Source organism: Cavia porcellus, unplaced genomic scaffold (assembly GCF_034190915.1).
Source record: "Cavia porcellus strain 051 isolate PalLab524CR breed Dunkin Hartley unplaced genomic scaffold, mCavPor4.1 scaffold_30, whole genome shotgun sequence".
NCBI classification, from domain to species: domain Eukaryota; kingdom Metazoa; phylum Chordata; class Mammalia; order Rodentia; family Caviidae; genus Cavia; species Cavia porcellus.
Window position 1 is genome coordinate 7,553,161 of NW_026947513.1, and position 142,425 is coordinate 7,695,585.

At 48.8% G+C, this 142,425-nt stretch overlaps 1 protein-coding gene and 2 long non-coding RNA genes across 5 annotated transcripts; 1 reads left to right on the forward strand and 2 right to left on the reverse strand.

Annotated features, from left to right (window-relative positions):
- Positions 1-49,698: 49,698 nt before the first annotated feature.
- On the reverse strand, positions 49,699-64,795 carry LOC134474057 (uncharacterized). 3 transcript variants are annotated; one of them, XR_010044642.1, is made up of 4 exons: positions 64,002-64,795; positions 63,454-63,622; positions 60,467-62,376; positions 49,699-53,413 (listed from the first exon to the last, which is right to left on the reverse strand). It is a non-coding gene; the product is annotated as an uncharacterized LOC134474057 (long non-coding RNA). The 3 variants fall into 3 exon arrangements; XR_010044643.1 differs by lacking the exon at positions 49,699-53,413 and having other exon boundaries at positions 59,854-60,548; XR_010044641.1 differs by lacking the exon at positions 49,699-53,413 and having other exon boundaries at positions 59,854-62,376.
- A 23,131-nt stretch (positions 64,796-87,926) lies between these two features.
- Positions 87,927-90,712, reverse strand: LOC106027139 (uncharacterized). Its single transcript, XR_002790541.2, has 2 exons — positions 90,142-90,712; positions 87,927-88,016 (listed from the first exon to the last, which is right to left on the reverse strand). It is a non-coding gene; the product is annotated as an uncharacterized LOC106027139 (long non-coding RNA).
- Positions 90,713-95,143: 4,431 nt separating this feature from the next.
- On the forward strand, positions 95,144-119,350 carry Slc34a2 (solute carrier family 34 member 2). Its single transcript, XM_003467394.4, has 13 exons — positions 95,144-95,282; positions 102,380-102,494; positions 102,588-102,722; positions 103,621-103,749; positions 104,336-104,479; positions 105,888-105,999; positions 111,468-111,663; positions 112,309-112,404; positions 113,107-113,227; positions 114,469-114,636; positions 115,563-115,679; positions 115,774-115,898; positions 117,343-119,350. The coding sequence occupies exons 2-13, from the start codon at positions 102,383-102,385 to the stop codon at positions 117,964-117,966; spliced, it is 2,079 nt and encodes a 692-aa protein (XP_003467442.1). The 5' UTR covers positions 95,144-95,282; positions 102,380-102,382; the 3' UTR covers positions 117,967-119,350.
- Positions 119,351-142,425: the final 23,075 nt, after the last annotated feature.

Genomic DNA, 142,425 nt, shown 5'->3' on the forward strand with positions numbered 1-142,425 from the left:
CTAATTGACATCCTTTAAAATTTTGTTGTAGTTTTCTTATTTTTATTTCTTTTTATCTAAGAATAAAATAGCTTTTTTTAAAAGTGATTTTTTTGGACAGGGTCTTATTATATAGTGCAGACCAGGCTTGAACTCAGTATGTAGCTCAAGCTGTCCTCAATGTCATGGTGATCCTCCTGCCTCAACCTCCCAAGTGCTGGGATTACAAGCATGTGCCATCACTTCTGGCTGCAAATTTTTTTTTTTTTTAGCTCCTTTCCTTCTGAGTTTGACTGCTTCTGTAGAAAACCACCGCTCAGTCTTAGTATTATTCCACTGTGGTTTCTGTCTGCTTTTAAGCTTTTCTGTCATCTTTGGCTTTCATCAACCTATGAACTGTCTGAGTTCCTTTTCTTTCATCATGCTTGGTTTGGTGAATTTATTGAATATGGTTTATAATGTAGTTCATCAGTTTTGGAAATTTTTGTCCAATATGTTTTAATATATTCTGTTGTGTCTGTGTCTCCATTTACTGTATCTCCAGTTACATGTATGTTATTTCTTTTCACTGTGTCACAATTGTCTTTTGCTCTTTTCTGTAGTTGAATCCTTTATTTCTTTCTGTCTCACTAGTCTACATATCTTCTTTTGCCATCCAGTTCACTAATCCATTCTTTCTGGGTAAACCTTCTCTTAAATTTGTCTATCCAATTTTAAATTTTCATTTACTGCATTTTTAGTCCAAGCATTTTGATTTGATTCTTTTTTAATATTCTAATCACATGGTAAAGTTATCCTTTTTCAGCTGTTTTACACAGAAAGGAGAACATTAATCTATTTAAGTTTAAAAATAAAACAACGCAACCTGTTTAAAATGACTCAATACCTGAGTCCTCTGCAGGTCTATTTCTACTTTCTGTTTTTCCCTCTTGGTTTTGGTTACTCAGATTTGTGTTTTAAAACATTTGACAATTTTAAAATTAATTGCACATATGGAAAACTGTTGAGGCTTTAAATGATGCTGTCTTCCTTAGAGATCATTCTCCTTTCCCTGGTCAGTCAGGCAGAGTGGGGATCAAGTACCTGAAGACAGAGATGGAGCCAGCTGCTCTAACTGGAGTAGCAGTTAGATCACAACTTTCTACTCTGGGGACTTCCAGGAAGCTGTTGGAGTGGTAAGCAGCAGAGAAAGAGTCTCTATGAGAGTTGCTGTCCAGACACTGGCATATAACAATACAAGGAAGAAAACAAGGAGTGAAGTGGGGGCCCTGAAGCCCACAGGGAGAGCGAAAAGAGAAACTTCAATGAAGAAGAAGGAGGTAGCTGGTAGAGCCTTCTCTCTGAGTCAGGACTCACTGTGTCGGAGGAGCAGTTAAAAGCTGTGGACGCATGGTGACTGCTGGCAATCATATATATATATATATATATATATATATATATATATATGTTTAATTTTTCTCAGCTACAGCTATGTATGACAGACAGGATATTGCATAGTTAGGAATGTAAGCTCTGCAGCCAGATTGTGGGGTTCTAATCCCACCTCTGCCACTTGTCTGCTGTGTGATATGGGAGAGATCACTTGGCTCTTCTGAGCCTGTAAAGTAGAAATACACCTACCTCAGGGTGGTGGTAGGGGTGAAATAAAATGTTATATGCAGGCTTTGACAATATTGCCTGGCATAGAGTAAGTGCTCATTAACTTTACCTATTATGGTGACTACTCAGCAAAGAAGTAGGTACCTTAGAAAATATAAAGAAAACAGAAATTTTAAAATACGGAAGGGTAAGGAAATAGAAATGGGGATTTTGAGAGGTCCCCTCCCGTAGGTGGGTTGCCTTGCGAATTTCAGGTGCATTCACTCTACTTTGAGACTGCAGTTAAATATTTATTTTTTATTTTTTTACTTAAAGAAAAAGAAACAAAAAAAAGCATGGAGAAAAAAAGGGTAGAAATAATACAGAATTGCAGAAAAATAAACAGTAAGAAGTCACCCGTTGATAAGTTACATAAAAAAACCTCCAGCTGCCAAACCTGGGAAAATAAGCCCAGGAGAAGTAAATACAGAAGAGAATCAGCACAGTAACCATCCAATACTAGATACAGCATCAGCCAATATAAAGAAATACCTTCATGACCTCATAGACGAATTTAAACTGTACTTCTGATCCAAATGAGGCAAGATATAAAGAGATTAATTAAAGAAATGATAGGCCCCTCCCAAGAGAACACAGATGGAAGAACAGAGGAATTCAGAAAAGAAAGAGAAACCTCTGATGAAGAATTTAAATATAACTTAGAATACATGAAACAGACCCAAAGATATTACCAAGAAATTAAAAACTCCATTGAACATTGGCAAAATGCCTTGACAGAAACTAAAGTTAGCCTTTTGAAACTTGAAGATTTATGATATATGATTGTGAAAGAAAAGACCTCTTAAAAATAATGAGGAACCAGAAAGAAACAATTCAAAGGCTAGAAGATGACAAAAGGACACATAACTTAAGAATAAAGCACGTGAGCAAGGAAGCAGGAGTAACCAAAAATGAACTACACAGAATATTCGCAGTTATATTAAAGGAAAATTTCCCAAGCATAGGAAAAAGAAATGATATCCAGATAAATGAGACATACAGAGCTCCAGCCACCTACAACCAAAACAGATCTACACCCAGACATATAATAATCAAGATCCCAGAAATCCACCAAAAGAACAGAATACTAAAAGCAGTCAGGGAAAAGAAGCAGATTACCTACAAGGGGAAAATTATCAAAATAACAACAGACTTATCAACACAAACTCTCAAATTGAGAAGGTCCTGGTGGGAAATAGTCCAAGCCCTGAAAGAAAATAATTTGCAACCAAGACTGATATACCCAGAAAAACTCTCTCTCAAAATTAATGGAGAAATAAGATGTTTCCAAGACAAGGAGGAACTGTGGGAGTTCATGGCCACCAACCCAACCCTACAGAGAGTGCTGAAGGACATTCCAGAGAGAGAGAGAGGAAGGGACACCAGGATTCCAGCAACAGTGGCAGAGAGGCCTCAGTGAATGGGGCAGACAGTGGAATGAGGGAATAAGGTGGACAAATTATAGCAGAAAGTGGAGTAGCAGACATGAGGCAGAAATGGTAAGCTATAATCTTTAATAAAGATAGCCTAGATACACTAAAATAAAAAAAGGCAGAGATCATTGTTAATAGTGTATCAGGATTTAAAAGTCACAATAGTCTTATCACTCTGTTTAGTTTGAATTTATTTTGTTCTGGTCTGTCCACTCATATCAGATTTGAGGGCACAGACATCTAACCCAAAAATAGCAGGTTATACCATGGTAACTATCCTTAATTTCCTATTAACTTAAACTGAAACCCTGTATTACTTACATTGTCTTACTATGACTGATCTTATTTGAATCTGATTTGTTAGACCACAGTTTTGCCTTGGCTGATTTTATTCGAATTTGGTACGCTTGATAGTATCAACCCTAAAAGTAGAGGCAACTACTCTGAAGATGACAGTATGTAAAAGATATCCATACCGGTTTTGATTATTAACCGCTTTCAAGTCCTACAATGTTTGCAAAGTTGTGTTTTTGGTGTTTTTTTCTTTTTCATTTTTATTGGTAAAGAGGATCGAACTCACGACTGCCTGCTTGCAAGGCAGGTGCTTATGCCGCTGAGCTAAGTCCTCAGCCCCCCCAAAGTTGTGTTTTTATAAAAATAGCTATGTAATACTATGCTTAACTATATCAAGCCTGATGATGTGGACAAGCCTATTGAAAATAACAAGAGAAAGCATAGTAACTATGGTAGATCACCTAATATTGTGGTCTTATGTGTCTTTTTCATTGCATGTTTTTCTAGGAATTTGTTTTGTTGTCTTGTTATGATCTGATTTTCCCTATAATACAGAGAGGATAGATATACATGTAGAAATTCACACATGGGAAGAATTTTTTAAACTATTTATGGGAACAGATTATATAATGCAAGATGTAATGAACAGATACTCTGAAGAAGAAGAGACACTAAGAACCCCAGTGCTAATTCTGTAGCATTATGATATAAAATCTAGCAATACTATTATTCACTGTTCAGAGTGATATTAGTCTAGTCTCTTAAGTTCAATTTCAGCATATGTAAAGATAAGGACAGCTACTACAAAGAGAATGAGAGACACTATGGTAGTCATTATTGTCTTCCCCAATGTCAGACCTTGAAGACCTAAAAAGCCTTCACCATCCTGTAATGATTTGATTAGTTCTATAATATGCAGTATGTATTCAATGTGTGTGAAGATGGGGACAACTGTTTGGAAGAAAACTACAGACAATAAGATACACAGTGAAGATCTCCAGTGGACTTGCTTTGAAATCTGTATTTTTAAAAACTGTTTCTTTTTGAACTGTTTTGTTCTGTTTTGATATGTTTAATCTTACCCTCTTTAAGATATAAAACAAGTGTGTAGGACTGATAACCATATTACTAAGTTTTTGTTGGGTCATTGAGCATAACTGTTAGCAGTGTCATTATTTGAATGTCACTTTATATGCTTTAATTTTGTAACCTGAACAACTATTTCTAAGAAGACTGCGGTTTAAGCAGTGACAGGAGCCCTGCCCATCCTGCGCCCCCTGTGGCCTCCTATACTGGGCTCTATAAACAGTAATCAGATCAGGGGACCAACTTTGGATTCCCAGCTGGGCCTGCCCGGTCACATGGTCTCACAGTCATTACTCAGAGGGGGCACCGGCTGTGCCCTGGCCTTCACAGCTCCTCTCTGGGCCTCAGTGGCCCCACTGAGCCTAGAGCCAGGAAGCCAGTGACCACAGGGCAGCTGCATGTCAGTCATGTCCCAGCTTCCCAAGGGTGGGATGGGTCCACCACACTGGCCAGGCCCTGGCAGCCAGAAGCTGTGTCTCTGATGTGGGCCCAACCTGGAAACCCTAGGTCCATCAGGAAGCCTGTGGCCCTGGGGACACAGGAGCAGTCAGCTTGCTCTGCACTGGCCCAGTGATGGGCTCGAGGGAACAGCAGTGACACCCTGGTCTCCACTGGGCCGAGGCATGGGTGCTGCACTCATAGCTGTGTCCCCCTGAAGCTGGTGGGAAGCAGGGCTCAGCCCTGAGAAGATGGTCACCGAAGTCACCCCAAGTCCGCCTACTTGGCTCAGGTCATTTTAGGCTGGAGAAAGTGGTAAAGACCTGGAGCTGCCTTGTGGATCCCACAGCGCAGCAGTGGGGACCTCAGCCTTTCAGTACAAGTGTGGGCCCCCACCCCAGTAGACAGCAGGGGAATGGCTGATGTGATCACACCCTCTGCCTCCCCTACTTCCCACTGCAGCTGGAGACTCAGGGTCGCTCCTCAACCAAATCAACTCTTTCCTCAACTGACAATTACCATCCAATTAGGTGACCCCTTCCTGCCCGCCTGATACTATTGATTGTACCCAAGTTCTCTGCTCTGAGCTACATCTCCAGCCCCTTTTATTTTTTTGTACCATCATGCTTGGCTCTAGTTATGGGGATTTAAAAAACTTTACACATTTGTCCCATCTCTGAAGGTTTTGGCCCAGAGGGTCTGGGGCAGAACCCAGGAATCATTCTAAAGAGTTTCTGTTGCTTTCATGATGGGAGGATGGTGCTCCCAGGATGGGCTAGGATGGTGGCTCCTGTAGACGCTGAGGCTTGGCAGAGTGATCTGAGCACTGGGATCTGAGGTTAAAGACCAGAGGTCCAACCCTGCTGATGCCACTTCTGACCTGTGGGACACGGTGCAAGAGAAATACTCCCCCCGGCCTCACTCTCTTCATAGATAAGGAGAAGATAAAGGCAATAAACACTCTCAGTAGCTCACATGTAGATATGAAGCTGTGAAACAATGTGCAGATGCAGGACTTCAGGCTTATCTAGTCTACAGTTGGTCACCTCTAATTAGTGAGGTCAGCTCCAAGTAGTGAGGAGCTCACTATTTGCAAAGACAGCCTCCATCCCATCCTTAGAAAGTTCTGAGAGACAACAAGCAACCCTTTCTCACTCAGCAAAATCTGTTCCCTGAAATTTCCTTTTATTGGATTTAATTCTTCCTCTTATAAGAAATTTGAATCCTTAATCTCTAGTCTAGCCCTTTGACTAATTTAAGGTAATTAAGACAATCACAGCAAACTTTTTTGCTTCCCTATCTCAATTGCAGGCTTCTCAGCATATTTTTTGTACCAAGAAGTCCCCCTTGAATCAGCAGTATTCCTGGAAGCTATGATAGGCATAGCTAAGACCAGAGATTGCTCTTCCTGGGTTAGGAACTTAGGGAGGGCTATTTTGCCTCTAGTTAATTAAACCACCGGCCAAATCAAATGATCTAGTTAAACTAATTACCTGCACCATGGGATTTAGTTAACAATGCATGCTCTTAGTAAACATACAACATTTGCCTAAATGTCTTAGATTCTTGTCTCTCATTGCTGGGATAAAATTCCTAACACAAAGTTAAAGAGGGAAAGGTTTATTTAGCTCACAGTGTGTGGAGGTTTCAGTCCGTAATCATCTTGGCTCCATAGCAGGGTGGCACACGGCAGAGGGAGAACCATTCGCAGAGGGAGGGGATAGAAGATACCATAAACAACAAGAGCAGCAGGGGAAACCAAGCCTCTTTCTGCCCCATTTATTTTATCCAGACTTATGGGATTACAGCGGTGCCAATCCAGGTAGTGAACTGATCCAGCAATCCCAGCATGGCCCTACAAATCAGTCACACATTCTAGATTCAACTGCCTCCAAAAAAGCCCCATCTAAAAGTGCATAAGGCTTTGGGGGACATCTAGACCCCGACCGCAACACTAAGTGATCTGTATGGTTTTAGTTCTTATAATAAACTTGAAAGGTAGGCGCCGCTACTCCTGTTTCACAGATGAGGAAACTGCAGCTCAGAGAGGTTAAGAGAGTGCCTGCAATCTTGGAGTCACTAAGTGGCAGTGGGACTCAGGCTCAGAACCCTGCCCATGGCCTCCTGGAGTGGTTTTGGTATAGAACGGGCGGGCGGTGGTGAGAGCCCAGGCCTCTCCACTTTATTTACTGCTCTTTGCCTTTGGAGTTTTTTACTGTTTTGGTTACTTTTCTCTCATTGCTAGGACAAAATACCCAACATCCAAATTGAAGAAAGGAAAGGTTTAGCTAGCTATTTGTGGAGGTTTCAGTCCATAATCAGCTGGCTCCAAGGCAGGGTGGCATGGCACTGGGTAACACTTCAAGGCAGCAGCCAGGAAAAGCAGCCAGAACAAAAGGTAGGAAAAAACAAGCCCCTTCTTCTCCCTTATATTGTACACAGCCCACCCTCCTACCCCCAGGCTGGATGTAGCACTCACAAAAATCCATGTGCCCTGATCTTACAAGGCTCTCTGTTGAGTCTCTTAGTGAAGCTTCTAAACTTCTCAAACACAGTGTATCAGCCATAACACTTATTCAAGCAGAAACCAAGTGTTCTAAACAGGCAAGTACTCAAAAACCATCTATATGTCCTGATGTAGAGGCCCTGTGAGCCTCTTCTTCCCATCCCTGTCTGGTCCCTTTCTCCCTCGGAAGGAGGAACAGAGCCTGAGGCTGACTCCTTCACACCAATCGCTTGACTCCCTTGAGCTTCTCTGACAGTCTAGAAGTCAGGCTACTGCAAAAATGGCATTTACGTCCCTCCAGGGGGCAGAGTTGAGGGGAAGCAGCAGGGTATTCTGCTGTCTTGGACACAGGTGACCTGGGTAGAGTGTTGGAGTGTAATCACTGTTAGGTGACACAGATTCATTTCTCTGGCTCCACCAAAGAGGCACTTAGAAGATGGTCATTTCCTGGAGTCTCACGCTGGGGAATGCTGGTTAGAAGTCCAATGTGGTCAGCATAACTTTGGCAATGCTAATTACTTGGTTGAAACTTAGTCTGTTGAAAAAACTCTCCAGGAGTAAGAATGTAAGGCCAAGTTTACTTTGCAACAAAGAAATGAACCAACTCAAAGCAACTAAACCAGAAGAACTTTGCGCTCATCAGATTCACACTAAGTATTACTCTTATAGAATGATAAACAGGGCCAAACAATTGAAGAAGTCTAAAAGTAAGTATTCTAAAATGACAGAATATCTGGAATTCCAAATGCTCTCTGAACTGGAGCCAGTTCAAACAGATTTCATTCTGAATTGATTTGATACTAAGAAGTTGGCTGTTCAGCTTACAGAAATGGTGCTTTTCTATTCTAATCACACAGGTGTGCAGAATACAATACGGTAAGTTTTGGCAAATACACAAATCTGTGTATCTTAAATTTCAATCAAGACGGAATGGCCTTATCACTGCTGGGCTAGACCAAGGTGCAACTGAGACCACTGAGGCAGGCAAAGTGCAAACAACGTGCAAGGACTTTTGCCAACTGGCTGCGGTCTGGCCAAGGGCTGGGGCATGCTTTTATAGGGTAGTTAGGTAGGGGAGGGAGGTATTGCTGAGGGGGTGCAAAATTTTGGGTCACTGAGTAGGGGGTCTAAGGCTAGGTGATAGAAAGGGTTGGAGACAGGGCTTCTAGCAGGCACAGCATGTCTCTGGTGGGTTTTGGGGGAACCAGCTCTTTGCAGGTTGAGCTGTGTGGGGACAGCTGCTGACTTCCTGTTGAAGGCCTTGTCCCAGTAGGCATGAATAGCAGATCTGTTGGGGGAAGTTTTTTCTCTCCTAGTTGGGTGGGGGACTAGTTCACAGACCTGACAATCACTGTACAAAGATCTCTCACAGCCCGTCTGGTCTGTCCCCAACAGCACAGATGACTAAGTGCCATCTTGATGTCTAATACCATAGAGTGACAGTGCACTTGGCATTTTGCAAGAACAGAGTTGTCACATGTCCTCTTTTATTTCTGGCTTCTTTTGCCCAACTTCTGCTTTCGCTGTAGCAGTGCTGGGGATCGAACTCAGGGCCTCGCTCGCACAGGCTAGGCGAGTGCTGTACCACTGAGCTACACACCCAGTGTTGCTCTGCATGTCAGCCTTTCCGAGGAGGTGACTCAACTGACTTCTGAGTGACTCAGATACCAACCAGGTGAAGACTCAGGAGAGGAAAGACCTGAAAGGGGACAAGTGATGCAAAATGACTTTAATGGGAAACAGATTGGCTCACAGGGACTGGAAAGTCACATGATGAGCGTCTGCAGGCTGCAGAGCTGGAGTATAGAGAACGCTTTCCCATCCTCATCGAGAACCAGGGAGGTTTATATTTGTGGTCCCGCGGGGAAGTTATTGGAATTCCAGTGAGTTAACTCTGATCTACCACTTCCAGTGTGACCCAAAGCCAGAATAAAGACACTGAGACATACATACAGCTATGGGGAGCCAAAGGGTCCTAAGTCCAGCCAACATGATAGTTCACTGGAACAAAGGTCTCGCCCTGTGCCCAACCTGGGTTGTATTAATTCTCCCTGAGGGGAGTGGCTGGGGGATGAGCGACAGTGAGAGTGGTGGGCAATACGTGACCGCCATGACCACTGTGAGCTGGGCTAGGTAGGAGGTCTGAGATCACCTCTGAGATAAGCAGAGGCAAGAAATGCAGAGAGGGCACCCTGCATAACACAGCCGAAGGAGGATCTAATAACCTGGAGTTGGTGCTTTGGTTCTGATGTATAGTCTTTTTCACCCTGGGAAGTCATATCCTCTTTCTTAAGGCTGGGTCCCAGCAGACAGTGTGGAGCAGCTCAACCATGTATTGGGGAGTCATTGGGTGGGGTAACACAGACCTGTCCCTTTGATTCAGATGTTACACATCAGCTCCTCAGCCAGCCCAATTTACATTGCTTAAAGCCAATTAAAGGGACAAAGAAATAGCCCAGCCGGCTCTGTACATATCAGTACACAGAAATAGGGCCAAGTTTATCCAAAATGGAGAGAGTTGCTCTCTTTTCAAGGAGAGTCATCTGCGTGGTTCCCCACCGGAAGCTGCTTAGCCCAGGAAGCAGGAACCCTCAGCGTGAAAGCGAGGCCAGGGCTGCAGCCCCGGTGTGAGGCTGAAGGCCCTGGAGAGTCCTGGTGCTGTCCACATCCAAAGACTAGAAAACTTCCGATCTGAGGTCCGTCGGTGTGGGTGGCAGAGAGCGCGCCCCCTAGGGAGGACAGCACAGAGCCAGCTTCCCCTTCTTCCCATGATTTTGGCTTCCGCTTTTAATGAAGTGACTCGCCTGGCTTGATGGTGCACGCCCGTAAACCCAGAACTCTGGAAGCTGAGGCAGGAGGATCACAAGTTCAAGCCCAGTTTGGGCAATTTACAGATGTAGTGAGACCTTGTCCCAAAATAAACTAGAAAGGATGGGAGATGTAGGTTGGTGTGAATGCCCTAGATTCCATTCACCAAGGCAAAGAAGAAGTCATTCGGTTGTGTTGGGGGAAGAGGGGGCACCAGGTAGGAGGTTCCTGAGGGAGTGCATGAGAGATGAGGGAGACCAGGGCACTGCTTCTGGGGTGTAGACAAGAAAGTGACGGATTAGTGGAACGGGTAGGCAGTGGTGGGAGAGAGGAAGCAAGCGTGACTCCCGGGCTTTGGCCTCAGTAGCGCCATCTTGAAAGCTGGGAAAGGCTCAGGTGATGCTGGGGGTGGGGGAGTTGGGAGAGAGGGCTCAGGTGGTGTGTTTTGGCCATGGCTGTTGACATCCTTCAGTGGGAGTGCTGAGGGGGCAGGAAGATACACCTCATCTGGCACTCAGGGGACATGCCATGGTTAGAGACAAAACCATGCCAAATCCACAACATACAATGGATATTTAGGGCTAGGGGACTGCATGAGATTGTCTAGAGGGAGAAAATACTTCATAATGCCAAGCAGACAGAATCTTGTTACTGTTAGGATCTCTAAAGTTATTTAAAACCTGTAAGGACCTATTTCCTTCTCTTTGTCTCTGTCTTTCTCTATTTTTCTGTCTCTCTCTCAACAAGATATCACTATGTAGTTCAAGCTGGCCTTGAACTCACGGAGATCCTCCTGCCTCAGTCTCTTGAGTGCTGGGATTGCAGGCAGGCAGCACCATGCCTGTTATGCGTCTTCTTCTTTGGGCTCCACTACAATTCTGTGAGATACTTGTAGAGAGCCTTTTCTGCAGGCTGGCCTAAGCTAGTATGGTCATGTGCAGATGTCAGCTTTAGGCTCTTTTTGATAATGGAGCCCCTGGGGTTAGAGCCTAATTACTCTTCCAGAACTTCTCCCCAGCAAATAAGTGAAATATCAGACCCTTGGCAGTGCAAAGGCTCAGGGTTGGAACTGAGCATGGTTGTAGAAGCTCTGTGAAGTCCTAGTCCTCTGTCCCTTTTGGAGATCTCTGATCCTTTTGGACATTAAAAACTCACTTAAAGAGATGATAATGATCTGGGATCACCTGGGCTTTAGGGGATCAAGCCTTTTGTACCATCCTTGCAGGTCAACAGTAAAGGGTCAAATAAGGGCAACAAATGCCCCTAAACTATTTTATCTTTTTCACCTATACATTGAATGTCACTAATTTTATCTTTTATCAGTGGGGAACCTGTTCCTTACATCCACTGTGCTGACTGACAAACCTTCCAGTACCCACAGTGGAAACCAGTCTCTGTATTCCCTGAGCATTCGCAGAGCCTCTGAGTGTCATTGGAAGGATGACAGAGAAAGTGCTTACAGTCCTGTCTCCCTTGTGGTCTGCGGTTTAGTGGCAGCTCACCAGCTCAGGTCCTGCACATCTAATCAGGGTGCCTGAGTACCCCACTAATGCTCTTGTCAGTCCTCTGTCCTCTGGATCTCTTCGGCTTGTCTGTGGTATGTTCGAGTGCTTTACACACTGTATACTCTACCATTTGAACCCCTAGAGGCAACTGAGATGGCTCAGAAGGGACATAACCTGGAATGGAAACCACTTACAGCCTCCTAAATACTCTAACAAGGCTATGAATCAGGTTCTTTATGCGCACATTTTTTTTCATTTAATTTTGGAAGGCTGTGAGTTAGCTGGTGGCAGCTTATTTTATGCTTGAGAGTTTGGGGTCCCAGAGGGCGACAAGCTCAGAGACACCCTAGCTCCTGTGTGATGAAGATGCTTTGAACTCAGCTCTGTGCGGCCCTACAGCCTATGCTGTGACCTGAGTACCACATCACTTGAGACCTTTTCCTGGACTCCACATTTACCCTGGACAAAGTTGCTCATTTTTCTATGCCTCGGTTTCCACATCTGTGAAATGAAGGAGGGAGTGCTGGTAGATGAGTTTGTGTATTTGAAGAAGTTTTATAAGCTGTGAAAATCCCCCCGTGTCCAGTGTCATTGTGTGACGATCCTCTGCAGGGTCCCCCGCTTACATGCCTGAGTCTTCTTTGAGGACCAGAGCCTGGCTTGGTGTGTCCGGTCAGCCTTTGATGCTACCTTCCTAGCGCTGGTCTGCTGCCTGAGTGTAGCATCCTGGAGCACTTGCTTGGAAGTCCCTCCCTGTTCCTGTGAAGTGAGCCCAGGCCATTGTCCTGAGAGGGTGACCCGGTTTTGGGGTGCCAGCCCTGGCCCATAGGCAGAGGCCAGATCTCAGCTGGCAGCAGCTGAGTGGGTGCCAAGAGGGCTCATGGCCCAGAGAAAGATGGGTTCAAGGCTCTGTGTATGTCCATTCATCCTCTCAAATTTGAATTTAGCTTCTGCCAGTGAGTGGGGAGGACTCCATGCTGAATAAGCAGACCTGGCCCCATCTTGGCACTATTGGCTTGTCGGGGGGAAAACACACTTGAGACTAAATTAATGAATGGAGCCAAGAATGCAGATAAAATCCACAGAAAGCTGATTTGATGTAGCCTGGGGGAAGTCAAGCAAGGCTTCCAGGAGGAAAGGACGCTTTGTCTGAGTGAATTTAGCTAGTGAGCAGATGGGGCCCGGGAACAGGTGTTCTGAGTGTGCTTTGGGGTTTACAGATTCCACACACCCTTGCACGGGGACGGGGAAGGCACCTGTCACTGCAGGCTTTTCTGCGAGGTGGTGTTGTGCAGTGCCAGCTTCCTACAGTCAGGGGCAGGAGGAGGGGTCTGTCCTTCCCTGGGTTGCCGCTCTCAGGTGTGGTCTGGCTGCAGCTGCCGGGCTGCCATGGCTTCCTGGGTCCTGCCTTCCGTGCATGGCAGCTCCCAGCAGCTGTTCCAGCGCTAGGCGCCAGGTACCAGGTCACCTGGTCTAGAGCCCGCTGCCCCTGTCACTTCTGTAAATTCTTCTTTCCTGGGGTTAAATCTCATTCTGCTTAAAATAGTTGGAGCAGCTTCTATTTCCTGCTAGTGCACACTCAAGGATATAGGCAGGGGTCGCTTCAGGACAGGACACAGTCTGAGAAAAGTGATGTGTCACTGTGTGAACACTTCAGTACACACCTCCCCAGGGGGCACAGGAGCTCTAACCTCACCTCCCTGCTTCCCTCCCCCCCATTCTTTCTCCATCTCTGTGTCTGCATCTCTCTCTGTCTCTGTTGCTGTCTCTCTTTGTCTCTCTGTCTCTGTCTGTCTTTCTCTCTTCCTTTCTTTGTGTAGTGTGTTAAACTCAGGCTGTCATACATTTTAAACCCACGCTTTACCACTGAGCTACAGCCCCAGCCCTGGGCAACAGGTTCTTCAGGAACCAGATTCAGTCCGTAAAGGACCAAAGTGCTGCTATTCAGTGCATTCCGATGCTAGTGAGGCACAGCTAGACCGACCCATTTAGCCATTCTATTCCGAGTACCCCGTATGTGCCTGGCACTGGTTTTAGGCTCTGGGAACACAACAAGTAAGACAAAGGTCACGTCACCTTCGTTATATTATCATTTTTCTATTATCGTGTATATGTACATTCTTCATCTGAGCGATCTAAGGTGTAATTAAAATTTTTTAGTATGGCTGCAACCCCAGCCCTCCGGGAGGCTGAGGCAGAAGAATTACAAATCCAAGTCTGGTCTGGGCAACTTAATGACTTAGAGAGAAATTGTTGCAAAATTTAAATTTTTTTTAAATGATTGGGGGTATAGATCTGTGCAAAGGCCCTGGTTACAATCTTCAGTACTAAAAATAAAAAAAAAAATATATATATATATATATATATATATATACACATAATTTAATATATCCTAAATATCACTACAACATGTGATTAATATACATAATTATAAATCCGATATTTCATATACATTTTTCATAGGCAGGCTGGGAACCTTACAGCACATCTTGATTCAAGTGCAAGATTTTCATGGAGAGACTTCATCTTCTTCATCTTAGATTTCACGAAACTTACAGTTGAAAAAGTAGATTCACATACTGAAAAGCTGTTCCAAATACACATAAATGTTTTCTGCTAACCAAAAAGGACACAAATTCTTCCCTCTTAATAGTTACAGCAATATCAGCAAGACCTGTTTATCTTTCCTAGAATTGATTTCAAAACTGCTGTCCGAGGTGAGGACACTCGCTGTGAACTGCACACAGAGAAGCAGCTCAGAATGACAGTGGCAGCCAAGGTGGCCTCACTTTTTTCTGTCTCTGCGTCTTCCTTTTGTATCACCTGTAAGTTACAGCTACGATAATTTGCATGTCAATTCCCATTAGGAAGACAGAGTGAGTTCATTATTCTTCGCGTTTTAAAAGTTTCACGGTGCTCCGTGTCTGTCACTCTGGCACTTTTGTAGGCTGAGGAAGGTCAAAAGTTCGAGCCCAGCCTGAGCAATTTAGCAACTCAGCCAATCCCTGTCTCAAAATAAAAGATAAAACAAGGACTAGGGATGTACCCCTCTATAGCAGCAGTAAAATTAAAGTTTCAGTTGCAATAATTCAATAAACTCTAACATCTGTCTAGCTCTGTCATAAATAATTTTTCCTCACCTTGGAGTCTCAAATTGAGCTCACTTGCAAAATAAAAGATACATAACATGAAATAGGGAGAGAGATTTTTGGTAAAAGGGAAGGAGACCAAGAGACGGAAGAGGGAAGATGGAAGAGATGGGAGAGGGAAGGGACGAAACAAGAATTAAGGTGTGCTGTGGACGCGGACCCACTGCCCAGAAGAACGTAGTCACTGTGTCCTGCAAACAGGCGCTAAGGAAAATAAAAATAAAGATTTAGCTCACTCGTCTGCAGTGGGGCTTGATCAGACAACAAAAGCCATCTTCTCTCTTTGATTTTGAGTATTTGGCAACCATTCCCTGTATGTTGAGAAAACGCTGGCGTTTCAAAGACAGTAAGTCTTTGTGCCACCTTCCGTGACTCCGACAACACTGGCAAAGAAGAGAGGTCATTAAGGCCGTCTCCTGTTTCTTTCCTCTGTCCTGTAAAGCAGAGGTGACTCGCAGTATTTGAATGTGTGTCAGGCATGTTTGTAACAACTACAGCAGAGACGCTGTCCCTGAAGTCTGCCGTGGAGAGCTAGACATAAACATTTTCACAATATACAATACAATAGGAAAAAAGCAACAAGGGAAATATCACTGTATTTGCAAATTGAAAGAAATCCAAATTTTTGACCTAGCATAATAGATCTAACATTTGTGGAAAGGACTTTTTTTCTTATCTGGCTAGACCTTCTGTGGGCAGATGCAGAAGATTAAAAAGTAGCTGTGCCATGTGTTAGATTCTTTTTAGGCCATGAATTGACAACATTTCTTCTTAAATTGGAAGCCCTTGGAGACAAAATGTACCCGAAGTATTAGTTAGGCAGCATCTATTATATGGTTCAGCTCATCCAAAGTGAAGGGAAAGTACTTGTAATTTTTCACGTTTATTGATTGGCCTTCTGCTATTGTTAGAAAAGTCTTTATTTTATGGACAATTACGCGGTGGCTGAATAGGAGAGCTTTCAGTTTTTGTGAGATGGCTTTTTTAGTCTTGTCCTTAGAATTTTCTAACAATATTCCACTCCCCCCAAAACAACATTTTCTTTTAGCCACTTCCTCTAAAAGTGTTCTTCTTTTGTGCAAAAATCCTAGTTCTTTGTAGCTAGTGAATTTTCATTTTGATTTCTTTGTTTATCTCACAATATTGGGAGTTGGAAGCTTTGCACTGAGCACTGAGTCCTTTTTATTTTTCCTTCTGAGACAAGGTCTCTTGCTCAGTCACTAAGTGGCCCAGGCTGGGTTATCAGTCGCCTCAGCCTCCCAGAGTGCTGGGATTACAAGTGTGTGCCATCATGTCTGGCTTAGATAGCCAAATTTATACGTGCAGGTATACATATTTAAAATTTACTTAATAAAAAATTTAATAGAAAAATATAAAAACCATTGAACATTTAGTTCAGGTTTTAGGCAGTTAAGTTTGTTGATTCTTTTTTTACTTTTTTGTTCTTTTGTTTTTGGCTTTTTGAGACAGGATCTGGCTATGTAGTCCAGGCTGGCCTTGAACTCATGGTGATCCTCCTGCCTCAGCTTCCTGAGGGCTGAGATTACAGGTATGTGCCACCATATTTGGCAATTAAAAACAAACTTATTTTCTGTACATGTTTGCAGCCTACAATTATCACGGTGGGTTGGTCCAGGTGCATGACACGTCTTAATTCTCTGTACTTCCCCTTCCTCCTCCTTCCATCTCTTTTCTTTTCTTTCTTTTTTTTAACATCACAAAGTCACTTGATTGTGATAAAACACATATGAAATGTGCCACCATCAGGACATTTCACCTTCTCCACACCCAAACTCCATACTTATTAAGCCTAAGCCCCTGAGCCCCCCAGCCCAGCCTGGACAACCACCTCCACACTCTGTATCTCTGACTCTGTTCCAGAGGCTTCCTATAAATACAGTCATACAATACTGTATTTGTCTTTCGAATCTGGCTTGTCTTTCATCTCTTTATCAAACTTAGGTCGGACTGATCAGGCGGGCAACCTCCCAATGAGTGGATGTCGAAGGCTTAAATAAAAAAGACAAGTGGTATGATTTTAGGGCTCCAGGAGGATCAAAACTCTCTAGCAGAATTCAAGATTCTCTGGGGGCTGAGACAAAGAGCTTCTCCGGGAGGCCTGCATTTATTTGGTTTTCAATCAAGTGAAGGTGTTAGAGCAGAAAACAGGAAACTGAGCAGGATCTTAGGGGAGTGGCTCAAGGACTTCCCCAAGTAATAAAGTAAGTTAATTTAGGAGAACTATCTTAGGAGAAAGTCTCCAGGTTGACTTGTACTACAGGGGTGAGCTGCCTGCAGATGCAGGCTTTACCTAGTTACCTGGGATGGGAGTCAGGTGTCCTCAGCTGTGACCTTATCCTGTCCTCTGAGGTGTCAGAGCATCACAGGTTCCTACAGGTCTCAGCTGGGCCAGTGACCCATAGAGTTTCACTTACTAAGAGTCGACTGCTGTCTCCAGATAGAGTCTAGGCCTTGGACAGGCTTACAAGTAAATATACAAAGTCAATTGATTAATTCTAAACCTGTTCAGAGCCACTTCACAGTGGTCTCCCTCACACACCCACTGTGCATATTCTGACAATGTCTCAGAATAAAATATTGCCTGCTTTATTGTCTTAGAACCTTTTTAAATGCAAACGTTTTGCTCCAGCAAAGGCAACTGTTGCCGTCTCCTTTTGCTTCTCTTTTGACTATAATGGAAGCTTGTGTATCTCAGCTCTGCACTGCCAGTGTGCCTTTGTTTAAAAATTTAAAATTTGCACATACTTTTTTTTAACTAGGAAGATTTAAAAAATAAACTAGGCAAATTTAATCATATTATATGTAAAATATGTATTTCAATTTATCAGTGACAATTTACCTAGGAATGTATGTGCCTCTTACAGTCTGCTGAAAATATTCAAATAAATATATTATTGTGTTACATAGGTGCATATAAAAATTTGAAATGAATAAATTGATTGTTGGGTTTGTGCAAATTCTCAAAGTAATGTTTGTGCTCCACATGTACAGTACATAATCGTGGAATTGTTATGGCTTGTATCTAGATGTTGTATCTAGATCCCCCAGAACCTCATGTGGTCATAAGTGGGGAATTTTGGAGGTAGGATGTGGGACCTGGAATCCAGGGTGCAATGCTGGGGTTAAGGGTGTGAAAGCTACCTGCCCCAAGGGTGGTGGCCTGGATAAGATATAAGGGACAGAAAGAAGGTCACCTCTTGCTGCTTGATACTTCAAGGCTTGCTGCCTTCCATGACTGGTTCCCGCTTTGCCCCACGTCCCGGCCTTGGAGCCAGTCAGCTGTGGACTGAAACCTCTACAAACTATAAACCAAATAAACCTTTCCTCCTCCAACTTTGGATGTCGGATACTTTGTCTCAGGAATGAGAAAAGCAACTAAGACAGGAATGATTATAATGAGTTGTAGTTTTAGCAAAACAATATGATTGTACTAGTGGAAAAATATTTATGTGCTTCAGTTTTAATTTGTGTGTGTGTGTGTGTTGTTGTTGTTGTTGTTGTGAGACAGGATCTCCCTATGTAGATCAGGTGGCCTTGACCTCACTGTGTAGTACTGGCTCACCTTAAATTAAGGATGTTCTTCCTGCCTCAGCCTCCCAAGCACTGGGATGACAGATGTGTACCACCACACCTTGATCAGTTTTAAAATTTAAAATTTGGTTTCTTATTCCCCCTGGCTTCAGTTCCAAGGTTCAGTAGCCAGCTTTGCCCGTGGCTCCTACAACAGCTCTTTGCCAGGCCAGACTACAAGGCTGTGAATGTCAGGCTCAGTCAGGGTCTTGACCTAACCCTGCGTGAAGGACCTGCTCATGAATCTCAGCAGAGGGGCGGGAAGTCTCCTCAGTTTGGGCACTGCGTGTGGAGTGGGGAGTTCGTGGGGACCAGAGCCAGGCAGGAACAAGGACAGAAAGCAGGGCTTGGCTTAGCAAGTGGCTTCAGAGATAAAGAGCTCACAGAGGAGAAATGAGCTAAGAGCTGGGGGCAGGCTGGGTGGAACAGGAGAGTCAAGGGTCAGTCAACACACACACACAGCACACCGGCAAACACACACCGCTCAGCTCCCTGTTCTCTTCAGGGGACACTGTCTCGCTCGCCTTCATTCTCTCCTGCCCCAGGCGGTGAGTCAAGTCTTTCCTGAGCACTGCGGTCCTGCAGGGCAGGGCAGGGCCTCTGCGAGTCCACGCTGCTCTGAACACATGCGCGATGAACTCGAGGCCTGATTCTTCCTGCAAGTCTACCTCAGTGTGAGCGTGTGGCTTTTAAAATCTCTGCGCTGGGCAAGTCAGCAGCTGTGTGGACTGCTGTGATCAACTGCCCCAGGTGTAACCAGAGGTTCCTTTTCTTCATTATTATTCCTCACAGTTCAGCAGAGCTGGGAAAACCTGTCAAGCTCACGCTAATGACTGGGAGCCGCTCGGGGAGAAGGCCATGAAACACGTGGTCTCCTCTCTTCTCCTCATGTCTAAGTTCTGCGGTGCGAGTCTTCTCCCACCCCCTGGTGGCCAGGCCTCCGTCGCCCCCTAAACTTGACCTGTGTTTGGCTTCCTCTCCTTGCCCTCCCTTGCACTGTGGCTTTTACAGCTGACCACTGAAGCTGTGAGAGGCGCTCCGCTCCTCCGAGCTGAGCCCGGCCTCCGGGTGCTCGCCCTCCCTGGGAATCGGTGTCTTCCTCTTGCCGGATCACACTCCCTTCCGGGCTGCTGGATTCCCCGGCCACCTCCGACTCCTTCCCACCCGCACCCCCACCCGCTCGCTTCTGCCCCACTTTCTGACTCCAGATCTAGCAGTGGTGCCTCTCTTGTCTCTGCAGTTTTGCATGGATCAAGATCATAGTTTAAAAAAGAAAAGTGGATTTTATGTGGAACAGTTTTGGATTTACAGAATAACTGAGCTGATGTACAGAGTTCCGAATCCCATGCCCTGCCACATCCCTGTTCCTGGGGTAACAGTTTGCATCAGTGTGCTGGATCATTGCAGTGAACGACCCAGCACCGGTAATGACTAAGCGGAGGCTGCAGTGTACAGCAGGGTTTACGCTGTGTTGTGCAGCCCTTGGGACCCAGCCCTACAGCATCCTATGGAATAGTCTCACCTCCTAAAAAATCCCCTCCGGTCACAGCCGTGGGAGCCGTGGCTTGTGTTTGTCCCTCTTCCCTATATCCTAGCCCTCACTAGATTGTAAGCTCCATGAAGGTGGAGATTTCTTTAAAATCAGTTTTGTTTGCTGTTGTGTGGAACGATCCTGGGACACTGCTCGCTCCAGCCTCTGTCTGTTGCTCAGGTGAAAAACACCCAGGAACTGGTATTCATGGCTCTGGGCCTGGGAAGCCATGGAGCCGGAAAGCACAGTGCTGGCTGGCGCTGGGTAAGGCCCAGCTGCGCTGGCACAGGGCTGAGGGCAAGGTGGGGTGTCCAGGAACGCACTGGCTTGGGTCCCCTTCCTCTTCTCATGGAGCCACACCACCATCTTGGGGATCCACCCTGGTGACCTTGTCCAATCCTAGTTCTCTCTGCACCTCCAAGTCCATGAGCATAGGCATTTGGGGATTAAGTTTGAACCCAGGAACTTTTGGGGGACATTCAAACCAGTTCAGCTGTGCCTAGGTTGTAAGCGCCACTACCTCGTGGTTGAATGAATGGGTGGATGGATGGATGGGCCTATCCAGAAGTGATTTAATGAAGCACGCTGGAGAATTGTGACTGTCAGTTCTTGGTTAGCTGTTGAATATATTGTTGCGTGGAGTCTTAGTATCTCTGAAAACACTTCTGGGTCCAGGTTATCTGAGAATGACCAGGAGGATGGGTCCTGCTGTAGTGAAGGCCATTCCCATGGATGCGGTTGGTAGCTCGGGGGCTTGTTTCAGAGGACTGGCGATTTTTTCCTAAGATCTGCATCCTCTAGGGCAGTGTTGCTCAGTCTTTTCCTTTTCCATTACCGTCTCCTCTGAGTCCCCAGCAGCACAGAGGATGCACCGGATGCGTTTATGCCCTGCGCAGCGAAGGTTTCTGCCCTTGGAGGGCAGATGCTGCCTTTGAGAACCTTCTGTGCTCTTGGTGGTGAGGTGCAGGGGCAGGGGAGTTTCGCTGATGAGCCTTTTGGATGAAGGACTTTTGAGAGGAATGGGGTGAGGGATGGAAACTGGGACAGGAAAGGGCTGAGGCAGCACTTAGTTTTGTCACAGCCCTGCATGGTAGAGTCAGGAACAGCTGGGTTCCACGGAATGACAAGCCTGTCATCAAATCTCCGCTTGGTTTCACCCTTGGGGAAGGGCTGGAGTGGTCAGCTGGTTTCACCTGTTACAGTTCATGTCTGGATGTCCCCCATAGCTGTATGCGGTCATGCAGGGCAGGATTTTTTGAGGTGGCTGAGTCTAGGGCTTGTGACTGCTTTATTGTGCAGTGCTGGGATTGGGTGTGAGGCTGCACCCACCCGAGGGTGGGCAGCCTGCATACAGAGAAGGGACAGAGATGAGAAGGGACAGATCGTTCCCTTTATGCCTGCTGCTTTGTTGTCTTCTGCCACCATGAACTGCTGCCCTGCGTCATGCCCCCTGCCCTGGAGCCGGCTGCTTATGGACTGAGACCTCTGTCAACTGTGAGCTACCCAAACCTTTCCTCCTATTGCTTTGGGTGTTGGGTATTTTGTCCTGGCAATGAGAGAAAAGTAACTAAGATACATCCCGTCAGTGTGGCTGTCCTCTAAGGGATGGTTGTTGGGAGCCGCGGCCGAGCCCGGTCGCCTTACTTGGTGGACGTGAGGCCTGTAGGAAAGAGCAAAGCCTGAGCTAGATTACCCCTCCCATCGAGTGTGCTAAGATGGCGCTTATCTCCTGCTTCCTGCTTGGTAAACAACCCGCTCTGTAAGATAGTCTGCCTAGCAACAACTGATGTTAGCCAATCAGCCCGCATCGCGCGCTTTGAACTGATTGGCCACTGTAACCCTATAAAAGTGGGTGCCTCTCCCGCCACGAGAGAAGAAGCACGGAAGGAGCCGCGGAGAGCGGACCGGTAGAGGCTTCGGGACAGACTGTAGAGAAGAAGCACGGAAGGAGCCGCGGAGAGCGGACCGGTAGAGGCTTCGGGGCAGACTGTATAAGGAGAGAATAAAGAAAAGCCTGACCACCGCCAGATATTGTTGCGTGTTCTTCCTGCCGGCCGGGAGCGACACCGACAGATGGTGACAAGGGGAATGGGTGGGGCAAGGCAGGCTTTGGCCAGAGGACTCTGGAGGAGCATAGGCGGGCGGCGGCAGGAAGCAGTGTGCTTTGGAGGTGAGGACGGGCAGTGAACTGAGCCCTGATGAGAACATGGAAAGGTCACCTGCTGTACTATTTTGGGTAGCTGGCCTTAGCTTTCTGAGCCTGATTGTCCTCATCTGTGAAATGGGTGAGTTGGATCACATAACCTTTTGAGTTGGTTTGCCACTGGAACTCTTCTCAAACAAGGTCTTGTACCCAATATGCAAATGGAAAACAGATGTTAGCAGCAGGGCTGCTTCTCACTGTTCAGGGAGGAGCCTGCAATCACATCTACCTTTCTCTTTTCTCTCTGCAGCTTCCCCTCCTATGCTTTCCAGGAATCAGGAGTCCTCAGAGAACAACTGAAATCTGATGGCCTCTGAGGTACTGGGGTGGAAAACCTGTGTCTCTTATCTCACGAGCTTCGGTGGGCCCTTTCCTCATGCTTACGTCTTCCACAGGCCCTGAGATTTCACTTCCACCATTGATCTTCCTGTCTCTCTCTTCCTCTACGCATGTCACTAACACTTCAGTGTAAATCAGTGGATTCTCCAGCCATGTTTTGACTTAAACAATGCCCACCATAAACACCATCCTGTGCCTGTGAGACCTGTGGGTACAGTGATGAGTGGCCATCCCCACCTTTGCAGGGCACAGTCAGAAAGCCACAGTGAAGCAAAATCCCCTACCTCTGTGTCTGTGTCCTGGAACCTCAGAATGTAGTTAGAGGTGCGATTAAAAGGAGCTCAGCTCAATCTAGGAAGGGAGAAGCCACTGCCACAAAGAATGACTTTGGGGAGGAAGGGACTTGGGTTGAGTCTTATGGCATCAACAGTGACATAGCCAGGTGAGAAAGGGAAGGGGAAATAGTTCTAGGCCAAGGTCCATCTTATGGAAAGAACTTCTGGCCCTGAAAGCCTAAAAGATTCTTTTTTTTCTTTTTGTCTTTTTGAGACAGGACCACACTATGCAGTTCAGGATGGTCCTGAAATCACTTTGTAGCCCAGGCTGGTCTTGATCTTGCAATGATCCTCCTGCCTCAGCCTTCTGAATGTTGGGATTACAGGCATGTGCCACCATGCCAACCTCCAAAAGATTTTTAAATTGGATTCAGGACAAAACTCCAGAATAGGAAGCCTGCTCCCTCTTGCCAGGGGTGCACACTGATGCTTCCATGGCCCCAAGAAGCCCTGCATTTTATAGAGCAGGACCCTTACACCCTGAAGAGGTTAGTGTGGGTAATTCCAGGTCTTGCATCTCTGACACTATGTGTCTTGGTCAGTCTCAGGAAAAGTCTCTGGACACAAGCAAAATGCAGACAAACTTTCTGCCAAGCCATAGCACACATTGTCTGTAGTCCAGCAACCAGTGCAGTCATTTTTCCCAGCAGAAACCTCCCAAGTTTGGTCTTTACTGGTTTTCTAGTCTTCTGAACTCTGACCAGAATCTCTCACGTAAAACACCCCAAGGCATTCAGCTCTACTCCTTCAGGTGACATCTCTGAACTTTCCCAAACCGTCCCTTACAAGCCATTCCCAAAGGCTCTTGAACTACATAGTCAGGTACAGTCACAGCAAGGACCCCACTCCCGATACCAAATTTTGTTTTGGTTACTTTCTCTTGCTGCAGAGACAAAATACCTGACACTCAAAATGAAGGAAGAAAAGGTTTCTATAGCTTATAATCTGTGGAGGTTTCAGTCCATAATCTGGTGCCTCCAAGGCAAGGTGGCATGGCTGAGGGCCACCATGGTGGCTGCTGCAGATTCCAAAAGTGGCAAGAGCAAAAGGGAAAAAGGGAAAAAAGGGAAAAGCACACCTCCCTCTTTTCCTTATATTGTGTGCTGGCTACACAGCCCTGGGCCGGTGCACACTTACACCACCAGCTCCAACACTAGACGATGAACCAGTCACAAACACTATATTCAGCCACCTCCGTGACTGCATTAGGCTTTGGGGGCACATCCAGACATAAACCATAGCACTGTGCTGTCTGCTGTCTTCCACAAGAGAGGAGGAAAGGAAGGAGAGGAGCAGTAGGGCACAGGGAGAGGGAGGTCGAGAGCGGGCAGGACTCCTCCTGCCACATGGTCCTGCCCTGAGAGTTGTCCCAGCTGCAGCTTTCACCAGGTGACTGTGAACCCCTGCACCACTAGCTGTCTCTGATCACCTTTCATTGATCCAGTTGGCACTGAACAAATGTCATCCCTGAGTCTAGCAGTCGCAGGGAGCAGCCACATTGTCAAGCCTAGGAACCAAACTCTCCAGTCCATTTCCTGGGGTTCCTTGGGACTCTTGTCTGCATGCAAACTACTCACTCATATCAGCAAGGACTTGGGAGTGGTTAGGATCTTCCCAGTGGGCTGCCTGGCTCCTTAATCCACTGTGCCCAGACCAACCCACAGGGCCAGCATTTAGTGTGTCCACTCCTGCTGCAGGTATATCTGTGCATGAGAAAAGTCTCCCTTGTGCAAGAAAAGTCTCCTGCTCAGCCAGGAAGGGGTCCAAGGAATCAATTTCCACGGGCAGTGGCCCCCGCTGGGACTTTGGCATTTCCCTCATCACGGCTGCCCTAAAGTCAATGAGCTCAGTGTCAGTGAGTTATCTTGATTTCTGCTTCCCTCCTGGGACAGGGTCCTTTGGCACAGCCAGCCTCCTTGCACTCTGTGACCCACCAGGGAAGTTTCCCCTTGCAGATAATCTGCAATCTTTATGGCTCTTGGGTTTACCTTCACTCCAGCCAAGTCCCACAGTACGCCTGCTGTGTCACGTTGGGAAGGCCAGGGACGCGAGAAGTCACTGAGGCCATGGGTTTGGACCTTCGCCCACCTGTCTCTTTTCACAGGTAGGGTGACTGAGGTCAGAAAGTGGGCCAGGCTGCCTTATCAGGTGCCAATTATCTAACAGCTTAATGGTTCTTTTGATAATTTATGGTCAGGAGGTGTCAGGGTTAATGTGCAACCCCAGGCGGGTTCACCGGGTTGAAACCCTGATTCTGTGGATTCTCCTGATTTCTTGGGGTTCCTAACGACTTCTCTCCATCATTTGCCTTATCTGAAAAATGGGAATCATAAAAACCTCCTCAGATTTTGAGGGGATCAAATGGGTGAACCCAGAGAAAGCACTCAGATCGATGCCCAGTGAACGTTAGCGGAGTTACTGTCTGCACCGCAGGAGGACACTGGCGGGTTATAAAATTTAAACCAGCGCAGCCCTGTTCCTGGAGTTCATGGTCAGCTGCTGGAAATCATCACTGGGCCTTCCTTCGCCTCCCATGTCTCACGGCAGGGGTTGTCTGTCAACACGAAGTGGATTTTGTGGGACGCAAAACCTCCTCCCCTTCCCACAGAGGGGACTCTCTTCCAACTAGCTGTTTCAGAAAATTTTTAACACTTTATTTTTAAGTACCATAAGGACCTACTGCCCACGATCAATATAATCAGTGTACACATGCACCAGTGAAAAAAGGAAATGGAGCATCGCCGCCAGGTGTGTGTGTCTCAGTTCCCACGTGTAATGTATTTAGTAAGTGTCACGAACGTACTAATGAAATGGTCTTATAAAGAGCCTCATTGTCACCCTGGAGGGTCACATATGCTTTGTCCCAGGCAGGAGCCCCAGCACCACCTGGGCAACGTTCTTTCTGAGCCCGACCCTTATCTCGGAGCTTTGTCTGCTCCGTGCAGACGAAATCTCAGGAGTAGTGTACTGGTGACTGCCTCTCCCATTTTCTTGGAAAGCCCTGACATATTTGTGAGTTTCCCTGGCTACCACCAACACTGATTTAAAGCTATCCAAGCATGGCCATCGAATATGGCTTTGGAAGTACATGGTCATTAAAATCAGTGTTTCCACCAGATAGTTGCAGTGGATTCAAGTAGCCTCGATTTCATAGATAAACATCAAAATGTAGTAAAATAATTAGAAAGTAAAAGAGTTCTGAGTGTTTACCGCACTGCCTTTGTTTGGCATGTCATTTATTTGGTTGCAATTTTAAATAATTTAGTTGCTAAGAAAGTTTATTATGATTTATATCTAATGTTCCCTCAAAGCCTCGTGTGCTCCTAGGTGGGGCTTTCTGGAGGTGACTGGATCACAAAGGTGATGCTAGCTGATGAATTGGTCCGTGGAGGAGCTCACAGCTAAATGTGACCTTGACAGGTGATGCCTGATTGGAGGAGGCGGCTCCCTGGGGGTGTGGCTGGGAAGGCCCCTCCCATTCCCTCCTCCTCCCGGGCCCTCTGCTTCCTGCTGCCCACCACGGACTGTTTCTTCTCTGCCTTGCAACCAGTCAGCTATGGACTGGAACATCAACAAACAGTGAACCAAAATAAAATCTTTCCTCCTCTAACTTTGTGTGTCAAGAATTGTGTCTCATCCAGGAGAAAGTAGGCATTTAGCGATGGGTTTGTAAAATTCCAAAAACAAGAGTATACCCCATTCTTAGGTGCCAGTGGCTGTCTCTAGCACACTGGTGAATCGTACACATCAGGTTCTGTTCTCTGTACGCTTCATTCTCTTAGGGCACTATCGCAACATGGGCATCATCTCTGCCATTCTGCATGTGTCATTTTCTTTTTTATTGTTGTGTGGTATTTCATTGTATAACATTCTCCATTCTTCTCTTGATGGCCAGTGGGTTGTTCCCTGGTTTGAGCTGCTGATTAGTTTTAATAATAAAGCAGATGTGGGGGCTGGGGATTTAGCTCAGCAGCATAAGCACCTGACTTGCAAGCAGGCGGTCATGAGTTCAATCCCAGGTACCAATAAAAAACGAAAAAGACAAAAAAAAAAAAAAAAAAGCAGCTGTGATCATCATATACATATATTTTAGAGACATGAGAGGAACCTATTTCTCTTGGATTCATACTTAGGAGTGTAACCATTAATCCTGATATGTCTGCTTCATTAGTTAAGAAATCTCCAGCAGCTACTTGTGATGGTGTCACCCAGCAGATGGCTCAAATGCTCTAAACTGGGAAATTGCTTCCAGCAGACACTGAATGATGCCTTGACAGCTGTAGGTTGGAGTAAAGTCAGCTGTGTAGTGAGCGCTGTCATTTATAAAAAATGGAGAGACAGGTTTGGGATCTTGGGTTCAAACACAGTTCCTAATAGAAAACTATTTATATTGGTGGAAGGTAACTATTGCATTAAACATGCAATAAAGTAAAATTTAAAAGAAGAAAGAAAGAAATGCCCTGCAGATTAGTGTGTACATTTCTGGGTATTTGGGGTGGTTGTGGAGGCGTGGCACTGGCTACTATGTATAGTCCTCCACCTTCATCTCACACTGTTCTCTGTTCAGCTCCTTTTCCACCTGGAACTAAGCAGCATTCACCACCACACCTTCCTCCATGATGGCCTTGCCTTGGAGCCAGCTGACCATGAGATTGTGGGAGGCCCCATGGGATTGTGGGAGGCCCTGTGGGATTGTGGGAGGAGGTGGTGATGTCCCTGTAGATGCTGGGGCAGACCCTTTGGGCTTCTTAGGGAACCAGAAAAATCCAGATCCTGCCATAGATTCTGCATACTGACTTCTCTGCCCTTGTTCTAAGCTTTGCCAGTGGAAAATGCCAACACAGAAAGAAAGCTGCCATAGTTAGAATGCTTCCCCCTGTCAAATTTATGTTGAAATTTAACTTCTATTTTAGCAGTAGTAAGCAATGGGCCCTTAAGAGCTGAATAAGTCAGTGGGGTATCAGCCAAAGGAAGAATGAAATTTTGTTGTTTGCAGGCAGGAGTAGTAGCATGCACCTGTAATCTCAGCACTTGGGAGGCTGAAGGAAGAGAATCACCATGGCAGAAGGCCGGCCTGGGGTCTACAGTGAGTTCAAGGCCAGTCTGGACTTCATAGACCCTGTCTCCAAAGAAAATGTTTTTAGTTGAAAGAAAGCAGATAGATCTGGAGAGCATCGTGTTGCGCAAAATAAGCCAGACTTGGAGCAACAAATGTAGCATGTTCTTCCTGATATGTGGAATTTAAAAGGATGACAAGCAAGCAGAAGGGAGACTGTTGTTAGACCAGAGGAAGGGAATAAGGGGATAAAGGGAGAGGGGCGCAAGCGAAACACCTTATACACGCTGAACCCCTCCACCTACCAACGTGAAGCTTGGGGGAGGGCAGGCAAGGGGCTGATTGGGAGTGGAAGTGACCCTAGTGTGTTGTGTGCATGAATAATTCTGCCAAAACTAAGCCCATTAAACTCCGTAACCAATAGAAAAGGAAATAAAAGGAAATGATCAGGCCGTGAGGATTCTGCCCTTGTGAATGGATAAATGTTACTGTAGAAGTGAGTTCCCTTGTTTTGTTTTGTTTTGTTTTGTTTTGTTGAGGTCTTTCTGCTCAGTTCAGACTGGCCTTGAACTCACTCTGTAGCCCATGCCGACCTTGAACTTGAGGTGATCCTTCTGACTCAGCCTCCCACATACTGGACTTACAGGTGGGCATCACCATATCTAGCATGAGGGATTTCCTTGTGATAGGACAAGTTAGGTCCCTGTCTCTCTCTTTTCCTTCAGTTTTTTTGAGACAGGGTCTCACTGTGGGGTCCAGGATGACGTTGAACTCACTGTGTGGCCGAGGGTGGCCTGAACTCCTGGTGATCCTCTTGCTTCAGCCTTCCAAATGCTAGGATTACAGGCGTGAACCGCCACACCCTGCTTCCCTCACTGTCCCTTTGCCCTTCTGCAGTCAATGATACATAAGAGGACTGTCACCAGATGCTGACCCCTCAACCTTGGGCTCCCCAGTAAATTTCTGCTTATTATAAATTATGCATGCTGTGATATTCTGTTCCAGTGCACAAAATGGACTAAGATAAAAGGGACCTCACTGTCACTGTCTGGATGCTTCAGACCTCTAGCCAAGTCTACGCAAGGGCTGAGCACAGTGGTGTAACACTGTAGGATGCGAATCCCCGCACCAAGGATGCTCGTGTCATAGAGAAAGGGAGGAGACGGACTGGGCTTTCTGAATTCACGTGCCTGCAGCAACATGAGCCGCTGTGGAGAGATTTTTTTTATCAACCTTTGATAACAATGGGAAGTTTGACCTATTTTCAAATTCTAAAGCCATGAATGCTCACCAAAGAAAATTTTGCAAACACAAGTGCAAAAAAAGAAGCAAACAAATCCAAACTCCCATTTCCCAAAATCAATTACTGTTAACAATGTCCACAGCCACATTTTCCCACTTAGCATTATAATGTGCCATTCATAACTGTCTCATACAAGCCCAGGTGTGCAGGGACAGTGGAGTAGTTGCCAAGCAACCAAAAAAAAAACCAAAAACCTGGAGATGGCCATTGAGAGATAGGGTTGTTACCGTGTCAGTGGGAAAGTATAATGTCCTGTAGGCAGCATACCAAGATGCTTATGGCAGTCAAATCCCGTAACAACCCTGCAAAGAGCAATGGATCATAAAGAGCCCTCTTATTAAAGCAAGCAGACTAAATGTTTTTTCAGGTAGCAGGAAAAGACTGAACCAAATGGGAGCATCAAATTTACCTATAACAAAAGTAGGAGTTTATAGCATATGCAGAGCTAAAGATGCATATGAGAAGCATCAGGGATGGAAGTAGAGAGAGCAATAGAGATGATCAAGCTAGAGGTGATAGAGCCGATAGAGATGATAGAGAAGGTAGAGATGATAGTGGTACAGATGCAGATGGTAGAGACAGAGGCAGTAGCAATAGCCATGGTAGGGACAGAGACTGGCAGAGACGGAGCTAAACATAGGTTGCATCTTGTTCGGTGAGGGCACAGATGGCTCCCTGTATGGGCTTCAGCCATCCCAGATGATAAAACGCAGTGTATCCCAACGAAGACTTTGCTGTGTTCACTCAGTCCCAGTTTAACCATCTTAAGATCAGGATTCTCCAATGGTTGTTCTGTTAGATTAGGCTCAAGTTGACTCAAAATAAATCGTAAGTTTGGCTGGGGATGTGGCTCAGCAGTACAGAGCCTCCCTGGCAAGTGTGAGGTCCTGAGTTCAATTTCCGGTGCCAAAAAAAAAATTATAATTTTATAGAGTCTGCTGTGATAGCTATCATTCAACGCAGGCCTAAAGCTGGTAGTCTGATCATCTATTTAGAGGATAGCAGTACACAGTGTAGCAACTATGGCGGATCTCCTGAAGGTTGTAGCCATTGTTAATTCCCTATTATCTTGTTTCAAAATCCTCATTGTATTCTTTGGTTGGGTTTTATTCTATTTTGATTTTGTTGTATCTGATGGTGTGGGTAGCTATTTTGAAGATAACAAGATATATTATGGTAGCCCCTTTTGGATTTACTATTGTCTTGTTTTGAGGTCCTTTATTGTGTTCATTGTTTGGTTTTTACTGGTTCTAGTCTGTTCTGTTTTGTTTGATTTTACCATATCTGAAGGTATGGACAGGTATTTTGAAGACAAGAAGCATTATGGCAACTGTTGTTGACTTCCTATTGTCTTGCTTTGAAATCTTGTATCACATACACTGTCTTGTTTTGATTGGCTTTATCCTGTTTTATTTTGCTCGGTTGCGTTCTTTCTCAAAACAAATTTTAAAAAGTCAGCTTAAACTTTGGAATCCAAAAGTAAATTTGCTAATCATCTAACCTGTCCCATGACGAGGTCCTTTAAGGCCTCACAGTGAGCCAGGAAGGCTTGTTCACCTCCCGGCAGGGATCAGCTCTCCGCTCTCCACCACCAGGCCACGGTACAGGCTGCACCTTGCCCACGAGCTCCCATCTGACCTCCAGCTTTGTAGCCTGATCCTGGCACACGGGCTCCAGGTATAGCTTAGGGGTCTGGGCTCCAGAACGAGCTGAGTGTGGTGGCCCAGAGTGGCATTGTTTCCACTTCCCTAGTGATGTCTACCCCAGCGCTGTCACCTTATAAGGTGTACCCTTGCTGTCCACCTCCTGCAATTGCCCAGCACTGCCTCGAGCTTGGAGCCTTTGCTGCTGCTGCTGTGAGAAGAGGCTGCCTCTCTGCAGCTGGGATACACACAGTGCTTCATTTTTCTTTTAATCCTACTGTTAACTAACAGGTGACAATCTTTTTCCTAATTTAGGGGAACATTTTCAGTGGATCCCTGTAGCAGATGGTTGTTCTCAGGCATCTTTAACAGCTGACACCCATCCCACCCAGAGGCAGATGACCATCCCAGGATGCCCTCTGAATTTTTAATTCTGTGAATCTGAAATTTCAGTGTAATTTCCCCAGCCTCCTGACTGGCTCGCCAACTGTCTCATCCGCAGTTCATGTGTGCTGGGGCTGGGGGAATAGCTCTACTAGCCTGACAGAACAGAGTACAATGGGAGTGCGCTGGACAGGAAATCAGCAGAGGTCTGGGGGCAGCAGGCTGGACAGGGAGCTCACCAGAGAGTACTTGAAGCATCCAGGGGCAGAGGGCTGGACTTCAGCTCCCCACAGTGCTCTGCTCTTGGAGGAAAGGGACCTATAGAGAAGCTCCACGTGGTGGCATTGTTAACTGCTTTGCTCTATTGTATACCAGCGTTTCAAGAAACAGCTGACTTAGCACATGGGCAGAAAGGCAGTTCCTTCTGACTAGTTTTCTCATTCCTAGTGTCCTTTTAATTACACTTCTCTGGCCACTTTGGTCTGGGGACACTTACAGCGTCTCCTTGGGAAGGCAAAGGGGACGTTTTAGTTATGTGGTGTTAAATGCCTCACTTTTTCTCAGTGTTGATACAATAACTCTTTAATATTATTTCTTGAATGGTTGCTAGCATTTCATTTTGTGGGATATATGAAAAGTTATTTAACCACAAAATGGTGTTGTTGATTTTTCCCCTCCACATTTTATGGGTATTTCTAAGATTTATAAATCTTGTATAGTTTATTGTGCTACAGGAAGAAGGTGCCAGAACCTGCCTAGTTATCGTGTTTTGAGCACTAAATCTCCAGCCACAACAGAACTGTCTGACTAACAGTTATTTATAGACGAAGAAGTGACTGTTAGAATATATAGGGAAATCAGCTCGTTGAGGAGTGGGATCTCGAAAGCAGCGATGTTTGTAAGATTAGAGACAGTCAGAAGCACGTGTGCCTTCGGTCCCCGCTGTGAGTCTCTGACCTGGCACAGCTCAGAAGGTCTCATGAGGATTCCTCGCACTCCTCGCCATGTGCTTGTGTGGGGACAGCCAGGATCATGTGAATTTCAGAACTGTGCTTGGCAAAATGATAACCATGAGGCTTAATTTCCCCCGCAACTTTTCCATGTTTCATAAGGAGTTTCCATGCTGTCTAGTGGCTTTTCAGTTCCTCTCAGAGTCTTTCTCTGAGTCTACGAATGAAAGAGGAAGCCCTCTGAGCCTCTGGCACTAACAATGTCACCTCAGTGACTTGCTCGGGTCATCAGGCAGCCAGTCAGCAGCATCTATGGCCTTATTACCAGCAGGATGCAGAGCAGGAGGAGGAGGAGCCGTTCCTCTCCTGCTGATGCGACAACCATTCCTGTGTGGGAAACAGGAGGCAGTGTTGGTGGCAGCTCCTGTGGGATCTGTGGCCTTCCCAGGTATATAAATGCTCACGTCCACCTGAAAACACCATGCACCCGGATACCAGCCCTTCCAGGGACCGCGCCAAGGGCTTGCCGTTGTACTCCGCCTCCTCTTTCTGCCTCTCCGTTTGCACAGAACCTCTCAGTTTTTACCATGAACAATGCTCAGGTATCCAGTGCGCTGTGCTGATCGGATGTCCTTTGTGCACTGTTCTTTTGACAACCACAGGCTGTGGGGAAAGCGATACCCTCCATTCCACAGCACTTGCACAGTGAAGTCAGGCAGCTTCTATGCTCTTTCCTCCTCTACCCCTCACTGCTCTGCCCCGGGCGCTGACCCTGGCACGGGCACGGCTCTGAGCAGGTTCCCGCCAAGCCTGGTGTCGATAGACACTGCGGTCACTCCTGTCTCCTCTCGCCTGGCCTCCCGCTGCCGCCTCACATTCAGCCCTCGAGCTTCCGGCTCCCCAAATCCTTCCCTCCTTGTACATTCCTGCCCAGTCTTCACCACTCTCCTCTGTGAGACGCTATCTGTTTATCTTTCCTTCTTTTCTTTCTTTCTTTCTTTCTTTCTTTCTTTCTTCTCTCTCTCTCTCTCTCTCTCTCTCTCTCTCTCTCTCTCTCTCTCTCTCTTTCTTTCTTTCTTTCTTTCTTTCTTAACAAAATGTGTGCACCTGAGCCCAAGCTGAACAGCAAAGCAACCACGGCTCACCTGGCTGGAACACCTGGTGGTGGCACTGACTCTCACGGGGCCAGCACTTCCCTTCCCCTTGTGTCCTTTCCCAGAATCCTCCAGAGCTCCTCTCCACAGTCCCACAATTTGCAAACCATAGTGTTGAGTGTGGAGGTTCTCCAGGGCCCTGTAGGTCCCACTCCACGGCCTCACCCTGGAGGGTCACACACGCCCTGCTGATGCTCCCTTTTCTCCAACTGTATGCGAGACAGAGCAACAAATAATGCCTTCTCCTAACTCTCCTTTCAACCAATTCAAAAGTGAGACCTAGTGCACAGATGGAGACCAAAAGAAAAATGAAGTCATCTTTATTATTACAAGACTGATTAGTGAGCAAAACTTTAAATCTTCAGCCAAAGAGGTCTGAGGTCCTTCTTAAAGTCACTCAGCCACAGATCTGGGTGTTTATTGTGCTTATATTTATTTATTTATTTTGGGGGCTGGGAATAGAACTCAGGTGACCCAGGTGTTTGAAAGCATGGCTTCCAAACTGGAAAGCACGAGTGCTTCAGCTCTTCCTCCAGGGCAAGGGGCGGGGTCTCCCAGACTCGGGTGAAGCACTTCTCTCACGCACAGGCCCTGTGCTCTGTCCTCTGCACCGGAGAAGCAGTTCCTTCCACGGACAAGACGAGAGAGCAGCGACACTAACCTGTGCCAGAAGGCTTACTGGGCATGGTGCCTGCAGACTCCCTCAAGCCCATAAAGGAATTCTCCTTGCTCCTGCACAGTCTCTGGCTGTCCCACAGGGCAAGCTGGCTGGGTGAGCAATGGCTACAGTGATCTGTACCTAGAACCTAACCTGTTTTTACATAATGAAAATAGTTCTTGTGCCGAGCGTGGTGGTGTATACCTGTAATCCCAGCACTTGGGAGGCTGAGGCAGGTGGATTGTTGTGAGTTCGAGGCTAACCTGGGTTGCAAAGTGAGCTCAAGGCCAGCTTGAACTGCATTTTTTGAGAACCTGACTCAAAAAAAACCAAAATAGTTCTTTCATAATTTTAATTAACACAATACTGAATTTTCTGGAAAAGCCACATGAATTGAGTGTTGAGTACACTTTGGAGAATTTCCCTGGAGGCTGTTCAGTCTTTCAGAACAGTGTGACATTTTCTGATAACAGGGGTTCCCAGGGTATTTTTGCCCCCAGCCCCACAGAGCAGACCTGTGTTGGGGAGTCTGTGGCTGTGGTCCTCCTGATGTTTACATGTGGAGGTGCCAATATTTGACTGCTTACTTTTGGCTTCTGGCAGACTTGTGCCCGGATGTTGCTCGGATCCCCTGAAGGTACCAGGCCCTTTCCTTCTGGACTTTGTACTTTCCTGCTCTCTTTACTTCTCTCAGAAGCGTGCTTGACACCCCAGTGTGACACTTCCCTTCACAGGGCTTCCAGAACATTCCTCACACCCCAACTGTTGCCTCTCCTGGAGACCCTAAGCTCTACCGGGGTACGGATCTCAGACTGTCGACCTCTGCATCCTTGGTGCGAGGCCCAGCTTTCTTTGCTTAACACAGAGACAGAGATTTGGGTACGTACTTTCACTTCAGAATAAATAGCGTTTATCAGAAAGCTATAAAGCTCGAGTCCATTAGGGGCTAATGGGAACAAATGGTTGGATCACCCCATCAAGCCAGTCAGAGCCAAGCTAAGGTGAAATAAGAATCTCAGGTAGAAGGACATGTTTCCTCCAAGTTACCTTGGGAGGTCATGTCTTTCATTCTTTAATGTCTCTGTCAGAAAATCAATTATTAAATTATTCATGCAGCCAAATCGGGTCGTTTTGAAAGCAATCTTCAGAGTGACGGAAGCTTTATCAAGGCTGACAGTATTCCTGATCTCGGAATGGATTAGTTTTATAATTTAATGCTTAATCTACCCTCAAAATGCAAAGATGAAAAAGATGCTGCTGCTACCTGGGTACTGAAGGAATCTAAGGCCATCTTGCTTGTTTTTATTCTCTCATTACCTTACCAACGGAATAAAGCTTGACAGTAATGAAAGGCGACGCATGAAATGAAGCTCATTCGGGGTTACAGTTCTAATCCTTAATTATCAGCAGCTCAGTGCCTCTCTCGACCCCCTTTGACTTCGTGCTGACGCCTGGAGGATCCGTGGAGGTCCGAGTACCACGCACCAGACTCTTGGCATAAAACTCCTGAAGACCCTGACCTCTGCTCCTTGGCTGGTGGCTTTGGAGAGGCAACTTCTCCAGACTTCTTTTCTTCCACAATAAAATAGGGGAGAGGCTGCCCGCCCTGCAGAGAGGCTGGAGAATGATGGGTGACGGACGATTCTCAGTGGAGAAGGCTCCCTCTCCATCCTTTGCCCTGATCCCACAGAGGGAGATCTCCTGAGTCCTGCTCCCAGGACCCCGCTGGAGGGGGCTCTTCCTCGGGACGTCTCTAAGGTGAAACTGTGTTTAGCCCAGTGGGACTGAGGAGAATCAGGTGATACATAAAATTCTGAGTTAAACAAGATGCACAGGATAGTAGCTAAGAGTAAGGTTTTCTTCTCGGAGTTTCCAGTGACTTTGGAATTTTGGAATAAATTCAGCTTCACCTTTTACAAAGACCCCATTTCATGTGTAAGGACAACATGGTCACGATTCAGTAAGGCACCAAACACTTTTGGGTCTGCTTGAGTTTGCTCGGTGCCTGTACTATAGATGGGGATGATGGCTCTTCTGTCCGGATTATCAGCAACAGGACAGGGAAAGGACTGTGTTGTGGTATCTGCTAGGGCAGCGCTACCTGGTAGGTGCTGGAAACCTAGTACTTGAGCAGTAAGTGAAGGGAGGTGTACACTTCGTGCATTCATGGAGTTGGTATAGCATCGAAACTGACTTACTACTTGGGCATATCTGACCTGAGCCGGGAGTGATGTTGCACGCTTGGAATGCCAGCAGGTGGGAGGCTGAGGCAGGAGCATCGCCATGGGTCCTAGGCCAGCCTGAATTACACAGTAAGAACCACAGAAAAGAAAAGAAAAGAGCGCCTGATCCATGCTTTTATAACCCCCAAGGCATTCTGTGGCCCAAAGAATTTCCCAAATGCCAACCAGATGCCAGCTGGGACAGCTGCTGTACTTGGGTAGCCATCTGTGTCTGGAGCCTGGTTCACTTCTGTTGGGGTGCATTTCAGAGCTCATCCTTGCTTAGACAATTAGAGGAGACTCAAGAAAATTTGTGCCACGGAGAAAGCAGGTTAAAGCCAGAGTGGGAAGCATGTAACGGCCTGCAGTAATTCTGTACGGGAGGGCAGAGCCCAAGTCTTGCCTTCCTGAGGCCAATGCTTGTTTATCTAACCTTCTCCATGCTTCAGAAGTGAGTGTTTTTTGTTGCTCTTAGCAGTGAAATTCCGGGTAAATACTGGCCCCTCCTATCGCCACAGAAGATCTGAGCAATTTCTTTCTTTGAGTTAATTTTACCAGATTTACACCTTGGGAAGGCACTGGATGGAATGGGAATTGTTGAAGAACCAAATATATACTGGCTAGGACAACCCAGTCATTACCACCAGCTCTAAGTTACCGAGGCTGTTGTCAAGGGAAATAGCACAGGAAAATCTCAATTAACTGGACATCAATCTTCCAAGGACTTGAGGTAATTTTCCAAAACACAAGACAACTCCAGGACAAAAAAAGAAAAAACTGAGATGCCATGTGAACTGAGAGATGGTCTCACTGTGTAGATCAGGCTGACCTCAAACTCGCTTGTGTAGATCCTCCTGCCTCTGCCTCCCTCATGCTAGGATCACAGGCCTGGGCCACCCCACCTGGCAAGAACCCATGCACATTTCTGAGGTTTCTCCCTCTAGTGTTGAGCCCAGACTCACTGTGAAGCCCACACTGCCAGTCACATGTAGTAGATTCCATTCATTTTTCTTTTAATAAATGAAAGGTTATACTTCATTGTTTTAATTTCTTAATTAAAGCTTGAATCCTTTTTACATCTTTCTGTTCAATTTTTGGTATTTATGAGAAACTTGTAAGACAGCTCCAGGATCTCTGCCTCCTCTAGCAAATCAAGGGTAACACAGGGTGGACAGCTGTCACCCCCCCCTCACTCTCGTGCTGCACCATGAAGTCCCCGCTCCATGCCACCATCTGCAGCACCCCACCTTTTCTGTGTTAGTGCCCTTGGCTAACACCGTGCCATTTCAGTCTATTAAAATCAGGATAATCGCCCAATAAAAACAATATCACGGTATGCTAAAGCCATAATGATTAATACTGTGTTCCTTGAGAGATCAAAGAGCTGTGATAACATGATTGCAATGAATCATCCCTACTAACCTGCGTGCTGTGCCCTTGAATGTTACATATACATCACCTCGTGTGTGTCTGAGCTCTGAAAACCAAGCCTCCTGGAGCCTGACCTGGCTCCTGGGAGCTGGGCTAAGCCTTGTGCTCAGGCTTCCAGGAGGAGGAGGAGGCGTGGCTGAGGGTCCCTCCAGAGTCCCTGGGCTGAGCTGGCTTGTCGCTGTCTCCCGACCCTCCATTCCCCCTGCAGAAGTTCCACTGGGCATGTGGGGGAGAGTGTGGGCCCACTCTTAGGCTCAGCACTGACTCGTCTGTGAGTAGCCTTCTGATGTGCGGCTGCTTTGTTGTTTGTAACATGGGAAAGCCACTCACGGGGCTTGTGTGTGGCGAGGTTTGAAAAGTGCTGTGAAGAGGAGTCTTTGGGGCAGTCCCTCCCCTGCCAAGAGCTGGACCTTGAGGTGGCAGGGTTGGTGTCACTGGCTTGTCCCTTGTCCCTCCGAGGACTCATCTCAGGGTTGCCAGGAGAAGCACCATGGGGACCTCAACCCTAGACACCAGGGATTCTGCTTTGGCCGCACAGGTTTGGAGCTCTCAGGGGAAAGGGGTCTCTGCCTTCCTGGGCATGTTTCCCCTGGGGATGAAAGTCAGTCTGCATAGGTAACGCGGAGGGGATTGAATTGTCCCAGCCCAGGCAAGGGCCAGGTGAAGTGGGGCTCTGGGAGGCTCAGCCCCAGGGCAGTCCCTGCAGAGGGACAGACAAAACCGTGACCACTGTGGCTTTGCTAGAAGCACTGGAGCCCTGGAACCCTGAACCCCAGATTGAGGCCTTATTGAAATGCCATCGTTTAGCCCATCACAGGAGTTTTCAGGCAGGAGCAGCTCACCTGCCCTTGGCTCTTTATCAGAGCCCCTGGGTCTCTGCCAATTTCCCAGAGAAGGAGATATCTTTAAAGGCCAGAGCAGCGATGTGAAACCCTACACAGCCAGGTGTCATTTAAGCATGAGGGTGCGTTCTGAGAAGAGACCAACTGAAGACCTGGAACCCACGATGATGACTCATGCAGGTCTGTTTCACCATGCGTGCCAATGGTCAGTGGTGGAAGCTAGAAAATCTGTGCCAGCAGGTGAAGGATCTGTGCCAGTAGGCTGAGGGTTCTGCACTGGAGCCAGGAAGCAATGCTAAAAGTAAAGACCCAGGCTCCCTGGAAAGTACCACAGCCATCCTCACAACAGTGAGGTCCCGAGCTCCTCTGATGATGACAACAGCCGAGTTCATATCAGGAAAGCCGCTGGACAAGCTCTTCCAGGAGAACCCACAGCAACAGCAGAACCACCACCACCACTTCTTCCCCTCCGGTCTCCTTTTATGTCACTACAATCCTCAGGGGGCCCTCCACGCCCGGCACCATGCTGATCCCGTTCAGCTGGCTGTCATGAGCTGCACACCAGCGGCCCACCCACCACACTGCCAGCACCGCGAGGGGACGACGCCCACTCTCCTGCTATGCTCTGCGTTCTGAAAAGGATCCAAGGCGGCGGCCAGGTCACACGGAGAGGAAAACCACAACACGAAATTCCAGGCAGCAGGAGGCTAGCTCACAAACCCTCCCTCCTTGAGTTAAAAACCGAAGTTCAAGCCCTCACATACAGTACAGGAAAAGGCCCGAGACCTCGATACCCTTCTCCTCGGTTTAGCCGTTGGTGCATCACTGAGCAGGTGCCCCTCTGCTTGTCCACACCACAGGGTTCATGGCTTCACTCGCTGTGTTTTGACTGGACCATCACAGAGGCTGGCCACACAGAGTGGACGGAGGTGTGCAGTGGTGCCCTGCAGAGCGGTGCAGGAGCCTGTGCTGCGGTGGCCTGACGAGGACTTGTGTGGCTCTGAGCATCGTGTTTGCTGTCCTGATGTGTAGCCTCTGCAAGGTCCCCGGGGCCACTAAGTATCCTCATGTCCAGGCCTCGGTTTCCCACAGTGGCTCCCTGCCCTTGTTGGGCAGTTTCCCCTGGGGAACAGACTTGGGGGACATCTCTGTTGGGGAAAGAAAAGAGAGGTTGTGAGCATCTCAAGCAATACCTTCTGGAAGGTTCTGTGGGCCAAAGGAAAACAAGTTCTTCCTTCAAAAAGAGCATTTAGGGGCCAGAATATAGCTCAGTGGTACAGCATCTGCCTGGCAATCAGGAGGCTGTGAGTTTGACACCTGGTACCAAAAATAAAATAAAATTAAATTTAAAAAGCATTTAACTTTGCTCTTGAGGGACTCTCAGAGCGAGGAGGCCTCAGGGGATGGGGTGAGATGCATCAGTGAGGTATTTAATTAAATACTGCTGCTTATTTATTGTTGTTATTAATTTATTGTTGCTTATTTATTGTTGTTGTTATTTGCAGTGCTGAGGATGGACTCCAGGGAATGTAATTTGAAGTTACCATGTAACCTAGTGGGAAAGTAGGATGGGATTTCTAAATTTATAAATTTGAATCTCAGGCCCATTTTCGTAAGTGTGCTTGAGCTCCTCGCCTGGTGCCTGCAGTGAACTCTCTTGCATCTCCCTGGCCACTCTCTCAATGTGGCCAATCTCAGCTCCTTCCCGGGAACCTCAGCCGTATTTTCAGCCCTCTCACCCCACAATTACTCTCCTTAAAGTCCCAAGTTCGTGTCCTCTCCAACATCCTGATTAGATTACATCTGCTGACCCTAGGCCCGGGCCCTCCCAGCACATGTGAGCCCTGCGGGACAGAGATGTCCCTCTGTCACATCCCAGCACCCCACGCACACACGGGTCACTGTTGGGAGCCACCACATTGCCGAGCCGCCGCATATAGCGATCATGCGGCCTGTGGTAAAGAGCAAAGCCTGAGTTAGATTACCCCTCCCATCGAGCACGTTAGTTTCCTGCTTACCGCGTAAACAACCCGCTCAATAATATGTTAGCCAATCAGCTTGCCTTGCTTACTTTAATATGATTGGACACTGTATCCGTATATATACTGGTGCCACCCCTGGGGGGAAGTAGAAGCCCGGAAGGAGCCGCGGAGAGCGGACCGGTAGAGGCTTCGGAGCGAAGCACGGAAGGAGCCGCGGGGAGCGGACCAGAGGAGGCTTCGGCTGGGAGCGATCCCAGGGCAGGATGTACGGAGAGAAAATAAAAGAAAAGGTTGTCCACTGCCAGACTTTGTCGTGTGTCCTTCCTGCCGGCCGGGAGCGACATCGACATTTGGAGGCCCGCACGGGGAACAACTGATCACCCCCGAGACGTGGTAGTGGACAACGTTCCTTGATACAGCACTGCGAGACAGGTGAGCAGGGGATAAACCTGGGCCCTGGGTGGCGCGCACCTACAGGGTTTTTAGACTCCCCTCAGGCTCACGCGTAAGTGGCGGATTTTTGGGCCTCACGCGGTGAGTAACATATTAAATATGGGTAACGTACCGAGTAACGACACCCAGCCCTTGGTACAGGTCCTCCGGAAGCTCTTAAAGTCCAGAGACCTCAAGGTGGGACGCAAAACGCTGGAGAGCTTTTTTGAGGAGATTGATAGTTTCGCTCCCTGGTTCTTGCCCACAGGGCACTTAAACCTGCCCTCGTGGGAGAAGTTGGGCAGGGATCTTTCTCTAGCGGAAAGGGAGGGCGGGGCTTCGGTCTTCGCTCGGCCACTGTGGGAAATGATATATGCATGCTTGAAGAGCGAGGGTGGTTGCAGGGAAGGTTCTCAAGAGCTCATTAAAGTGCGTAGGGCATTCGAACAGGCCCAGTCAGGGAGCTCCCGGGAGGGGTCCGTCAAAGGAGACAAAGATATAAAGGAGGAAGACGGGGCTCAGGCCTCGGAGTCGTCTGACTCCGAGAACGAGGAAGGCTTAGACAACGATGAGACCAAGGAGCCTAGATGCCAAGAGGATAGGCCGCTCGATAAGGAGTCGCAGGGTTCTTTCCCAGCGTTGCGCCGCGAATTGCGCTCCGCTCAACTTGGTCTGCGGAGGAGTAGAGAGCTCCTGAGCGCCCCCTGGCGCGAGAGGGAGGCGAAGCCTTCCGCCCCACCTTGGGAGCTGTTCCCGGAAGCGATCCCTCGCCATGAGGCGGCCGCGTGGGAGCTCCCTCCCCTTTCGCCAGAACAGGAAGTGATGCACGGGCCCCCATTTTCCGCCCAATCACGGCCGCCGTCTTATGCTCCGCCGCCGGCGGGTCGGTATTTTTACAGGCGGCTTTGGCAGGGGGGACGTTTGTCTCATGAGGTACATCCACCACCTGGGATAGATAGTGGCCCCTACGGGATATTTCCTGTACAAGTAGCTATGGGCCAGGGACGTAATGCATGGGAGCCTTTTGAGATAAAGCAGATTAGAGAACTTAAAAATGCAGTTACAACCTTTGGGCCGACTGCGCCTTACACCATTGCCATGCTGGAGAACCTGTCTTCTGGGCCCCTCACCCCCACGGACTGGATTCAGCTGGCAAAGGCGTGTCTGCCCTCGGGTAGTTACCTGGATTGGCGAGCCTGGTACGCAGAGTTCTCTGCAGAGCAGGCTGAGAGAAACGCCAGTCGGGGAAACCGGGGGTGGAACAAGGAAATGCTTATGGGAGAAGGTCGGCACGCTGATGATCAGACTCAGTTCCCCGGCGCTGTCTATGAACAAATCAATGCCATAGGGCTCCGCGCCTGGAAGCAGGTAAGTGGTGCCGGAACAGCCTCCTTGTGTCTTTCAAAAATAATTCAGGGTACCACAGAGCCATTTGTTGACTTTGTGGCCCGAATGCAAGATGCTGCCGATAAAATATTTTCTGATCCGGGAGTGGCTCGACCACTGGTAAGGCAGCTGATTTTCGAGCAATGTACAAAGGAGTGCAAGGCAGCGATAGCCCCTCATAAGAACAAGGACCTCAACACCTGGATTAGGATATGCAGAGAGATAGGGGGGCCGCTCTCCAACTCGGGAGTGGCTGCTCTCCTGGCCGCGGCTGTACAGCAGAGGGGACCTCGCGGGTCAGGAGGGGAATGTAAGGCCAGAGGGTGTTTTGCCTGCGGGGAGCCAGGACACATTAAACGTCACTGCCCAAACAATGCAGATGCTAGGCCCCGTCCTAGGAATGAAGAACCATATGTTTGTGGGCGATGCAAGAAGGGATCACACAAAGCTGAGGAGTGTAGGTCGGTCTTTGATGCTCAGGGCAACCGTATTTGTGGACGAGATGCTAGAGAGCCAAAAAACGGCCAGAGGGGGCCCCCCTCACAGGCAGGCCCCCGCCCCAGAGACAGGACAGCTCAGGATGGCAGCCTTCAACAAGGGCCACCCCTGGGTCAGCAGGTGTGGACCTCAGTGTCGCCTCCAGACTTATATTAGTGCCTGACATGGGTGTTCAAGTGGTTGAAACCACCTTTAAGGGACCGTTACCCGAAAATTCCGTGGGTCTGGTGATCGGGAGATCCTCCACGGCCCTTCGGGGTCTCACAGTAGTCCCGGGGGTCATAGACTCAGACTACACAGGACATATTAAAATTATGGTTCAATCTCTTGTGGGTACTATGGTAATCAATAAAGGAGACAAGATAGCGCAGCTCTTGCTGCTCCCCAGTCTCCACAAGAGATTTCCCTCAAAGCAGAAAATTAGAGAAAGTCAAGGTTTCGGTTCCTCAGGGGAAGTCTTCGAGGGACTCCATATGACACTTGATAAAAGGCCCATGCTCTCACTTAAGGTCAACGGCAAGAGTATAACAGGGCTCCTAGATACAGGAGCTGACCGTTCCATTATCTCCAAAAAGGATTGGCCTTCCAACTGGCCCACCAACACTGCAGATAACACGCTGCAGGGCCTGGGGATGGTGTCAGCTCCTCAGGTTAGTGCTTCAACCCTGCTCTGGTGCGATGAGGAGGGTCATCAGGGCCATTTCCAACCATTTGTGTTGCAGTTGCCAGTGTCTCTATGGGGAAGGGACATCCTCACTCAGATGGATGTCACGCTTACGTCAAACTGCTCCCCCCAGGCTAAGGATATACTCAGGAACCAGGGATATACCCCCGGCAAAGGCTTGGGCAATGCCCTACAGGGTCGGACATCCCCAATACCAGTAGAGAACAAAAAAGGTAGGCAAGGGCTGGGTTTTTCTTAGGGGCCGCTGAAGAAGCTCTCCTACCCACTTCGATTAAAATCACCTGGAAATCAAATGATCCGGTCTGGGTACCTCAGTGGCCCCTGCCTAAGGAGAAGCTATTAGCCTTGTCAGAAATAGTCAGTGCACAACTTAGATTAGGACACATTAAGCCGTCGACCTCCCCATGGAACACCCCCATTTTTATAATTAAGAAAAAGTCTGGCAAGTGGAGGCTGCTCCATGATCTAAGGGCGGTCAACGCGCAGATGCAGTCCCTGGGGGCGGTCCAGAGGGGGCTGCCAGCTCTCTCAGCCATCCCTCAGTCTTGGCCGATTTATGTTATAGATCTTAGAGACTGTTTCTTCTCAATCCCCCTGCATCCAGAGGACACCCATAGGTTCGCCTTTACTTTACCCACCATTAACCAAGAAAGCCCTGATCTCAGATACGAGTGGATAACGCTGCCCCAAGGTATGGCCAACAGTCCCACTATGTGTCAGATTTACCTTGATTCCCTACTGGCCCCCCTACGGAAATCCTTTCCCAAGATAAGATGTGTGCATTACATGGACGACCTTTTGCTCAGCGGCAGGGACCCAGACATGCTAAATAATATGCTCGGCCAGTTGGTCGAGGCCCTGAGACAAGCCAATCTGCATGTTGCCCCCGACAAGATTCAGGGAGGAGAAATGGTGACCTACTTAGGCGCGAGAATCTCCCCTATGCTAGTCTCTCCGCAGAAGGTCACCATTAGGACGGATGGCGTTAGGACCCTAAATGACATGCAAAAGCTATTGGGAGACATTAATTGGATTAGGCCATATTTACATATACCAAATTCAGATCTCAAACCCCTGTTCGACCTTCTGAAGGGAGACCCAGATATAGCCTCCCACAGGAGGCTCACTCCTGAGGCAAGAGCTGCCTTACAGAGAGTGGAGGAAGCCTTAGGTGGGGCTACCTTACACAGAATTGAACCAGGGCGACCCTTTGATGTCTGTTTGCTACAGACTAGTCTACAGCCCACAGCGGTGATTTGGCAGAAAGGACCACTACTGTGGATACACCCTAAGGTCTCACCTGCAAAAGTCATAGAGCATTACCCGGAGGCAGTCGCTTCATTGGCCCTTGAAGCGCATGATAGAGCTGTCCAACATTTTGGCTCAGGACCACAAGCCATCCGAGTACCCTATACCGCCAGCCAGATCAAGACCCTGGCTGCCTGCATAGATACTTGGGCCATTTTGAGATGTGTTTTCCATGGGGATATAAACAATCAATACCCTAAAGACCCTATCTTGTCATTTGTTACTCAGCACCCTGTAATTTTTCCAAAGGTTACTGCCTCTGAGCCATTAGTCCCAGCAACTACAATATATACAGATGGCTCCAAGACGGGGATAGGCGCCTATGTGATCCTAGGCAAGCCCCCGGTTACCATACAATTTGAACCTGATCAGCCTCAGGTGGTGGAACTGCAGATCGTTAAAATGATTCTTGAACGGTTCTCAGGAGCCATTAACATTGTCTCCAATTCTAGGTATGTGGTCAATGCTATGCAAGTGCTTGAGACTGCCGGTTTAATTAGATCCACTTCCACAGTGGCTGGGCTGTTCCTGTCTATCCAGACATTGCTCCAGAACAGACACCATAAGGTCTTCACCACCCACATAAGAGCACATACATCCCTGCCAGGGCCTATGGCACAGGGGAATGCGGCTGCTGACACTGCCACTCGCCCGTTATGGACTTTTACCTTATTAACACCAATCGAGCGAGCCCGTGCCTTCCATAATAAGTTTCATGTCAATGCCAGGACACTAGCAAACCATTTCCATGTTTCCAGAGCAGATGCATGAGATATCGTGCGACTATGTGGCTCCTGTGCCACATACAAACCTGCCATACCGATGGGAGTAAACCCTCGAGGTTTGATCCCTGGTGATGTTTGGCAGATGGACATCACACATATACAGGAGTTTGGGACTCTTAAATATGTTCATGTTTCCACAGACACCTGTTCTCACGTCATATTTGCAACAGCAGAAACAGGTGAAAAAGTGTCTAATGTGATCAATCATTGCCTGGCGGCTTGGGCCGCATGGGGCAAACCAAAAATATTAAAGACTGATAATGGACCAGCCTATATAGGCAAAGCCTTCAATGAGTTCTGCAAAATGATGGAGGTTCAATTAAAACATGGTATCCCATACAATCCCCAAGGTCAAGGAATCATCGAAAGAGCCCATAGAAGTCTCAAAGCAATTCTAGCTAAACAAAAAGGGGGAGTAGGCCAAGGCCTGGCCCCAAAGGCACGATTATCCATGGCACTATTCACACACAATTTTTTAAATTTAAATAATGATAATTGCTCCCCAGCTGTGGAGCACTGCAACCCTTCCCCCAACCATAAAGGGTGGGTGAAGTGGAAAGATGTCCTGACAGGACAATGGATGGGCCCGGATCCAGTGGTCAGCTGGAACCGAGGTGCGGTTTGTGTCTTCCCACAGGAATCGGGACGAGAACCACTGTGGGTACCGGAGAGACTGACACGGGCAACAAAGCCCTCGACTGAAGATCAGACCTGCCCTACCGGAGATCCATCACAGACCAACCAACAAGATGAATAGAAATAGCGGTAGTCCGAAATGGACAAGAAGATCCTCAGGCATATGCATGGCTCGCTCGCCTAGCCTACGACCGAGTCTAGGGACGGTGAGCTTCCCACACTCCTCCTCTCAAAAATTATGATATAGCAGGGTAGATGAGTCAATGACGGGTAAGAGCATGCCTCCCCAGCATGACTCAACCTAAGACAGGCCCTACCCCATACCGCACGAAAGCCGCTGAATTACTAGGTTCCGCCCGAACCAAATGTCGCCCCGGGGGGATCATGCGGAGCGACATGAGTGTATGCCTGTGTGCATCCAGGTTCCGTCCGGTTCCTTCCTGGCCCTGGAAAAAGGACGAGGGCCTCGGGGCCTCGGCAGACTCGGGGACGGCCGACCCGGGCCGACGCCGAGAGCCCTTGGTGGGCCTCCTATCAGGGCACAGGCCTCTACACTCAATTCAGGACGGGCTGCGATGCGTAGACTTATTTAAAATAAAAAAGGGGGAGATGTTGGGAGCCACCACATTGCCGAGCCGCCGCATATAGCGATCATGCGGCCTGTGGTAAAGAGCAAAGCCTGAGTTAGATTACCCCTCCCATCGAGCACGTTAGTTTCCTGCTTACCGCGTAAACAACCCGCTCAATAATATGTTAGCCAATCAGCTTGCCTTGCTTACTTTAATATGATTGGACACTGTATCCGTATATATACTGGTGCCACCCCTGGGGGGAAGTAGAAGCCCGGAAGGAGCCGCGGAGAGCGGACCGGTAGAGGCTTCGGAGCGAAGCACGGAAGGAGCCGCGGGGAGCGGACCAGAGGAGGCTTCGGCTGGGAGCGATCCCAGGGCAGGATGTACGGAGAGAAAATAAAAGAAAAGGTTGTCCACTGCCAGACTTTGTCGTGTGTCCTTCCTGCCGGCCGGGAGCGACATCGACAGGTCACTGCTCATCTGGAGCTCAAGATCAAGGCGAAGAAACGGGGGTTCCCTGGGGCCACAGTGTACCCTCAGCCTCACCCCTCAGGGACACCAAGGACAGGGCTTCTTGCTCTGACAAACAAATCCAGGCAGAGTGGTTTATAAAGCAGGAGAGGCCTGGTATGGAACGTGCCCGTCCTCATGTTGCTGACTTGTTCGGCCTCTGCTTGGGCCACATGAAGGCCCCTGCCCCACCCCAGCTCTCCTCGCCAGGAAGAGAGCAAAGCAGGACCAGAGTGGCAGGCTGTGGCCACGTGCCCTCCCTGAACCGCACAGTGAGGTTTTTCAGGAAACAACCCACTCTCCTCCGGCAAGTTTCTCAGCCTCCCGAGGGAGAAATCACCCTTTCCATCTGCAGTCTGGGCGAACGTTTGTCCCATAGGATTCTTGCTCTGAGTAGATAACCTCACGAGGTTCTCAGTCAGGGGGGGACTGGATATGGGTGGTACCATCACAGCTGCCACCTTTTCTTTATTTCCAGTTCTAGGCCTTGAACCCAGGGCCTTTTCACTGAACTGTAGCCCAGGGCCTTCTTATGTTTATATTCTGAGACAGGGTCTCCCTAAGACTCAACATTATCCAGGGCTGGGACCAGCCCTAGACAGTGCAGCCTTAGGTTTGAGCCCCAGAACTGGAGGGAAAAGCCGTAGACGGCTTTTCTGAATCCCGTTCTCCGTGGATCTGAAGTCCTGCTTATGGCAGGAATCGGGGAGATGTAAGAGGAGGCCATTTCCCTTCCTGATCAATCCCATCCTGGTATAGAACTGATTGGGGAAAGAAGGAAGTTCCTGAGTTAGAACTGGGTAAGAAGTCGGTACCCCCACCCCAGCTAATCAGAAAGTCCATAAAGAAAGCGGGGTTTGAGTTTTGATTTTATTGTTAAAGTTTTGTTACTGGTTTGTTTTTGACACGTAATCTTGCTATGTAGCCCAGGCTGGCCTCAGACTCAGAGAGATTCTCCTGCCTCAGCCTCCCAAGTGCTGGGATTACAGGTGTGTGCCACCAAACAGCTTTTGAGTTCTGATTTAAAAAAACATCAAAGAGGGGGCACATACCTATAATCCCAGGACTTGGGAGGCCAAGGCAGGAGAAGCCATGAGTTTGAGGCCAACCTAAATTACATAGCGAGAGATTGCCTTAAAAGGGGGGGGGGGTTAAAAAAAAGGTGTGCAGAGATAAAGATTTTGCCAAGCATGGGACCATCTCATCTAGGCAACTTCGCAGAAGCCTAGAGCCTCACCTGAGGGACACTTCGGAGCTCTGACACCATAGGCAGAAGCTGCCTGGTACCACCTGGAGCCCCCTGTGACCCACAATAGCCTGGAATGCCCAGTTTGCTGGCACAGTAGGGGCACTTTTGCCTTTGATCACTTCCACCCTTTCTAAGGTTCTCTGCGAATTCCTCCTGCATCCAGTTTCTCCTGGCAGCAGCCGAGCCCGGTTCCCTCTCTGCTCTGTGACTTGGCAGAGACTGGATTGTAATGATTATCTACTAGGCGGAGTCCTTTGCAGGCTTTGATAATAGGTCCATATCTGGCCAGATCGATCCTCATGGTGGGGTATGTTTAAGGGATTGTGGGGGCTTAATAACCTGGTCTTTGCAGTTCCCACCGAGAGCTGCACGGAGGCCCGGGGGGAGGCCGGGGGGCTGGGAGCCAGTGTATTTCTTGGGGAAAGGAAACAAGGAAACTCTGCATTGAGTCCACATCCCTGAGCGTTTGATCAGCCTGCAGAGACAGGAAAGCCAACAAAAGCCTGTAAATCAGTGTACTCTGCGAGCTCCTTGTATGGATGTCAGGACCACACGTGTGGGGTGTGAGTGGAATCGCGTGATGGGTGAGGCCAAGGGGGAGCAGCAGGGAGGACGCGCCGTGCAGGCTAAGGAGAGGACGTCCCCTCTTAGGACTCCGTCCCTCCTTCCCTGCCCTGTCTCCACGGCCTCTCCTAGCTCTGCTGCCCTGTCATTCGGTGTGCGAAGGTGAGGTGAGTGTTCAGCCCAGGGAAGTGGGGCACACCTGTAATCTCAGCTGTTCAGGAGGCTGAGGCAGGAGGACTGCAGTTTCGTGAGATCTTGTCTCAGAAAAGAAACACCCAAAAGGGCTGGTAATGTAGTTCAGCGTTACAGTGCACATGGATTCGAGTCCCCAGGACCACACCCTTGCACACACACATATGCAGGCACTTACCGAACACACTCACATGCAGATAAGGCCTTTGGGCTGTCTTTAAGGTATCTCCTGGGAAAGCCTCCCTTTCACACAGGAAAGTGCTTCTAGCTGTTTACACTTAGCAACTGTTCTTTTTCTTTGTTTTTTTTTTTTTTTTTTTTTTGTCTTTTTCCTTTTCATCGGTACCCGGGATCGAACTCACGACTGCCTGCTTGCAAGGCAGGCGCTTATGCCGCTGAGCTAAATCCTCAGCCCCCCCAGCAACAATTCTTGAGAAGCCTCTTTTCGGCCTGTATAGCAGTGTGGTTTTTGTTTTGTTACACCTTTGCTGATGGCAAATCTGAATCTTTTAAAGGTAGGTTTATGTTTAGAAACAGACACACCATTTGTGGTCAAATCTGGGGGCTCCCAGAGAACACCCACGCCTCGAGTCAGGTCGATTTTCATGAGTGGCTTGCAAACTGCCCTTAAGTGACCTTGGAGGGGGCACGAGCCTTCCGCACGCGGAAGCACCTGTCCAGAACTGAACTCTTCCCTCTGTGAGGGCTTCCGAGTGTTCATTCCCAAAGCCACTTGGATTACTCGCTAGTTAAACTTTATATTATTGAGTTACAGTAAATAGAAACTGATGAACTTATCTCCAACACCTTTTCTTAAAGACTGAAGTCTGAAGAAAGTCTGTGGCTCATATATTGCAAAACACAGATGTATTTGCTTTGTCACTCAGAGTGGACCTTATGACAGATTGGAGCCAGAACACCTCAAGTCCCCTCCAACGTCTCAGCTTCTCTTCAGGTTCCACTCAAGTGTTTGGTCTTGGGCAATCCAAAGGAAAGAGTCCTTCTCGGTTCGAGGTATGAACCAAAGCACTGGCCAGATGCCCACACACAGCTCCCTTGGGTCCCGAGAGTCCCAATGCTGCCCTGGGAAACTGCGGCAGGTGGGGAAACTGAGGCAGAACTGCAGCCTCAGGCGGCTGCGTAGCTTCAGCCCAAGGTCCAGACAACCCTGGTGGTGCTGTGGCTTCTAAACCTGCTGCCTTCACCCCTACTCTGCCCCTGCAGAGAGGCCCGAAGTGTGGACCCCAGCTGCCCTGATGCAGCCTCTGGGTCTGAGGTCCAGTTCCTGGGCTGCTTCCTGAGAACCCGGCTCCAACCGTGCCTCTCCTGTGTGTGGGTTACCAGGACACCGTTCCGTGCAAGCTTTCAGACAGCTCCGGGCATCCTCCCCTCCTTCTGGCCATAACTGCTGCCTCCTGTCCAGCACGTTTTTTACTCCCTGGAATCAGTTCATTCCAAGGTTGTTGCTAATTGTTTTATGGTTTGCTACTCCATGGGGTGGCTTCAAATTTGTTCTCAGCCAAGATCAAACACTTCTGGGCCTTCAGGATTTTGCAACTTAGAATTGTGAGTTTTCTGCTTGAGAGGGGAGTGGGAGGGGGACAAACAACTTTGGCACCTACCTGGTCCCATGGTCACCTGTTAAGTGACTATATTTCCTGCTGAAACCACTGCTCTGAGAAGGCAGGGCTCTCAGCTCCTTTTTAGCAAATCAATAGGTAAAAACCCTCATGGGTTTAAACTGTCTGGGCTGGGTGTGGTGGCTCACACCTGCAGTCCCAGCACTTGGGAGGCTGAGGCAGGAGGATCACTGTGAGTTTGAGGCCAGGCTGAGGCCAGATGCTGAGATTACAGGTGTGCACCACACGCCTGGCTGCACAGGTCATTTTAAAACCTATTTTCCAAGCATGCAGGTCAGCGGCCCCTGAAGGTGCTGAGCTTCAGGCTGCACGAGGCCTAGCTGTGCTCTGTGTAGCCGACAGCAGGACCCAGTCTCGGCATCCTCACCCCTAGCTGGTGACTTGGAGAGTGATGTGAGCCCTCGGACTTGGTTTCTTCTTTGCCAAGGGTACAGTAGTAATACCCTACACCTGGCTGTTTCTGGGCATGGGTTGAATTCCCTGGCCAGCAGGTCAGCATGCTCTGGGGCTACCCCCATTCCCTACTGATGGGCATGACTCTAAAATAGTTCCCCTGCGAGTCCAGTCCACACTAGCCAAAGGACCAGAAAGGTGTGTGTATAGAATCCTAGTGGCCACCACTTGCACTCGTTGGCACATCAGGTCAGTCTCGAGTGTCCCGGGGCCCCTGATCATGTCCTACCTCTGCCTTAGCCCGGAAGGCTTGCCCAAAGCAGGAAGTGGATTTCTTGTTACTGCCTTGACCACCTGGTAGACCTTGATCTCTCCGTGGTCCAGGCTGGCCTTGAACTCACTATGTAGCCCAGGGTGCCCTCAAACTCACAGTGATCCTCCTGCTTCAGCCTCCTGAGTCTGTAATTACAGGTGTGGGTCGCCTTGCCTGGCTCAAGAAAAGGCTTTGCCTGCTCAGGAGCTCCCCTCCCCTCAGCTTCCTCTCTTAGGCGACTGCACGGCAAGGTGTAGTCACTTTTCTTCTCTTTCCCTCCAGACTGTAACCCTGCGTCCCCTTCAACCCTTGCCCGGGTTCCAAGAGAGGTGCACAGAATAACTGAGCGGAGGTGGCACGGAAGAGCGCAGAACTGATGGGGAGACAGCAAAGGCAAGGAGGGGCTGACACCCACGACACCCCTGCTGTGACTGCCCCTGCCCTCCAGCGAGCTTTCAAACCCACCGCACTGCACAGGCCCTGGGCGTGGTGTGCAGGCCTGCAATCCAGTCCTCTAGGAGGCTGAGGCAGGAGCATCACACATTTGAGTCCAGATTGTGGCAATTTAGAGTCTTTGAGAGACAGACCGTGTCTCAAAAGATAATAAAGGGCCAGCGATGTGGCTTAGGGAGAAGGCCCTGGTTTCAATCCCCAGTGCTGCAACATACACAAATAAGTAAATAAATATTTTGTAAACAAATAAATTTGGGAATGGTTTGTACCGCACTTGGGCTCCTCAGCCACAGCCACTGAGGGTCAGCCCCAGGAGTATCTGACTAGGTCTGTTGCATGACAAAGAGCAAGAACTCCTGTCCCTCCAGCAAGGATAGCTGGTCTCCGGCTGTGTGCAGCGCAAGACAGTGCAGAAGCACCCAGAAAGCTGGGGGGGGGGGGGCTGAGGCCCCATCTGGAGCCTGGAAACCTGAATCTTCATGTTGGGTTTGTGTCATGGGGCCACGGGGGTTCTTCCCATGTGCGTGGTCCTCCCCAGCTGCTTGTGCCCCTTGAGAAAGATGAGGTGCTCTTTCCCAGGGGAGTCCTGGCATCCAGCTGGGGAGCCCAAGGTAGTGTGCTTGCCTAGCAGGCTCAAGGCTCCTGGATGGAGCCTTGAGCCTCGTGAAAGGAGCACGGGGTACATGTGGGGTCCGGTCCATGGTGTTACCCCAGATACAGACTCAGTACGAGGAACAGACCACCCCAGGCCCCTGATGGGGGTGTCAAGGGGCATGCAGAAGGATGGTCCCTTGGACCAACCCCTCCAGCTCCTCTCCCTGCTGCAGGGCTCCTCACAGGGGTGAAGCCCAGACCTGCCTGTCCCCACTGCGCTGCTGGCCCTGGGCATCATTAACATCAGCACATCTGTCACCTGCCCACAGACCCATTGTCAAGAAAGAAAAACAATAATTCCAAATCTCAGACAGGAGTTTTGCAGATAGATGAGGTAATTGATATGAAGTAGGTTGGGCTCCCTGGGAAACAGAAGGTGCCATAAACTGAGGCTTTCCCAGTGGATGGACCCTCACACCAGTAACTCACCATGTTCACGAAAACCCCAGGCCCGCAGGCCTGGGCAGGCTGCTGTCTGAGTTCAAGAATGCAATATGTGCCAGAGTGCAGTCCTGGCCGAGCTGATGGAGCCCAGCCTCGGGGCGCACCAGCACACAAATGCATCTGCATCCGAATGGTCTCCAGGCCTGTGCCGGCATTCTCCAGCCCCGGGTGGATAACTTTTAACTCAACTCTGGAGTCCAGGATTCGGTTCTTTCCGTCAATCCAAACAGCCCGAGTTGCTAGGAACCATGAAAGAAGGTCAGCTGCAGTTACCAAGCCAGCTGCCCGAAAAGAGCAGAGCAGAGCGGCCGGAAGGGCTTGCTGTGTTGGAAACTGTCCTCTTGCCGGTGCAGGCGCAGCGCGGGGAGATGGCGCTGCGTGGCCACTGTGGTCCCCTGCGTGGGGCCGCTCTCCGCTGCAGGGTGCACTTGGCCCAAACTCGCTTTGCGGAGCCTGTCTCTTTTCCTACCTTTAATAAAACTTTGCTGCTGTTAAAAAAATATTATATTCCCCGAGGGAGACTGGCACACGTGCGTAACACGTTTTCCTCTCTGCCTTCACGGCTTAGTCCCTTTCGCTGCTACAAAAGATCTCTCCCCTGGTTTCATGTTACTTGCCTTTTGTTTTGCTCTTATAATTTGGGTCCTCATATTGGAGAAACGCGGGATAGTTAAGCTGCATATCTGATGCATTCCATGTAACGTTATGATCTCGGGGTGCATCCGCTTTCCTACCAATGACCCGTACGGGTGGCCGGTACAGCTCCCCCCTTGCACGGCCTGCACTGGCTTCACCCACTCACTGCTGCTGAGATTTAGGGTTACGAATGACACAGCTGTAAGCACGGTATCCATAGAGTCACTGTAATAGGATGACTTTAACTCTTTCAGGAAGATACCTGGAAGCTGAAGAGCTGGGCAGAATGAAATTTCTACTTTTGAGGAATCTCCGCACTGATTCCCTTAGTGGTTGTACCAGTTTATGCTTCCATCAACAGTGTAGAAGGGTCCTTTCCCCCCAAAGCCTTGCCAGCACCCCTCCCTTCCTCCCTCCTTTTGTCTCCCTCTCTCTCTCTCTCTCCTTCTCTCTCTGTCTCTGTCTGTCTGTCTCTCTGACACAGGGTCTCACTACATAATTCAGACCTGCCCTTGAACCATGCCATCCAAGCTGCCTACATGGTGTGGCAGGTGTGTGGCACCACGGCTGGCCAGCGTTTCTTAATTTGCTGTCTGGATGATGCCACTGTTTCCGGAGTAAGATGCAATTATCACTTATTGATCACCTTTCGGCCAGGAATGACAAATCTTCAGGAGCAGTATATTTTTATGCAAATGTCCATACTTTTTCCAACCCATTCTGACCCGGCTTTCCCCAGATTGCTCCTGTACCCCACCTGTGGCCATGGAGCCCCGCTTTTCTGTAGTCAGGACCCCCGCTCCCCTGCATGGTCCACAGTGCTGTGTGTGTGCAGCTCTCTCTGTCTCTGTTTCTCCTCAATGTCTGTCTGTCTCTTTCTGTGTCTCTGTTTCTTTCTCCGTCTCTGTTTCTCTCTGTTTTGGTCTCTCGATGTCTCTCTCTCCCTCTCTTTGTACCGTTTCTCTCTTTCTGTCCTTCTCTGTCTGTCTGTCTCTGTCTCTGTCTCTCTGTCTCTGTCTCGGTGGTCTCTCTCTTGCTCTTTCTCTTCTCCACCTCGCCTCTGGCCGGCAGAACCCATGCTGCACTCTGGGTCTGCACTGCTTAGATTTGGGCTCCTCCAGTCCAGGTCTGGACCCACACCCCAAGGCCAAGGCCACCCCATCTGACTCCCAGCCTCGGCCTTAGCAGAGCTGGCCCCAGCATGGCCCACATTCTTCTGTGGCTGCCATGTGCCCAATGGCAGCGGTGAACACATGGAGCTGTTGATATTTATTTTGTTGCCCTGAGTGGGGAAACTCAGACAGATTCCACGAGTAGGTGACTTTCTGTCTACCCCAAGACCCCTCTTCCTAGTCTCCTCCTCTTCTCCTTGATCTCAAAACCCACAGTCTTGTTTGGTTTTTTGAGATAAAGTCTTGCTATGTAGTTCAGGCTATCCTTGAACTGTGTAGCCCAGCCTGGCCTTGAATTAGCAGAAGTCCTCCTGCCTCAGCCTCCTAGAGTTCTCCACGCCTGGTTTATACTTACATTTTTGCTTCAGTCCCCCTAAGGCTTGAGTGTGTGTGTGTGTGTGTGTGTGTGTGTGTGTTCTAAATTTGTCTGCCAGCATACTAAATTGAACTTTCTTTGATTTGTCCTGTGGCAAAATTCCCATTAGTTCACACTGTCACTGTGGTCCCCTCTCCAGTCACCCACTGTTGCTTTGTGCAGGCTAAGGACTCAGCAGCTTTTGTGCATGGTCAACCGCCTTGGGTGCTAGGTCGCTGGCCTCTGGTCCCTTTTGGAATTCATGAACTCCGAACCAAGGCTACGGCTTCAGGAGTGGAGTCGTTTCTGGGGAGTTTGAGCCACGCATGGTAATGGTGGCTCCCTGACGTTATTTAGAATCCAAAGCCTCCTGTCCAGAGTCTGCTCTGGCTGTGGCTCCCAGCTGGAGGCCGTTCCTGCAGGAAGTCCCCTTCCCCCCAGGAGGGGGAAGCCACAGTCTGTCCTTGGCACCTGTCCCTCTGCGGTGGCCACAGGCCTCTGTGTAAGCTCCGCAGGCCCTTCTAGTCCGGAAAGTCCCGCTTCTTTCCCGGCCCTGGAATCTGCACTTTGCCTTGTTAAGGCCCTCGTGACTGAGTGGCTGTCAGCACCTCCCAACTGCTCACCTGTCCTCCCCTTGCAGCGGGTCCCTTGTGGGGACACGGGGAGCCGGCGCCTGCACTCTGTCCAAATGGACAGTCACTGTGCTCAGCCCAGCCTCCCTTGGCCGCTCCACCTCCCACCGCTCTGAGGTCAGTTTTTAATCCGCTTGCAAAGTCTGACCTCCTCCGTGATCCACCGTAGTTCCAAGATCATGTGAAAGCCAGGATGTCAGCGGGAGGTTGGGCCACCAGGGGCACCTGACCCAAGGCCAGCTCCCTGCTTCCGGTCTCCTGCCAGAGACGCTGTGTTCAGAGGAGTTGTTCATTACACAGTCCTTAGAGGACTTAAAGTTAAAAAAACATTTTTTTTTTTTTGCCAGTTCCAGGAACGGAAACCAGGGCCTTTGCACTGAGCTCCACTCCCAGCCAGTTTCAATGTTTTTGAGACAGGGTCTCACTAAGCTGGTAAGTCGTGGACAGAATTTGTGATTCTCCTGCCTCAGCCTCTCAGATTGCAGGGATTACAGTTCTACCCCAGCATGCCTGGCTCTGTGTGATACATTTTTAGGACATGTTTAATGTACCAATATTGTTCACAACCACACCTCATTCCTTCTTCATACCCGGAGAGCAGAGCCTGTAATTGTTTCTAGCACCGAGGCTCAAACCCAGAACCCTGAGTGTGCCAGGAAAGTGCTGTACCAGTGAGCTACATCTCACCTTGCAGTGGCTCTTTGCTTGTTGATTGAGATGGGCTCTTGGGTCCTCGCTGTGTTACCCAGGCTGCTCTCTGACTCCTGGGCTTGCTTGTCTGATCCTCGAGCCTCAGCCTCACAAGGGCTGGCTGGGTTTACAGTGTGTGTCACAACGTCCACCTCCTTCAACTCTCATATTCTTCACAGTTTGTCTGAAATAACCTTGTCATGTGGCCTATTTTTTTTTCTGTTATTTTTCTTTGTTTCTTCTTTTTAAGGCTCCCATCATGTAGTCCAGGCTGGCCTTAAACTCCTGGTGAACCTCCTGCCTCAGCCTCCCAAGACTTGGGAGCGCACATATGCAGCACCACGCCCATCCTGCCTGATGCTCCTCTCTGTGGAGGCAGAGCCAGGACCAGTTCCAGAAACCCTCATAGACCTTGACCACACACTGCACCTGCCCCCGCACCTACCCGGGCCGCTGTAGAAAAGGGCGGCGGTTACCGGCCACAGTCCCTTCCTTATTTTGCAGGAAAGGATCTTAAGGACACAGAGCAATCCCTGCCCACCACAGCCGTGTCCTGGGATGTGGAATAGGCAGGCCTGGCCCAGAGGGAAGCGGGGAAGGACTGCAGAAGGCCTGGGGCTGGACCCATGCCTAGGACAGTGAGGTGGTGCCTGGCTTGGCCCCAGGGAGCGCGGGCCCAATGTCTATGTTGGTCTGGTCGACAGCAGGACAAAGCTGCTTCCCAGGGCCAGGAGCAGGCAGGAGCCGCCAGCAGCTCCAGAGAGCTGGGTCTCCCCAGTCCGCTAGGCTCCTTGAGTCATGGGAGCTGGGGCTCCGGGTTGCTGAAGGGGTGCTCACGGGGCCTGACCCTTGCTGCTGGGCAGCTTCCCGCATCACCTGGGCACTGCCTGCTCCCACTGTTTTGGGGACAGACAAGTTCATCTCTTGAGCTGGCCACCTGGCCAGAAGGATGCGACATGGTGGAGAGGGCTGACCAGGGAACAGTCTCTACTGAAGGAACCGCCAGCCCCTCCTGATGTGGCAAGGAGCCTGGTCCTGTCTATAATCTCCACTCTCTGGGAGGCCGAGGCAGGAGGATAACAAATTTAAGCCCACCCTGGGAAGTTTAGTGATTTAGGGAAATCCTGTCTCAAAACAAGAAGATTCCCAGGTATGTGGCACATGCCTGTAATCCCACCCTTGGGAGGCTGAGGCAGGAGGATCACCACAAGCACGAGGCCAGCCTGGGCTACACAGTGAGTTAAAGGCCAGTGTAAACCACATAGCAAGACCTTGTCTCAAAAAACCAAACCAAACTGCAGTGTGACACAAGCCAGAGAGGGTATTCAAGGTGAGGGAGTCTGGCCTGATTTGGGGTGTTGGTAGTGTGACTTGTGGCCGCCAGGTCAAATTTCAGGCTCCTCTGCTAGCATTGCCCGAGATGGACAGACACAGTGTCCTAAACTGCTTTCCTGTGAACGCCTCTACTCTAGTGGGCGAACCGGTTTCTCTTCCTCCTGGCACAGCTAGAAACAGGGTGCCCGGAATTTGAACACGGAAAGGTGTCTGTCCGGAAACAGGCTACTCAAGCCAGTTATGTATAAAATTCCTGAGAAGTGTGGCCAACAACAGGTGCAAAGGGGGCAGGGGCCTAAACTGGACTTTGAAATGCAGCTGGAGGCAGTGACTTGCTGGGGATAATACCACCGCCTCGGAGGCTGAGGCAGGAGGGTCTATTTGAGTTCCTTCACCTCGGAGGTGGCCCTGGCTAGACGGTGGGTTCAAGACCAGCCCGGGTTACACGGTGAGACCCTGTCTCAGAACAAAAAGGCCCTGACTGAGAGGAGGCAGGTGTCGATGATCTCAGAGGCAGGGTGTGAGCCAGTGGAAGCTTTCCACTCACTTGAAGGCCATGGTAATGCACTGTTTGAGGGGTCCAGGCGGAAGGGGAGGCCCCAAGGGAGCTCAAGGGGAGGACCCAGGGGTGGGGGGGGGCCTGCGAGGCTGGGAGCAGGGAGGGCCTGGAGCTGCCGGTGCAGAGGGAGACACTGAGGAGCCTGGCACTGACAGTGAAGGGCACTGGTGAGGGGAAGGCTGGAGACCACACAGAAGGCCGGTGGGCGTTGCAGTGCTGGTGGTAGCAGGGGGCAGGGCAGGGCGTCTGCAGATACAAGAGGTTCCAGGATGCGGGGCAGGGGAGGCTGAGGTCCACACAGAGGACACATTCGGTGGTGTGGATGTCCTGCTACAAGACGGAGCCAGAAGGAAGCACATGTCCAGCACCTCACCATTGCCCCCAAGCCTCTGCATCCAGGAAAAATATTTAACAAACTGGGTGCGGGGCACATGCCTGTCATCCCAGAAGTTAGGAGGCTGAGGCAGGAGAATCCCATGAGTTTGCAGCCAGCCTGAGCTACATAGTGAGACCAACCAATCGACCAAACAAACAAAAATCTTTTACACCCATGCAGCTCAGAGTTATTTCCTTTCCCCAGAGCTCAGAGTCAGGGTTGCCCAATCCATGTCCTGTGGTCCATGGCTTCTGTGGCAGTGCCCTGCTCACAGAGGTGCAAGTCTCCAGGGCTCCAGGGCCAATTGCATGGGTGTTTGTGTGCCTGTGTGTGTTCAAGACAGGCTCTCACTCTGTAGCCCAGGCTAACCTTGAACTTGTAGTAACTCCTGCTTCAACCTCCTGAAGGCTGGGATTAAGGCACCCGCCATCACGCCCGGCTGTTGGAGAACGGTTGACTCAGGTACTGAGGTTGGAAGAGGATAATAGAGAGAGGCTGGGGGATTGAGGAAGAACCCAGCAATTAAAACCTGCAGTTCAGCAGAAAAAAATCAGAAGTTGGAGAAGCAGGTCACCGAAGAGAGCCCATATTTACCTTGGAGGCCACCCGAGAGCCACCTGGAACATGGATCCTGCATGGCCCAAGGAGTGGGTGGGGGAGGATAACATGTCCAGCATCTGAGAACGCGATGACCAGGCCTGGGGCTGTGTGACAGCACTTGGCAGCCTGCGTACAGCCAGCAAACGTCCTCAGCTGCCACAGCCCCTGGGCCCTGTGGGTGGGCACCTGTTACCTTCCTGAGGGCTGCTGGTCTACCTCACCCTACCTACACCTCCCAAGCTGCGTGAGCCCCGAGCGAGCCCTGCTGACTCCCACTTGGGCCTCAGAGTTTCATAACTCCTCTTCTGTGTTTCTGCAGCTGCAGAAATGACTCGGGCTGACTGTGGAAAATGGAGAAATATGAAAAAGCAGGAAATCCAAAACCGTACCATGCACTGTGACTGCAGCTCAGGCCTAGGGACTTAAGCCACCAGCACACACCTTTCTCTCTGTCGCTGAATCTAGGTTTCTATCATATTTTGGATCAGACTATTTACAGCTTTGTATCCTGGCTTATTCAGGGGACATGCTATCTGCTACTACGGCTTACAGTATTCCACCACATTGCAATAGTTGGGTTTCTTTTTCTTTCTTTCTTTCTTTTTTTTCTTTTTGAGATGGGGTCTCACTATATAGTTCACGCTGGCCTTGAACTCATGATGATACTCCTGCCTCAGCCTCCTGAGTACTGGATGACAGGCATGCGCCACCATGCCTACCTGCAACAGCCGAGAAAAGTCATTTTATGCAAAATTACTTATAGGACTAGAAAATTTTAGGCTCTCAGTAAAAAAGGCTGTTTTCTTTTTCTCCTGGAAGGTCGACCTTTGAGTTGCTTCTTTACAGTCATGAGGGCACAGCTCTGAAAGTCAAATGTTACTGAACAAATTCAACACTGTATGGTTCAAAAGTCACTAACAAGCAAAAGGGAACTCACGTTGCGTGTAGGTGCAGGGCTTGCATACTGTTCATTCCAGGCATGAGAAGGGACGAAGAAACTCGAAATTCACACTCGTACCCTGTGTGACATGGGAAGATGTCTGTGACGGGGTGAGGTGGGAGACTCGGTTAGACACTGCTTGCTTCCTCTACACCTGCAGGCGTTTATACATCCAGACTGCTCCCGGCTCTCATTCTTCAGAAGAAAAGGAAAGAGCCCCTCACCAGGGCACAAATAGCAACTGTAATCGTCACCTCCCAGAGAGGCTTCTTGTAGGAATTTAAGTAACTTCCTCCTGCCAGAAATAGAGGTGCGTACCTGTAATCTTGGGTTGCTGGAGGCTGAGGCAGGAGGATTACCATGAATTCAAAGCTAGTCTAGGCTGCATAGGGAGACTCTATAGAGAGAGAGAAAGAGAAACAGAGAGAGGAAGAAAGAAACTGAGAGACAGAGAGAAAGAAAGAAAGAGAAAAAAGAGGAGGTCTCTTCTGTTATTATTTTGCCATCGGGGGATTGAACCTGGGCGCTCGCACTGAGTCACATCCCCAGCCTTTTAAAGTTTTTTATTATTTTGAGACAGGGTCTCACTAAGTTGCTAAGTGGCCCAGGCTGGACACAAACCTTCGTCCTCTCGAGTCAGCCCACTGGAATTACAGGCACACACTACCAAACTCAGCTGATCACGGTATGCATTTTACTATGCCACTTATCTGAGAGGAAGGCCCTGTCACCCCAGAGATACAGTTCAGAGCTGGGTTTCTTGTTTGTGATGACACCGGGTCTCACTCTGTTGTTCAGGCTACCTCAAGCCTGCAGAATCCCCTGCCTCAGCCTCCCGAGTTCTGGGATTACGGGCGTGTGCCCTATGCCTGGTCACAAAGCTGGGTTTTCCTTACACTGCCCTTGCCCACTGCCCACTTCTGCTCTGATTCTAATTCTTGCCAGGCAGCAGCACTTTAAATCAAGACGGCTAGTACACTGCCACCTTTCCTGCCATCACCATCATTTTCATCTTTTCTGATATCACATATCTTTCAGATGCTTTAGGATTATATAAAACAGAAGCATTAGATAAAGAAAACACTGAATCAGAACAAGAGCAGAGAAGGAGCCAGGCGTGGTGACACGGGCCTGCAATCCCAGCACCCTGGAGGCTGAGGCAGGAGGACCACTGTAAGCTCAAGGCCAGCCTGGGCCACATTTCGAGACGCTGTCTCAGAGAACCAAATCCAAAGCCACTGTGGATGGTGCACACCGGAGACGGCGGAGGGGAAACCGCTGGGGTGTGAGCGCAGCCTGAACTGCACAGTGAGATCCTGTCTCAAAAAACAGACAAACACTTTTTAAAAAACGAGAAGGAAAAGAAATAGTCTTCACAGCTGCCCACAAGAGTGCTGTTCAAGACTTCCTGTCTTGCAAATGCAGAAAGCCTAACTCAAAGTAGCTTAGGCAAAAGAAATGAGCAAACGTATTAATAAGGAACCGAAATCTCGAGATCTCGGTTTCTTTGCATCACTCAGCAATCCAGTCTTCTCTATCACCCTCAAACTCAGGTGAGGACTCCTGAGGTGGGTGGGTGGGTGTCATCCCCAGCTCTCAAGGGGCTGAGACACAAGGATCTGAAATCCTTGAACCCAGATTGGGACTGAATTGGGAACCCAGAGTGACTGAAACTCTGATTTTAAAATAAAAAATAAAATAAAATACTACTAATAAAGGGCTGGTGACAAGTCAGCGTGAAGGTCCAACTTTAATCAATCCCCAGGGTAATTCCTAAGAGTCAGCTCACATCCTGCCAGGATCCAGTTCACCAAGCAAGCAAGCAGCTGAAATTCCAGCCAACGTCTGATTCACCTCTTGCCAGAGCGACTGCCTCTGAACACAGTTGGGCCTGGCCCACGTCACCTCTGAAGTCAAGGATGATACTTTGCTCAAATGTGTGGGCCCAGTAGGGCGTGGTGGCCCACATCTATGATCATAGCCCTCCTAGGAGGCTGAGGCAAGAGGATCCCCAGCCTGTGCTACATAGTCCAAGACAGCTCTAACTTCACAGCGTGACTCTGTCTCAAAACGACACAATCTGAAAGTGTGTGTGGGCTACAAGCAGGGGGGTGGGTGGAGGGGTGGCTTCCTCTAGGCAATATGGGCTCTGCTGCCACCTGGGAAAGGCGCACAAGGCTGTCCTGCCCCACCTTTTCTTTGTACTTGGTTTCAGGACACGGGGTACAGGGCAGCATTGTGTGGGGCAGGGGCTGCAGGTGACCCCAGAGCCACTCTCCCTGCTGCAGCCCCGCAGTGGTTTCAGGGGAACCCAGCAGCTGGAATTGAACCCGCCAAGGGGTCTGCACCCACACAGTTGCACACTCCGTGACCTGAGCGGCCCAGTGGCCCAAATGAAGGCCAGGCAGTGGACTATGTGGGGAGCTGCAGCCGGCTCCACGTGGCCTGCGGCCCGGGTGACCGAGTGGCCCTTGTGTCCTTGCAGGAAGTGTACAGGACCTCCCAGGACCCGGGACTCAGGCGCCCCTGTCTGCACGGTCACTTCCTGAGTGGTCTCATCTGAAGTGGCCTCTGCTTGTGTCCAAATGGGGCCACTGGAGCACAACTCTGTGACGCTGCTCCAGCCATGGGACAAACTTGGCCTGGATGCTGGTTTGCTTTGGTTTTCATCTTTTAAGACAGAATTTTTCTGTGTAGTTCAGACTGAGCTAGAACTCATCCAGTAGCCTAGACCAGCCTCAAACACAAAAAGATCTTGCTGTCTCAGCCTCCTAGTGCTGGAATGAGAGGCAAGCGTGGGCCGCCACATCCAGCCCCAGCCCTGTTTCAAGCTGGAGATGTAGGTCCCTTGGTCACTCGGGTTCCCCATTCCCACTCTGCCTGTGTCCTGAAACACCGCCCCCAGCAGAGCCCAGAAAGTGGAAGTCTGTGCATCTGTAGAGGCAGGACCAGCTCCATCCCCACAGGGATGTTCGAGCACTCACCAGCTGTTCGGGACAAGAGTGCAGGCAAGCACCTGTGAGCATGGGTAGATCTGCGAGCGCTCCTGGGACACCAAAGCAGGGTGCCTGCGAACTCCTGATGGGTGGGTGGCCGTTGGGTATCCAAGATACAGAGGCCAGCGCACACACACAGAGGCTGCAAGGGGAGGTCCTTGGGGGAGGAAGAAGGGGTTAAACTGGTAAAGGAAGCCAGATACGGTGGCACAAGTCTGTAATCCCTGCTCTCAAGAGGCTGAGACAGGAAGATTGCTGTGAGTTCCAGGCCAGCCTGTGTTACATAGTGAGTTTAAGACCATCCTGAACTACAGGTGAGACCCTGTCTCAGAGACCAAACAAACAGCTGGGCGTGGTGGTGGCAGGCCTGTGATCTCAGCACTTGGGAGGCTGAGGCAGGAGGATCTCTGGGGGTGGGGTTTGAGAACGGACTGGGTTACAAAGTGAGTTCAAGGCCAGCTTGAACTGTATAGCCAGACCATCTCCAAAAGAAAAAAAGAAAAACAAACGCCCAGCAATCAGAAGGCAACCCATACCTGGGCCTGGGGTGAGAGTACAGCTTGGCTGGCCTCAACGACAGAATGTCAGATGCCACCTCTGCCCCGACCTGCCACGTGGAAAAGCAGGAAGTGACCGGAGTAAGCAGCCTCGGCCTGTGTCTCTTTGGGTGAGAGTCCGGCTCCCAGCAGCAGCTGTGAGAGGGCCAGTGACAGGAGGAAACGCTTGTTAGTCAGCGGCGCGGGGTTGGGTGACACCGGGATGTGGGAGAGGCCGCTTTCACAGGCCTGCGAGGGCAGCCGGTGGGTGGCCTGGCGGAAGGGCCGGGCCTGCTGGTCTGGGGCCGGGCCCATCGGCTCAGGGAGTCTGGATGGGCTGCGCGGGGTCAGCGTTCCCAGGGTGGACACCGATGGGCGTGTCCTGACGCCGGGGGACTGTGGGTCCGTCCCGCATCTCTTCTGGCCATCACTCAGTGTCGCGCGTGGCAGCCCTGCGTCCCGCCGCGTGCAGTGGGCAGCAGGCAGGGGTCGGTCAGCCCGATGGTGGCAGACATGGCCCTGCGATCTAACGAACGACAAGGTTAAGACGGGAACGGAGAATGGGAGCAGCTCCTGAGGGACAGGAGGGGTCCCCAAGGGGCGCCCCACGCGCCCACGCGCCCACTTCTCTGAGGAAGTGTTACAGAGCAAAGTCGGAAGGGGCAGGTACAACCCGGGCCACAGCTATCATCAACCAATAAGATGGCAAGGAGCGTCGCTTACGTCACATTGAGCCAATAGTGACGCGGGCCTGTGGCTGACGTCATCACCCTCGGTGGGCAACCTGGAGTCCTGCTTTTGGTCTCGCTGTGAGAAGATGGCCACGCTCTATGACAGTGGTTATTTCTAGGGAAAATCTCACAAGGGCAGTCCTCGTCTCCAGCTTCCAGTCCCCCCTTGGGCAGTGTGTAATCTGGCCATTGTGACTGCAGTCTTCAGATGCGTCTCCGGCCACAGCTGTGACGCACCCACATGCTCTGCACGGACTCCTGGGTCCCTGCTTTGTGCGACGGCCTGCGCTGTTTCTGCCTGACTTAGCTGTCTGCAGTAGGACTGCTCTGCACCTCAGGGCTCCTTCTTCTGGGCACCCAGAGGTGTAGGAGCCTGAGAGATGAAGCCCTGGGGACTCGTCTGGCCTTGGTGTCCGGCTGCAATCCATGGCCCTGGTCTCCCGGGCAGCCTCTCCGGCTTCCTTCATCCTCTGACTTGGAGTGGCCAAATGACTCCTGCTTCCTGGGGTGAAGTACCAGGCAGAGTTCAAGTTTTTGTTTTTGTTTTTAAAGACAGAGTCTCACTGTGTGGTTCATGGCGAATCCTGCCTCAGCCTTCTGAGCACTGGGATTCCAGGCGTACACCATCGAATCCCACAGGGTTCAGGCTGAAGTAGATTTTTCTGCCTGGAGGAGATTCCTAGTCTTTGGCCTCCAAAGGGCACTGAGCAAGCACAGGGATATTGTGAAAGCCATCGCCTCCCGACTCAGGCTTTATTTCCCAACAAATGTACACAAGGACCCAGTTCAGCTCCTGATGAGGGGCTCTGTCAGATGCTGTGTGTCCTACTCAGTCCCAATGACTATGCACTTTTAAGACAATGTAGTCAATGGCTGTGGAGGGACCCAGCCTGAGAGGACAGGCGCTTGCAGGGGCACTGCCTTCCCCTCAAGGGAGAGAAGAGGGCAGAACTAAGCCTGCCTGACCCTCCTCTGTTGCTCCAGGCAGGACCAGGGCTCAGGGCAAAAGAAAATGAAAGTCCTTTGTAAATTTATTATAAACAGGATACCCCAGCCCTTTGGAGGCTGAGGCAGGAGAACCCTGTGATGAGGCCAGGCTGGGCTCCATAGTGAGTTCAAGTTTGGCTTGAACTACAGATTTAGACCCTGTCTTAAATAAAAAACAAAAACAAACAAAAAAACAGTAGTGAGAAAGACATTTGGTTTTTTCTTTTTGGTTTTTTTGAGACAGGGTCTCACTATGTAGTGCTGGCTGGCCTTGAACTTCTGGAGTTCCTCCTGCCGCAGCCTTGAGAGTGCCAGGATCACAGGGAAGAGCAGGCCTAGGAGAAGGAAAGGAAGCAGCCAGGGCTGGAGGCTGACTGCTGGGATGGAGGGGTGGGCTCTAAGGTTCAGAAGATTGGCAGATGAATGACTGACCCTGGTGTGGGCCAGATGAATGGACAGGTGGAGAAAGCTGATTAGGAGGACCGATCTTGCAGGTAGTCACTCTGAAAACCAATGAAGATGTCCGAAAGCAGGGTCCCACCGATGCTGTCTCTCCTGCTCCCTGCCGGTTCCCTGCACAACAAAGGAATCACCAACAAGCAGGACGGAGTCCAAACTACTTGGGATGCTGAGGCAGGAAGATTGCAAATCCCAGCCCAGCTCAGTGACAATGAGATCCTATTTCAGAATAAATAAAAACTGGCTGGGGGTGTAGCTCAGTGCAGAGGCCCTGGGTCCAATCCTCAGTACCAGGAAATAGAGAAAAAATAGAGAAATAGCTCAGTGGTACCCAGCACTTGCCTGGGTTCACCCAGCCATGTGGGGCTCACCTGCGATCCCAGCACTCAGGAAGCTAAGGTTTGAGGCCAACTTGGATTCACGGTGAGCTGAAGTCCAACCTGGAAAACGTAGTGAGACCCTGTCTAGAAACAACAAAGCAGATCTTGGAAACAACCCAAGTGCCAGTCCATTGGTGAGTGGATAGAGATGGTGTGGGGTTTTTATCCAGTGGAGTAGTACTGTGCCATAAAGAAGGATAAGCTGGAGACAGCTAGGAAAATGGACACTCCTGGAGGCCATTTGCTTGGGGGAGCTTGAATCAGACACAGGTGTGTGAATACTGCATTGTTTCTCTGGTGTGACAAAGGGAAAGTTCCCCTCCAGGGCTAAGGGAAAGAGAGCGAGAGGGGCACCTGTGTACCAAGTCATGCCCGGTAAACTCACAGGTATGGTCCTGACAGAACCAGCAAGGGAAAGCTTTTTCGTTTCTTTGTTTTGGGTTTGTGAAACAGAGTCTGGGTAGGTAGTTCAGGCTGGCCTTGAACTCACTGTGTATCCTGGGCTGGCCTCAAGCTGGTGGCGATCCTCCGGCCTCAGCCTCCTGAGTGCTAGGATTACAGGTATATGCTACCAAGCCTGGCTAGCTGGGAATTCTCTCTTGACATACACAGGTGTGTTTGAGTCGCCCTGTGCTGGCGTTAAGAGCAAGTCTTTGTCTTCCCTTGTGTGCAGGGATGAGGACTCCTTCAATTCCCGCCGCGCCTCTGAAGCGGCTGCTGTTGTTGGTGGGGCTCAGGGGTCACTCAGGAGCCTCAGTGACTGAGTAGCCCATTCCCAGAGTTTCCAGCTGACCCCACCCTATCCCTACCCTGCTGCTGCAGCCCGAGGTAGGCAGAGATCAAAAGAGATTTTTCCTGTTTTGCTTCTGGGGATCAAATTGAGAGCTGCGTATATTCAAAACAAACACTTCCCAGCGAGCTACACCCCTAGGCCAGGAGAGAGATTTTTCTACTCTTCTGTGAAATGATACGGTAGCACATTTTTTCTTTTTGGTTTGTTTTGGTTCTATTTTTTGAGACAAGGTCTCACCATGGAGCCCAGGTTGGCCTTGGACACACGGTGATCCTCTTGCCTCAGCCTCCTGAGGCTGGGATGGCAGGTGTGCACCCCACACCCAGCTGTACACTGTTCATAGAGATGATTGCTAGTGAACTTGGTTTTTGAGTCCTGCCACTGGCAAGGGTGATTAATTAACCAGTGAGCCCTAAAGTACAGAAGTTCTTTGCCTGGGGATAGTGGTGCTTTTTTGGTCAAAAACCAGGGGTCACTAGGGGAAAGACAGCCCATGATCTAATGGTGCTAGGGAGACAGGCCATCCACAGGGCAGATTAGATCTAAATCCCTGTCTGTCGCTGTGTACTAAACTAAAGTCAAAATGAAGATCTGTATGTTAAGCAGAAATGCCTAATCTGTTTCAAGATAAAATAGGTAAAATTTTTGAAGACACAGACGTAGGCAAGGACGTTCTGAACAGAGTCCCAATTGCACTTGAAACTGTACCAAGGACTAAATGGAATCATTTCAAATTAGAAAGCTGCTGCACTGCAAAGGAAACGCCGGAGTGGTGAGACAACTACAGAAAGAAAAAGAAGTTCAGCGTCTGTTTCTCGGACAAAGGACTACTATCCAGACTATACAAAGAACTCAGAAAACAAGTTAGATCCTCTAACACAAGAGACCCAAAGTTTCACTTATTTTTTGAGACAGTCTCAGTATGTAGTCCAGGATGGCTTTGAACTCGTGGCATTTCTCCTGTCTCAGCCTCCTGAGTGCTGAGATTAGAGGCATGTGCCACCATTCCCAGCTCTAAAACCCAATTTTAAAAAAAAATGGATGAATGCAATGAATGGACACTTCTCAGAAGAAATGCAAGTGGCCAATAAATTCAGAAAAAAACGTTCGACATCTCTGACCATTAGAGAAATGCAAATGAAAACAAACCTGAGATTCCATTTTATCCAGGAAGGAATGGCCTTCATCAGGAAATCCAATAATACTGCTGGCGAGGCTCTGGAGGCAAAGCAGCCCTTCCACATTGATGGGTACAACCACTGGTACAACCACTGTGGAAATCAGGAGGGAGATCCCTCAAAGCACTACAACCAGAAATTCCACCCCACCCAGCTGCTCCCTTCTGGGGATTTTCTTGCAAGAGAGAAACACATTGTATCACAGCAGCCCCTGCACCCCTGTGTTCACAGGAGCACAATTCACAATCGCTAGTCTGGAAGTGGCTGATATGTCCACCCACAGATGAACGGATAGAGAAAGTGTGTGTTCACACACCGGAGTACTACTCCACAGTAAAGATAAAACGAGTCCTTTATAGAAAAACCCATGAACCTCGAGACCATAAAATCCAGCGAAAAGCTGGACATGGTGGTGCACGCCTGTAATCCCAGCACCCAGGAGGCTGAGGCAGGAGGATCACCACAAATTTGAGGCCAGCCTAGGCTACAAAATAAGTTCAAGGTCAGCCAGAGCCATATAGTGAAACCCTGCCTCATAAAACACCAAAAAATGTCCAGGGAAATAAATCAGACGCGGTTTAAACATCCCACTCCAACTGTGAGTAAGGAACAAAGTAAAAGACAGACAGCGAGACACAGGGAGACAGAGCTTTTGTAACAGGAAAGGCAACCAGACCAAGGAATGGGAGGAGGAGGAGGGCAAGGGTCTGAGAAAATAATTAGGGTACGTTCTGCATGTGCACCCACAAACACAGACTAGACCTTCCTTGGACATCCGAGGGCCCCAAGGTTTCCAAGTACCCAAGACCTTGTGTAATGTGATACCGAGCATCTCTGTTCAGAAACTAGACTTCCTTGAATCCAAGGCTGCACTGGTCCTGAAAGTTATAGTTACTGTACTTTTTAAAATTTAAAGTTGGTAATAAAACTTTTTTTCTCCTCCAAGAGGGGGGAAAGAAGTCCTATGCCGGGCATGGTGGCACAGTCCTATAATCCCTGCACTAGGGAGGCTGAGGCAGGAGGATCACAGAGTTCAAGGCCAGCTGGGGCTATATAATGAGACCCTGTCTTAAAAATTAAATAAAGAAGAAAAAATATATAAAAAAGGAAGACAGAACATTAAATTGATAATCAGGAATTAATATTCAAGAAAAATAATAAATTGATAATTAGAATTTTAAAAAGCCGCAGCTGGCCGCCCTCTACAGGAGCAGCAGGTGAGGTCCGGGGATTCCAGGGACCCAGGCGGGACCCCCTTATGGTCTTGCAGCAGTCGACCCGCGGGCCTCGGGTGCAGAAGGCCGGGCTGAGCGTCCGACCTTGGTGGACTCAGTGCATAGGCTGATCACATTCCTGCAGCCACGAGGTGCGCCTGGAATCCCGGCGGCTCAGACCCGTCAGCCGCCAGGCCAGGGGCGTTGCCTTTGTGACCCTGCCCTACCCCTCCCCCCTCTGGTCCCTCTGGGCCCCACTGGGCGGGCTTCGACGACTGGGTACCACGCAAGCAGTATGGTTGTTTTTAAGCAGGACTCTCAGTTCTCTGATGGGTTTTTTGCTTTTCTTTGTTTTTCGTTTGTTTGAGACATGGTCTTGCAGCGCAGTGCAGGCTGTCTGTCTTTGGACGCATTGCATCGTCCACACTGGCCTCAAACTTCTAGCGATCCTCCTGCCTCAGCCTCCCCAGCACCGTAGGCCAGGACTCTGGATTTCAGCAGAGTACCTCTCCTGCACAGGAGCATGGCTGCTCTGTCTCCTCCCTGCAGCTCCGGGGAGGCCTCGTGTCAGGGTTACTCGCCCATCACAGTACCCTCAGAGGGGTCTCTTCCCCTGTGGACGTGGGCTCCAGGGACCTCGTCTGCCCCTAACCCGCACCCTGTGCACCTGGGGCAGGCTCCCGCCTCTGGGGTGCACCCTAGACATTTGCTGAACGGAGAAACGAGCGCCAGTTTCTCTCCGGGAAAGAAGTCCATGCTGTGATTTTATTAAGTAATATAGAAGCTGCTAGTGGCACACATCTGGAATCCCAGCAGCAGGGAGGCTGAAGCAGGAGCATGGTCAGAAGTTCCAGGGCAGCCTGGGCTATTTTTGTCTCAACAAAACAAAACAAAACAAAACAAAACAGCAAACAATAAAGGGCTGGGAATACACTCCATGCAAAGGTCCTGGGGTCAATCCCAAGCATTGGGGGAAAAAAGGAAAAGGAAAGAAAACATAAGCATTTCTCTCCTTTTTCCAGATTTGTGCTACAAAAATGTTATCTTAACTCATTGTCCTACAAATTGCTGCTGCTGCTTCTCCTCCTCCTCCTCCCATTTTCTTTTTGAGACGCGGTCTTGCTATGCAGTTCAGGCTGGCCTTGAACTCATAGCTCTTCCCCTGCCGCAGCCTCCTGAGTGCTGGGATTCCGAGCACGCGACACCTCGCCTGGCTCAACTTGCTGCTTTCATGCAAAAAAATATATCTTCATGCAGTGTCATAAATGTCCTCCCAGCACGATGCACATAAATCTAACGTCTTTTTTTACATCACCTTTCTCTGGATGCACTCACTGTGGACTACAATGTAGCCATTAAAAAAACAGAAAAGAAAAGCAATGAATGAATATATGGATGACAGGGAAAATCACTAGAGTCTGGCACAGTTTTTGAAGTGAGATGTGTGGGTCAAAGATCACAGGATGGATGAATGAGTTTTGTGCCATTTGCAGATGGAGGATACCAGAAGGTTAACTCTGCCCCAAGGGACCAGAGTCTCCCCTGACTGTTAGCCGCTGTGCTGGGCTGTGATCCTGTCCTACTGAGGCCATGAAGATCCTGGTTTTCCTCTCTCCAAACCCTTGTGAGAACTGAACTTCTGGCTTTCTCTCTCTCTCTCTTTTAATTCATTAATTTATTCTGAGACAGAGTTAAGCCAGTTCAGGCTGACTTTGAACTGACTATGTAGTCCAGGTTTGCAGGGATCCTCCTGCCTCTGCCTTCCAAGTGCAGGCCTAGACCACCATGCCCAACTCTGCCTCTGTGTCTCATTTTTAGGGCAATTCTTTTTCTTTCTCCCAAGACAAGTTCTCACTGTTCAAGGCTAAGCCTTCAACTTAATATGTAGCCCAGATTGGCCCCAAACTCAATGCAGTCCTCCTGCCTCAGCCTCCCGAGTGCTAGGACCGCAGGCCTAGAGCAGTTCTTTATATTGAATTCTGTGACCCGAGAGGGAGGGAGGGAGTGAGGGAGGCAGAGAGCCTCTCCAATGGGTGTGGGCTGGATGTTCTGTGGATTCCACAGTTAATCCCGGGTGCTGGCCAGATGCCGGTGTGTGGTGGCCCTTTTCCCCTCCACTGGACCGAGAGAGCATTCAGGGCCGAGGTTCAGGCCAGGGACCCCCCTCAGCGTGTCCCCAGAGCCTTCAGGCTGGTAGGAGTCTGCCAGAAAGAAGTTGTTGTTACTGTTTTGAGACAGGCTCCATTCTGCTGTTTGGGCTGTCCTAGAACTCACTGTGTAGCCCAGGCTGGCCCTTCGGGTGGTCTGCCTGCCTCAGCTTCCTGAGGGCTGGAGTTACAGGCGTGTGCCACCACCCCTGGCCAAAAATCTTGGATCTGAGAACCCTTCAATGTGGTCCAAGGAATGAGCCTGGGGGTGAGGCTCACCCCGCAGAGGAGGAGGAGAGGCTGGGGCCCCACCAGGACTTTGGTGAAAGTGACCGTAGCCCCACCCCCCCGTGGTGTGTGTGTGTGTCTGTCTGTCTGTGTGTATGTGTGTGTGTCTGTGTGTGTGTGTATGTGTCTGTGTCTGTGTGTGTGCATGTGCGCACTTGTGAGCAACTCTGGGGCTCGAACCTAGGGCCTTTGCACGGAACTACATTCCCGCTCTTTTTTAAGTTATTTTGTGACAGAGTCTTGCTAAGTCTCTAAATTGCCCAGCCTGAACTTGCTTCTGTGACCCTCCTGCTTCAGCCTTCCAGGGGCTGGGACTGCAGATGTGTGTTGCTGTACCCAACATGGCCTTGTTGTGTGACCAGTCCACTCCAGGGTTCTGACCATGATGGTTTGTTTTTTAGTTTTTAAATTCTATATTTAGAAAAGCAATTTGTATTGGGGTTGAACCCAGGTTCCTCTCCTGCCAGGCTAGTTTTAGCCCCAGATTTTTCTGACTGTGCTGCCCGAGCTGGTCTCGAACCCCTGGGCTCAAGAAGCTTTCTGCCTCAGCCTCCTCAGTTTCTGGATGATAAGGCCGCTCGCCCTGCTAGGCGGCATGTGCTGTTATAGGTGATGATTCGGAGGATGCCAAGGCCCTGCCTGGCTGCCAGCAGGAGCGGATGGAGGCTCCCAGACAAGGAAGCTGCCACAGACGCACACGGGCTCCCGGGAGTCCTGTGAAGGGACCTGCAGCCCACGCTCGGCCCACTGGAGTCCTGGCATGTGGAGCACCTTCCAGAGCCTCCAAAGGGCCAGGGCAGCAGGCTGGCTCGGGCTGGGGCTCGGAACCCAAGCAGCCCAACCTCACAGAGGGAGGAGAAGCCCGTCTCCTGTTCCAGCACCCCAGGGCGCCAGGGCCACCCTCACTGGGTCTTGCTGTCCCCTGCGGCTCTGGCGTCCTGCCTGGAGCTGCTGTCCCTGCTGTGTGCCCTCTGGTTTATCCACAGAGAGCTGTCCTGGGGCCAAGCTGGGGCCTCACCGGCGCTGTGCAGGCAGGCCAGTGCTGAAAGCCGTGTGGCGGAGGGACCCTGTCCCCAGCTGGCTTCCTTCCTGCTGGCCCACCCTCGCCACAGAGATGGGCACCGAGGTTGTCCCTGGCTTGAGAGCCACAGTGCCACCACTGAATTTCCAGCCAGCGGCTTTTCCATCCCTTTTGGGGGAAGTGGGTCCCGAGCTCGGGGCCTACGTACTGAACTGCATCCCCACCTTTTTAGTTTTTGAGACAGGGTCTCTGTGTTACCCACACATTCCTTAAGCTTGTGATCCTCCTGCCTCTGCCTCCCTCAGTGCTGGAATTGAAGCCGTGTGCCCCTCACTGTGCTCTGGCTGGTGGGATGTAGTGCCAGGCACTCTTAGTATGATCAGCTTTTCCTGGCTTCCCCAGAGCTGTCATGGTTTTAGGTCTCAAAGTCCCACCTCTTAGCAAGGGCAAACCAAAGGTCCTAGCCTAGGGCAAAGTGAGTGAGTCACCTGTCCCAGGCACAGAATTTCAGGGGTGCCAATATACTGAGTAATGGAGAGAGACTACATTTTAATAGAATAGTTAAAAAGTAATGAATGTGAATGGAAAAACATCTATGATGAGCAAAATGAAATGTCACCATTTCCCAGCATACTTTTTTGTTTTTTGAGACAGGGTCTCACTATGCAGCTCAGTCTGGCCTTGAACTCACTGTGTAGTCCAGGCTGGTTTGGAATTTGCAGAGATTCTCCTGCTTCAGCCTCCTAAGTGCTGGCATCACAAGTGTGCACCATCAGAGCTAGCTTCCCCCAGCAAGTTTGGGTAACAGATAGGGGACGGCAGATGTGCAGGGCAGCCTTGGGGAAAGTCCAGTGGGGCAGGGAGAGGGAGCCCTGGCTTGCTTTATCCTACCCCCCCCCCCACCTTCTGGTCCTCCTCAACTGGGAACAGCTGGGGCGAGAGGAGCCGCTGTGGGTGGTAGGAGGAGCAGCTCTGGCTTCTGAGGAAACACGGTGGGTGGGATCCCCTTGAGGGAACTGTGTGGCTGAATCAGGACAGGCCGGGCCGGCATGAGAGAGAGGCCAGTGTTTTCTGTTAGGATCTGCAGGACAGCGGACTAGCTCCGTCGCAGTAAGTAGCCCAGGCTGGCCTCAAGCTCACTGCGATCCTCCTGCCTGGGTCTCCTGAGTGCTGGGATTACAGGTTTTGGGCAGAAATATGAGGAGACAGCCGCCCCTTTGCTTTAGAGACTGCAGACCCAGTGCTTGGCTTGGAGTAGGGGCCAGAAACAGGCTGAAGCTTCTGCCTGACTGGATGGGTCCCCTCTTCCCTCTCCCACTCCCCCAGCCCTGATTTAGATTTTCAGTCCTCCCAGGCTGCTGGTGGGCGCCCCCCGTGTTGCTGGCATCAGGTGCCTATCTGAGCAGCCTCAGTAGCCCCCTGTTCTCGTGGGAGGGCTGCAGCCTCCCCAAAGTTAGTGCTGCGGCTTTGCCACTAGTGGGACTTGGGGCACTTTGTGTGCACTCTGGGAGAGTGAACTCTGGATTTTGTCCTGACTCCATTGCCTTCTGGCTCCCTGTGGCCCAGGGAATGGCTCCGCCATCCAACTCAGCTGATGGAGATAAACAAACTTTTTTTTTTTTTTTTTTTTTGAGCCAGGGTTTCACTGGGCAGTCCAGACTGGCCTTGAACTCAGTTTGTAGCCCAGGCTGGGCTCGAACTTGTAGTGATTCTCCTGTCTCAGACCCTGGAGCACTAGGATGACAGGCTGTGCCACAACACCTGGCTGAATTCACATGTAAATGTTGGATTCTTGGATACCTGCCACAGCGTGGAGAGCTGGTGCTTACACATAGTGATGCCCGGTCCTTTCTGCTTCCCTGCCCTCCCCCAGGTAGGCTAAATCCCTATTAGTATGCACACATTTCTTTCTTTTCCTCCCATCTCATCCATCAGCGAGTAAAATGGACTCAGACCCACTGGGGATGTCTTTATTTTGAGGCAGATTGTCATTGAATTGCTAAATTATCCAGGCTGGGCTCAAATTTGTGATCTTCCTGCCAAAGTGCTGGGATTAGAGGTGTTCACCACCATGCTCAGCTTTATTTTTTATGTATGTATGTATGTATATGTTTAAGGACAGGGTCTTGAGAAGTAGCCCAGGCTAGCCTCAAACTCACAGTGATCCTCCTGCCTCAGCCTCCTGAGTTCTGGAATTACAGGCATGCACCAGCACACCCAGATATCTTTATTTTTTACTTTGAGACAAGGCTCACTAAGTTGCCCAGGCTGGTTCAAACTTGCAGTCCTCCTGCCTTAGACTCACAGAGTGCTAGGGTTAAGACGTGTCTGACCATGCCCGACTATCACAAAAATGTTCATGTCCTAGGTTTGATTTATGTTGTAGCTCTCTTGCATTCTGAATCTTCACCGGGGTCAGTGTTGCCTGCCATCAGAGGATAAAACTGTGTCACCCCAATACCAACATTGTGTCATCTTTTTTCCATACTGGTGGCCAAACTCAGAGTCATTGCACCACTATGTCACATCCCCCTGTTTATCAGCAGCAACATCATGATTTTGAGAAGGCTCTTGCTAAATTACACAGGCAGGACTTGAGTTTTTATCCTCCTGCCTCCGCCTCCCAAGTGCTGGGATCCCAAGCATGCACCCCTAGGCTGGCTCTGAGACTCTTTTGTAGTCTTGTCTAAGACCCCAAAATTCTAAAAGAGACTATCACAGAAAAGTCTGCAGATCACCCAGGAGATTATACATTTAGATTACATTTTCTTTTTTTAAAAATTAGGTCTGATTTTGTGCTCAAACACAGCTAGCACCCTGGGAAGGGTTCAAGTTGTACCGATAAAAGCAGTAGTTTTTTGGAAAAATACTCTAGAAAGATCATTAAATAGACAAATGTCTGCAGCCCTCAACAAGCAACAATTTAGACTGTGAAGATCTTATTACTCTGAAAATAAGATTTTTTAGTTTGTCTTTAGGATGCTTTAGAATGTCATTACTGCCTTCTCCTAAAGATGTTGAATCTTAAACACGTAGAAATTAAATAGCACCTTCCTGAGCAACCAAAGGGTCACAGCTGAAATTACAGAAGAAATCAGATAGTGTCTACAATTAAATGATGATACCAGTACAACATACTAGAATTTAAGGGACCCAATGAAAGCAGTCTTCTGAGGGAAATTTATAGTGGTGAATTCTCATATCAGGAAAACAGACTGATCTCAAATGAACAACCTAATGTAGAACCTTGAGCTTCAAGAAAAAGAGCAAGTCAAGACCAAAGCTCATATGAGAGAAGAAATTATAAAGACCAGAGTAGAAATTAGTGCATGGAGAGTAAGAAAACAATCCAAAGAATCGATGAATTGAAGAGTTGGTTCTTTGAACGATTAAATAATGTTGACAAACCTTTATTTAAAAAATGAAAGAAAAAACTCAAATCCATAGAGCTAAGAATGAAAAGGGTGAATCGTAATGGATCCTGCAGAAATCCAGATCATCAATACCTACTTTGAGAACTTGTACTAACAGAAAATGCAGAAGAAATGCAGATTCTTAAATACATATGAATTACCAAAGACAAATCAAGAAGATATAAAAATTCTAAATAAACCAAGTTGTAATTAAAAACATCCCAACAAATCAAAGCCCAGGCCCTGATGGATTCACTGCTGAATTCTATGAGAAATTTCTACAAGGCCTAATGTGACTACTTCTCAAACTGTTTATTAAATTGAAAGGGAAGCAACACTTCCAAATTTATTCTTGGAATCAAGTATTATACTGGTACCCAAATCAGAGAATGATACACCAAAAAAGAGAACTACAGGCCAGTCTCCCTAGTGAACACAGACACAAAAATCCTCAGTAAGATACTGGCAAACAGAATGCAACAAATCATCAAAAAGATTATACACCATGACCAAGTGGAATTCATTCCCTCAAGGTACATCAATACATGTAATGTACCATATTAACAGAGCTGAGGACAAAATTCATACGATTATCTTGATAGATGCAGAAAAAGCGTTTGAGAAAGTCCAATACCCATTCATGATTAAAAAAAAAACCTTACATAAAATTGGAATAGAGGGTCTTCATGTTAGTCTGATAAAAGCCATCAATTACAAACCGATAGCTAACATCATACTAAACATACAAAAATGAAAGTTTTTACTCTAAAATCAGGAACAAGACAAAAGTGTCCACAGTCAACACCTTTGTTCAATGTAGCTCTGGAAACATTAGCCAGAGCAATTAAACAAGAGAAAGAAATAAAAGGAATAAAGACAGGAAAGGAAGAAATTAAATGATCATTACTCGTGAATGGCATGACGTTCTATATTGAAGATCCCAAAAACTCCACCAAAAGCCTTCTAGATTTAATAACCAAACAGTAGTGTAGCTGGATACAGAGTCAACACTCAAAAATCAATAACCTTCCTGTACACAAATAACAAAGTCACTGAGAGAGAAATTAGGGAAACAACACTTTTTACAATAACATCCAAAAAAATGAAAACATAGGAACCAATCCAGTGAAGGAAGTAAAAGACCTCTACATTAAAAACTGCAGCACTCCAAAAAGATCAAAGAGGATGTCAGAAAATGGAAAGATACTCCTTGCTCTTGGATGGGAAGAACCAATATAGTGAAAATGGCCACACTCCCAAAATTGTTATACAGATCTAACGCAACTCCGATCATAGTACCAATAGCATATCTCACAGAATTAGAGAAAATGATCCTAAAATTCATTTGGAACCAGAAGAGAACTAGAATAGTAAAAGCAAGTCTAGGCAACAAAGGCCAGGCAGGGGACATCGCATACCTAGACTTGAAATTAACTACACAGCTACTGTGATAAAAACATGATAAAAATAGCACAGTACTGGCAAAATAACAGTCTAGAGGAGCAATAGAACAGATTAGAAGACCCAGAAACAGCTCCAGACACACTCAGCCACTTTGTCTGTCTTTGATAAAGGAGCCGAACATTTTCACTGGAAGAAAAATAGCCTCTTTAATAACTGGTGCCAGAAAAACTGGCTCTCCAGATGCCACAGACCAGAACTAGCCCCATGCCTGTCACCATGTACTAAGCTAGAGTTAAATGGATCAAAGATCTAAATATCAGAAACATTAAATATACTGGAAGAGAAGATATTGGTGAGGGCAGGGACTCCATGAACAAAGTCTTGATTGCACAGAACTATCACAAAGAATGAACAACTGAGATCTCATCCTATTAAAACAGCAAGAAGAAAAAAAACCCCACAGTGTGGGAAAATAATTTGCCAGCTGTTCCTCGGACAAAGGACTAATATCTAGAATATATAAAGAGCTAAAATAAATTAGACCCCCCAAATTTAAAGACCCAATCCAAAAAATGGCCATCTGAAATAGGCACTTCCCAGATGAAGAAATACAAGAGGCAAATAAAATATGAAAAATGTGTAGCATCACTGGTCATTTGAGAGTTGCAAATTTCAATAATGCTGAGATTCTATCTCAGGCCAGAAGGAATGGTCAGTATCAAAAACCCAACTAATAGCAAATGCTGGCAGGGCTGTGGGGAAAAAGGAGTCCCTCTCCTCTGTTTGTGGAAGTGTAGACTGGTGCGGCCACCATAGATCAGCGTGGAGATTCCTCAAAAAACTAGGACTAGAGGTCCCATTTGACCAGCTATTTCCCTTCTTAGTATCTTCCCAAAAGAATTAAAAGCACCATACCACAGTGATGTATGCACACCTATGTATGCACAGTTTGTAACAGCTAAATCTTGGTAAGAGCCCAAATGCCCATCGACTGATGAATGGATAAAGGAAATATGTGTTTTTTAGAAAATATCAGATGTAGCATTACTCATGAAGAAGGATAACCTCGAGGCATTCCCAGGTAAATGGATGCACCTTCGGGCCATACTCTTAAGTGAAATAAATTGGACATACACGTGTAAATACCACATTGTTTCTCTGGTGTGAGAAGCAAAGTGTAAATAAGGACCACATGCAAAGCAGACACTGGGAAACGGGATGAAGATGCTCAAATGAGAAGAGAAAGAGGGAGGAGGCTGAGAGAATGAAAGGGAGAGAAAAGGAAGAAAAGCAATGGAAGGGAAAAATTAGAAACGGTTTTTGTAAATGGGGAGGAGAACGGGAAAACAGAGGAATCAAGACATTGCAGCTAGAGGTACAAACTCCCTGTGATGAAAGTGATCATGGTGGATGACAAACAAGTACAAATAAAAAACCCAGTGTGGCTGGAGATCCATGTGACCAAACAGAAAAGCTGCTTAAGCTGAGAGGAAGCGGGCAGTCCATCAAGGGGGCAGGGGAGCACAGAGGGCCCCGGCAGCTGGGGCCGCACAGACTGAGCAGACAGCTGGCTGGAGACCCAGAACCATGCAGTGTCATGGAAGCCAGGGGTGAGAGGAGTGCCCGGGAAGGGACATTCATCGAAAATGTCAAAACTAAATTGGGTAAGGTGGCACACACCAGTAACCCCAGCATTTGGGAGGCCGAGGCAGGAGGATTGCAAGTTTGAGCTGAACCTGAGCAATTTAATGATTTCTGGGAGTTTCTCTCAAAATAAATACAAACGTTGTAACGGGCTGCAGCTGTCAGCCAGTGTAAAGCCGCTGGCTCCGTCACCAGCACCAACGCACACACAACAGCCTAACTCCCGAAGGCTGAGAAGGGCCTTGGGAAAGGGAAGAAGGCTGTGGGTCACCAGGGCGAGGTTTCCGGGGCTGCCAGGAGCGGCAGCCTCCCTGAGACCATGCGAAGGCCAGTGCTCTTGGGCAGGGCCTCCCTTCTCTAGAAGGACAGGGGCCTTCTGTCCCCAGCGTGCACAGTGACATCCGTTTCCAGGCTCTGCCTAACTCCCTTCATCTCTCCTGCGCCCACTTCCTGTCTTCCAAGCACAGAGACCTGGACTGTTCTTCACCCAGTAAGAGCGGAGAGCGTGACCCCAGGGGACGCACCCCCAGTGAGGGCAGAAGTTGCAAACAGGCCCGTTAGTCCTGGAGAAGACGGAGACACTGGTTCTGGCTGTCTAGGCCTTTTGCTGGCCGTCGTTATCATCACCGTCATTATTTTATTATTGTTATTATTATTACTATTTGACACAGAGCCTCACTGTGTTGTTCAAGCTGACCTTGAACACACTGTGGAGCCTGAGCTGGCCTCAAACTCGTGGTGAGCCTCCTGCCTCAGCGTCCTGAGTGCTGGGACTGCAGGCATGCGCCAAGCATGGGCTGTTCTCCCCTGTGGGTCTGTCCTGTGCACTGCACAGTGCTCACGGTGTGCTGGCCTCTGCCCAGTAGGTGCCAGCTCCACCCTTCGTCCCCCTCGGCCACAGCCAGAAATGCCTCTGGACTTGAGGCAAAGCCTGGCTGCGGACCCTGCTGGTTCCAGCGCTTTAACTGGAGCAGCAGCAGGGTGCTGCAGAATCCCGCTGCAGGCGTGGGGCCGCGCTGGGTGCACGACACTGGCCCAGGGGCCATTCCTGCCACCTGCGGGGCCCTCGAGGGGCGCCCCTGACCTCTCCCTGGCCCTACGGGGGCTCCCTTACAGCCTGGCAGCAGGTGGTCTGACGGCACAGGGCTGTGCCCAGGGGCACTCAGAGGCGAGGCCGGGGGGTTAGCTCAGCTCTTAGTGGTAGGTAGCACACCCGCAGGGGCCGCCTTCTCCAGAACCGTTAGGAGGGAGAGGTTTAAAGGTGGTTTCTTCTGTTTCTCTTCGGGGTCCACCTTTGCAGTCCGCAGTGTTTCCGGTCCCTGTGTGGAGCTGAGCTCGCTGTCATTCATCTCCTCGTCCTGTTCCGTCCTTTCCCTCCTCTCCATCCCCTTCCCATTAGAAGTTTTCATTAGGTCTTTTAAACTTTATTTTTATTTTGTGGTGATGAAGATCGAACCCAGAGCCTTGTGCGTGCAAGGCAAGATCTCCACCACTGAGCCACACCTGATTAGTTTTTGGGACTGTGTCTGGCCTTGGACTCACTTTGTAGCCCAGTTTGGCTGTGAACTCTCAGCGGTCATCCTGCCTCAGCCTCCTGAGGGCTGGGATCACAGGACTGGACTTTATGGTCTCGAGATTCATCGGTTTTTCTACAAAGGACTTGCTTTATCTTTACTGTGGAGTAGTACTCCGGTGTGTAAACACACACTTTCTCTATCCGTTCACCTGTGGATGGACATATCAGCCACTTCCAGACTAGCGATTGTGAATTGTGCTCCTGTGAACACAGGGGTGCAGGGGCTGCTGTGATACAATGTGTTTCTCTCTTGCAAGAAAATCTCCAGAAGGGAGCAGCTGGGTGGGGTGGAATTTCTGGCTTTAGTGCTTTGAGGGATCTCCCTCCTGATTTCCACAGTGGTTGTACCAGTTTATAACATAAACCCATCAATGTGGAAGGGCTCCTTTGCCTCCAGAGCCTCGCCAGCAGTATTATTGGATTTCCTGATGAAGGCCATTCCTTCTGGGGTAGGAGGGAATCTCAGGGTTGAGGGTTTAACTCTGCGATTCAGGCTGACCCTGAACTCAGTATGTAGTCCAGGCTGGCCTCAATTTGTGGTGATTCCCTTACCTCAGCCTCCTAATCCCTCCTGGGATCCCTCCTGGGATCACAGGCAGGTGCCACCCTGCCCGCCATATTGTTTTGTGTATTTATTGGCCATTTTTAGAACCTGGTATCCAGCCACAGGGTCACGTCTGGCCCTTCTAAGTTTCAATCAAATAGGGATGAATGAAACAGTTCTACTGTGAGTTCAGAAACCAAGACAGGGAACGTCCAGTGATGCTGAAAACTAAAGTGAGTCTGTCTCCTTCACACTGGACTCCGTCCCCATATTGTTTTACTGTTGTCTTTTTTTTTTTTTTTTTTTTTTTCTTCTTCTTCTTTTTTCCGGTACTGGGGATTGAACTCATGACCGCCTGCTTGCAAGGCAGGTGCTTATGCCTCTGAGCTAAATCCCCAGCCCCTTTACTGTTGTCTTTTTAAGGACAGGGCCTTACCAAGTTACTTGCTTGCATGCTGGGATCAAATTGGTGATCTTCCTGCCTCAGCTTCCCAGAGTGCTTGAATTCCAGGCTACCAAGCCCATTTTTGAAGTAATTCTTCACTTAGCAAAATAAAATGAAATGGCTTTCATTTTTCAGAAACTTTATACTTTCTTCACGGAAGATGAAGATTTCTAATGAACCTCAAGAGTTTTCAGAATTTTTTTTGTTTTGTTTTTTGATATAGGATCTCTTTATGCAGTGCAGGCTGGCCTTGAACTTGAGGGATCCTTCTGCCTCAGCCTCCTTAGTGTTGGGATTATAAGTCTGTGCTACCAAGCCCGGTGCAGCATTACTTGATATATTGTATCATAAACATGTTTATGTTGCCACATGGCTTTCATAAACGCTGTTTAAATGTCTGTTAAAATATTTCTTCTTTTTTTTTTAATAAATGCCTTTTTTTGAGTCAGGGTCTTGCTATGTAGTTTTGGCTTGCCTGAAACTCATTCTGTAGCCCAGATGAGCTCAGACTCATGATACATGCCCTGCCTCAACTTCCCTGGAGTGCTGGGATCATAGGCGTGTACTATCATGCCCAGTTCCTGAATGCTGTTTTTAAAAAGTCACTGCAAAGGGTCTAATTTACCTGTAAAATGTCTTTTTCTTGTTGTTGCTTCTTTTCTTTCTTCCTTCCTTTTTTGTTTTGAGACAGGGCTCACACGGTAGTTCAGGCTGGCCTTGAACTCACTATGTAGCCCAGGCTACAGTGATCCTGCTGCCTCAGCCTCCTAAATGCTGGGATTCTAGATGAGTTTTAGAGTTGTCTTGCCTAGAGCGGGGCATGGTGGTGCACGCCTGTAATCCCAGCACTCTGGGAGTCTGAGGCAGGGCTACTATAGTTGCCCTCAGCCCAGGCAGTTATTTAGTGAGCCTTTGTCTGAAAATAAATAAGAAAAAAGAACTAAAGATATAGCTTCCTGGGAAGGCCCTCTGTTCAATTGCCAGGCTTGCAACACAAAAAAAGAGGTGTCTTCCTCGTTGTATCTTCTCGCCTATGGGGTTGGTGGGAAGGGACGACCCGGGATCCAGGTCTCCGCGGCCCAGTTCCCAGACGGGAGCCAGAGGCACGGGCTAGATGAGCCCACGGGGGGAAGACAGACCCTGTCCAGCAGGCCCGAGGTGAGGGCGAGCAGAACCAGAGGAGAGAGGTTTAAACCAGCGAGAGAGCTAGCCTGCGCAGGTTTAGCTGGGCAGGGCTTCCCACCCTAGGGTGGGAGGGAGCTAACGGACCAGATGAGAGGGCGGAGAGCGGGTGGGGTAGGGGCTGCTGAGCCAGGCTGGGGTATAAAGCCTGCTCTGCCCTCCATGGGCTCAGAGCTTTGTGGCTCCTCTAGACTGACAGCTGGCTGGCTACCTCTGACCCAGGTAAGAGGGCTGCAGTGGTTCTCAGGGGTCTGGGATCCTGCCTGGGTCGTGGGTCGTGGGTCATGGGTCGAGGGTCATGGGTTATGGGTCGTGGTCGGTACTGGGGTCCCCTGTGCAGCAGGGATGGAGAGTGACATCTAGCAAGAGCAGCCAACCCACAGGTCTCGTGTGGTCCAGGATCCCCATGCCCAGGGCTCTGGCTGCCGGTGATCTTAGGGCACTGGGGCCCGCTCTACAGCGCCGTTTCAGGAAAGCTTGGCTCATCAGGCTCCATTCTGGCCTGGACTAGAAGCTAAGTTGCCACTTGGGCGGTGAAACAGTGCAGGCTTGTGCTTCTCATCTGCAAATCCAGGGAAAAGGGCTGAAAGATTTAGGGTTATGGAAATTATGGGAGCAACATTTTGGCTTCCTGCATGGACAGTGTGTCGTGGGTGACTGCAGGGCACGGAGATGGTGACGTCCAGATTAGGGGTGCCGCTGGTAAGGGCCCCATAGCACAAACCCGGGTTCCTTGTGGCCAGCACATTTCTGCAGCCTTGGCGATGAGCTCTCCAGGATGCCAGGGGTTCAAAGGCTCCTTTCCACCTCCGCAGTCAAAGGGAGGGTGCAGGCGGGGCGCTGGGGCCTTGGGAGCCTCTCTAGTTGCTCAGGGGAGAAAGTGAGGCAGCAGCTTGCCCTCCTGCTGTGAGTTAGGGGGGGAAGACAGACCCTGTCAGGCAGTGGGGCCAGCTCAGCCTTAGGGAGGGGAGGTGTTCCCCACAGGCAACTTTCTCTTTTTCTTTTTTGAGATGAATCTCACTAGGTAGCCCAGCTGGCCTTGAGTTTGCTATGCAGCTCAGGCAGCCTTTGGACTCTAACCTTACTGCCTCAGCCTCCCAGAGGACCACCTAGGAGCTTTGTGGGGTGACAATGCCTGCCCTTCCCTCTGGCTGGAGGTTTCAGAAAGAATGAGAAGCATTCGAAAGCTGTAGGTTTACAGGGTTTGGTGCACACGCCTGTAATCCCAGCACTCAGGAGGCTGAGGCAACAGAATGTTGTGAGTTCGAAGCCAGCCTGGCTTACTTAGTGAGACCCTGTTCTTACCGCCCCCCCTCAAAAAAAGCCAGAACAATTGCAAGGGCAACCTGAGTGGACATTACCATCCAGGGAGAAATTAAATTTTATGTAAGAAAGGATAGCAATTCTATTAACATTTCCAGCGGTCATCTCATTTCCCTCTTGGCAATGTCCAAACAACCTTGTCTTTCCTGTTTTTTTTTGGGGGGGGGTGGGGCTCTTTCAGGCTGGCCTTGAACCCTTGGGGGATCTTCTGGCCTCAGCTTCTGAGTGTTGGAACGACAGTCATGCACCACACACCATGCACTCTGCACGGTCTCCTTTTCCTGTTTTATGAGACAGTCTTGCTGTGTGTTTCAGGCTGGCCTTCCTCTCCGTGTAACCCAGGCAGCCTCCCTCATGTCAGTCCTCCTGCCTCAGTCTCCAGAATGCTGAGATGGCAGGCGTTTGACACTGCCTGGCCAGTCTTTTTCTGTTTGTTTGTTTTTGTTTTGGAACTGGTTCTGAGCCAGAACCTTTGCACTGAGCTACAGTCTCAGATTTTTAAAAATAATGTTTTTAAAAATTTTGAGACAGGGCCTTTCATTTGGCCAGGTTTGGCTCAAATTTGAAATCTTCCTGTCTCAGCTTCCCAGCACTGGAATTACAGGTGTGACCACCACACCCTGCTGGTGATTTAAAGCATTTAATTAGCTCAATCTCCCAGTCCGATGAACAACCTGAGAACAGGAAGCCCCTCTGAATCTGGAGTTAAAATGTGACCTTGGCTTCAAGCACAAAAATATTAGCAAAAGCCAGCTTTGCCTCAAGGCTTAGCAGGTAGGGGAGTGAAGCATTTCTCTGGATGAAATATCCCTCTAGAGTCCCACCTAGGCCATGCATCTAGAGGGGATTTTGATCTAGCAGTGTTTGGGCACACCTGAATCCCAGCAGGAGGCTAAGCAGAAGGATCATTGTGATTTCAAGGCCAGCCTGGAGACCCTTCAAACTGAGCACCTCCAATAAGAGGCGCCATCTCAATCGGGAAGATGACCCCGGACTGAGTTCAGGGCCCTCTGCCTTCCTTGGCTCCGTCCCGTTTTGCAGAGTTAACAGAACAGGAAGTTGCACAGGTTCCCAATGCATTGGTGTGAGGGACATGCTGATGTGAGGGTTCCTCCCAACTCCCCCTCACCACCACCCAGTTCCTGGGGCTCCCGGAGACATCTGATGAGATTCACTCTGCCACTGACCATCTGTTTACTCAGCTCGAGCTGCTCGACCTGGATGGCTAGGTCAGCAGAGATTTCCCACTGAGGTACCTGGGAGGTGGATGCCTGATGAACAAGACCCTGGTGGGGTCTAAGGGTCTGCAGAGTACAGAAAAGCTACAGCTACGTAACAGTGTGAGGGGTGGTGAGCTTGAAAGAGAATGAAGGGCTGGGCACCTCCCAAGTGGACAGGGCCACCCTCCTCTAGGAGGTGACATTAGAACAGAGACTAGAGCCCAGCCTTAGAAGCATTGAGTGCAAATCCCTGTCCACCCAGGAGAGACCAACGAGAGGCCAGCCCCAGGGCAAGCGCTTGCCGGCTGAGGCTGAGGCTGAGACCTCGGAGGCTGGTGTGGCAAGTGGAGAAATCGGAAGGCATCAGCTGTGCTGTAAGTGCGACGGGAAATCTCAGGATTTGGCCTTTGTGTGAATTCCACCTCTGCCTGTCCCTTAGCTCTGTGTTGGACAATAGAGCAGAGAGGACAGAGTGGGCACTTATGACCCTAGAAATAGTCCTTAGCTTCTAGACTTGCAGAGTTCACAGAACAGGAAGGAGGGGGTGGGGCCAAGCCCGCAGGCCAAGAGAAGTCTCTGCCTCCAGGCCCGCTGCAGGTGGAGCCACTGCGAGGGTTTTTGGATGCCCGGTTGTGGAGTCCAAGGCTGGGGGTGAGATTGAGCCTCTAAGAGCTTTTGGTTCGGGCTACTGGGTGATTTGTTGTAAGCTGGGGGAAGCTTGGAGTCAGCTGAGGGTAGAGTTCAGGCATGACCAGTTTGCAAGCTGGGGACCGTGCATCAGAGCTCAGTTCAGGCTAAGTGAGAAGGGGCCACTGTGGGAAGCACTTGGGCATTAAAGATGAGGCAGTAGGCTCCACAGAAGCGTCCTGATTCCCTCTGTCAGGAAACAGATCTGGGCAGAGGCAAGGGGAATGAAGTGGTGGAGAATTTCAGTGGTGGAATTTCACATAGGGTGAATGGCCATCATTTTGTGAGATGTTTTATTTCAGCTGGGTTTATTGGTCCAAGCTGAGCTTACTGGGAGTCAAGGTCCAAGCCAGGACATGGGTGCATCCAGAGAGAGGCAGGCGAGGGCCCTGAAAGGTCAGGGAGGGACCACGGCCTCATACTGCCATGCTGGGTGTAGTATCACGGAAGTCAGTGGTGACATGAATCTTAAGAGCCCTATGCAGGAGTTACACCAGGTGTGAGCCCCACTAGGAAGGGTTGGGTGGGAACTGGGATGAAGGGAAGAAGAGAGGGAACGGGAAGACTTTCCAGGAGTTCTGCTGCCAAGAGACAGTGAGGGGCCTGAGCCCTAGGACGCTGCCCGAGTAGGTGCTGGGAGGAGGCCTGGTGGGTTGGAGAAGAGCCAGGAAGCCACGTGTCAGTGGAGAAGGTTCCATGGCAGAGAGCCCTAGGAGGGAGAGGGGACATGTGGGGAAACATGAGGGGACAGTTGAGTGTGTCCATCTGGTAGGAGCCTGGAGCATTCAGCCTGCAGCAGGGCAGCACAGCAAGGGCGAAAGCTCAGGAGGAGGCTTGAGGTGCAAGGCCAGAGAGGTGGACCCAGGCCCGAAAGGTGGGACACCGTCACACCTGCTGTGTGCCAGGGGTTATGGTGTGTGTGTATTCATTCCTTAATTTACTGGTAACTTGCAAACGCTGAAGAATTCTGTACCCAGGCCTGGTGGCTGTGACTCAGGGATAAGTGCTCCTGCTCTCTTGGGGCTATTGATAACCAGTGCTGTGACTGGTCCCCCACCTGCCACACGGGGTGCTTTCCTCGTGGCGCTGCCAGCCCCCCAGTCTCACCATGTGTGCTTGTCTCCCTAGACTGTAGCTAGAGTAACAGTGGTGATCCTGTGGCATGCAGGCCACAGTGGGGTCCTGTCACTGACAGCTCTGCAAGGTTCTCCATGCGTCTGTGTTTCTTACTCGGCAGCAGCATAGCATATGAATGAATATTGCCGGCAGTCCATAAATCGCACCACACCTATTTCTAAGCTTTCTTGGTTAATTTCAAATGACATAATCAGATTTGAACACTCAATGCTAACTTCAGAGGTGGTTGAACGGATTTCCTCCTGTTAAGAAATGAGAGAGAAAGAAATGAGGTGAAACTACCCCAAATCTAAAGACTCTAAGGTAGAAAATAAAATAAAATAAAATCCAGGATCAGCATTAACTTCTTTAAAAAATATTTACTTAGAATTATAAAAGGAAGTCATAGTCTTGGTAAATACACAAGGAAAGTGTTGCGCGTATAGTTGGCTTTTACCTGATAGGCACTTGGGTGTTTAATTGTCTTGTTTCCTTCCTCTAGTTGGGTAGCAGAAAACAAAGGGTTAACCTTGGCCTAACTCCAGCATGTGTAGATATGCATTTTATGTTAGGTTGAACCTTGTGAATTTGGCTCTGTTCAGCTCCTAAACACTTCTACTAGTGTGCATCTGGGGTGCATAGTAATTGCATTCATCATGGGGAGCGATGCAGGGACGTGGCATTGTTTCTAACGTCCCCTTCTCCCCTCCCCTTCCTCCTCTTTTGGTCCCCCTCTCATTTTCAAAGTGTCTATCTAAAAGCAGCAGCTTCCTATGCTTAAGAATAAGTAGCCCCTGCCTCTCCCGCCTCTGCCCTCCGATGCTCCGCTTCACTCTCTGCAGTTTAGGCTGGCCCAGCCTTTCTCTTATTGTTTAATCAGTTGTGCTTTATCTGCTTGTTTGTTTTTGAGGCTGAGTCTCAGCGTGTAGTTAAGGCTGGCCTTGAACTCTATGTAGCCCAGGCTGGCCTCAAGCTTGTGGCAGTCCTCCTGCCTCAGCCTCCTGAGTGTTTGGATTACAGACATGCACCACATTACTTCTTGTATCTATTTGTAAAGTGCCATAAATCCATTTTGGAGCATCCTATGATAGGAAATGCAGTCTCCCATTTCCGATTTCTGGAAGTCATCATGAAGAACACTTTTGCACATTGTTTTCTGGTATTCTTTTCTGCCTCTTTATAAACGTATGTAAGCAGGGTGCTGTCAGAGCTGTCCTCTGTCCCTTGTGCATTTCTGCATGTAATCCTGGTTCTGCAAAGTCTTCTCCCTCACGCTTTTGTAATGCCTTATTTGATATTTCTTGAATTCTGGCCACATCTAAGGCACTCCCTGCCCACGGCCTGACCAATCACTGCTGAGATTTACGATTGGTGCCCCAGGGCTCCACACAAGCCCCTGAAGTTCCAGGGTCTTGCCCGGTGTCAGGCCTCTATGGCATGATCCACCCTGCCCCTTTCTCTCTCAGCATTGTGGCCAGGAAGAGGAAAGCACGTCGCCCTTGCTCTCGGTGAAGGAAGCTTTTCCCCCCAGCCCCGGCCTGCACAGCAGTGCCCAATGGGCAGTGTGCACTGGCCCTTTGTGCTGGCTTCAGTAGCCAGCAGATTCTTTGTGCTGGAGTAAAAAAGGACAGCGCAAGGCCCAGGCTTTTCTCATCACATCGATTTCCTGGGTTTCCACACCTGGTGACCCAGGTCGGGCACGGAGCTGGCTCAGGAGAGAAAAGAGGTCCTGGCTCCTAGGTGCTTTCCTTTGGGTCATAACGGTCTCTCAGGAGGAGCAGAGTCACTCTGCCCTGTGGACATGCTGCCACTTCTACTTTTTAAGGGACCTCAGACCTGTGAGTGACTTGGGAGACTTAGAGTCCAGGCGAGCCCCTACCTGCTGGCAGGCCTGGCACCTGCCTAGAATTTTTTTTTAATGTAGTAAATTTCCCATAAAATCCCGGACATCTCCCTTCTCCAGAAAAGTCCAAAAATCTGGGAGCTTCTGACCATGTGCTATCATGCAATATTTTCAGGTGGCCAGTGGCTGGTCAGATGGGCAAAGTCCCCGCACCTCACCAATGCAGAATACTAAATTTTACCCTGTTATCCTTTTTCTTTTGGGACAGAGACTCAACTGTGTAGTTCAGGCTGGCCTTAAGCTCACTTTTTAACCCAGGCTGGTCTCAAATTTGCAATGATCTTTCTGCCTCAGCCTCTGAGTGCTGGGATTACAGGCGTGCACCCCAAACCTGGCATCAGTTATCCTTACACCTGGCATCTGTCATCTAATCTTTGTGAGTTTCTCTAATCTCTAGCTTTTCATTATTAATGGTTCTCCATGGTTCGAGGTTAACTTGATGAAAAGATTTCTGCAATAGAAAAAACCCACATTGTGAAGCCTACCGTGCTATCTGCATCCTATTGCTCTGGTCCAAGGTCAAGGTGATGGCCTTGACCATCTGGTGCTGACCTTCATGCTGGCAGGTGATATGGGATGTCACACGGATCCTAAGAAGAGACAGGAAGTGCAAGGAAGGACAAGCCACACTGGCTTTTATTGCAGACCTCTAGAAGTAACCCATTAACCATTAATCCACTAATTGCATGATGAATTAATTCACTGGAGAGGGCAGAGTTACCTCTCATGGTCCCACCTCATCCCACTGCTTGAGATCTTGTGGGGATTAAGTTTCAATCCTTGATTCTGAGGCAATGACCCATATTCAGACAGAAGCAGCCTTGTACTAGATCTTAAATGTGAAGAGGTTGTGCAGTTTGGAGTTGCATATGCACTGAAATAGTTCCCAGGTATTCGTCACTGTAAGCATGGCCTTTGTTAACATCTAACTACAGATCTCTCTAAGGGAGAGTCATGGGAAGAAGACTATTTTTAACCATTGCTCACAGGCTGGCACTGTCTTGGATCACACACACAGACACACACACACACACACATACACACACACACACCACACACACACCACACACACACACACACACACACACACACCCCGAGTGTTCCGCCCTTTGTATTTTTCATAGCCGCATCCATATTGGGTTATCTACCTTTTCTGGGGTGCTCAAGGCTGTTGAGGTTTCTCAGTGCAGGCAGGGCGGACCCAGACTCAAAGGGGAGCAGGAGAGAGTCAGGGGTTCAGCCTGTGACCAAAAGCTGTGTTACAGAACTTTTTTTGGTACTGGGGATCAAACTTACAACCTCATGCTTGCCAGGCAGGTGCTTAAGCCGCAGAGCTAAATCCCCGGCCCTCCCATTGAACTTCTTATTTGACCTTTTGAGTTGATTTGTCATCCTGGGTTTGAAGTGACCCAAAGGCAGGGAGTCTAACTTTAAATCACCTTCAAGTTCAGGTTGAGATAAGTATCCAGGGAGTACTTTGGACCCCAAATCCTAATTATTCAACTCAAGCAGGCCATGTCTTTGGAGGTCTGTGGGAAAAAAGGTCACATAGTAATCAATGAGAGATAAAGACAGTGCCATAGTGTGGAGGCAGAGAGAGCACCAGGAAGCTAGCCCTGTAGGTACCGAGGAAGGCTGGGCTGAGAGTGCAGGAAGAGAACAGCCTGGGCAAAGGCCCTGGGGTCCATGTGAATGAAGGAAGCTGAGAAACAGAATGGCAAATGAAATCATTTTTCTGTTCTGACCCTGCCTTCTGGCCACCACCAGGCTATGAAGCCTGGAGTTGTCCTCTGTCCATGCAGACTGTAGGGCAGTCATAAAGGTTAGTGGGGCACAAGCAGTTAAGTTTCATCGGCTTCATAGGGATGGCCATGTATTTCAGGTGGTCTGGGCCAGCGTTCCTCTAGAGGGTACCGTGATTCAAGCTCCAGGGCACCAGCTGTCTTGCTCCTAACGTGTGGCAGGTCCTTGAAAATGAGGAGTTGCTATTACAGCCTAGTCCAGTCCTAGGTAGTAAAGAAAGTTTCTGGTTAGCAGCAAAAGCAGCTGCGATTAAGTCTTGGCCGTCAGAGCTATGGCGTGGAATTAGGCTTCTCACAGGGTCGTGGACTCTTAACTTGCCACACAGCTTTAGTGACTTCTAGCTGAATGAGTAGAGGAGCCGTTTTCATACAAACAATGAGAATCAGCAAGATGTAAGATGTCTGCCGGACCATGCAGATCAAGCCGGGAAATTAGCACTCTGGATAGTGGTGGTTTAAGTGTCTAGAAAGTGTCACTGCTAACACCACGCAACAAGAAGCAGAAAAACTGCTCCTGAAAGTAACCCACACATGAAAAACTGAAGCCCAGCCCAGCCTGGGGATAAATAGGAAAACAGTTCTGAGATACGGGGAGTTACGGGAGCGTCATGAGGTTTGTACAATGATTAAAGATTCATAAGAGGTTGTTAAATTCAGTTTGCTCCCAGCAGGAAAATGTGTGTCTTCTGTTTTGTTTGACTTTTGAGATGATGCCTCCCTGTTTCTCCTAGGCTGGCCCCCAACTCCTGGGTTTAAGTGGTCCTCCCGCCTCAGCCTCCCAAGTGCTGGGATTACAGGCAGGTGCCACTCTGCCCTACCAAATGAGTCAATTTGTGAGAAGCATTTATAACAGTGTCTGGCACAGAGCAGCAGTATGTCTTTATTTCAAAAGCATAAAGAGCTGGACACGGTGGCAGCCTCCTAATGCTAACTACTTTAGAGGCTGAGGCAGGAGGACCCCAAGTTTGAGATCAGCATGGGTAATTTAGTGGGATTCTGCCTCAAAGCAGGAAGGCAAAGGATTGGGGGTGTAGCTCAGGGGTACAGCACATACTTGGCCTAGCACGATGGTGTCATTTGTGGCAGTGATTCCGTCCTCTCTCCTTCTGGGGTCATCCCGTAGTTTTTCCAGAATTTGCCACTCAGGCTCAGGTTCCTGAATGCCAGGAGGTAGCTTTGGGTGGTTTGGAAATGTCGCCTGCACATCCCTGAGCAGTAAGTTCTCGTGCTTCTGTGACTTAACAACTTAACGTCAGTTTGTGCGGCGTCTCCATTTAGACCCGGTGGCCCCTGTTCATTGCTGTGTACCTTCTGGGCACCTTTGTGTGAAAAGGGCGACTTCACGGTGGCGTTTCAGGCTTGTGTTTGCTCACCGCTATCACATTCCACCAGGACGGGGGCACGGGCACTGCCTGAAGCCGCGACGCTCCCGCACTGTCTCGGTGAACGTGCGCACGTATTTCTGTTGAGTCCTGCCCAGCAGTAGATGTTGGTGCTGCCCCTCCTCTGCTTTACCTTGCTTTCCCCTTTTTCTTTGCTTTTCTGGGGACAGGGTCGCCTTGAACCCACTGTGGTCCAGATTGGCATCACACTCTCAGTGACCCTCCTGCCTCAGCCTCCAGAGTGCTGAGATTACAGATGTGCACCACCACCCCTGGCCAATTATTTTTTTATTAGTACATGTTTGATATATATAATGATCAGTCATCACGGGGACTTTGTACCTGTACAGTTATCTTTTCCATCTCATTCCCCCTCCCTCTCTTCAGCTCTTCTTCCTCTCTATTTACAAAAGTTCTGTCCCCCCCCCATTAATTCTCTTAAAATCCCCTCCCGCCTTCTCTCTCCCTTCCCGTGTCCCCTTTCCATTTGAACCTGTTCTTCCTGCTTCCTGACATCTCTCCTCTATTTTGCTCCTCACTTACCTTTGGGTTTCTCACACAAGAGAAACAATGTGATATTTAAACTTGTGTGTCTGACTTTTTACTTAAGATTCCCAAGTGCATCTTGTGTCTTTGCGAGTAAATCTTCTGGAAGTCCTACTGTTTTGTGTTTTAAATGCACATATGTGTATGGTGAGAGGTAGGGCTCCAGATTTATTTGCTTCCAAAAGGATATCCTTTGATTTCAGATGGTCTTTCCAGATTGATATTGTACACCAAGTGCCCATGTATGCTCTAGGTTCTCTAGTTCTTTTCGTCTTTTTGAGACAGGGTCTCTCTGTGCAGATCAGGCTGGCCTTGAGCTCACTTTGTAGCCCAGGCTGGTCTCGAACTCGCAACGGTCCTCCTGCCTCAGCCTCTCTAGTGCTGAGATTACAGGCGTGAGCCACCATGCCCAGTTTAGGTTCTCTATTTCTGAACTGAAGGATTCTGATCCTGTGTTAGTGAAAACTCTAGAGTAGTCCTTAAGTATTCTCGGACAAGACTCTGTGAACTGAGCCTCAATTTTTGCATTAATGACATTTGCTCTGTCAAATTCTACCTTATTGTACAGCAATAAAAAGAGTACTAAAAATGAACTGGGGAAACTGTACATAATTTTTTCTTTTTTGAGACAGGTTCTCATGATGTAGTTCAGGCTGGCCTTGAACTCACTATGGAGCCCAGGCTGGGCTCAAACTCAGGGTAATCCTCCTGTCTCAGCCGCTCAAATGCTGGAGTTACAGACGTGTGCCACCACACACGGTCTTAACTGTCATTCCTCTCCATTCCATGTGGGTACATTCTTGTCATGGGCAGGCTCTGCTTTAGAAGTCATTTATTGGGACCGGGGATTTAGCTCAGTGGCGTAGGCACCTGCCTGGCAAGCACAAAGCCGTGAGTTCAATGGCCAGTATTAATAAGTAAATAAACAAAAAAATTTTAAAAAATGACTAGAAGTCACTTATTGGAAAGGCTCAGGTTGATCACTGACTTAGAGTTGGCTTTGGATTCAGGCAGTCTGGTCCCAATTCCCCGTGCTCAACAGCCAGTGATCTGCGCTCCTGAGGGCTGTTGGTTTTGGAGTGAAACCTCCCCTTTCCAGTGGGGGACCCCACAAGCAGCAAACTGGCTAGGCCTCATGCTGTGCCACTATTAAACCAAGACAGCAAGGCAGGGGAAAGGTCTCCTGCTCAGGCAATCCTGGTCATTTTGTGTCCACCTAAGCCCCCAGGGAGAGCTTTTACCCGCAAGCTGGGGCAGTCTCTTTAGCAGTGCCTGGCACCTCATTGGCATTTGTTTGTCCGAGCACCATAATGGACTTCCAGGGAGGTCAAGTTGTCTCCTTAAAGCCAGGAAAGAGAAGGATGGAGACACAAGGAGCAGGAGGCCGGGAAAGGGCCAGGCCTGGTTCCCAGACCTGGACCAGCCACCTCCAACAATCCAGGCTTTGTTGTCAGTCTGTCCCTGAATTTCCAGTTACCTTTTATCTGTCTCAGCGTCTCTGCCCGCTCCAGCCTCCTCGGAGGTGGAGACGGGAAGCCTGGCCGGGGAGCAGAAGGCAGCGGCCGGCGCGTCCCTCCGCTCCGTTCTCGCTGGCTCGCGGGGATCCGGAGCTGGGGCCCTGCGCCCGGGGGGACGCGCGCAGTGCCAGCCGTCTGCGCGCCGCCCGCAGCCCGCTGCCCGCCTCCCTCGGCGCAGCGCGCGGGGAGGTCACCATGCGCGCCCCACGGCCGCAGGTAGGCAGCGCCCCGGCGGCGGCGGGCGGTCCCGGAATGTGCGAGGGGCGTGAAGACGGCGGCGGCGGCGGCCGCTTTGCGCAACACCTTCGCTATATATAGCCGGGCGGGCGGCAGCTGGCCGCGCGCTACCTGGTGCCGCCTGTGTCCCTTCCCTGGGAAGGTGAGTATGCCGCCCTGCCCTGCTCGCTCCTCCGAGCACCCTGCCTTACTTTTCATGGATTCTCTTCCATCCCCCTGGGTGCCAACCTGAAAGAACTCGGCTGGCCTCGGGGTGCAGAAGAGAAAATGATAAACCTTTCTGACATTCTCAGATTTCTTCCTTATGTCCCTTTGGCTGTTTTGGGTCCTGTTGCTGCTCTTACGTCTGAAGTGTTATTAACCAGCCACTCCTGGGGACTCAAAAAAAAAAGACAGATGTATTTGAGAGCCTAGTGTGAGGAGGAAGGACTGGGGTAGGTAGCAAGTGCCTCAGAGCTGGCCAGCCCTGCTTCCTGGCGGGCCCCTGACAGGAGCCCTGTGACAGGACCATCACTGTCACTTCCTGCCAAGACAGCCCCCGGTGCTGCTGGAGGACTAGATGTGTGCGGCGTGACTGCCACGTGCTAGCAGGCTTGTTTGCAGTTACTTATCGGACTAGTTTGCTCTTCCCATCAGCACAGGTGGCCCTCAGCTGAGGACCTGTCCTGCAGTGGTCCGGGACGGACAGAGTCTACAGCTGTCTGTTTTACAGGCAGAAGGTACCAGGCAAGGAGGCTCTGAGATGTGGGTGGGGTGGATGTGTTGGGAACTAAGAACAACAGACAGGCCAGAAGGGGGACCTTTGTCTCCAGTTGATTCAGGCTCCCTGGCACCCCAGGGAGGAGTCTCAAAGCCTCCCTTTTCCTTGGTGAGGTGGGGACTTTCCCAAGCCTGCTGGTTTCAGGGAGGGAGCTTGTGGGTTGCCCTTCTCTCTCTACTCAGGTTCATCAGGAGGTTTTTGTGTTAGCTCTGATTGCAGGGCCTTGTTTGTCACACTGTCCTGTATTTTTATCCCCTCTTGCTCTGCCTGTTCTTTAACTTGTTCTGTGTTGGGGATTCCTAGAAAAGTGTTCCTTCACAGTGGCTATTGTTTCAAGTTGTTAAAGCCTGACTGAATCCTTTGTCCCGTGCCAGCTGAATGATCTTTTCTCTAGTTTCTATAATCTTGTAAATGGGTGGCAAACAGGGCATCCCATACCTCTCCAAATCATGCAACCATCTCTACTGAAGCAAGTCCAAGTCCCCAGCGGCAGGAAGACCGAGTGTGAATTAATGCTGTTAGATAGGAGAGATTTGGAATAAACTGGATTTCAAAACCATTGCAGCCAGTTCCTCCACTAAAGACCACACCCACCCACCCCCTGCCTCCACTGTGAGCTGGAGGGACCAGGACGGTGACAGGGACAGTATAGGGGTGCAGCCAAGAGCAGGCAGCCATCCCAGGAATTTTCAAGCGGGTCCCTTTTCATCCCCCTAATACCATACAAGACATGGACAGAGTTACAGGTTAATCGCATGGTTTATTTTAAATTCAAACACAAGCTGAAAGTGCAGGATGAGAGCGTGGTTGGTGATGGGGGTCCCAGTTTACAGTGACAGGACAGGTGTCCTAGTATACTTGGGCCTGTGTGAACCGAAGCTGGCAGCATCATGAGGCTGGGTCCGGTTGCTCCTTGACTCTCTCAGTCCCCCCATCTCACTACCATGCCCACGGAGGGCTTAGTTTTCTTTCTGATGGCAAAAGGGAGCTGCTGAAAAGTAGCCATCGCTCAGTTGGGAATTTTTGTAGTCTTGAGGGTCATTCTTACTACTGAGAGCTTTGGGCCATACAACTCTGAAGCATCTCTGAAATTGTAGTGTCCCTGTGGCTGTAAACTGTGAATTTCTTTGTGCCTCAGTTTCTCCTCTTGGCACTGGTGTCCAGGTTGTGCCTGGACAGGCCAAAGTGCCTGTGAGATGGGGTGAGTAGCTCTGTGCACGGGACTTAGCAGTAGGGCCTGGCACTGTGCATTGACTGACTATGGGGCAGACCCTGTCCCGAGAGCTGGGCAATCTAAGGCTGTCCTGCCTAGCCCTGAGGGCCCTAGTGCCAGGCTGGCCTGTCTCTGCAGGGTCAGTGCCTTGCCCTCCCTCTCAGGGGGCCCTGTGGGCGGCCACTGCTCTGAACAGAAAAGTGCAGTCCAGGTCCCGGTTGGAGAAGCCCAAACAATGCAAAGTGCAGAGGTTGGGTGACTTCAAGGAAGAATGAGCCTCCTTTGCACTGGGGACCTGAGCCACTGCAGGAAGTGGAGCAGAGAGTCACAGCCAGCTCAGCAGCAGGGACCCACGGGGGCCAAGGTGGGGGAGAAGGGTTAGTCAGGCCTGGGCCCCGTTTGAGTTGCCAGCCTTCTCCGGGAGATTTCTCCTTCCTGCCATGCTGCTAGCAGGTAGCAAGAAGGTGCTGGTATGTGTGCCAGCCATGGGGACGAGAGGGAGGGAACAGCTGCACCAAGGCCGCAGATGGGTCACAGGGCTCCAGGGACCCCCCACAGGAAGCAGGGTTAGAGTCTGCCATGCCGGGAAGTGACCTCAGATTCCGGCTATGGCCTCCCATCTCCTGGGTTTGGTGCAGACTCCTGTAAGGCTTCATCTGCTGAGTCCAGGCCTTTGGACTGCCTGAGGCCTGGCTAGATTCACAGCCTGTCATTACTGCATTTGTGGCCAGCATTTCCGGTCATCAGGGTGACAACTCAAGGGTCAGCCCTGTGGCCCTGCCCACCCCAACTGTCCCAGAGTCTCCCAGAGCCTAGCCCACGCCTTTTGTCCCCCATGGGTCCAGGGAAGGGGAAGGTGGGGCGCTAGCAAGTTACCCTTCCTCCTCCTTTATCCCTGGTGGTCACCACCCAGGACACTCCCTTATCACAAGACAAACGTAAGCATCTTCCTCTCACATGCTGTGTGTTCCTTTTAATGAACAAATATTTACTGAGAGGAGTGCTTCGGAGGAGGAGGATGAGTCCTATGCAGGGCAAAGGTAGGGCCCAGCCTCTTTCATGGTCCTGATGCAACGCATTTCCAAAGCCTTACATGGTCACAATTCCCTGGAGACGGCAGGGTCGCATTTTTTGAGATGAGGAAACTGAGACTTGAAGAGGCGGGCCTCTGCAGGCCCATCCGCCCTGCTGCTCTTCCTGTCTCCTCGCTGTGTGCCATGCCACACACCGTGGTCCCAGGGGAAGTGGCAGCTCCTGGGACTGCAGGATATTGGTCCTTTTGGGCGGTGGTCATTAGGGACTGAGAATAAGACCTGTGTGCCCAAGCTGAGGAGCGGAGCAGCTGTGTGGCTGCCAGGTGCCCTACATTCCTGATTTCTAGGTGCGGCTGGCGCTTTGGGGGCGGACAGGGTCCAGAGGGCATGGCCCACACTCTGGGAGCCCTCCGCCGGGCCAGATGCCTTTGCTGAATGTCTGCAGAGAGGGGGCAGCTGCGAGGGGGGGGGGCGGCCTGGGCACCCCGCTGAGCGCAGGGGCCTGGAGAAGGCTGGTGGCTGTAGGGGACAGGAAAGTACCTGAACCGGAAGCACCCAGCGCAGAAATCATTGCTTCACTGGGGAAGTGTTTCATAACGCAGAGCTGGGTTCAGAATATGGAAAAGAGAGACTTCTGGGAAGTCAGAACATTCATTGGAAATGCCTTTGCTTTTTGGTGGCAGTGACTTCATAGTGAAGGAAGCCAGCACTGGTCGCAGGCAGAGGTGTGGAAGGTGCTGGGTGGTCACATTCAGAGTCAAAACGTTCTGGTCTTTTCTGGTCTCCTCTGTGCCTGTGGTTTGTGGCATTATTTACTGGACCACGAGTGCGCCTGCTTCTGTATTCAGGAAGTGCCTCTTGGTTTGAGTGTTAAGAAAAAAGGAATCTCAGCATTTGCAGAAAATATAATTTAAACAGCAGGCAGGTAACTGTGCTCTTTAGACTTCACTGCTGTGGAAGTTTCCAGGGGCCTCCGCAGATTTGCTCCATCCGACCTACTGCGTGAGTGACAGGGACAGCCACCTATCAGGAGGAGTCGGATGGTTTTTTGGTTCTGATCATCGCGGACCAAGTGCATTTGTTCCTGGAACTCTCTATGTGAACCTCATGAAAGATGAAAAGTGCCTGCTCTGTGGCGTGGAAAGAAACATAGCAGGTGGTTTCTGCCCTCTCAGCTCTAGAAGGCAGTAGATAGACATGCTAAGAGAAAGGGACCCTCAAGCCTAAAATTCAAAGAGGAAAAAAGTGTGGGGAATCCTAATTAAAAATTTCCCACAAATTGCCTCCAAGAGCAGAGAGACCTTTGCGGGTGGTGGGTAACCTTAGCTTTGTGTGTGTTTGTGCCCTGCTTGTCTTTTCTCCTTTGAGGGTGAGGCAGGGTCTCTATGCCATCCAGGCTGCACCAAGCTCAGGCTGGTCTTGAACTCTGGATCCTCCTCTCTCAGGCTCCCAAGCTGTGCCCAGCTAATAATCTTCAGTGATCCTTCATGAAATTCCTTGTCCTTGTTTTATGTATGGGGAGACTGAGATGGGGCGGTTCCGATACGAAACTGGAATTGGAACCTACGAGCTGGGATCTAAAAGTCCAGTTCCTTGACCTTTGGAATGGTAGTGCGCAGCCCCAAAGCGAGTGTTGGCAGGGTCTGGGGACATTTGCTTTTTGATTGTCAAGCTGGGTGTGGGGAAGGGGCTCGCAGAATCTCAGTGCTGTCAAGGTGGGGACCATCAACCTGTGAGACTAACATTTCTTTCCCCAATTCTATCAGTAATGTCCTAGTTGGGGGAAAGATAAGTCAAGTCACGCAGATGTTACACCGAGCATGCTGTCTCTCTGACAGGTAGAGCTGGTGCTGGCTCTCTCTGTCTCTCTGTCCAGCTGTGGTCTCTGCCTCTCTCTTCCCGCCTTTCTCCCTCTCCTCCCTCCCCTCACCACTCCTCTGGGCAGCTTTGTAGGACTTTCTCTTGCCCGCTCTGGGCTCCTTTTGCAGTGGTGTGATCATGGCCCCTGTCTTGATACCGTATGTCAAGCCCCAGTGTGGCCCTGCCAGCTCTTTGGTGCTCATTGGATGGCAGTAATTCCTATGACTCAGTTACAAGCTGCACGGTGGTGTGTGATGCGGTGCTAGGTGGTCAGTAGGTAGCAAATAGATGCTAGGAGCATGGAGAAGATCAGGTTAGAGACAGACAGCTGGAGACTCAGCACAGGTGGGGGCCTGAGGGGAGCCGCTGGGGGTAGCAGTGAGAGGTGAGTAGGGCCGGGTAGCAGGCACCACCTGTACTGGCACAGAGGCAGGACTCTGGGGTCTCAGGGTCCCACTTTAGGGAAGTGGGACTCGAGCCATTTGGGGAGCAGTGAGTGACAGATTGGAGAGACCGATGAGCAAGCATTGAATCATCAGGCATGTGGGGCCAGGCCAGGCAGACTGCTGCTGCTGGGTCTGTGGTCCTAGTCCCTGTGTGAGGAGGGGCCATCAGAGATGACTTTGAGAATCAGGGATGCTAGTGGCAGGAGTCACAAATAGGTCAGGAAGTGGTGGAGGGTGACAAAGTCTGAATCCATGCAGTGGCTGCTGCAGCTGGCCATATGGCCTGCCTGTTCTGTGTACAAAACTGGACTCTGGCTCTGTTCTCCATTGGTCCTGGAGCATCTTCCCCGCTTGCTGGCTAGAGGGGCTCTAATCAGTCCACTGGCTGGACACTTCCTGCCACTGACTGATTTACTGATTGGCTAACCTTCTCCTTTAGGTGTCTGCACACCTCAGGGTGGGCAGTGATGGAGAGGTGAGCAGAGACTCTGGGGCAGTCACACCAGGGCTGTGACCCCGGGCTAAGCACTTCACCCCTCTGAGAGCCTCCATCTTCTCTTCCCTAAACTGTAAATGACAGAGCAGCATATGTGTGTCTTTTTCGGTCTCCATTACATTCACTCTCGGTAAACTTACACTGCGCACCATCGATTTGCCAGGCAGAGCTTTGTTTGGGTCCTGAGACGCAAATATGTGAGTGCTTGAATTCTGGTAGGAAGGGAAATAGATTGATTTCAGAAAAAGGAAAGGCATCAGACCAATCTGGAGGGGTCTGGGGAACTCTTGATGGAAGCAATCAGAACAAGACAGCTCTGTGCTTCCTGAGAGCAAATATCCCTAGGTTCCTGACTCCTGGAAGAGAAAGGACTGGCCAAACGCCCACCGTTTCTCTGAGCTGTCATCTGAGGAGCCCGTGCTCCTCTCACGATGTGGTCTCCAGGAGGGTGGAGGAAACCTAAAAAGAATTGTGCCGCTTTGATAGTTATTTATTCCTGCATATCTTTCTAACAAGAGTGAATGCTTAGTTTTTAGTAAGATTTTTAGGTATTTGTTCTTTCTTTGCCATGGAACTAAGTCACTCTGGTCCATTCTTTGGATTGTGCTGTCTGATCTGTGTCAGAAGACGAGGGGCGCAGGGGTGCACGCCCAGAGTGCCAGGAGCCATTCCCCCAGGATGACTGTGGAGAGAGCATTCCCAGGCCATGGAGGGCTGCAGACAGCGAGGTTCTGATAAGTGCCAGTCATCAGAGTGATCGGAAGCCTGCACCACACCGGGCAGGTTCCAGACCTTTAGCTGCACATTAACTTCTCAATGGAAACTGATGGAAACTGATGCTTTCTGCCTAGAGGCCTTGCTAATGAGTGCTAGACAGGGCTGGAGTCAGGTCTGGGGTGTCACTTTCACAGAAGACCCACATGGTGGGTGACACGGGGTGCACATGTGTGAGGGTGTGGGTCACACATCCATTAAGTCACACATTCATTGAGTCCCGGCTTCGCCTGTGTGTACATCCAAGGTCGCTCTTACTCTGTCATGGGAGTCTGATAGGGTCATGAGGACCCCAAACACCACAACATGATGCAGAGGAAGGATGTGCACCCCACTTCTAACCAATGCAAGAATCAACACACAGACACACACCCACAGACACATACACAAGTGAGAGACATCAAAGGAGGCATGACTTACCTGGGTTTGAGGCCAAAATGGATAAACACTGTAGGATACGGGACTTCAGGACAGCCTAGGTGGGGTTGCAGGATGACAGGGGCAGGGGACAGGGCCCTCCAGCCTCCACTCTTGGAATGTCTGAGCATGCCACTCTCCCCTTCCTTCCTCCCTCCCGAGGGAGGCTTCTTTTATCGGGAACAATTGACAGCACCTCCTCTGACCACTGCTTCTCTAATCTGTCTTTCCACCCACAGACCATGGCTCCTTGGCCGGAGGTGGAAAACGCCCAGCCTGATCCTGAGAAATACATCGAACAGGGCATAGCTCAGCAGCCCGGCACAGATGCCAAAGGCAAAGACTCGGACCACAGTAAGTGCTGCTCAGGGGTTTGAGGGCATTGCAAAGCTGCAGAGAGATCTACCAAACTAAACTCTGCGTGGTCTTTGCTGCTTCTTTGAGCAGATGCCAATGGCACTCCAGTGGCCAAGGCTGAGCTGCTGCCCTCCTACTCCACCGTGGCACTGATAGAGGAGCCCACCCAGCTAGAAGACCCCTGGGACCTGCCGGAGCTCCGGGACACTGGCATCAAGTGGTCAGGTAAACTCCAGGCCACCGGGCCTCAGGAGGGAACTTGCCTTGTGTGCACTGTTACCCTCTTGGGGTCACTCTCTCCGTTCATTGTTTTGCCTCCTTGAGAGGCAGGGTCCTGGCTAGGGAGGCCTCCTCAGTAGGAGGGTTGGTGTCAGAGCACATCGGCGATTGGAGGATCTTACTTTCAATCAAATGTTGAGGCAGTGGGTGTAACCAGAACGGTCTCTTCCTTGTAATTCACTGCCTGCTGACCAGGCTCTGTATTATGTATTATGGAGTGTGTTGTGGACACAGCCATAGGCAGATGAGGTCTGGGCTCCAGAAGGCAGAGAAGGCACAGCCTTTCCAAACAGGGTGTGAGGTCCAGAGGGCCAGATGGGTTGATGGGCAGGAAGGAGGCGGGCAAGGAGCTGGGAGGGAGGTGAGGACTACTTTAATAAAAGTTAGTTGGGAAAGCTGCAGTGAAGGGCAGAGGCATGCACTGCTGGATGAGGAACCCAAGCCCTGCAAATCGAGGCTGTAGTTGTTACCGAGAGGCCCCATCTAGGAAATATTCAGTGCCCTTCTGAAGGTGCTTGGCACAACAGTTATCTCTGACCTGCACTTAGCAGGCAGCATTGTGGTTCAGCTGAGTGTGGCGCCTGGTCTGTCTGTCTGGACCCCAGAACCCTTTCTCCCAAATGCACATCTATTTGGGTGGGTTCCAGGGAATGGACTTCAGGGGCAGCTCCTTTGAAAGCAGCAGCGGTGTATGCGCTCCATCTCCAGGCTTGCGGAATCTAAGAGCCCAGCACAGCTGGGCAGGGGAGGAGGTGGGAAGCTCTGGTGAGCCCCTGTTGAAATTCTCAGAAATGTCAGTTGCAGGTACTAACGACCTTGTGCCCTCTTACCCACCTCTCTGCAGAGAGAGATACCAAAGGGAAGATTCTCTGCATCTTCCGCGGTCTTGGAAAGTGCATCTTGCTCCTGGGATTCCTCTACTTGTTTGTGTGCTCCCTGGATGTCCTCAGCAGTGCCTTCCAGCTGGTTGGAGGTAGGGAGGGGACAGGCTCTGGGGACAGCATGCGGGTGCTGTGGTCGCATTTGGCTCATGCAGTGGCAGTGACTCACGGTCCTTTGGAGCTGCAGCCCTCAGTGACTCGGGGCTAAGGTCTCCTTCCCGTCACTATGCCCCGCATTGTATAGAGGAGAAACTGAGGCCTGAAGCAGGTGATGGCTTGCTCGGGTGGCTTAGGCCAGGAGCTGGGAACAGAGCCGGATCCCAGCTATCAGCCTAAGCCTTTGTTTACAGACCCCCAGGCAGGAAGCTGTCCCACCTCCAGACTTATCTGAGGGCTCCCTGCTGTCTCTTCACCTCTCTGCTCCAAGATTATAGATTGGGAAAGAATGTTCTCTTAGGCCAAAGCAAGAAGGAAAGATCAAAGCCAGGCCGCTGGGGAAGGCAGGGGTCCCTGCTGGGGAATCTGTACCCCCAGCACATATTTCCCAGAACTGAGTGTGGAAGACCCAGAAAGGAGCTGATTCCATGGATACTGGCAGAACTGGCCTGGGGAGACCTCTGCATTCGTTGGGTGTCACCTAGCTACCTTTTGTCACATGGACCTTGACTTGCCTTTCAGGAAAGGTGGCCGGGCAGTTTTTCAGCAACAACTCCATTTTGTCCAACCCTGTGGCGGGACTGGTGATTGGGGTGCTGGTGACCGTCATGGTACAGAGTTCTAGTACCTCTTCATCCATCGTCGTGAGCATGGTGGCCTCCTCCTGTGAGTCTGGGCACCGAGGGCACACATGTATTGGGCACTCTGTCCATCTAGGGGACCTCGATCTTACTCAACATTCCCAGACCTTGTCACCTTTCTTCCCATCCTGTCCAGCCGTGGTACCCGTAGATTCTGCTCTCAATCCCGTTTCTGTTTGGATGACTAAGCATGAAAATAGTCTCCATCCCTCAGTGACTCTGCTCTGGAATCTCCCACAGCTGCCCAGTTTAAAGGCCATTAACCACATGTGGCTATTAAATTTCATTTTAACCTCACTGATTTAAGTTTAAAACATAAAATTCAGTTCTTCTGGTCACAGTGGCTACATTTTAAGGGCCAAGTAGCCATATGAGATTGGCACTCAGGCATTGCATAGTACCTAGAGAAATGTCTATCAGTTTAGTAACTGGCCTCGGACAGGGCCAGTCTGAGTGCCAGCCACGAAGATGCCTATCACATCACACATGCATTCCAGACACCTGGGTTTGGGGAGTGATCTTTCCAAACTTGCCTCTGTCTGTTACTTGTTTTAATTAGGGACAGGCCTTCTGGGGGTGGGGAGAGAGGTCACTTTGAACTGACTTATCTTTAGCCCAAACCAGCATTTCAGTCAAAGTAAACTGAAATTTTTCTGGGGCAAGTTAGAAAAAGATTAGTTCTTCAAAGCTTGTTACTTTCTTTTGTTTTTCTCCACCTTGGTACTGGGGATTGAGTCCAGGCCTTTTGCACTGAACTAAAACATCTCCAGACCTTTTAAAAATGTTTTTTGTTTTGAGATGGGGTCTTGCTAAGTTTAAGCTAGACTTCTGTTTCTCCTGCCTCACCCTCCCAAAGTGCTGGGATTACAGCCCTGAGCCACCATGCCTGGCTAAAGAGTGTTAGTTTCATATGTTAGAACATGGTGGCAGCCCCTTAATTTTGTTAGCAAAAGTAATGATACTGCTAGGAATTTGTCTTATAATACTCCAGAAGGTGGAAGTCTGGCTAGTGGACAATGCCCCCTTAAATAGGGAACTCAGTGTGGCCGTGTTCAATGGATGCTCAAGTGCTAGCTGTGACCCTTAAGACTTTCCCACCTACATCTGATTCCTTGGCTCCTACACCCTCGCCATGCATCTATAATAGAGGAGAACACTACCAAAAGCAATTTATAATTAAAAAAAATTTTTTTTCAGAAAGCTAGGACTCCAAGGGTTCCCCAAGATTATGTGCAGGATTATGTGATGGTTGAACATGTAGAGCTCCAGGCATCCCCAGCTGTCCTCGGCTGCAGAGTGATGCACATGACCCCGTAGGGGTTAGGACCTGCTGCTTTAGGGCATCAGTAGCAGGAGTGAGTTGGGCAGGCCGTGGGCCCTGTCAGAACCTGCCTCTCCGCCGAGCTCCCTAATGGCCCTTTCTCCCATTGCAGTGTTGACTGTGCGGGCTGCCATCCCCATCATCATGGGGGCCAACATCGGGACCTCCATCACCAACACCCTGGTGGCGCTCATGCAGGCAGGAGATCGGAATGAGTTCAGAAGGTAGGAAGGAGGCTTGGGACCGGCTGTTTGGGTCATGGCCAGGCTCATCCCTGGAGCCTCTGGAAGTGGCCACAAAGGAGGCTGGGCAAGGCTGGGGCTCACACCTTTCCCAGGTGATGGAGCTCTGCTCCCTGGTCTGCACTGACTGCTGGGATAATAACAGCGTCTGCCACCACCATGTTATTTTAGTGATTAGACAGTCACACAGGCAAGTGTTTAGCAAGTCCCTGGCATCTAGACAGGGCCCGCTAACCACGAGCTCAAGCTGGAAACTTAGCCACTGAGTGGCAGGGTTGGAACAAGCTGAGGAAGGGTAGGATTTACCTTCCTGCCTAGTCATAAGTAATTACAACTTCAGGAATCCCCTCTCTCTAGTTTTTGGTCAGCTTTACCTACCTGTACTACTTTTTTTCTTCACTCACACATCACTAAAAGGCAAGATGTTTTTTGGTTCTGCAGACAGCTGGTTGAGGGGAACTCTTTTCTTCTAAAAAGGTAAAAATGATGTACATTTCCAGCTTTTCTTCTAATGGGCAATGGATTTCCCCCAGCATTTATGAAAATATAGAAGCACTCCCCGCCTGTCTCTGGGATGCACTGTCGGGTGGTGTGGTCAGGCTGCTGACATTCCAACTGGCCAGCTGGGAGATGGCCAGCATCATCCCTGTCTGCTTTTGAACAGTGGATGTTCGTGGATGACAGGGCAGCCACTCGTCCCAAGCTACCCTGTCTGGTTCCTGATGAAATGCCCAGATGACCATAATAATGGACATTAAATGGGGTGTCTTCTAATTTGACCTCACAAAACCAAGTAGGCTTTTCTATACCTTGTTTTTATTCATGTCAAAACTCAAACTTGAGGAAGATGCTGCTGGGATGCAGTCCAGGTTTTTGTGCTTGAGATTTTGAGTGTTTTATACTGATACACAAATATTTGCTTCTGAGTAACCTGTGAAGTGGAAATTTAAGGTCATATAGGAATCTCTAATTGAGTCAGCTTATCCCATCTTTGGGATATTTCAGTATGTTTTTAATAACATCATTCAATACTGCCTTGGGGTATATATCTTTCCTAGTGGTTTAGATAACTTTCTTACATTCTTAAGATAATAATTACTGTCTCAAACATTTGTAAGGTTCTTAAAACATTTTTCCAAACTACTAGGAAGTCTTTGAATCACTTTACACCACATCAGCAGTGTATGAAAATGTCTTTTTTTTTTTTTTTAATTTTTTATTTAAAGAAAAGGAAACAAAAGAATACATGGAGATTTTAAAAAAGGGTAGAAATGATACAAACTTACAGAAAAACAAACGGTAAGAAATTGCTGGTTGATAAGTTACACATTGTCATCTTAGAAGTAGCTGTTCATGTTATGGAATTAAAGCATTTAGAATGACATTCATAAAGTGACACTACAAACCCTTCTGCTCCATGATCGAACAAGAGCTCAGTAACATGGTTATCAGTCCTACACATTTGTTTTACTTCTCAAAGAGGGTAAGATTAAACATATCAAAACAGAACATAGCAGTTAAAAAAACAATTTAAAGAAATACAGATTTCATAGGAAGCCCACTGGAGATCTTGATTGTCTATCTAACTGTCTCTAGTTTTTTACAAATAGTTGTCCCCTTCTTCATCCACCTTATATACTTAGTGTATATTATAGAACTAATCAAATCATTGAAGACTTTTTAGGTCCTCAAGTACCAAATTAGGGAAGACAATAGTAACTACCAACTCATCTCTCCTTCTCTTTGTGATAGCTGTCCCCATCTCTACATATGCTGAAATTGAACTCAAGAAACCAGTCCAATGTCATTCTAATCAGCAAACATTAGTATTGCTAGAATTTCTATCATAATGCTACTAAATTAGCCTCGAGTTTCCTAGTGTCTCTTCCTCAGAGTATCTGTTCATTACATCTTACATTATATAATCTGTTCCCATAAATACTTAAAAAGAAAAAAAGAACCCATGTGTGAATTTCTACATATATATCTATCCTCTCTGTGTTATAGGGAATACCAAGTCATAGCAAGCCAGCAAAACAATTTCCTAGAAAAACATGCAATGGATAAAACATTTAAGACCACAATATAGATGATCTTCCATAGTTACTATGTTTCCTCTTGTTATTTTCAATAGGTTTGACCACCACACTGGCTTATTATAGTTAAATATAGTATCACCTATTTTTATAAAAACTTAACTTTGGCAGCATTGTAGGGTTTGGAAGCTGTTACTAATTAATACCAGTATGGATATTCTTTACAACTTGTCATCCTCAGAGTAGTTGCCTCTACTTTTAGGGTTGATACTGACAAGCATACCAATTTCAAATAAAATCAGCCATGGCCAACCCATAGTCTTACGATTCAGATTCAATTAAGATCAGTCATAGTAAGACAATGTAAGTATTATAGGATTTCAGTTTAAGTTAATAGGAAAGTAAGGATAGTTACCATGGTATAGCCTGCTATTTTTGGGTCAAGATGTCTGTGTCCTCAAATCTGACATGAGCGGACAGACCAGAACAAATTAAATTCAATCTAAATATGGCACTAGGGCTACTGTGTCTTTTAAATCATTATACACCATTAGCAATGACCTCTGCTTTTTTTTTTTTTAAATATAGTTTCAGAGCTGTCTATACTAAAGACTAGCTTACCGTCCCTGCCTCATGTCTGCTACTCCACTTTTCTGCTATAATTTGTCCACCTTATTCCCTCATTCCATTGTCTGCCCCATTCACTGAGGCCTCTCTGCCACTGTTGCTGGAATCCTGGTATCTCTTCCTCTCTTTCTCTGTAATGTCCTTCAGCACTCTCTGTAGGGTTGGATTGGTGGCCACGAACTCCCACAGTTCCTCCTTGTCTTGAAAGTATCTTATTTCTTCATTAATTTTTAGAGAGAGTTTTGATGGATATATGAACTTTGGTTGCATATTTTTTTCTTTCAGGACTTGGAATATTTCTCCCCACTCCCTTCTTGACTTAAGAGTTTGTGTTGATAAGTCTGCTGTTATTTTGATAGATTTCCCATTATAGGTAACCTGCATCTTTTCTCTGGCTGCTTTTAATATTCTGTTTTTTTGGTGGATTTCTGGGATCTCGATTATTATATGTCTAGGCGTAGATCTGTTTTGGTTGTAGGTAGCTGGTGTTCTGTATGCTTCTTTTATCTGGATATCATTTCTTTTTGCTATACATGGGAAATTTTGCTTTAATATCTCTGTGAATATTTTTTGTATTTCATTTTTGGATGTTCCTGCTTCCTCACTCACATTCTTTATTCTTAGGTTATGTATCTTTTTGTCATCTTCCAGTTTTAGAATTGCTTCTTTCTGGTTCCTTGTTATTTTTAAGAGGCTTTTTCTTTCACGTTCATATGTCCTAAATCTCTCTTCAAGTTTCAGAAGGCTATCTTTAGTTTCTGTCAAGGCATTTTGCCAATGTTCAATGGAGTTTTTAGTTTCCTGATATTCTCTTTGGATCTGTTTCATGTATTCTAGGTTACGCTTAAATTCTTCTTCTGATTTCCTCAGTTCTTCCATCTGTGTTCTCTTGGGCGGGGCTTGTCATTTCTTTAATTAATCTCTTTATATCTTGCCTCACTTGGATCAGGAGTACAGCTTTAAATTCCTCTATGAGATCATGTAGGTACTTTTTAATTTCAGCTGATGCTGTGTCGAGTAGTGGATGGTTACTGTGCTTGTTCTCTTCGGTGTTTACTTCTCCTGGGCTTATTTTCTCCTGTTGGGCAGCTGGAGATTTTTTTTTATTTTTATCTCTTGTCATGTTTCTGGTTTCTTTCAGACTGTCCTGGAGTTCTCTGGCCCTCTCCGAATTGCTTAGGCCCTTTCAGAAGCGTGCTGGCTTGAGTTTTTGCTGTCCTCCCCAATTTACTGTTATCTGGGGTAGACTGGGCTGCAGGGGCAGTACAGGCTAGTCTCTAGCCTCTGTGCCAGTTAGTTCCTAAATTAGGCTGTACTTTCTGGTTGTCACTGAGTTGTGACTATTTTGTATCCGCTTATTGGGCCCCAAGCAGAGGCTTGGGTTAGCCCCAGTATCTCCTGCCAGTTCTCTTTGTACCAGAAGCAGCTGACTAATGTCACTATGGCACAGGGTCCTGCCCAAATCTCAGCTGTTCTCTTCCAGACCTCTCTGTGTCAGGAGCACCAGCACAGCAGAACTGCCCAAACTCTGTATGAGGCTGAAGCCAACACGTACTCAGGCTCTGCCCAATTCCAAGATGCCTTCCACTAGCCCTCCCTACAGGGGGCTCAGTGACGCCACTGAGCTGTAGGTTCTGCCCAACTGTAAAATGGCTGCCACTAGACTCTGTGTTATTGATGTCCCCGTGGTGGCGGGCACTGTCCCGTTCCAAGATGTTCTCTGGCCAACCCCGGCAGTCGCAGGGTCTCTAGTACTCACCAGGGTCCACGCCGCCCACCTTTCCCACGTTCCCAGCACAGCACTGATCGGTCAGAGATCCTCGCAGCGTGTACTCCCGGTACAGCACAGAATGGTCAGAAATCTGCGCAGCGCCTGGTACAGTGCGGAGTGGTCAGAAATCCGCGCTGCGTACATTCCCGGTACAGGGTGGAACGGTCAGGAATCCGAGCTGCGTGCACTCCCGGCTCAGTGCGGAACCGTCGGAAACCCATGCGGCGTGCACTCGCGGCCCGGCGCGGAGCAGTCAGAAATCCGCGCTGCGTGCACTCCCTGTACGGCGTGGAGGGGTCAGAGATCCGCGCTGCGTGCAGCCCCGACTCAGTATGAAAATGTCTTGAATCACCTTCTCCAGGAAGAATAAGAATACTTTTAAAATATTAGCTAATACAAAAAATAGGTGGAATAGCTAATAGTGAAAATCTGCACTTGAAAATCAATTTCTTTTATTACTAGTGAAACTATATGTTTCTCCACATGATAATTTGCCTTCTATCTGTTTGTCTCCCACGTTCCATTTGGTTTGGGGTGCTTTCTGACCTGTAGTGTTCTTTAAAGGAAAATGTAAAGTGGAGAAAGGATGGAATTCAGGAAGAGTCTTTGGACCTTGTGAATCGATGCAAAGGGTGACAAACAGCAGCCTTGTTTCCTGTGGAGACTTCATGTGCTTCACCAGACTTGGGATTTTTATTTTAAAAAGATTAAGAATCATTTAGGAAGAGCGCTTGGTTACCTGCCTACTGATCTCCACCTTTCCAGGAGAAAGGTGTATGAGATTCCAAAGTCGTCTTGATGCAGATTTTGTGAACAAAGGTTGTTGAGAGAGAATTACTCCAGCCTGAACTCGCTGGCCGCCCTCACTTGGCTCAGCTGCCAACGGGAACGTTAATGCCCAGGATTGCTGTGAGGACAGGGAGGAGTGTACCTCTACATGTACACAGATGGGTGACAATGAAGAGCCTGAAGACGCCACTCACCCACTGACCTGGCTGTTGGGTTTTCCTCCCTAGAGCTTTCGCGGGGGCCACTGTCCATGACTTCTTCAACTGGCTGTCCGTCTTTGTTCTGCTGCCCCTGGAGGCCGTCTCCCACTACCTGGAGAGACTGACTGGGCTTGTGGTGGACACCTTCAACTTCCAAAATGGAGAAGAGGCCCCAGCACTTCTGAAGGTCATCACAGACCCGTTCACGAAGCTCATTGTCCAGGTAAGCACCCCCAGCCTCCCCACCAGGCCAGTGCATGTGAGTCTATGTGCATGGCGATACAGTGGGTGGGGGGGCTGCCTCTACAGGACAGTCAGGAGAGAACTTCCATTCTGTGTGCTACTGCGGATCAAAGCCAGGGCCCCCACATGCTAGGCAAGCGCTGCACACTGAACTGCAGCCCCAGCCCAGGCTTGATGACACAAATCTCCTTCAGTATTTCTTGACAACAACATGTGATACCTTTTGGGGTGTGGGGGTGAGGTGAGGGCCTCGTACCTGACTATATTATTGAAAGGAAGGAGGCTCTGTGGAGGTTGCTGTGGGGCGAACAGACCAGCTGGGACCTTGAACTTTCACTCTTCCTTCTGGTTTTCACTGCCCTCTGATAAGCCGGTGAGTAGCGGCAGCCTGCTACCCGGAGACTAGGGCCCTTGTTTGTGCAAACATTTCTTCCTGTGCTGAAGCCCTGCTAATGTCCTAGGCTATCCAGCACTGCTCCCTGAGGTGCTAGCAGTGAGTTCCAGATGATGCCTGGAGGGGGCTCAAGGACATAGTCATCTTCCCAGAGGCCCTTTAGTGGCAACCGCCCACTGACATCTTTGTCTTGAAGATGCACTTTCTGACCATCTTCATTGCCTTTCTCAGCTGGACAAAAAAATTATCCAACAAATCGCAATGAATGATCCAGGGGCCCAAAACAAGAGCCTGATCAAGGTTTGGTGCAAGTCCATTACCACTCAGGTAAGTTTCCAAGAATGCTGCACCATGGGCGACTCCTGGAATCTAAACCCTAACTCACCGTGGCAAAGAGAAAATGGGGGTGGGGGGGGAGCATGGAGGCTCCTGGAAAATCAAAACTGGCCAGTGAGATTCCTTTTGGAAACAAGTCCTTGAGTTCTGGCTGGGTTTAGGCGGTAGGACCCTGCCATACCGCAGACACGTTATTTCTGGCACCTTGCTATTCATGTGTCTCCCAGAGAAGACACATCCCTGGCTGTTCATCTGCCCATTTTTGGAAGGTCCCCAGATTGTGTATCACACTGTACAGGTTCTGGCAGTAGGTGGCACTTTCCAGACTCTTCCAGAATGTTCCTCTCAGAAAGCCCACAGGTTTCTGCTCTCCTACGTGGAGAACTTAACCCAGCCTGCTGTGTGGTTGGGTAAGGGTCCCCCTTGCCTCCCCGGTATATGTGATCTTTTGTGTCTTTTGGGGTGCTGAATGCTTGAGGCTGAAGTACAAGAACTAGATGTTTCTAAATGGCTCTGGCTGATTTCATTTGTCCCAGTTATTCCAAGAGCACCATAAAGATGGACAAGTCCCACAGAGAGGAAAGGGAGGTTAGGGAGGTGATCAGAGACACTCCATTGTCTGCTCTGCCCCTTACCCACTTGCCTTCCCATCTCCAGTCCGTGTAATGGACACTTTCCGTGTTTGCCATTTAGATTCAGAAGAATGTCACTGTTCCCTCGCCTGAGAACTGCACCTCCTCTTTACTGTGTTGGACGAATGGTACCCACACCTGGACCTTGAAGAACGAGACCATCCGGAAGGGCACTGTTAAGTGTGAGTGAGACTCATTATGCCCATCAGTGGGCTGGGCCATCTGGAGACACAAGGGGGGCCCTTAAGGGGAAGGAAAGAAGGCCCCAAGAGTCTCCAGACACCTTAGGCATGGAGCACTCTGCTGCCACGCAGAGGAAGGTGAGGTGACAGGCCCAAGGTTTCATGGAAAGGAGCAGAAGTGGGGCTTGAAGCCCGTCCTCCACCATGGGAGTGCATCCAATTCTAGGTGCTCCCGCCAGGTCACTGACTCTGACTCTGGGGGGGTGACAGCTAGTTGGGAGGATGATGTGAAGACCATAAACGTATTTTCCATGGGCCCCGTGAATGAGGCAGGAGCTCTGGTTTTCATCTTTTCTTCTCTGTCTCCTTTTTGCAGTGTTAGGGATTGAACTCAGAGCGCCACAGATGCCCCAGGCAAGCACTCTACCACAGAGTCACAGTCTCAGCTATTTTTTTTTTAAATTTTGAGACAGGGTCTCACTAAGTTGCCTAGATAGGCCTTGACCTTGGCCTCCCAAGTAGTCAGTTTATAGGTGTGAACCGCATACTCACATGCCTAATTCTTTTAATAAGCTGTCATATCAGTCCTGCAGTCTTTTCCAACTCGCATATACTTCCTTAGCAAATCTAATTACACCTCATACACCCTTCTGCATATCTTTGCTTCTCCTTTGGGCCTGCCGACAGTAACTCTGAGCAGCTTGTCTGGATAATCACAGATGTATTCCCCTACACACACACACACACACACACACACACACACACACACACACACGGCACACATGCACACATACATGAACTTACTAGCTATAGTGGTCAAGTGCTGTGCATCCATCAATCTTAACTGTGCTTTGCTGGAATCAGCACAGGAGCATAGCAGGACATTGACAACAAGGCTTACAGTGGCAGTGGCTCCAGAGCTCTGGCATCTTTGTTCTGAGTTCCAGAAGTGGAAAGCAGCATAGGTGGACACAACAGCCCGTCTATGTGTGCTTAGCTATGTGACTTGGAGAACCTTACTTCATCTGCCAGGCTCAGAAGTGCCTACTGGCCCCAGCCAAGCTTCTCCCAGGGCCATGTTTAGCTGCAAAGGAGGCTGGGAAGGGCCAGTTTCATTTCGAGCTGCCAATTACTGAACATCCACTGACTGAGATCTTATTCCTAGGAAGAGAAGGGTATTGGGGGAGATCTGAAGCTGGGGCCTCCTTGTTCTCCTGACCAGGCTGTCCATGTCTCTTCAGGTCAGCACATCTTTGCAAACTTCGACCTCCCAGACCTTGCTGTGGGCATCATCCTGCTTGTCCTCTCCCTGCTGGTCCTCTGTGGCTGCCTGATCATAATCGTCAAGCTCTTGAGCTCTGTGCTCAAGGGCCAGGTGGCTACCATCATCAAAAAGACCATCAATACTGGTAGGTGTCCTCCCACCCCCGTTTGGCCTACTAGGGATCCCAAGGCATCCTTTGATTTCTGTCTTTCAAATGGGTCTCTCTTGGAGATTCTCTCTCTTGGAGCTGCTAAGCTGTGGAAGTTAAGATGCCATTTTCCTAGGAATTCTGTGTCCTGGGGAGCAGATACAATCTTCCATTGAAGGTCAGCAAGGCCCACAAGAGGAGCCATGAGTAGGGCTTTTCCTCCTGCAGGTTTTATTTACATGCCCAGGGCTGTCCTGGGTCTAACAGGAGCCCTCAGGCAATAGGCTAGGCTAATGGAAATGTACCCTCAGCCCCAGTAACCTTCTGTCTCAAGGAAATGTGGTTCTAGGTAAATACACCCCTGCCCCTGGCAGTCAGTGAGACTCCACTGGCCAACAGGAACTCCTGCCCAGTAGAGCCTCCTGGCCCATGAGCACTTACCAAGCAATGGTATCACATCCCTGAAATTCATGAAATGCAGCCAGGACATCTGTGTCCCCAGGCTGCCCCAAGAGCAAGCCAAGTGACTGGGTGCTGGCCAGGCACACAGTGCCTGATCCAGCCGAGCAGGTGGGGTGAGGGCTGGGGTTCGAGGTGTTGCTGAAAGCCACTGCATTTTCTCCATGCTTGGTCAGGTGGAAACAGAGGTACAAGGTGTGAATGGGGAACCAGGGCAAGGAGGAGGAGTGAGGTCTAGGTGCCCCAAGTGCCTTGAGGGCAGAGGGTAATTTATTGAGTGGGCTCAGATATTCCTAATCCAACCTTCCAGCATCTATTTTGGTTTGCTTTGGTTTCACTTGGGTAAAAGACTGGAGAATGAAAATCTCAGTCCACACACAGGCACTAACTCATCTTCTAGCCCAGCCCAGCCCACCAGGGACCTAAGCAGGTGGTACAAAAGGCCTTCTCCCTCTGTCCTGCAGACTTCCCTTTCCCCTTTTCCTGGGTGACCGGCTACCTGGCCATCCTCGTGGGGGCCGGCATGACCTTCATCGTGCAGAGCAGCTCCGTGTTCACTTCTGCCCTGACCCCGCTGATTGGTGAGTTTCTCCCTGGCTTCTTGGGCCGCTGCTGCCATTTCCTGCCATTTCTGGACCAATGCCCTGTGCTCCGTGGTTCTCTCCCTGTCTCCAGGCATCGGCGTGATAAGCATTGAGAGGGCATATCCACTCACGCTGGGCTCCAACATCGGCACCACCACCACGGCCATCATGGCCGCCTTGGCCAGCCCAGGCAACACCTTGATAAGCTCAATTCAGGTCAGGAGCTGGGGCTGGGCCAGGGAGCTGGGGGGCCGGGGGACTAGGGGATTCAAGGGGTGGGATGTAGCTCCATTCATGGCCTTGAAAACTGGCTTCTAAGAGCCAGGCTTTCAGTTAAGTCCAGAAGATTGAACTGAGATGTACCATCTCAGGGGCAAGCCACAGGAGATGGAATTGCGTAGCTCAGCCAACGCTGTCTGGTTCTTAGAGTGGTAGCAGGACTCCTGTTATTGGTGGGCACGTAAGTGTGGGAGACCTGGCACAGAGAGCTGCAAAGAGTGGCAAGGAAGCCTGCACAGCATCTTCTGTCTCTAGGGCTCTGCTTGGGCCGTGGTCTGTGACACCAGCCTGGCCTTACAACACTAGCAGGGCACCTGCCTGGCCTACGTGCCCAGGTGGTTACCCAGGCAAGAATTCACACTGACCTTCCCTGGGCGACCGAGGCCTCTTAGCATCAGTTTCCTTATCTGGAATACGGACAATGTGGTCCCCATTTCATTAGGATTCTGAAAGCCAGAAATATACATGGGACTGTGTTCTGTAGATTAGACCTGCATGAGTAGTTTGAAATGTTTTAGCAAGTACATTTTTGAAAAGGAAAAGGAAATGGGAGATTCGCTTTTACAGTGTTCGATTTAATCCATCATCACTTTCCCGTTGGTGAGATACGTAACATTATTTCATTTCTGTGGCCCGAGCCGCACCAGTGGCTATAGCAGCTAACGTACCATGCAGGGCTGACCCAAGGCCCTCGCATGCCACCTGCTGTGACCCAGGGCAAATGAGTAGGTCCCTGGGCTGACTCCCATCTCCAACCCTCCCACTAGTACTTTGCCAAAGTGGCAGGACCTCGTGACACCTTGGTTTTCTCCTGGCAAGTGACCCTGATGATGGTGTTTTGAGGACCATGTAAAGGTGCTTAGAAAGGTCACCCCACTATGGCAAACACCATCTATCACTGCTGCTGCTGCTGCTGTGACTGTCCTTTGATCCTCTGAGCCTTTATTTTGGCCTACTAACTTTGGGGGTGGGCAGTAATGAGGCTTGAACCCAGAACCTGCACTGAGCTATATCCTTCAACTTATCTCATTGTTTAAATTTTAAAACAGGATCTTAGCGTTACTAAATTACCCAGCCTGGACTCATACCTGTGGCCTTACTGCCTCAGCCTCCCAGAATGCTGGGATTGCAGGCATGCACCACTCCGCCCACCTTTGGGATCAGCTTTCAGCTGCTGAGCCGGAGGTGGTGGGCCCAGGCACAGGGAAGAAGCGGGCAAACCTGTGGTTAGATAGACAGTGGGCCCTGGAAGCTGAGCTGTGAGCAGCCCAGTCACCTCCCTGCCTTACCCACCATACACGAGTAGTTTGCAGAGCGCTCTACACCAGGAAACTAGCTCCCCACTTCACCCGTCCAACTGGTGCGACTTCCTGTGTTTCAGATCGCCCTGTGCCACTTTTTCTTTAATATCTCCGGCATCTTACTGTGGTACCCGATCCCGTTCACCCGCCTGCCCATCCGCATGGCCAAAGGCCTGGGCAACATCTCCTCAAAGTACCGCTGGTTTGCCGTCGTCTACCTCATCATCTTCTTCCTCCTGATCCCGCTGACGGTGTTCGGCCTCTCGCTGGCTGGCTGGCCAGTGCTGGTGGGCGTGGGGGTGCCCATCCTCCTCCTGCTGCTCCTGGTGCTGTGCCTGGGGCTGCTGCAGTCCCGCTGCCCGAGCGTCCTGCCTCAGAAGCTGCGCACCTGGAGCTTCCTGCCCTCGTGGCTGCGCTCGCTGGAGCCCTGGGACCGAGTCGTCTCACTGCTCACCAGCTGCTGCCAGCGGCGCTGCTGTTGCTGCTGCCGCGTGTGCTGCCGCGTGTGCTGCCTTATGTGCGGGTGCACCAAGTGCTGCCGCTGCAGCAAGTGCTGTGAGGACCTGGAGGAGGAGGAGCCGGGGGTCCCCATGAAGGGGCCCGGGGCCTTCAGCGTAGCTGTGGTCCAGAAGGCCCAGGGTCAGGGCAAGGCCCATGCTGATGCCCTGGATACAGCGAGCTCTTGCACCATCACAGCCTTCTAGGGAGGGCCTGGGGCCAGGGTACTGCAGGGGGAGGGGCCCAGGGTCCACATGCACCTGCCTTCTGCTTCTGCAGCATCTGGACAGCCCCTGCCCTCCACAGGGCGACATGGACGAGTAGAGTATGACCGTGTCCAGTCCCACACACAGCTGCACTAGCAACCTGTTTCTAGACCCAGGCCAGCCTTCCAGTTGGGCAAGACCAAGGACAGATCAGGAAACAATTCCAAGGAATTTTTGGGAACTTCCCCAAGAAGTGCACACAGCAGCTCTCCCTTTTTATGCTGGAGCCTATTTTTCCCAAAAGCAGCAGGACCAGGGAAGTAGGGGGACCTCAGATGTGGTTCTTTCCCACGTGGAAGAGCTTCATCACCTGGGGCTCAGGATGTGCTTGGCCTACCTGCCTGGACAGAGATGAGGGGAGAGAGTCCCTCACTGGGCTTCATTTAAAAGCCTAACCAACAGGCACCAGGGCTACTGCCCTCTGCCACTGTCTTGGTCAGAAATCATCCCTGTTGGAATAAGATACGCAGTTCCTCAAAGCCTACTCTCTCCCCTGGAACCCCTGGGGCATCTGTACAGGCAACAGTCCTACAGTTTTTTGCTTATTTGGGCCAGTCTCGTGGTCAGCTTCTATCCATCTGCCCACCCTAGTTTCCCTTGGAATCTGCAAGCATCTCCCCTGCCCTGTAAATGAGCTTGGGTTTCCTGCCCTCTGTCCACATCTGCAAAGCTCCAGCCTTGTCCTAGGGGGAGGCAGCTAGGGCTGACACAACGCTGCCTGCCTTGCACGATGGGTGTGCCAAGTGTGTGCTCTTGCTTGTCCAGGATGCCCTCCGTGTGTCTCCTGGAGTCCCTGTGCCTTTCATGCCTCTGCTCTCACCCTCAGCTCCTCTCTGGCAAGTGAACTTCAGCCTTATCCAGGAAAGGGGAGGATGTGGCTGTGCCCCAAGACCCTGTCCTCCAGCACCCTCTCCATCAGACAAGCTTGGGGTGCCAAACTGTACCCCCTGTGTAGATACAAATCCCCAAACAGAGCCATTTATACTTTATAGTCATGCCCCTGTACAGCATTTTTCATAAGTTATGTAGTAAATAGTTTGTAGTTTTATGCATTTTTAGTGTCTCATTTGGAAATGAGGCAGGGTTCTTCTATGAAATGTAAAGACAGAACGAGCACCTTTGTATATTTTGTGATATTACCTTTTAAGCACACCTCTGGGCCCCGCTGCCCTGCACACTGTATATATGTAAGTTAAACCCAGGCAGTGGCCATGGCCATCTTTGCACTCTGAGTTTTTAAAACTGAAATCCTTGTACCTGCATTGATTGTATGTGTTTTTTTTTTACCGGTTGTGGGAAGGGAGAAATAAAAGGGATAAACCAACCCAAAAGGAGTGTGCTGTTTTCAATCACAGAGAAATACAGGCCTTCTTGGAATTATTTCCTTAAAAATGTGAGTCCTCTTCCTCACTGAACTTAACTACCTGCCACACAATCCTTGAGTTCCCTTGTTCAGAAACCCAGGGGAAAACTAACACAACTTTCTTCATTTATTGGTCATGGAGATTTGCTACTGAGGGTTGTGCTAGGCAAAATATTAACATTTAAGGTATCAACACGAGTGTTATGGTTCATCCTTTTATTGTGCAGTGCCACTTTTGAATGCAACTTTAAATGCAAACTGTTAGAGTGGAATCACAGAGTTTACACAACTCATGGTTTGTGGCTTGGGCACCATATTGTTCCCAGTGGAGCAGAAAGAACTGCACAGTCTCCATTGTGTGTCCGGTGGGCTTGGCTTCTGTGCTCTCCCAACACCACCCTCCCAGTGAGTCAGGCAGAGCTGAGCTCTGGAAGGTGGCAAGGAGCCACCTCGCTTTCCAGGCCTCCCTGGTAGCCACCCGGAGGACTAGTGGACAGGAGGGCGGGGGGCTGGCCTCTTAGCCCTGCTTCCCAGAATGCCACTGTTCGGCTGTGGTTTCAGGTGGTCGTTGTCTCCGTCAGGCGCTGTCCACCTATGAAGATGATCCTCCATGAGGAAAGAGGCCAGCAGCACCTTCCTACAGCAGCTGAAGCCAGCGCTTAGGGTGGAGTTGGCTAGGTAGACTGACTCGAAATTTGCACGCTGGTCACTTGGGCACTTGGGTTCCACTCCAAGAAGTGTCATGTATTTTTCTGTGCCAATTTCCTCATCTTTATCACGGTCCAGAAACACTTGACTTGCTATGATTGTTACACTGAGGTACGGTCAACTCAGTATCCTGGGGAAGGGGATATTATTTCTAACTATAATCATCCCTCACCCCTGGCTGCAGATACCACCTGTAATTTCAGCTGTCTGGAAGGCAGAGACAGGAGGGTCACAAATTAGAGCCCAGCCTGGGCAATTTAACAATTTAGAGCTTGTCTCAAAAAAGGGCTAAGGATGTAGCTCAGTGGGAAGGCACTGAGTTCAGTCCTCAGTACTGCAAACAAACAAATACAAACAAAAAAGATACACATTCAAGACTCTCAAATCTTATAAAAGAGAATAGTAATTGTGTAAGGTCTGTACATAGCCCTTGACAAAAAAAATCAGTGCATATTCAATGTAGATGCAATTTTTAAAAGTATTATTGACGTGGGGTTGGCTGACTGCAGTGCGGAGCTCACTGTGTGAGCACAGACCCCTGAGTAAGGACCATAATGACCGAATGTTTAGCCCTTGCAGGTGTTACTTGCTTGGTACATTATGCCCCAGATTACAGGGGTCTGCCAGGCATGTGGTCCACCACACAGATGCTTCCTGCCAACTCAGGGGCTGCCGTGAGCCAGTGAACACACCGGAACTGGCCTGAGATTTTGGGTCAGGACAGGGTACAAGTGCCCTGGGGCACCATCGAGGGTGGGTGCAAAGAACACTGCTTGTTTGGGAAGATGACACTGCTCAGCCCTCTAGAGCACAGGTCTCACCACGGCAGGCAGGGCTGGGCGCTGCTTTCCTGGGTGCCGATATGCGTCTTGTCAAGGTTGAAAATTAACTTCCCCTAGGTAGCTGACTGCACACTTCGCTGCTGCTTGCCCTGTCCTCCAGCCTGGCGCCTGGGGCAGTCCCTTTCCCCTCTCTGTGCCTTGTGCCCACATGGTGCTCTGCGGCCATCACAGAAGCACAGGGCCATTCTCCCCACCCACCCACAGCCCTGGCTTCTGTAGACCAGGTTTACTCCTCGGCCACGTCCTCACACCTGCCTCCCGTCTCAAGCCGGTCCAGCTTTGCAGTGTCACTGCTGTCAAATGCGAGTCAGTCAAGAGCCAAACAGTGCACCAGTTCTGCGCTTCCTCTGAGTGCTTTTTTAAGATCAGTGCTGTTGTATAAGCATTTCCCCCAAATGCTCATGAAAGAGAACCTGTTCTGTTTTCCTTCCTTCTTTGCTTGATGCTGGCTTGTTTCCCTGTCTTCCTTTCCTCCCTCCTTCCCTCTCCCCTTTCCCTTTCTCCTGTGTCCCTCTCTCTCTCTCTCTCTCTCTCTCTCTCTCTCTTTCTCTCTCTCTCCTTCTCCTTCTCTCTTTCTCCTTTACTTTCTTGTCCTTTGTCCTTTTCTCCTTTGTTTTCGTGATGGTTCTGTCAGTCTTTTAAACATCAATCATTCTGAACTATGCTGTCTTCTAGGATGAATATACTTTTCTCTATTTTAAATTCTATTTCTTAGTTCTGTGGTTTGTTTTGAGCATCTGAGAAAGGGCACATCTGAATCCTCTAACAACTGTAAGCCAAAATAAACCTCTCCTCCTTTAACTATATGTCACACGTTTTGTCCTAGAGATAAGAAAGTTACTAAGACACATGTAATTCAACTTCATGTTTGTTTGTTATTGTGAAGACCACTGTTTTTGTTTATATAGGTTGTTCCCTATCTTCTAGGCTCCAGGTGATAAGAGGTCATGAGGAGAGGAAGGCCATGGTACACAGAACAGCCCAACAAAGCTCATTCTACACTACTGACCAGAGCAAACAATAAAATGGCAATTAATTGTAAGGTGCTACATTTTGGGGTTGTTTGTTACACAGCACAAGATAACCAATACAATTCTTCAAAGAATGGACTCTGGCTTAACTCTGATGCACTTCCTGACCTCACTGCCCACCTCTTGTCTGTCTCATGGTTCTTTGGTTTAATTTCCGCAGAGGATAAACTTCCTCTCCTGCTGGAATAGAAGAGCACAGGTCCTCCTGGGCCTATTATTTAATCACTAACTTTATCATATTGTCATTAAGGTGCCTCATTAGTAGAATAGATCACCTTCTCAGGCACTGGCTAACATATGGCCTGTGAATTATAAATTATGCCTTCTCATTTGGCCCAGATTAACTCCACAAAGTACAAAAGGATTCTAGGACCTGGCTGTGGGTGCTGAGGATGTAGCTTTGCAACCTTTAGTCTGTTATAGTCTTGGGAAGGTAACAAATGACCTCTTTTTCTTCCCTTATAGAGTTTGAAGTCAGTTTTTAAAAATAAGACATAGAAGATGGAGAGGAAATATTCACTTTTTGATGAAGAAGCTGATTGTTTGATGGAACTTTTAGACTTAGCGGATGTGTTGTTAACACTTTCCCTTGAATGAAACCAATTTTCCGACCCCTCAACAGGAGAGGTGATGGGGAGACCTGCTCAAGTTCACTGTAGCTCATTAGCGCCATGAGATCCACAGGTGATCCAGGTCCAAAGCTGAGTGTGCTTATTCTTCCAGTATTGTCTGAAAGCAGACAATAGAGAGGCGAGGGGGTCACTCTAATTGGATGGCAGATGCGTCCTCAGAGAGTCTGAAGAGACAGGAGTTACTCATCTCCACCTAACAGATAAAGAAACATCGGTTTCCAAGAATTGAGCTGACAGTATCAAAATGACGGATTAGAACTCCAAGCCCAGGGCTGCGCTTGCCGAGGCGTGCTGTGTGTGACTCAGAGATCTCAAGATAGCAAGGTTACAGAGCAGGCAGATGCAGCGGAGGTGACATATGAGGGCTTCAGGAGCAAGAGGCTGAGGAGACGGTGGGACAAGCCACACAGAAGGGATAATGAGAGAGGACCCGAGTCCTAGTCGATGGATTGAACTTAAAACAACATCACAGCAGCCTCCAAGGCCGGCTCCCTGGTCCTCAAGGGCGGCCCAATCCTGGCTCCTCACTCTTGACTGAAGTACGTGTGGGGCACCTCGTGAGCCAAAGCAGGACAAGTACTCCCCAGATATCCAGGCTGGGGAAAAGCGGCTAGGTTTTCACCACACGACCCCTCGGAACCATGGGGGTGCTTGAGATTGGCCTCGGGAGGGAGGCTCGTCTCACCTTCCTTGCCTGGAGCTCCTGGTCCCCTTGGCCAATGGGGAGACATTGATCAGGAATTTGTATCTGCTCCTCACCCTGGTCCTGGCTCGGGCATCATCATTCTTTCTGAAAACAGTAAGGAAAGCATGTTCCTTCCTTCTAAATGAACCAAAAGCTAACTCACAGCTTAAAAGAAGAAGAAGTTAAGCTCAGGCAATCATGGGTGGTTAACTGGGCGTCATCATGAACTTCCCACCGAGATATTCCGACAACCCAATTACCCAGATTTTAAACAATCAGCCAAATCCTTTGCTGTGCTTCACATCCACCGTAAGAAAGCTTTACCTTGTGTCCCTCTGGAGACCCTTGAGTCCACTTTACTGTCTGCTCAAATAACCCTTGAAAATGTCCAATGTGCTAAACTTTTTAAATACATCTTTGATATTCTTATCAATCTCACTCTTGCTCCCCACAAAAAAAGGGAAGAAAATATTAAGAATCTAGGTGCAGTGGGTGAGGAAACATTGTCATGTGATATTTTTAAGTAAGACAAGAAGTTTGTGTAGAAGCTGTCGGTGGGTCAGGTCAAAACTGAGGTATGCTGGCTGTGACTGTTACCTTCCTGTCCGCTCCCACCCCTGTGTTTCTTTCTGGTTACCTATTTTAGTCACTTCTTGTCACCGAGAAAAATGTACTACGCAACCTTGGCAAATTAAAAGAGGAAAGATTTATTTTGGTTCACTGCTTATAAAGGTTTCAGCTCAGTTCATAGCTGGCTGGCTCCAAGGCATGGCAGACAGGAAGTAGAGAGTGACAGAGAGCAGGGAGGACAGAAACCTTGCCGGGGCACATCCCCAGGGACTGCTGCCACGTCCTAACAGCAAATCAGCTCCAAGCCCTATAACCCAAACTCCCTTCCGAGGCACGTCTAGAAGTAAAACGTAACTGTGCCAATCCTTCCCTCGTCTGAGTCCAGTGAGGCGACTCCAGCAGGGTGCCAGAGAGGTGAGCGGAGTTTGCTGCAGGTGGTGACACAATGAGCTACGGTGTCTGCTGCGGAAAGGTGTGTGAGAAATAAGGCTGCCCTGCTGACAGGCAGCTCAGTGACATCCAAGAGGGCATGCTCTGGCATGGCTCGTGACTGGAGAGCTCAGCGGGGGCCGTCAACCAGGTGGCCCTCATCCTCTTTCTTGTGGTCTCTCCACTCTTGTGCTTTGGGTACCAGCGGGCATGGCCACTGAGTGCAAAAAGGGAGCCTCCCAAGAGGACAAAAGGAGGGCTAGACCTTTGCAACACTGGACACAGAATTAGGAAATGTAGCTCCTGCCACAGTCTATTGTTCAAAACGAGGCCAGTTGACGGGGCGGGGGCGGGAGATAGACTCCACCTTTCACAGGAGGGGCAGCAAGGCTTGGTGGCCACCTTAACATAACATACCTTGTACTTCTGACTTCAAGTGACATTAAGGCTTTAAAAAAAAATCTAAGGGAAAAGAAAAACTGTGGTTTATTATGAGGAAGTAAAGAAGTAGTTTTTCTTTTTTTGTTTTCTTTTGGTACTGGGAATCCAACTCACGACCTTATGCTTGGCAGGCAGGTGTTGTGCCGCTGAGCTATATTCCCAGCAAGAAGTAGATTTTCATTGGAAAAATTTGAAGATCAGTAGGGGGAAAAATGAAGTGATATTTTGATTCTCTAGTATGAGTCATATTTATTTAACTTTTTGTTTATAATTATAAAAATAATAATACAGTCTTCAAATATATATAGCAAGATATAGGGAAACTTTGGAAGAAATATTTAGAAATGGAAAAAGTTTAATTCAGTTTTAATTTATTTATTTTATTTGGTGACTCATGACTTCCCATGGCAGGTGCTAATGCTGCTGGGCAAATCCCCAGCCCTTCAATTTTTAAATTAAAAAATTTTTTTCAGTAGTAGCAAACCTGGAAGCTTCACATTGAGTTGTGTCCCCAGGCTAACTTGATTTTTTAAAAAAAATTTTATTTAGAGATAGGCTTTTGCTGAGTTGCCCACACCGTGCTGGAACACGTGGATTCTCCTCCTCAGCATCCCAAAGTGCTGGGATTCTAAGAATGTGGCACTGTGCCTCGCCTCTCTGATTCTTTTTAAGAAGCTGTAATGTTGCCCCTGGAATATTTTCAACTCAGATATCCTTCACTTCCTAAAACCAAATTCTAAACTCAGTCTAACAATAACTTTCCAGAAGTGTCCCTGAAATAACTCAAAAATTTATTTTCTCTTCTATAACCAGAGTGACGCTAACTTCCTTAGCTTCTTTGATGTGTTAGACTGCATGGGTGCCACTGTCAAACAATGTCATGCTGAACCTTTTTAAAGTTATGCTTGCTACTGACATAAGTGTTCCAGAAATTGCATGAAATCCCTAAAAGGCTGATCTGCCTTGTTATAATGTTTGCTATGTCAAAATTTCAGTCATGTTAAAACGCTGTCAGCCACAAAATCAACCCAATTTTCTTGTCAATCGCATCACAATAAACTCTCGTTAGATCTCTAACCACAGCTATTTTAGATCTTTTGTCATTCACAGTTATTGCTTGTGTTCAGATGTTTCCTGAAGGCTTTTGAAAGCAGCTCTGATACAAAACTGCATATATTCATTGAAAAAGACTGAAATGTTTAAGTGTCTGATAACTTCATTTTATTTGTTTTGGTCCTGGAAATCAAAACCAGGGTCTCACACTGCTAAGCAAGTGCTCTATCCCTGAGCTATTCCCTCAGCCTTCCAATGACTTTAAAACCATTTCTTTGGGTAAGAAATTCCAAAACTCTGATGGAAAACGATGGGTTCATAAAACTGCTACCTGGGTATCCAGCAAAGCAAAATAATTACCTGAGACTGAATTAACTGCTTAGAATAACATTGCTTTTAAATAATAAATTAATACATGCTTTTAAAAATATTGTTTGAAACACTGCTGTTTCTTTCATGTCTTATTCTCTAGACTTTTTTAGACTTCTCTAGAGACTTAAGGAAACATTTTTTGAGCTATGTATAACAACAATTTAATAAAATACTTCTGTAGACAAAAATGAAGCACTGAACAGGGTGTGGTGGCACATGCCCACAGTCCCAGAACCTGGGAGGCTGAGACAGGAGGATTGCTGTGAGTCTGAGGCCATCCTGGACTACGCAGAGTCCAAGTCCAGGCTGAACTACATAATGAGATCTTGTCTCAAAATTTTAAAAAGTGGCATTTATCTTTTCCTTTACCTGATCACTCCACAATTTGGAAACTATTATGACGTATTTGTGTTGGTCAGTTTTTTATTGCTGTGGGAAAACACCTGAGACAATTTAAAAGGAGGAAGGGTTTATTTTGGCTCACGATTTCCAGGATTTCCATCCACGGTCTTTTGACCTGCTGTTATGTATCTGTGCAGAGGCAGAACGCTATGGTGAGTAGCATGTGGCAGAAGAAAAGCTACTTTCTTCCTGGGAGCTGAGACATAAAGAGGAAAGGACAAGGGCTGGGGCCCAGTAGCCTGCCAAGCCAAGACCCCAGCCACTTCCTTCCTCCCACTGCATCCCATCCCTGCCGGCTCCCAGCAGCACCATCGGCAGGGACCAAGTCTTTAACACAGGAGTCACTTAAGATGCAAAACAGAATGAAGGCCTGTTGGCACTCTGTGCATCTGCAGAGATTCAGGAAGAATCCAGGCTCCTTGTAACAGGATGCAAGCTCTGGGTTTGGCTTTGTAGCCTAAGGAAGTTTGAAAGGTTTAATGATCAGGTAGTCATAAAGACTAAAATTGACTGATAAGAAGTCAATAAATCTTCTTGGATATTAACAAAGCTCTCACTGAAATGTTATATATATATACATATTTTGTGTGTGTATTCTGTGTGTTTCTGTGTGTGTTTTGCTTGTGGGGTTTTTGTTTTGTTTTTTCGTTTTTGTCTTTTTGAGACAGGGTCTCACTATGCGGTTCAAGCCAGCCTTGAGCTCACTTTGTAGCCCAGGCTGGTCTTGAACTTGCACTGATTTGCCTGCCTTGGTCTCCCAAGGGCTGGGATTATAGGAGTGTGCTACCACATCCTTGCTTGTGTAAATAACCAGGTCAGGTTTAGTGAGACTTGAATTTGTTTTTTCAAAAATAAAAATAAAAAATCATACCTGTGATTGGCTTTTTTTGGGGGGGTACTGAGAATTGAACTCATGACCTTGCACTTCCCAGACAGGTGCTATGCAGCTGAGGTACATCCCCAGCCCTTAATTGTGACTTCGTTCAGTAAAAACGAGGGTGGTTGTAGAAAAGATTTCATTTCATCATGATAGCCTAGTAGTATTCATTTTCTTTGGGGATTTATTATCTTCCTGTAAAACTAGATTAGGTATGTTTTTCCTAGATTGGCTAAAAAACTATGACTTTCTTTTCTCAAGCCTCCCAAGTTGAAATTTGATGGTATTATGAGTTAAAAAAAATTACTATAACTAATGAATCACGTGGCGAGCCTTCCTGACAGCTGCTACACCATCACTCACCGAGTCCACCAGGACAGCCAGTGCCGGAAGCAAACATCCACACTGTGAGCCAGGAAAACGCATCAGACTGCACCTGCCGTTCTCACCTTGTAATCCAAAGAAGATTCAGACCCTAAGATAGAAATCTTGTTCATTAGCTGCCCCACAGACCAAAAACCATCATGATTACTTTTAGACTGGTGTTTTTGAGACAGGGTCCCACTATGTAGCCCAGACTGGCCTGGAACTTGTGGCCGTTCTCCTGCTTCAGCCTCCCAAGTGCTGGAATTACAGTGTGTGCCACTATGCCTGCCTCAAAAACTAACATAATTTACTGTAAATATTAATCTTTCTTTTCTTTTTTTTTCACAGAGAGATACCTTGAATTCTCTTTAAGCAGTACAACATGAACAATTAAGGCTCATCAGTACTCCAAAAGAGACCTTAGTAGCTTAATAACATGCATTTGTTCATAAAAAAATGTTGTTTCTGTTAATAAAATTGAGATTATTGCCCACAATTTTTTGTTTGTGTTTGTGTTTTCTTTTTTGAGATGGGATCTTGCTATGCAGTTCAGGCTGACCTTGAGCTCACTCTGTAGCTAGACTGGTCTCAAACTCACAACGATTCTCCTACCTCAGCCTCCTGAGTCCAGTATTGCCCACATTTTAAAGGCTCTTAAAAAACTAACACACACACACACATGCAGACACAGACACACACACACACACACACACACACACACACACACCAAAACAAAACAAAACACCCAAAACCAAAACCAAACAAAAAAACCTAATACAGATTTTTTATTAGCTAGGTGCTGGCTGCTCTGTGGACTGATAGATTTATTTGGCTAAATCTTGGCTCCTGGGATTCTGTGATGAGAGGAATTTTGCATTCTTTGGCCATTCTTTTTCTTTAGCCACTGTATTTCCCTCTCAGTGCACTGTAACCCTTCAAAGGTTGTAAACGTTTTCCTGTGTTACTTATCAGAAAATCACCATTAGGTTTAGGAGAACTCAGTGACCCTTTCATTCAAGTCTGCAATGATTATGTAATTTTGGATAAGGACACCTGTGTGACTGTGTATCTCTGTGCGCCTGCTGGTGATAACTGTGTTGTCAACCGTTTTTCTGTTTTGTCTTGTTAAGCCAGGGTCTCACTGTGCAGCTCACAGTGAGCTGGACTTGAGTTCACTTTGTAGCTTATGCTGTCTCAAACTTGCAATGATCCTCCTGCCTCAGCCTCCCAAGTATTGGGATTACGCACCTGGCACATAAACTACATGACATCTGCATGATGTCTTATGCCTGTGACAATGTCAACAGTGGTAACCAAGAGAGATGATGTTAGGTGGGTTGGTTGCTTTTCCAGCTTGGTGAATGGATGATCATGAGATGGACATTGTCACAACTTACGAGGCATCGAAAGTGACCTAGCCCTTGCTTGATTTGTCCACGTGCACAAAACTTACCTCAGTACACTTTTTTTTTCTGGAAGTTTTGAAGCATTTTTATTAGTGCATGTTTATAGTGCATAATTCCTCCATTCCTTGTGGACGGCCGGTGCATGTGCACACTTAGGCAACACATCCTAATTAATTTTTCCATCTCTTTACCTTCATCCCTGCTCTCTTCATCCCTCAACTCCCTTTAGAATGAGGATCATCTCTCCCTGCTTCTTATTATCTGCCTTTTATTTCACTCCTTACTTATAATTTGGATTTCTCACTTAAGAGAAACCTGGCAATATCTAAACTTGTGCATCTGATTTATTTTACTTAACATTTGGACTCCAATCTATTTTCCTATAAATGACGCAAGCCTACCCTTGTGTACAGCAGAGCTGATTCCAAACTTTAGCTGTCCTGAGCTGTGCTGCTCCACCTGTGTCTGTTCGTATTTACTTCCGTGCTGGTGGCTTCATTCATGCGAAACACATGGCCCACCACTGACATCCTCAGACCCTGAGCTGATGCTTATAAACACCTTTGTTAATGAAAACACAGAACTTAAGCCCCACCTATCAGCAGTAGCCAGCAATCTTATAATTATGCGGTATATATAACTAAGAACTTTCCCATTGGGTAGACCAAGTACAGCAATTGACACCTGCAACCAATCAAACGTTTGCTTTGCTTTACTCCGGGGCCCTCCTGGAAAGCCGCCCTCAGTGTCCTTCCACGGAATCCCTGGGCCACTTCCACTTTGGAGCTCCCTGGTGTATGAAGCACTACCTATTGAATAAATATTGACATAGCAGAGTGCCTCAGTTTACCTTTTCAACAGTCCAGCATTAAATATCTTCAGTTGCTTCTCTTCACAGCCCTGGAGTTCAAATTTCTCAGTGAGTCAGGAGGAAACGTGAGAACAATTAAATGGCTGTAAAAGATGCCAGAGGGCGAGCAGGCTGTGTGATGAAACTGTCGCACTGGTTAAAGTCCTCCGCCCCAGACAGCTGGCATCGGGCTTTAGACCTGTTCGAGGACTGGGTCTTCTCCGCTGCTTCTCTGAGGACACAGTCCCAGCTCCAGGCACAACTTCTGGTTAAAAGTTCAGAGGGAGGGGGAGAGGAGTGAGGGGTGCGTGTGCTCACTTAAGTGGTGTTTTGGTCTCCACGTTTCCTTTGAAATCCACCCTCTGTCTAAAATACGGGGACCTCTGCTTCTCTCCTCTCAGTTTCCAGTTATTTCTAAAAGGCCTTGCTCCGCCTGGCTGTGACTGGCTGACAGTGTACGTAGCAGACCAGGGTGGGCTCACCTCTCTGAAGAGTGGTTCAACTTTTTCTTCAAAACTGCCAAGGTCCCGGCCAGGTCTTGGCATGAAATTGCAGGGATTCTTTTCCCCATGAAAGGCTGTTTCCCTCCTGCTCTCTCCCCTGTGACATGGTCAACAGGCCACCTGCACTGTAGTCTTCTCAGCTCTGGAGAAACTGTGGACATGCAGGACCCCGCTGCAGAGGGTTGAGGTGCAGAGGGTTGAGGTGCAGAGGGTTGCGGGCCTGACAGTTCCCTGGTGATTCAGAGATGGTGATCGCAGCCCTGCGTGGGGCAGAAACTAGAGCCTTTTACCATGCAGCCCTCCAGGCCTCTTCCTCCTCCTCCCTCCATTTTTCCTTCCTTCCTTGCTTTATTTCTCCTTCCTCCTTTCCTTTCTTCCTTCCTCCCTTCCCTTCTCCTTTCCTCTTCATCTGCCTCTTTTTTCTCTTTGACTTTCGTTCACTCCTCCTCTGTCTCTACTTTCTCCTTCTTTTGGCTATAACAACATTGAAACATTAATGGATCTTTCTTTCTTTGTCCTCTTTGAGACAGGGTCTCACTATGCCACTCAGGCTGGCCTTGACTTCACCTCGCAGCCCAGACTGACCTCAAACTTGCAGCAATCCTCCTGCCTCAGCCTCCTAAGTGTGGGCTTACAGGCGTGTGTCACCACAGCTGGCAAAAATACCTCCATTCTTCTTTTTTTTTTTTTTTTGATACAGGGAATCGAACTCAGGACCTTGCACCTGCCATGCAGTCACTGTGCCTCTGAGCTATGCCCCTGGCCCCAAATGGGTATTTCTGAATGATAAGATTACTAGCAGCATTTATTTTCCTGTTTATGTTTTTGGGCCTCCTTCCAATTTTTTTCACCACAAATTTATATTACTTTTAACTAGAAAGAACATGGAATAAGGAACAGAAACCTCAGTGGCCCCAGGGTGGCTGCCACTGGGAAGCTGAACTTTGCCTGCCAAGGCCTCTTGGTCCAGACAATGCCTCATCTCCTCTCAGTGTAGTGAGGTCATCAAGACTCGGTTCCCAGGACTCCAAAAAACAGCCCGAATGATACTGAGTACCAAGGGCAGCCAGTTCCTGTGGCCTAAGGCTGTCAATCTCAGGATTTAGGAAGGGGACAGGCGCTGGAGGTTCAAGGTCATCTGCTCCCAGATCTGCAGACGAGATCTTCAGCCCCCCATCCACCCAGCCAGCACCCTTCTGGGGTCTTGCTCAGCCTGACTCTGCCGCATGCTTGTGACAGAGCTTGGCAGCTCCACACTGTGAGCCCTTGGTCCACTGCCGGAGCGCATTCACTGTCTCACAGGACGCGGCAAGTCTGAGGGTGTGCTGGCTGTGCACTGGCAGGGGCTGTACAAGCAATTGTGGCGGTTCACACTTCCAGGACTTTCACCTGTCCAGGCCAGAGCACACCTTCCACCCATCTCGGGGTAGGCCGAGTCTGTTATGTTAAAGGCTTGGGCCCCGATGCGGGTATTGGAATGACCCCCCTTTAGGCCTTTGGTGGTGGGCCGAGTGGGAGGTCACGAAGGGGAAGCCCTCTGGGCCTCTCCCTCCTTCTCTCCATCTCCCCACGCCCTCCAGATTGAGACGTAACTGCTCCCGCATGTACATCCCCACGTGTGCCACTGTTACCAGAGGTCAGATCAGTCAGCCGTCTGATTGTGGACTTGACTCTCCCACACTCTGAACTAAACACTCCTCTTCTCTTTATAAGGCCAGTTGTGTCCGTTATTTCATTGTTGTCATTCAAAGCTGTCCAGTATGTTCAACCTGATCATTTTGTCAACTTGGGTGAATTAGTCCACCTTTGTGATTCTTAGATTTCTACTTCACATGTGTGAACATTTCTATTTTACGAGATGTCATCAAAGCCCAGGCTTGAGCCTGTCTCCTTTCCAGTGTTTGCTCTGTCTTAGTGCAGTCCCTGCAGTTCATTTGTTAGCGCCGCTGCCTACTCGTGCCTAAACAGCAACATCGGTGAAGCCATGGGGCTGGTGAGCAAGTCCTGCTTGCTTCCCGGTAAACAATACAGCAAATGTGGAGGTGTTAAAATTGTAGAAGTTCAATCAGGTCCCCCCTAGAAACTTGTCATATGCCCCAAGGTGTAAATGCAGGACTGAGGTCAGTCATGGGAGCAGCTGGCACAGAGCTGGGTGCAGACAAGGCTGAAGGACACACAAATGGGTTAGTTCTGAGAAGTAAAGAAGCCACCATGCAGGAAGAAGACTGGGGGGAAGAGAGGCTCCCAGAGGGGGTGACAGACAACTCAGCCCAGCATGGACCCTGAGCTGGGGATGATACGGGAAAGGCAGGTGCTAGAAAGGAGCAGGGGGCACAAGGGAGGGAAGGCAAGACCAGAGAACGCTAGAGGCTCTGCCTGCTGCATGACCCCAGGAGAGGAAGTGGCTGCAGCTCAGCCCAGCGCCTGATAGCTCGGATCCAGATAAAGCAGAGCATGCACGCTCTCTGAGCAGCTTGGCCTGACCCTGGTGGGTGCAGGTGTGGCAGACCAGGGAGGCACACGTTCAATTTGCAGTCTCAGAAGCACACAGGATGCTGCAGTGTTCGCTGAGGACCAGGAGGTGCCCAGAGCAGGAGGCTGATCTGTCTGTGGAACACCTTGCGCTTCCCGCTCTCCTCCAGGTGTGTGTCCTCCTTGTCCTCTGCCCCAGGCTTCCTTCCACACAAGTCAGCCCATACGGGATTAGTAACTTGTTGCTGCAGAAACGAGCACTTTGTTTCTGACATGGGCTTCTGTTGTCTGAAGGAGCTGTGGGTGTTCTGCCTGTCGTCACCGACCTCGTGGGGGAAACCTAGAGCCCCAAGCTGTACTCTGTTCTTCTCTGTCCCTCAGCGTCAGCGGGGTGTGAGCAGTGCTGGGCTGGTTTGGTCTCTCTGGGCCCCTTGCCGGCTCCGGAACCTCAGTCTCAATGCTCTGGAATGATCTCCCAGCAGTCTCACTGCTGGGCACATCTGCATTGCAAACATGTCCTAATTTTTAAAGATGCACAATGCTCGTGTTGCGGTCTTGCTTTCCAGCCTGGAGTAGTGCTCCTTTCCAGGGAGACAGAGGCCAAGCCCTGCGCACGGCCTGAGAACCCTCTATCTGCGCCGTCGTCACCATCTGGGACCATGGAGTCACGGGGCACCTGTGGGCACAAGCTGTCCTCTGCAGGCCTGGGAAGTTACGGAACAGGACCACTGTTCGAGTGGGAGAAGTTTACGAAAGGAAATTGGAGCACGCAGATGCAGTCACCCAAGAAGGACAGAATGGCTTCCATGCCGAGAGACGTGGCTGAAAAGCCCAGGGAAAGAGTCGCTGCTTCTAAGCTGTGTGCTTCTCGCAAGAGGAGCTGGTCAACCCTGGCAGCGACCATGCTGACGCTGCAGGACAGAAGGGGCCTAGGGCTGCTGATAATGAAGCTCCTACAGCAGGGAGGAACTGTTCGAATCCCTTGAGTTACTGGGCCTAACACCCCAGCCCCCAAGATGCATCCAGCCACGCTCGGTGGCTCCAGTGGCCCTTGTTATAGGAGAGGAAGTCCTAGTGGTGCTGTCGGGGAATTTGGTGCACAATCATTGCACATCTCTCGATAAATTAATAGCCTGAACTCCCTGCTCTGCCTGGACTGGGTTTGGGGGAGCCCACAGACCTTCTCTCTGTGTCCTGGCAGGCAGCAGCACATTTCTGGCTAAGCACCAGCCAGGGGGTGGCAGGAATGGGGCACAGACTGTGAAGAGGTGCTCACCTTAATCTCGAAAACCCCCTCAGTCTTGCCCTTGATGCCTGTCTTGCCTCAGCCTAATCTCAGTCCTGATGCATTCAGCGAGGTAGGTGCCCCAGGAGATCACCTGCATTGAGAGACCAACTTCCTGCTCAAGAGGCGAAGTTAAAATGTCTTCAAGTCGCAAAGCAGACTCGGGCTGTAAGCGCATGGGGTGAGCTCTGATGTGCCCCCTACAACCCTAGGAGGGCGGAGGGAGAGTCTGAGGAGATCAGGGTGATGGTGACGCCCCCAGAGGTGACTAAATATCAGGATCCTGAGTGCCCAGGTACGAGATCCCCTGGTGGTTCTGATCTGCAGCCCATCCTGTGTAGACACAGGTTGGCCAGCGGGTGGGACCTTTCTGTGTAATGTGTCCACACTTCTCCCACCAGCTCCAAGGAAACCCTTTGCTTGCCCCGTGAGCCCTGGCCCTAGGCTGCAGAAGCACATGTTAGAAGGCAGTGGTCATTTTCTTTCTCATCTTGATGGCTTTAGGTTGCCGATTTCTGGGCGGGACATTGGGGTTCTGAGTGAGGTAAATGGAGGGGCCAAGGCATTGACCCAGGCTCCCCTAGGCTCACAGCTCTGTCTCGAACCCATCACACCCAGTCTGAGCAGACTGATGGGTCAGGGGATCCACTTTGGGGTGCTGTGAAACTAGCCTTGTGAACCTACTCGATGCTGCTGAATTTTTCACTTGGAAATACCAGTCACTTCTCTCCCACTGGTGGGTGGTGCAGCGGGCCTGAGGTAAGAGAAAGCTGCAAGTAGAGGACAGAGAGAGGTCTTGGGTTTCCCACTCCTCTGTCCTCGCCAATATTTTCCAACTCCTTTCAAATCAGTGGGTTAATGTAGCGAGGTGGGATCACATCAAGCTGGTCCCAGTCTAGTACTTGGGATTAATGTATCGTGAAAGGAATAAAGGATGTGTGTGAGAGAATCAGCAGTGTTAGGAATACCACGGCAGTGTTTGTACCCTGCGGAGCTTTGTGTTTGTCCTCTGGTTCTTCCTTTTCCTCCACCCTGCCTTGCTCAAGGGGTTGGGCCCAGAGATGCCACAGAGTGGGGCTCAGGAGTTCAGGAAAAGCCCGATGTAGGAGTGAATTTTAGATCTGCTGCTGACTATCTGTGAAACACTAGGCAGGTTAGTTAACTTTTTTTTCACCTCTGCTGCAAAGGTGGGGCTCTACACCCAGGCAGAAGGTTGAAAGGGTATGATATTTGCAAAGCTTTGGGCAGCTAGCAGATCCCGCTGCTATCCACTGCACCAAAATTAGCTCAGTGTCTTTTTCTTCTTCAAGTGAAGGGCTGTTGGTTCTCCTCATTTCAAAGAAATGAAGAGGAAGTGATTATATAGAACTCTTGGAGGAAACTTTCTACTGGGTCCTTAGGACAATGAGTATGATGATGACAGATAATGCATCCAGAGCATTTGCCGCCTGTGTTGGTGGTTTACACGGAGTCTGTGACGCAGGACCCACTGTCATCTCAATTTTACAGATGAGCAGAGGTACCAATGTCATCTAGAGAGTGTGCTCACCTCTTTACCCTTGTGGGAATGTATGCTTGCTTATAAAAGTGCCTTTGTCCTTCTCCTGATTAAAAAACTTTATTGGGAAAATTATTGGAGTGAAATTCCTACAGCATAAAGTTAATTATTTTCAAGTGAAAACTCCAGTAGCATGTGTTACATTCACAAAGTGATACAACCGCCACCTCTGTGCACTTCCAGAGCTCTTGGTCATTCTGCAGGAGACTCACGCATGGCCAGGCCCCCAGACCCGGTGACTTCCAGTCTGAGTTCTGTCTGTATACTGCCCACAAATAGAATCATGCAATCTGTGCTTTATTATTGGTTTGTTTTCACTCAGCATGTTTCCCAGGCTTGTCCACATCGTAGCAGGCGCTAGTGGTTTTCTTATGGCTGAAAACAACTCCACTGTGGGATATAGCACAACTTACTTGTCTCCTCATCAGCTGATGAACATTTGAGCTGTTTCTGCCTCTTGATTCCTCTGAATCCTCCTGCTACAAACACACACTTGCTTGGGCACTGTTCTCTGTCCTACTGGGTTTACACCTAGGAACAGAATCCTGTGTCATGTGGGAGTTCTATCTTCAACTGATTTCTACAGGGGCTGAACCTCATTTAATTTCTACCAGTAGTGTGTGAGTTCCATTTCTGCTCATTCTTGCTGACACTTGCTATTTTCTGTTTTTAAACGTAATTCCAACGAGTGTTGGGTAGTAACTCACTGTAGTTTTCATTTGCATTTCCCCAGTGACTGATATTGAGCATTTTCTCATGTGCTTGTTGCTAAACTCTGGCCTAGGAAGAAGAGACCTTGAGACAGGTTGCTCAACGAGCCAAAGGGAAGAAAATGCAGAGCCTCAGGCCTCCACGTGACAGACTGCTCTCCACTGAGTGGCCCTCTTAAAATAACTTGATTTATAAAGTGCAATGGGAAGAATAAATGATTTGAATGATTGTAGCAAAATACAAATCCTATCATTGGAAATCAGTGCGTGTGACAAACCCCACACAAAGCTGATCTTTGTAAAGGGAAGGTAATTTGATTTTCTGTCATTTGACTAATTTATTTCCACCACTAAGTTTTCAAATACCCTTGAATATAAAAGCATTGCTCAAGCTGGTAATTGCAGTATAGTATTTTACAGTTTTCAAAACCTATTCACCAACTCTCCCAGTGAACAATGGTCTGAAATATGGTCCTACTTTAATTCAAGATGATCAGTGACCTGGAAACAGTGACAACACACTTGAGGTCCTCTTCGTCTCCTAAAAACACCTGCCAGAGTCGCTCCTGCGTTAGGAGGAAGAGACGCAGAGACTGAGGCAGGAAGAAGTCAGATCTCTAGCTTAAGGAAGATGTCTAAGAAATCTAAAAGCCAGGATTGGAGACCAGATCACAAGGCCTTCACGTCCACACTTTATCTTTTAGGGACAAAATATCGGCAGAAACAACCTTATTAAACTGTAACAATCATTCAATCAATCAATCAATGGCCTAAAACTACCCAAATAATTCAAACTGGTATTTCCCTTGCCTGTGTGTATTTAAGGCAATATATACATATATATGCATATATATATATATATACATGTATACATACATATGTATATTATAACCTATGTATATATAAAGCCTATATTTAAGAATCTTTTCACTGATTATGTGTGTGTGTGTGTGTGTGTGTGTGTGGTACTGGGATTGAACCTAAGGACTCCCATGTGCTTATTTAAGCCAGTAAACTGAGGTAATGGTCAGTTCTTTAAGAAATTAGAATAGAGCTATTATCGTTTAAATTCCTTATTTATTTGTTTATTGACTGAGCTAGCTAATGCATTACACAGATTTACGGTGTATAAGGTAATATTTTGATGCTTATGTACATAGTAAAATTATTACTACAGGTAAGCAAAGTAACACTTTCCCTAGTTCCTCTTTGAGTCGTGTTATGCGTGGTAAGAACACCTAAAGTCAAGACTCATGGCAAATTTTCAGTATATGAGGCCGTATTGTTGTTATTTATTTTGTGAGGTAGGATCTCACTATGTAGTAGTGCAGGCTGGCCTTGAACTTGGTTTTGTAGTTCAGGCGATCCTCCTGTGTCAGCCTCCTGAGGGCTGGGATTATAGGTATGTACCACCATGTTAGCTTTGACTTCCTTACTCAAATTACTGAATTTTAGAGAGTTCTACCTTTTCTTCCTCTGGGTCTAGTATTTGTCAGTTCCTGAGTTATGAGGGCCACGAGGTGTGTCCTCTCCAGGGGGCCTCTGCTTGCTGAGGGACCATGGCCACTGGACAGCATGGTGGAGCCAGAGACTGTGCTCTGGACCGTCACCTCACCCCTGAGGGCCCACGTGGCTGGCAGTCCTGCTGGAAACCCAAGCTTCTTAAGCCAGTGTCCACGCGGAGCCTGGTCTGAGAGCCACACTGGGCTGGCCACCTCCTCTGAGAATTATTCCACGGAAGATAACACAGAAACTGCAAAGAGTTGTTTATAAGGATTCTGTCTCCTGCAGATGGTTGTCACATCCAAAGATCAGTGAAACCATAAATTTCAACTAAAGAATTGAGGAAAACAAATACAATGAAACCAGACAAAGAAATCCCGTTCAGCTTTTTAAAAAGGTAAGGTAAAAGTCAATTTTTGATCTAAGAGGTTGTTATATTTAGTGAAAAGAAAAGTTAAAAAGATTCATAAGGCAATATTTTCTCTTTCTTTCCATATCTGTCTGTCTGTCTATCCAACTGTCTACCCATCGATCCATCTCCTAAGTTTGGCGGCATAAACTGTGAGACACCAGCTATGGGAGAGTATGGAGATTTTTTGTGCTTTCTTGTAGTTTTCTACGTTATTTTGTAAATGGTAAAATGTGTGTATATAGATGATTCTTGTATTATAATATATAGTAATTATATTATAGCACGATTATTTTATAAAATAATCATTATACAGTATTAAACAAAAATTAAAACTGTTGCAGAACTTTCTAGCTCTGTTTAGAGAATATAAATTCCAAGAGTATCTTGGTTACTTTTCTCTTTGCTGGGACAAAATACCAACATTCAAAATGAAGGACCGAAAAGTTTATTTAGCTCACAGTACGTGGAGTTTTAAGTCCATAATCAGTTGGCTTTAAGGCCAGGTGGCATGGCACCAGGGCAACACTTCAAGGCAGCAGCCAGCAAAAGTAGCCAGAGCAAAAAGGGCCAGAGCAAGCCTATTTTCCTCCCCTGTATTGTATGCAGGCTGCCCCAGCCCCCCAGGCACCCTCACAAAATCTCTGTGCCCTTGTACAGGATGAGGATATTTACAAAGTAAGGATCCTGGCTCCTGCTGAGTCTTTTAGTTAAACTTATAAACTTTTCAAGTTGACACAATGTACCAACTATAACAGAGCTTCTGTTGATTTTGCTTTGCAGAGAGGAGACTGGAGACTTTAGACTTCTATGGAGGCCATCCAGATTCCAAATCCATTCAGATTCTTTTGAGAGCAGATAGGGTCATGGTTCTACCTTTTTTTCCTTTCTCGGGCCAATGCATCTTGCGGTATCGGGCCGTGACAGGCTCTTTGGCTGGGCAGCTACAAAGCAGGTGCTGTGTTGCTCCACATGTAGGGAAGGTCCTAGTGCCCCGCACACAGTTCCCATCTGTTGCACATGTGTTAAGTGATGGATAGGGTGTTTTGCCTGCCTACCAGGGCCCCCCAAAAGCCAGGAGGAAGGTCTGTACCCTTCCTTTCTTTATTAAACTTTGCAGGGAGTAAAGGATGATGATTCTTTAATGGCACCGATAGAGACGAGGCATTTGCATTTGACATTTCATTTGTTTTTATACTTTAGAGGGCTGGTGTGCTTTGGGGTTACTAAGCTTTCTGTTCCAGGGAACTGGAAACTCATGAGCCACTCTGCAGCTCTATAGAGTGTGTGAGCCCACAATGGCATAGCTTGGGTTTGGAAGTGGACCAGGGGTGGGCTCACATTCAGCTTGTGAAACAATTTGGGACAGTCACTCATCTGTCTGGCCTCCGTATTTGAATTTAAAAACAGTGGTATCCACTGCATAAGGTTGCTACGAGCCTTAAGGGAGGTTTAAAAACACGGATACAACCTGTGTCATGGAATATGTGGTCTTTAAGTGTCTCCTTCCTTCCTGGCTTCTCTCCGGAGGTTTCCTTATTCATGAATGCAGGATGTTTTCAGATTTTTTTTTTAAATTTTATTTTGAAAGTATAAAACAGAACAAGTCAGAATAAAGCCAACTAAGATTGTACAGTGAAATTGGTACAGAACTTCACAGCAGATTACCAGGATAACAGTAATAGGTATCACAGTATATTTTGTTATCTTTATAATAGTTGTTCTTTCAATCACATATATCAAAATGAGATGAAAGGTAGAACACTATAGAACTTATCGAAACAGAATATTGAATAGAGCAGTACCATTAACCAGAAAAGAGCAAAACAGTAATAAAAATATTTGCCTTCAAAGCGATGGTAGAAGGAAGTCGCCCTTATTTGCTATGGTCAACCTCCCAGGAGACACTCAGATTTCTGGTTCCCATTTGCTAATGGGCAAAGAGTGGGGGGTGGGGAGGAGAAGGAGGATAGGGGAAAGTGGGATATTGGACTATAGGCCATGCAGGTTCACTATTGCTTAGGACGAAGGCAGGATGGTCATCTGGTTTCACAGCATCCTCAGTTCCAACATGGTGTGGATCTCAGGAGACACTGCTGGTTCTCCCCCTGAGTTTTCAGATCTTTTGAAGTTCATTGTCCAAAGCCAGACTGGTGGGGTTTCAGTTTCAGCTCGGCTGTCTATCAAGTAGGTGACCCTGAGTAAGGCCAGTAACTTCTCAGTGTCCCAGCTCTTCATCTATAAAATGGGAATGGTAACAGAACTACTGAGTAGAATTTTCTTTTGGAGATCAAATGAGGTTTAAAAAAATACAATGTCCTTAGAATACGGTCAGCTGTGTAAATAGTATCTATTTGTATGAGTCTCCCTATCTGTGAACATTGGCTTCAATATCATAAAGCGTTCAAGTCTCCCCAAAATTAACCTGAATATTCACCTGATTTTAAAATTCTATTGGAAAACCAACAAGGCACAAGCGGGTAAGGCAAATGTAGAGAAGAACAAGAAAGAGTGACCTGCCTTACCCGACACAAGTCAGATCAGGGAAGAACTGAGTAAAACAAAGATGGCCCAAACCAAAATAGAATACAAACAAGTTGTACCACATGTATCAGAAAACCCACTGTAGATATAGAAAAGACCAGTGAATTCCCTGGAAAATAGTTTATAACTCCTGCTCCAGACAAAGTTCTAACTTTACTGATAAACAAGCTTTGGAAGTTAATATACTGCCAATATTTGATATGAACAGGCAAAAAAATTGCACAAATTATCTTAAGGATATAAAAATGTTAGATTTCTGTATCACAAGTTCAACTTTACCAACAGTAACAGAAATGCAATTCAAAACCACACCAAGATCCCATTTTTCATATACCAGATTGGTAACACTCTAGAAGTGTGATTGATCGTTATTGTTCATGATGGAGGAAATAGATTGTTTTATAATGATCCTTAGATACAACTTTTAACAACTCTTATGGAGGGAACTGGATGATACCTATCAAAAGTAGAGCTGCACACACCCCCAGGCATGCATTCCCATGCCTAGACATATGCACCATGGTAAAAGAGCAAGTTACACAGTGCAATATTGCGTGTAACAGCAAACGATGCAAAACTCACTGATACCCATCAGCAAGACCCTGGTTAAACATACAGTACATCCACACCACGGAATATTATGGAGGAAACCCAAGTCTAGTACTGATGCGGGATGATCTCTAGGATACAGAGTAAAGATATATTTTTAAAATAACATGCTAATATTTGGTTTAAAAAATCAAAATGTGTGTCTTTTGCTTTTATGGATTTACAGTGCTTCTGGAAGGATACCAGGGCAACTTCATTCTACGCTCTTTTGTGTCTCTCAAGTTTTGAGGTAAGCATAGATGTTATATATTTGAAAAGAAAGAGCAATAGATCTCAATTTAGCAAGTGAACTTCATTGAAATGAAAATTTTCTACACATGAAGACATTGTTTAAAATGTAAGAAGGTCAGTAACGTACTCTCCCAATATGAAGTTGCCCTGGTATCCTTCCAGAAGTAACGTAAGTTAACTGTGACATCAGTTTAGAACGATTCTTTCTTCCTTTCACTCATTTCTTTCTAGTCTGGTTTTAGTAAGAAGCTGAGTTCTAACAAGGAGTTGCTAATGAAGTCTTTGAGGAGATGGTGCTGATTAATCTGGCTGTATCTGCTGGCAGAAGACCCTCCAACTCTTCCAGCACAATGTGGCCCCAGTAACATGCTCTTCTGGGCTTGTTTTCATGGAACAGCAAAAATACCCACAGTGCCATTCACTTTAGGCTTCCTGGCAAGAAGACTGGAAAAGTGCACCTCTGCAGCTCTTCTGTAATTATGGGCTAAGAATTGGGGTACACAGTGGTGCAGTGTGTGTGCTTTGCATATGCCACACCCCAGTTTTCA

What these genes read in the sequence shown, in the direction of transcription:
- Slc34a2 (XM_003467394.4), top strand. Translation starts at nt 102,383, where the DNA reads ATGGCTCCTTGGCCGGAGGTGGAAAACGCCCAGCCTGATCCTGAGAAA. An exon ending in GAGCATGGTGGCCTCCTCCT is followed by an intron (nt 104,480 to 105,887) that starts GTGAGTCTGGGC and finishes CTCCCATTGCAG; the next exon opens with TGTTGACTGTGCGGGCTGCC. An exon ending in CCGGAAGGGCACTGTTAAGT is followed by an intron (nt 113,228 to 114,468) that starts GTGAGTGAGACT and finishes ATGTCTCTTCAG; the next exon opens with GTCAGCACATCTTTGCAAAC.